At 37.1% G+C, this 144,179-nt stretch overlaps 4 protein-coding genes and 1 pseudogene across 12 annotated transcripts; 2 read left to right on the top strand and 3 right to left on the bottom strand.

Moving 5' to 3' along the window:
- Positions 1–4,582: 4,582 nt before the first annotated feature.
- LOC128031641 (VPS10 domain-containing receptor SorCS3-like) lies at positions 4,583–62,977 on the bottom strand. Its single transcript, XM_052619944.1, has 27 exons — positions 62,203–62,977; positions 43,381–43,448; positions 38,448–38,547; positions 38,199–38,357; positions 37,936–38,009; positions 35,504–35,568; positions 32,868–32,986; positions 31,256–31,345; positions 30,992–31,171; positions 30,044–30,190; positions 28,895–28,997; positions 26,037–26,113; positions 25,790–25,881; positions 23,106–23,213; positions 22,698–22,815; positions 21,756–21,889; positions 15,416–15,529; positions 15,068–15,239; positions 13,906–14,092; positions 13,516–13,649; positions 11,412–11,535; positions 11,169–11,281; positions 10,338–10,469; positions 9,180–9,279; positions 6,825–6,930; positions 6,377–6,612; positions 4,583–5,457 (listed from the first exon to the last, which is right to left on the bottom strand). Exons 1-27 carry the CDS (start codon positions 62,782–62,784, stop codon positions 5,396–5,398), a joined length of 3,696 nt encoding a protein of 1,231 aa, XP_052475904.1. The 5' UTR covers positions 62,785–62,977; the 3' UTR covers positions 4,583–5,395.
- Positions 62,978–83,867: 20,890 nt separating this feature from the next.
- LOC128031656 (E3 ubiquitin-protein ligase NEURL1-like) lies at positions 83,868–103,130 on the top strand. 6 transcript variants are annotated; one of them, XM_052619982.1, is made up of 7 exons: positions 83,868–84,260; positions 84,438–85,116; positions 96,454–96,662; positions 97,013–97,334; positions 100,349–100,978; positions 102,074–102,262; positions 102,378–103,130. In XM_052619982.1, exons 3-7 carry the CDS (start codon positions 96,561–96,563, stop codon positions 102,608–102,610), a joined length of 1,476 nt encoding a protein of 491 aa, XP_052475942.1. In that variant the 5' UTR covers positions 83,868–84,260; positions 84,438–85,116; positions 96,454–96,560; the 3' UTR covers positions 102,611–103,130. The 6 variants fall into 6 exon arrangements, with proteins under 6 accessions (XP_052475942.1, XP_052475941.1, XP_052475940.1 ...); XM_052619981.1 differs by having other exon boundaries at positions 83,868–84,841; positions 84,961–85,116; XM_052619980.1 differs by having other exon boundaries at positions 83,868–84,841; positions 84,956–85,116.
- A 1,080-nt stretch (positions 103,131–104,210) lies between these two features.
- Positions 104,211–112,916, bottom strand: LOC128031645 (SH3 and PX domain-containing protein 2A-like). Of its 4 annotated transcripts, none has more exons than XM_052619956.1 (8): positions 112,749–112,915; positions 112,360–112,500; positions 109,661–109,765; positions 108,650–108,767; positions 107,389–107,987; positions 107,165–107,214; positions 106,897–107,016; positions 104,211–106,197 (listed from the first exon to the last, which is right to left on the bottom strand). In XM_052619956.1, the coding sequence occupies exons 2-8, from the start codon at positions 112,460–112,462 to the stop codon at positions 104,686–104,688; spliced, it is 2,607 nt and encodes an 868-aa protein (XP_052475916.1). In that variant the 5' UTR covers positions 112,463–112,500; positions 112,749–112,915; the 3' UTR covers positions 104,211–104,685. The 4 variants fall into 4 exon arrangements, with proteins under 4 accessions (XP_052475916.1, XP_052475915.1, XP_052475914.1 ...); XM_052619955.1 differs by having other exon boundaries at positions 112,695–112,914; XM_052619954.1 differs by having other exon boundaries at positions 108,650–108,764; positions 112,360–112,916.
- Positions 112,917–119,246: 6,330 nt separating this feature from the next.
- Positions 119,247–121,524, top strand: LOC128031622 (sphingomyelin synthase-related protein 1-like; annotated as a pseudogene).
- A 14,311-nt stretch (positions 121,525–135,835) lies between these two features.
- LOC128031658 (monocarboxylate transporter 9-like) lies at positions 135,836–143,148 on the bottom strand. The gene is made up of 6 exons (XM_052619985.1): positions 142,149–143,148; positions 141,514–141,760; positions 139,174–139,317; positions 138,622–138,717; positions 137,487–138,365; positions 135,836–137,350 (listed from the first exon to the last, which is right to left on the bottom strand). The coding sequence occupies exons 2-6, from the start codon at positions 141,716–141,718 to the stop codon at positions 137,139–137,141; spliced, it is 1,536 nt and encodes a 511-aa protein (XP_052475945.1). The 5' UTR covers positions 141,719–141,760; positions 142,149–143,148; the 3' UTR covers positions 135,836–137,138.
- Between the last annotated feature and the right edge of the window lie 1,031 nt (positions 143,149–144,179).

Genomic DNA, 144,179 nt, shown 5'->3' with positions numbered 1-144,179 from the left:
AAGGGCGGCTGTTTATTTCCCAGGGTTCCTGGTTGGCCCTGATCGTTCTGAAGCACCTGGACCCAGAAGTCTTTAAACTGTTTCCAGGTCAATAAACACATCCTGATACACTTGACATCATTAGTAGTGCTTGCTAAGGATGGCAGCACTATTGCTATTACTCAAATATTTTTTTTTGAGTATTCAAATTGGTAATGTAACTAAACATGCCCTGTGCTATGGCTGTAAACGATACCTCAAATCATCAGATGTGGCTTGTTGAGGAGAGCTGTGTTATTACTGTTCTTATATTACAGGTACAGATGAGCAGCATTTATTTAAAATATAAATATTTTGTAACATTTTACAATTATTTTACTGCACCTACTGCATTTTCTTCATTTAAAAGATCCCAAAAAGTTATGTAGTCATTTCTTTAGGTTAGACAGTAGTAAAGTAGTAGCAGTAAATTACACTGTTTACATTACAAAAAGAAGAAACAAAATCGCTGATGGTCAGCAGCTCTCATCTGGTTTTATCTTTCCCTTCACTTGGGAGTGTTTATGAATAACAGACTTTATATGGGTTGGGTAACAAATTTTTATTTTTTATTTGTATTCCTACAAATTTCATATGTAATATAACCGCCACATTGCTTTTTGATGGGATTGTGTGTGTGAATGAGTGTGTTTGTGTGGATTTAAAAACTTGCTAAGCATAGTGAATTTAACTTTTATCTGGCTGGCTTTATCATGTTCAGACATAATGCACAATACAGTGCATAATTTCCAATGATGGCAAATACAATCACAATATATATTTTATTATTTAAAACACTGATACACAGTGATTGCGAGATCAAACCAGCGCAGCATGAATATCGAATACAAAATGCACATAGGGAACTGAAGCTGAATTATAGGCTGTTTGCACATGCAACCGTTGGCCTCTGTTACACACACATTATGACATCTCTTAGTATCGCAAGTCAATATTTTTAATCTCTCCATTTTCAATTCCAGATGAGAATCAAGCAAATCTTTTAACTCAGAGGGATTATGCAAGTATAAATGAAAAGAATGGTAAGGCGGATAAAATTCTATGTTTTGCACACATTTCCTCTTTAATTAAAGATATAATTGGTAATTTTGTTCACATGAAAACTGTTTTAAACATAAGGAAATAAATAGCATGTTTTATTCGGGCCAGTAAGCAACACACTAGAAACGAGCCCCCCAAAAAACCCTAGCAACTGCATAGCCACACCCTAGCAACCCTGTTATTCAGAACATCTAATTAACATATGTCCTCAAATTGATTCATTCCAGATAATTACTTTGCTAAAAAGTCTCATGATAATGTCATTTTGATTTAGTAAAATATATCAACTACGAAATATTATAACTGATGTAAATAGAATTATTGCAGTCAAAAACTTGCACATTTTCTCACTAATACTTTAGAATCACTCTTGACAGTAAAATCTCTTAGGGATTCTACTGCATAAAATGCTAAAATTTAAATTACACTTCATTGCCCATTAAAAATGGACATTAGGAAAATTAATTGGTCACTGGATGCCTGGTAGTAAAAATTGGGATATGAAATCCTTAAGAATATGGATTCACACAGCAGATCTGTAGTTACACTGATTAACAGCAATAAATGTGAAACATGGTCACATTAGCACAAAACAAAATAAATGTCATTCTGTAATGTCTAAGGCAAGAGGAGTCTCTTGTAAATATAAGCATAATCATTAGTTTGATATCAGTAAGGATGACCATCTCGTTTAAAATCCTGTAATGACGCACATAAAACAGAATGCCGTTTCATAAAGTCTTTGCTATTGGAAGGTCACCATGGAAAAGGATATTTCCTATATCAGTCTCTGGCTTTGATTTTATCCAGTTGGGAGGCGAGTTGGCATCCAAATTTGAAGCCTGGCAGTTATATTTGGCACAAGTGAATATATTTCACTTTAATGCCTAGTATGTTTGCAATGCAACGTTTCCTGCTGCTCTAATGCTATGTTTCGACTTCTCTGTGACATCATCTCATTTCATTGTATTTTTTATTTATTTATTCATTTTATTATTATTTTTTATATATATATATAAATGTATTAAGGTCATGAATAATGATTGTGCATGAAAAAAATGAACATGATTGTTTTTCTAACAGTTGCACCAGTCAGAATTGCATTGAAGTGAAACGGATGGAGGAGATGGAAGTACTCGCACCAAAACAGGCCTTTTTAATAATTCATCAGACATTAAATAATCCCTCTGACTTTATCAGTGTTTCTCCATCTCTGAAAGCTCAGGATGACCTTTGGAAAATGTTAAATCTTTTTCACACAAGGCAGTGATGAGCCTGGCAGGAAAGGTTGAAACCTAAACAGTCCGTCAGCTACAGCAAGTACACACAAGAAATACTCGCACGCGTGCACACACATACTCACACGCTGACAGCCGAAGCTCAATCACTCTGACATAGATTCAGTTTTCAGACTATAGTGACAGCTGTCTGTCTTTTTCCAAAAGTTAACGGAAGTTGAAATACATAAACTTCAGAAAGTCTGAAACCTGAATTTTATAGCACCGCTCCTTGGCTGACAGTATAGTATAATAATGGCTTATAAAAAATGTTTAGCAATGAATGTTCACACAGATCCATAAATGCACAAATAGGGAAAATTAAAACTTGCAAAATACATTATTTATTTTAGTTGAACTTGAGCAGAGCAGGACATTTTTTTTATCATACATTGCAAAACAAGTTTGCACAATAATGTGATGTACAATGTCATGGGACATGTAGTTTTACAATTTGCGTACGGTCTCATTAACTTGCAATTATGCCTTCACACATGTGAATATTGACTGAATTTAAAGTAGGCCCATCGCAAACAAAATACAAAACACTTAGGGAAGAGTGTGTGATGAGACATCCAATTACTTTCTTTGCTTTACATTCATTCATAATGGTAAATGAGATTTTAAAGGAAGCTGAACTGTCCTTGAAGGCAAAGCTCTGTGTGCCATATATATATATATATATATATAAAAAAATCAAGTTCTAATCCTACCCTTCTCTCCCTTATCACATAAACATGACCACAAGGGCTCCTTGGACGAGATAAAGCTAACTTTGTTTCATGCAGAGTGCTCTTTTGTCCATGTTACTCAACTTTTTTTAAAATGCTACCATATAAACTTTTAAAAAATGCTTAGAGCCATCTGCGGTTGTACCTGTGTGTGTGCGTGGTGTATGTGTGAGAGAGAGCGAGACAGAGAGCTACTGTGGTGCAGGATATTTAGACAGCCTTTGTCCAGACCAGCAGCCTGCACATTTACGAGTGGATATTCAATAGATGACTGTTTGCGTTTCCTTTGTGTACGGAGTCTTTGAACAGCTTCAGAAGATCCCAGAGTCATAAAACCCAACACTTTTATTTATTTCCTGTTTTGTTCACCAGATGCACTCTCTGTGTCCTTTTCAAAGTACTGAACCATTTCGATTTGGAGTTTTCTGTCAAAGCTGGTTATTAATGAATTTGCTCAATGAAATATCTGTCTTGCTGGTTTAGTTCTGGCTACACTACCATTGCTACACTGCATTTATACGATCAAACACTGACACTCCACTTAAGCACTTAAGCTGTAGGGATGGAACGATTAAAATATGTGACGGTTCAATTCGGTTGAGATGTTAAACAAATCGCTATTCAATTAGGGGTAGGAGTTTATATGAGTGTATGTCTGAGGTTAACTTTCTGTGTTTAGAAAAGTTATGATGGTATTTTTTTTCATCTTGCCTTTGCATAATGCCTATTAAAGTTCATAAGTGCAGCACTGTTTTGTTTATAGCGGAAACCAAGTAAATGCATTAAGCAATACCTGCTGGCAGAGAGTGAATCTGTGTCTCGTTCACCACCTCTGCAGTTTATGTTTTATGCAGATATGTTTTATGTATATTTTCACAAAACTGAAGTCAAACCATTCTATTTTTGCTTCAGATTTAATGCCATTTAGATTAAAAACTGCTCATGTTGCATGCATGCAGCAGCTTTTTTTGGATCATGATTAAAATGCAGTGGTTGCCTGTAATTTTAAATGGAAAGAGCACAGACAAAGCCTTATTTTGTTTATATGAAGAGATTTATTTTATTTGTGTTACTTATTTATTTGATTCAGGGCTTGTTTAAAAATTTGAATTTAGTTTTGTTATTTACATCGACATTATATGTAAATTTTGTCATTTAGCAGACACTTTTATCCAAAGTGTCTTACAAATGAGGACAATGGAAGCAATCAAAACCAAAAAAGAGCAATAATATGCAAGTGCTATATTAGTATTTCAATTTCACAAAGAAACTTGTACCATTTTGTCCAAGCAATAATAAAAGGACACATTTAATTTATAATTTGTTTTAAATCTAATTTTGTAAAAAAACAAAAAAAACAATTTTGAATCGAATCGTGAAATCAAAATCGTGAATTGAAATCGAATCATTACATCCCAATTAAGTGGAATAATTTATTTTTGTGATGGCACAGCTGAATGAAAATCCATTGTAAAAAAATCAGTGGGCAATCACTAATGTAAAAATACATTTATTCAGATTAAAGTAACTTTCAGGTCACATTCAAATATAAAACTGGCTGTCAGTTAGTAGTAGTGATGAAACATGCACTCCAAATGAGTATACTCCTAAGAATATTGTATTGTGAATACTAACCAAATTAAGAATATGTTGCCAATTTACAATAGTAACACAAATTGCCAAGGCACAAATGGACACATTCAGCAGATGAAGCTTCTACACAGATGAAGGTACCAACCTCTATTTGTGCCATGTACATCTACTCGACTCTAAAACCATGCTCCTTATGACTTCTTAACATTGTATTAGATGCATCAGCATCAATATAAACATACATAAAGCTATACGTGTATTTCAAATGATCAAATATTGAATTTTCTGTATGAAAGCGTAACATATGATTTGTGAACTCTAAAAGTAAGCTGTTTTACAAATGTGAGGCAGGTAATCTTAATATATCTACAATTTTGCATGCGGAGAAACAAAAGGAATTGGGTGTCCCTGCTAAGGATCAGTTTCTCTGATTATCGTTTTAAGAAAGATTTGTGAAAGAAACGACTCCTAAAGTGCTGATATAATATATATAATTCTAGAAATCTTTTAATTCTAAAATATTTTTATTTAATTTACGTCTGTAATTAATAATGCCTTGATTAACACTTAAGGAATTGTTCTTTTATAGAGCTCAAATGTAAAACACCACAATAATAAAAAAGCGTAAGCACCACAATAACAGGAAAAGATAAGGGACAAATGTATAAATGTACATGTAATACAGTTGATGTCATCAAATCTTCCTTCATCATTTTAGACATTGGTGCAGTTTGGAATCTGTCTGGTCCTTTGTCGCTCTCCAACCCCAAGGCTTCCTAAACACACACACACACATACACACACACACAAACAAACAAAGCAGAAAATCACTGTAATTGCAAACAGCAGGCAAGGGCAACTCTGTGATCAATGCTTTCCACTTCAGTGTCACAGGATCCATTAGATTACTGTGAATCAAAAAGTCCCGGGACACACAGAAGACAATCACCTTTTCTGACAGCAGAGTAATAAAAGTGGAATGAATGAATTGGGGTTCATCCACTGACCTCACGCTCATTCATGCTCCTTCATGCTCCTTCAGCGCAAATTGCATCTTTATGAAAATTAAAGATTACAGAAAAGCACTTCCCTTGTAAAAAAAAAAAAAATAGAAATAAAAGGGGGCGCTTCACTGTAGTGAAAGGTACTTAATTTATTTTTAAATAGCTTTAATATGTATAATAATGATATAAAAGACCACAAAAGTGTACTTAAAAGGATACGTTTCTTATGTATGTGCACTTTGTAATCATGTCAAATTAAAAGCTGTATTAGGTACATTTTAAATTGTTGTTTTAATATTTTGCCATGCTTTAAAGATATACACTTATTTTGATGTGTTGACTAACATAATAAAGCACATGTAAAGTACTTAATTATAATTTTACTGTAGTGTGCTTTGATATTACGTCAAGTCATATATTTTAAATGTACTAATTGCTACTTCATCTTAATTGAGTGAAAACAGCACTCTTAGGTTTAACTGCGTTTTATATATACTATAGATTTCCATTTAACTGTATATAACATGCAGTTAAGTGCATAAAAACATTGCATTTAGTTTGCACTTTATATATTCTTTAAAATAAAGTATTTCAATAAAAAGCATGCCTTTTATAAGTATGCTACACAAGAGTTGTTAAGAACAAGAAAACCTAGCATAAAAATTGTGTATGGGATAATCACTTATCTAACCTGTGTTGTGAGCCTCCAGCTCTTTCTCTATGAGTTCTCTTGGAGGTGGCAGATGGCTGAAACTGTCATGTGTTCCGGTGTTGGAGGGAAATGGTGTTTGTGTTGTGTGTGCGTTGCACATTGTGAATGAAGTGGCTGTTGTACGCGTGCCGTTCTTCTCCTGTCCGACAGCACTGATCATCTCGGGCTCCTTCTCATGGGTGTCCTCTGTCTCCACATGGATCCATGGGATTTTACTAGTGTTGTGGAAAATAAAAAAAATTGGATGGGTTTTTGTTTTTAGTCCAAATAGACAAGATCAAGAGGAAACAGTCACTGATGCCAATAAAGAAAGCGAGCATCGTTTGTTAGCATTAGTTGGTGTTTCCAGGGCATATCAAAATGACAGTGTATAATTAGCCCAGATTTGTGGAGCAGAACTGGGAGATTTGGGAGAGGCAAGGCTTACCGTTTGAACTTGTAGATGAAGAGAATGGCCAATCCCACCAGACCCAGAGAAACCATTAACAGCATGGCAGAGCCACTGGGGAGAACACTTGAGTCCACCAAAGGTGCTGTGGGTAATAAACAGCATAGCTCAATGTCTCATCTCACAGTCTGTACATATAAAGTGTGCATGTCACCCCCCCCCACACACACACACTAAAAATACACACAACATTTTTTTTACGGTGTTGATTAAACAGCAAAATACTGGCAGTGGTGAGTTCCACGGACGAGAATCCATGTAAAACATTATTAGTTGGTTTCTATGGCTGCATGGAATATTAAAATCATTTAAAAATCTAAATAAATCAAAGCGCTATTGTGAATTTACAAAGACTGCGATTCAATTAAATAAACATATGCACTGCGGGTTTATTATGCACTTTATTTATATGCGATTAGGTTACAGCTCCGTTCACAGTAAATGCTGCTCCACACAAACCGTTATCATTTACATGTGCGGACCATCTCAAACTCCATCTTTGCATATTTCTATTATCTTTTGCTTATAACATTCATCTGGGAAAAATGTGCACCATTATGTCAGATTTATAAGGTAAATCATTTATAAACCTTCGCCAACACAAAAGAACACATTATTATGCTAAACGGTCACCACAACTTCAAAAATTTAATTCATGTTTTGATCCACACGTTTTTGTTCAAGAAATGACAGCGACCATAGCATTTCTATAATAAAGAAGAGGCCAAATATTAAAGATTAAGGTTTACCCAAAACAGTTTCGGTCAATAACCAATTATTAATGCCTGATTGCTATTATATTTGTATTTTAAGTTATTTTAAAGTCTTTTGTTCGCTTAGGTCAATTTTTGTTACTACAAAAATGATCAGATTACTTGATTAATCACTGGAATAGTGGATTGATTATTCGATTAGCAAAATATTTCTTAATGACAGCCCTAGAATATTACTGTAATATAGAATATTATATTCCCAGTATATGCTATTGGTATAACAGCAGCTAACTGCGAAAACAAAAGGTCTGTCAACCACGAATGTCTTTGCTGTCTCTCAGTGTTTCTGATGTGTGAACCGCATATCCATTTCAGTAATTCTAAAAACTGTTTCCCTCGTTCACTGCACACACGCACACACACTATAGTCCATCCTTCAGCCCTTTGAGGGTTGACGCATGATGATTCTGACCTTTTGGCAGAATGCAGGAGGCAATCTGAACCTTTTCCTGTTTGGAGCAATGAAGACAAATGGCTGTGTCGAAAAGGGGTAAAATTATATGTGGCAGAGAGACACTCTTTATGATCCTGTAATGTCCTTTCAAACTCACTATACTGGTCATGCTCAGACAGGCTCCACATGATCAATATTAATTTAAGTTGGAGTATCTGTTCTCTAGGTTTTCTAGCACCAGGAGAAGGTTGAGGTATTTGACACAATGGATCGTCAGCAAAGTAATCATGTAGTGTATTTTATGTAACCACAGAAGCATAGAAGTCACCTCACATGACCACAGACAGCGCTGTAATTTACCACAAAGAGGCAGCAATTAAATGCAGAACACAATGCGGTAGACCGTTAATAGCCGCTTTCACACATATTATCTTTACTGGTAAATAACTTTTAAGATATAATATGTGAACAGAACCTTTCAGAAATACTGGTAAATTCATTCTGGCAATTTAACGGTATGAGACGTTGTAACATTGGCAGTAAATTATTACCAGTAATGTGCTCTGTGTGAACGCAGCTCAAGATTACCAGTATGAGCACATACAATTCAGAATGAACTGACGTAAGAAATTTACTGGGCCAATCATAACATTCTGAAGCAGATTACTCTGCGCTGTTTACGGAAGTCCAAAAAATGTTAAAAGACATCTAATACGATGCATCTGGGCCAAAAGCAGTGGCATGAATATGAAAATTTCATACAAAAGTGAAAACATCAACAAAAACACTGGCTGCATATACCCCTCTTCATGTTTACAGACACAACACCAGGAAGCGGAGCTGTCTGAAGGTCATTTCCAGTTAATGGCGGAACAGAATTTACTGATATTTTGAAATTGATGTGTGAATGGTGCTTTACTGGAAAAAAGACGTAATGTCATTGCCTGTGTGAACAGCGGATTTTTTAATTTACCTGTAAAGTCGTTCTGGTAATTTTATGGCAATTTTACTGGTATTAATATGTGAAAGGGCTAATGTAACTCAACCACAGACAGAAGTGCCAAATGAGCCCTATAACCACAGACAGAAGCAGTGCAAATGCATTTTGGGTCATCAGAGAAACATTGATTAAAATGTTAGGAACAGAAACTTGCGTTCAGGTCTTACCCAGTGTGAGCTGAGACACAGACACTATGACCCGCGTGTCAGGCTTCAGATCAAACTGGATCAGGTTCTGATTTAAAGCGTTCATGAAGACCTCCGACATCTGAAACAAGAGAACGATGATGGGGACCGTAATGATGTGGAATAGGAAAGTTAAAATAGTGAAGAGCTAAGTGGTAAAGCCTTGTTTTAATATATCACATTATTTTATTAAATATTTAATATGCAGTGTTACAACATTAAAGCAGTAAATGTGTGTGAATAATGATATATCTTACTAAAATCGTAGTAATTATTTCAACATGTGGACATTTACTACCATTCAGTTTGGGGTTGGTAAGATTTTTTAAATATTTTTAAAAGAAAGTCTCTTATGCTTACCAAGACTGCATTAATTTGATCAAAAATATAGTAAAAACTCAATATTATTACAATTTAAAATATATTAATGTGATGTAAATCTGAATTTTTAGCAGCCATTACTCCAGTCTTCAGTGTCACATAATCCTTCAGCAGTCTTTTTGATTTGGTGCTAAAAATTATTATTTATTTTTTTTCAATGTAGAAAACAGTAGTGTAATATTTTTATTTAATATTTTTGTGAAACGTTTTTAGTTTTTCAAGATTCTTTGATGAATTGAACGTTCAAAAGAACAGCATTTATTTGGAACAAAAATCTTACTGATCCCCAACATTTGAACGGTAGCCTATTTGTTTTGAGTTATTAAAAAACATTTATAAAAGCTGCAAAAAGCTTTATTTGCATAAAGATTGCAAATGTGAATCTTTTGTATGCCATTTAAAATGATCATACTTTTTCCATTTCGGAAAGCTGTATGTCATAACCCTACATAAACTGAGAACGCAATAAAAAATACTGCTGGTTTTAGCATAAATTTGAATTATTGTACAAATTTAACCGGAGTTTTAATTTCTCTTTGTGGTTGCTGGGCATTACAATTCAGCCAATGACATTTTTAAAGTAAGTGCTTGTAGTTTGCAGCAATAATAAAGCCTATTTTTATTGCCACTATAATATATTTAGCCATCAGAGAATCATAATAGGTTATTTTAACAGACTGTATCAATCATCAGACCTTGTCATTTGGGGGATCATAGCAAAGCATTTTGTTTTAATATGCGTGCATGTGTGGTTCTTGCCTTATTAAGCTGTTCCTCTGTGTGTGATCTAAATGCTGTCTGGTTTGTCTTGGGAAGGATAAAGAGCTCAGCGGCAGTTGGAAATCCAGGAAACACAGAGACCAACAGCTGGTCCTCAGGGAAGCCGCAAACCTGGAGCAAAACACACATTTGTCATATGCTAGTAAAGATTCAATTAAACTCATTTGATCAGCATTTAACATTCATGACGTAAAAGCTAGTCATTCATTCCATGCCCATCTGCACATTAATAATATCTCAGTTAATGTTTGCAAATCATAATAAGTCATTCCAGTGAATCTCAAGATGGTTGTAATATTTATGCTATGATGTTGTGTAACTGTATTGAAAGCTCTCCGTTCAAGTTGAAAATCCAGAGGTATTGGGAGACCATTATATTTGTGCTTGAGCGACTCATTGTAATGGAGTTCTGTGGAGCAGTTCTCTGGCTCTGTTCTTTAATTGGCTGACTGGCTTTAGAGTCTCTCTGTTGCCGCATCAATATTCACTCTGAACTCCTATGATTCACTCTCGCCAGTAGCACTACGTTACCCTATCTCTCGCTCTCAGACTGAGGGGAAATCAGTTGGATGCGTGAGAGCACGTAAAGCCTCTCAGCCAAGAACGAACCTCGCTGGAGAGCCCAGAAAGAGCCATCAGGCTTTAAACCAGCAGTGTTTGAGAGAGAGGAAAGAGAATAGCTGAAGAGAGAGGAAGTGTGGAGAGCTATCAGCAGCCTTTCAAGATATTTCGTGTGTTCTTTTCAGCAGTTCGCTGACATGAACAGAGCACTCCAACAGGAACTGATGATAGGCTTTACAGCCAGTATACCTGAGAGAGTGTTGCCCTGACAACCCGCCCCACGTCCTGTCTCCATTCGGCAATGGTCGGGTTGTGCTCCTCCAGGTTAGGAGAGAACGACAGCAGTAAAGAACGGAAGAAGTCTGGGAATGAGAGAATATGGATGGATGGGAACAGAGATGAAACTCTGCCAAACATTCCTCTTAATTCAAAAATATCACTTTCTGTATCTCGAAGAGCACTGCAATGTGTGTAACAACTGGAGGTCTTTACCTTTGACAGTGATGATTTTCACATCCTGTAGGACTGTGCCTCCTGTCGACACCTGTACTGTGACGGAGTTCGGTCCCTCTCGTGTGAATGTGTGAGAAATACTTCCTTCCAGTGTGATCAGCGGCTGAAAACACACACATAGGAGACATTCGGTTCAGGATTGACTGCACTGGGAAACAGGAAAGCAAATCACAGCACTGACTGATGTGTGAGTGGCAGAATCATTTATAGCAGAAAGCAGTTACAGCGCTACATGACCAAACTCCCGCTGTGTTTCACGGTTCAGTTGTCATGTTTTTGATCTCAGGGCTTTCCGTAGATATATTGGTCTTAAGGATCTTCATCCTATTTCCTAGTATTTTTTAACAAGCTGCTCCTTCTTGAGATTTACTTGTAATTTATGGAGGGCTTGCTGATCTTTTGTATTGTTTTAGCACTAGACGAGGATGTTGGGCAGCATCACTAAATAGAATGCCATTTGTAAGTGACATTCCAACATAAATATTCATCCAAAACAATGCAGTTACATTTTAATGCTGCCTTATTTTTCATAGAAATTAAAGTAGTCAATACAAAAACGTTGTACTTTCAGTGTATAATGGGTTAATTAATGCATTTACTTCACTGAAATTATTTATAAGCATAATTTTTTATATTTCTAACACACTAGAGGTTCTGATTTTTGACTGGTTGTAGTCTTTGCTGTATATGATTACTTTATTAAACATTAAAAGCAATCACAAACAATACAGCTGGCTTATAAAGCAAACCTGGACAACATTTTTGTTGCTTTCAATGGGACTGTTCTGCTGACCAAAACATATTCAAGTTACAGTTATATAATGGATATGGGCTTCAAGTGAACACTCTAAGCTTTAATTTGAGGGTATCGCAACAGGTTAACAAATTACAGCTCTTTAATATGTTCCTCCCCACTTTTTCAAGTGACCATAAGTAAATGGACAACTGTTGCTCTGAACCCACATCATGTGGTCAAAGGAGGTCTCCTTGCAAGTGGAACACACAATAGTTTGGCTTCAAAAACAAAACAAATCAATCAGAGAGTTAGCAAACATCAGGAGTGGCAAAATCAACAGTTTGGTACATTCTGAGAAAAAAAAGAATGCAGTGGTGAGCTCAGCAACATGAAAAAGCCTGGAACATCTATGGAAGACAACAGTTGTGGATGATCAGAGGATCCTCTCCATGGCAAAGAAAGACCCTTTCAATACATCCGGTTAAGTGAAGAACGTTCTCCAGGAGGTAGGTGTGTCATCGTCAAAATCTACAATCTAGAGAAGACTTCACGAGAGCAAATACAGGGGGTTCACCACAAGGTGCGAACCATTCATAAGCCTCAAGAATTGAAAGGCCAGATTAGCCTAACATCTAACATCTAAAAAAGTCAGACCACTTCTGAAAAAGCAATCTTTGGACAGATAAAATGAATATCAACCTGTACCAGAATGACAGATAGAAAAAATATTGAGACGGCTTGTCACAGCTCATGGTCCAAAGCATACAACATCATCTGTGAAACCTGGTGGAAGCAGTGTGATGGTGTGGGCATGCATGGCTTCCAGTGACACTGGGATAGTGGTGTCTAATTCTGAAGTGTAAGGGATATACTGTCTGCCCAAATTCAGCCAAAGGCAGCAAAGTTGGTTGGACGGTGCTTCATAGTACAAATGGACAATGACCCAAAACATACAGCAAAAGTAACCCAGGAGTTTTTGAAGGTAAAAAAAGTGGAATATTCTGCAATGGCCAAGTCAATCTCCTGAGCATGCATTTCACTTGCTAAAGAAAAAACTAAAGGCAGAAAGACCCACAAACAAACAACAACTGACATCAGCTGCAGTAAAGGTCTGGCAAAGTATCACAAATCGGTCAAAATTCTTAATGGTCAGTTAATGGTTAACCGGTTAAAATGAACATCCTTAATCCTAATAACAGGTTTACCTATATGACCCTGGTAACCACAATATCTTTGGCAGAGCCCTTGTTTTGTTACAGGTCAAAAGTAATACTGGAAGCCTCTGGGCCATAATACTCACACACACACACACACACACACACACACACACACACACAACAATTGAACCTCTGTGCTGTTACTGAACCACCAGTAGAAAGTAGCAGTCTTGGGCTGACTGGGCCACAGCACTGCTGTCAGGTTGGCCTCTTTTCCTCTGATGACGACCACCGGTGCCGAAAGAAAGATACGCTCCACAGGACCTGACATGACACATTGGACGTGATATCTCATCAGACACAATAGAAAGTCAATAATGATCACATTTAGCACTGAACACAACAACAAGCAATTTCTTCTTCTACACATCTTTCATTGAGAACTGGTTCTGAAATAGATTGTCTAGATGTGCAGTCAGTGGTTTAGAGGTAATGTAGTCTGACAGGAAAGAGTTTTTTAATAGTGACGGCAGTGTCTTCTTATATGTATATGTGTATATGTGCGTGCTCGTGTACTTACTAGTGATGTGCAGATAGAGCAAGCTGCTGTCGGACCCCTGACTGTTCTGAGCATGTGCGGTGACCCTGAATATCCCAGTGACCCTGTACACGTGTGTGATGCTGTCACCAAGACGACTTATATTGGAGTATGACACCGAGATGCCATCTCCAAAATCCACATGGAGACTTGTTGACAGTGAGTCTCCCTACAGAAAAAAAAAAAAAAAAAAAAGATATATTCTATGGGTTTGTATGTAAAGGCTTTGAGAAAAACTGGTTCTAAAACTGTAGTACACAGATGGCTGGTGGACTGATTTAAAAAAATAGATCTAAATACATAAAATGCTAATTTTAAAAATGAATTGAAATGATTTACTGTTAAAATCAGTTTTATAATAAGTGAATACTCACAGTTAGGTGTCAGTGTACATTACTGTTCAAAAAGTTGGGGTCATTTGATCATTTGGGGGCAGAAAGATTTTGTTTTCGAAATAAGTCTCTTATATCAGTTAAGGCTGCATTAGTTTGATCAAAAATACAGTAAAAGAGTAATATTGTGAAATATCATTACAGTTTACAATAATTGTTTTCTGTTGTATTATATTTGTATTTGTATTGTATTATACAAAGCTGAATTTTCAGCATCATTACTCGAGTCTTCAGTGTCACATGATCATTCTAATATGCTGATTTGGTGCTCAAGAAAGATTTCTTATTATGATCAATGTTGAAAACATTTGTGCTGCTTAATATTTTTGTAGAAGCTGTGATGAATTGAACAGAAAGTTCAAAATAATATATTTGAAATAGAAATTGTTTGTAACAATATAAATGTTTTTGATTTAACTGTTGTTCAATTTAATGCTTTTGCGCTATATTAAGTGAAGAAAAAACCTTACTGGCCCCAAACTTTTGAAATATTATCTATGCAAGTTCTTTACTAACCTAGTTATTAAGTTGTGTTAAGTTCACTGAAATGAAAAGCAGCAGCCTTGTAAAGTTATGGATTGGTGGCACAAGGCAAGATGTATGAAAAGGACATTGACTGAGACCCCCTCATGAGATCAGGGGTTTGGAAATTTGCTTTACTCGCAAAGTTGGTCTGCCATCAAAGTTTGAGTTGAGTTGAAAGCACAACACCTTATCAATGACTTTGTGTGTTTGTGCACCTGCTGGCTCACTTTTTGCAATGCTACTCTGAAGGTGATGTTGGTTCCCAGTACAGCAGTGAGCTGGGAGTTGATGGTGCTCAGCTGTAGGCCACTGGGTGCTATGGGTTTGCACTGTTGCATTTTGGGACTTAGTGTATCTTTCAGACCCTCTCTACAGTTATTCAACAGCACTTGCCTGTACCTGCACCGACACACACAAAGACTTTAGAAAAAGCCCTCTGTTACCAGCAGAAACACAAAAAGAGACATGTAGTTATTACAACAAACACTCTTATGAAGACTATCACATAGAGATTAATTTTGCAACTATGGATCATGCAGTGTGTGTGCATCTGTGTATCTGTGAGTGTGTGTTACCCTGTGCTGTTGCGGTAGCGCTGACCATGGCTGCAGGTGTGTGCTGGTAAATTGACATCATACCAGAATGCAGGTGCACATTTTCCACTGGCCTGTCTCTCAAACCCATAATCACTGCAGGGAAAATCATAAAAACACATAAATTATTCAGTTTGGTTGAGCTCCTCTTTATGATGCCTTAGCAGTCTATAGAGAGAAGTGGTTTATATTTTTTAGTTTTAGTTTTAGTTATTGTTTTAAATAAATTAGGTTTTAATTTATTTTTATTTCGGTTTTAGTAATTTTAATACTTCAACTTTAACACCAATTTTTGTTTCAGTAACATTTTAGCAGCACGTAAACCTTAAGTTGTGATTGGTTAGTGCGTTTACAAGATATAAACTGCAGTTGGGGATCAGGGCTAAACTCAGTAACACCAGCTCCTTCATGCTAATCAGATCACTGCCACATTTAAATAATCATTACTTATTCATTTGGAGATGATTAATCATTTGACATTATCCTACTTTTACGTGCCTCTCATTCATACCTGTAATTTGCCTAAGAGCAGACGACTAATGGAGCCTGTATGTGGTACAAGGGAGATTTATGTCATCGTTTTGATCAGCGCAGGAGTGTGTCTCCATGTGTCGTGTGGAAAGAGGACCAGAGAGAGCAATTCGCGGAGCAAATATTGTCTTTAATGTTCAAACTCAGGAGCTTCAGATTATTAGGGAATGCAAACAGAAAAAAGCCCAAAGGGCAAAACTGGAACCAAAACTCGTCTTTGTTCAAAAGGAGAAAGCAAAAGCCATCGGCCGCCCCGGCGGATTGAGTACGGTGGACAGCTCCGCAACCTCGCAGTAGAGAGGGAGAGATCAGCAGGTCAGGAGACGAGCAGCGGCTAAACTTCCAGGCTCACACACACAGCACCCCGAACAAACAGGACTAAGACTGGGACAAAACGACAGGGAACAAGACATACCAGTTAAGCGTATTTAGGGGAATAATCTGGCAAGGCAGGTAGGGAGGAAAGGGAAAGAAGTAGGAGTGTTAATCAGAGGAGAAGAGGAAACAGGTGCGGGAAGCCAAGCGCGAAGAGTAGCGCAATGAGGAGCAGCTGAAGGAGATTAACGAGAGAAGAAAGATTAGTGCAAAGAGAAGAGAAGAAAAAGCATCAGAGAGGGGAGGGGAAAAGGGGAAAGGGAACCAGGATCATGACAGTGCCCCCGCCTCAACGAGCGCCTCCTGGCGCTCCCAAGGGGGAAGCCTGGCGGGAGCGGAGGAAATCATCAATAAGCGAACGGTCCAGAACGTCCCGGGAGGGGATCCAACTTCTCTCCTCGGGACCATAACCCTCCCAGTCCACTAGGTACTGTCGACCCCGCCCCCGGCGGCGGACGTCCAATAATCTACGAACCCTGTAGACAGGGGATCCCTCAACCTGAACGGGGGGGGTGGAAGACCGGGGTGGGGCGCGGATAACCGGTTTAATGCAAGACACATGAAAAACAGGATGGACACGACGGAGATTGGGAGGGAGTTGGAGGCGGACCGCGACAGGACTAATAATCTTAGAAACTCGAAACGGCCCAACGAAACGAGGGGTCAATTTGCGTGAGATCGACTGGAGGGGCAGGTTAAGAGTAGACAGCCAAACCCTTTGACCGCAAATATATCTAGGGCTCTTGACTCGGCGGCGATTAGCGATACGTAGGGTCCGGTCTCTAAAACGGCAAAGAGCGGATCTGACCCTCCTCCAGGTACGCTTACAGCGCTGAACGAACGCCTGAGCCGACGGGACGTTGGACTCCGAGTCCTTGCACGAGAACAGGGGTGGCTGATAATCGAGACTAGCTTGAAAAGGGGATAGCCCAGTGGCCGAGGACGGGAGCGAATTATGAGCATATTCAGCCCAAGGGAGCTGTTCAGACCATGATGCTGGGTTGCGAAACGCAAGACTACGTAATATGCGGCCGATGGTCTGATTGGCTCGTTCGGCCTGACCATTAGTCTGAGGATGGAAACCGGACGAGAGGCTAGCGGATGCACCGATTAAACGGCAGAACTCCTTCCAGAACTGCGAAGCGAATTGTGGACCTCTATCAGAGACGACATCAGAAGGTAGACCATGTAGCTTAAAAACATTCTCAACGACAGTCTGGGCGGTCTCCTTGGCGGAGGGGAGTTTGGGTAGAGGAATAAAATGCGCTGCTTTAGAGAAGCGGTCGATGACAGTGAGGATAACGGTATTTCCAGCCGACGGGGGAAGACCCGAAATGAAATCAAGGGCGATATGGGACCACGGGCGTGAGGGAATGGGGAGGGGTCTAAGAAGGCCGGCCGGAGGGGAGTTACCAGATTTCGTCTGTGCGCACACCGCGCAGGCGGCTACAAAACTACGAGTGTCCCGTTCACGGGAGGGCCACCAGAACCGTTGGCCTATGGAAGCCAGGGTGCCCCTAACGCCGGGATGGGCAGCTAATTTGGACGTATGAGCCCACTGGAGGACAGCCGGATGGACGGATGCAGGGACGAAAAGAAGATTAGAGGGGCATCGACGGGGAGTGGCGGAGTGAGAAAGAGCTCGTTTGACTAGTCTCTCGATTCCCCAGATGGCCGCACCAATCACACGCCCCTCGGGGATAACGGGAACGCGTGACTCGGAGCACTCTGAGGAATCGAAGAGGCGGGACAGAGCATCAGGCTTGACGTTCTTCGAGCCGGGTCGGTAGGAAATAGAAAAGTCGAAACGGGTGAAAAATAATGCCCAACGAGCCTGACGGGCACTCATCCTCCTCGCTGAACGAATATATTCGAGATTCCTGTGATCCGTCCATACCAAGAAAGGAACGCAGGAACCTTCTAGCCACTGACGCCATTCACTTAGCGCGAGGCGGATAGCGAGTAGTTCACGATTACCCACGTCGTAATTACGCTCGGAGGGAGTTAGTCGGTGCGAGAAAAAAGCGCAGGGGTGGATCTGACCATCGGAGGCAGACCGCTGGGAGAGTATAGCTCCAACGCCTGCTTCGGACGCGTCAACCTCGACTATGAACTGTTTGGAGGGGTCAGGGGTCATTAGGATGGGAGCGGACGTGAAAAGGGTCTTCAGGCGGTCAAAAGCGCGCTGGGCGGACTCGGTCCATTCAAAACTGGACTTGACAGAGGTAAGGGCGGTTAGGGGCGCTGCGACCTGACTGTAGTTGCAAATGAAGCGGCGGTAAAAATTGGCGAACCCCAAGAAACGCTGCAAGGCGACGCGAGAATCAGGAACTGGCCAGTCAATAACCGCCTTAACCTTAGCGGGGTCCATGCTAATGCCCTCCCCTGAAATAACCGATCCCAAAAAGGTGACCGAGCGCGTGAAAGCAGCATTTCTCCGCCTTGACGAACAGCCTATTCTCGAGAAGCCTTTGAAGAACGCGGCGAACCTGCTGGACGTGCACCTGGAGGGAGGGCGAGAAGATAAGAATGTCATCTAGATAGACGAAAACAAATATATTTAGCATGTCTCTAAGAACATCATTTACCAACGCCTGAAAAACCGCGGGGGCGTTTACGAGGCCGAACGGGAGAACGCGATACTCAAAGTGCCCAAGGGGCGTGTTAAACGCGGTCTTCCATTCATCCCCCTCCTTTATGCGAATTAAGTGATAGGCGTTGCGAAGGTCCAACTTCGTGAAGAATTTGGCGCCCTGCAAGACCTCAAAGGCCGATGACATGAGGGGTAATGGATAACGGTTCTTAATAGTTATCTCGTTAAGGCCCCGATAGTCTATACAGGGGCGCAAGGAACCATCCTTCTTCTTAACGAAGAAGAACCCGGCGCCCGCGGGAGAGGATGAGGGAACTATGGTACCTGCGTCCAGGGACTCCGATAGATATTTTTCAAGAGCTTCGCGTTCTAGCCTCGACAGGGAATACAGTCTACCACGAGGTGGCGTAGTGCCCGGGAGAAGGTCGATGCTACAGTCATAAGGGCGGTGAGGGGGGAGAGAAGCGGCCCGCGAACGACTGAAAACCATCCGCAGATCGTGATACTCCTCCGGCACCCCAGACAAATCCCCTGGATCTTCCTGAAACACAGAGACAGAGGATACAGGAGGAATAGCAGAGGTTAAACAGTTGACATGACAAGACACATTCCAAGAGAGGATGGTACCCCTTATCCAGTTAATCTGGGGATTATGAAGTACTAGCCAGGGATGCCCTAAAACTACTGGGAAATAAGGAGAATGAAAAGTTAAAAAGGATATGGTCTCACGGTGGTTACCGGAGATAGTGAGTGTTAAGGGTGGAGTCTCATGGTTAACCCTCGGGAGAGAGCTTCCATCTAGAGCAAATAGGGGAGAGGGTGCATCTAACTCCATCAGGGGAATACCTTGCGCACGAGCCCATGACTCATCCACGAAATTGCCCTCGGCCCCGGAGTCAATCAGAGCCCTGCAGGAGGCAGAGGAGCCAGGCCAGCGAAGATGGATCGAGAAGGTGGTGCAGGAGTTAGGAGGAGAGACTAGAGTGGTTGCGCTCGCCAGAAGCCCTCCCCTCACTGACGAGCTCTGTCTTTTAACGGGCACACGGCGACAAAATGCGCAGGTGAAGCGCAATACATGCAGAGTCGATTGACCACTCTTCGTTCTCGCTCTGCAGCGGAAATGCGGATGCCGCCCAGTTGCATGGCCTCAGGTTCAGAGGAGGGAAGTGCCAGGGGATCGGCGGGCGGAGGAGCCAGTAGGGCGGACTCCAGACCCCGAGCGCGGCGGCGCTGGTCAAAACGCTTCTCGATGCGTAAGGCCAAGTCGATCAGTGCATCCAGGCGAGTAGGGACCTCCCTGGACAATATCTCATCCCTTATACCCCCGTGGAGCCCCTCCAGAAAACGAGCGAGCAGCGCCGGTTCATTCCAGCCACAGGAGGTTGCCAGAGTGCGGAACTCGATAGAAAAGTCTGTAACTGAGCGATTACCCTGGCGCAGAGAAGACAAGAGGCGGGAGGCCTCCTCCCCGTAGACAGACCGGTCGAAGACACGGATCATCTCCTCCTTGAAGAGGGAAAAACGCTCGACACACACAGCCCTTGACTCCCAGACTGCCGTTCCCCACTGGCGAGCCCGTCCGGAGAGGAGAGAGATAACGTAGGCGATCCTGGCCCTGTCCCCAGAATAGGTTGACGGCTGGAGGGAAAACACAACCTCACATTGGATTAAAAATGAACGGCACTGGGTGGGCTCACCGGAATAGCACGGCGGGTTGTTAATGCGAGGCTCCGTGGAGTGAACGGATCCGGACAGGGCTGGCGGATTGAGACTACACTGGTGGAGTTGTCTAGCCAGATCCGTCACCTGAGCCGCCAGCGTCTCCACGGCCTGTCTGGCGGCCGATAATTCCTCCTCGTGTTTACCCAGCATAACTCCCTGGATCTCGACGGCCGTCTGTATCGGATGCTCTCCTGCTGGGTCCATAGTGGCCAGATTATTCTGTCGTGTGGAAAGAGGACCAGAGAGAGCAATTCGCGGAGCAAATATTGTCTTTAATGTTCAAACTCAGGAGCTTCAGATTATTAGGGAATGCAAACAGAAAAAAGCCCAAAGGGCAAAACTGGAACCAAAACTCGTCTTTGTTCAAAAGGAGAAAGCAAAAGCCACCGGCCGCCCCGGCGGATTGAGTACGGTGGACAGCTCCGCAACCTCGCAGTAGAGAGGGAGAGATCAGCAGGTCAGGAGACGAGCAGCGGCTAAACTTCCAGGCTCACACACACAGCACCCCGAACAAACAGGACTAAGACTGGGACAAAACGACAGGGAACAAGACATACCAGTTAAGCGTATTTAGGGGAATAATCTGGCAAGGCAGGTAGGGAGGAAAGGGAAAGAAGTAGGAGTGTTAATCAGAGGAGAAGAGGAAACAGGTGCGGGAAGCCAAGCGCGAAGAGTAGCGCAATGAGGAGCAGCTGAAGGAGATTAACGAGAGAAGAAAGATTAGTGCAAAGAGAAGAGAAGAAAAAGCATCAGAGAGGGGAGGGGAAAAGGGGAAAGGGAACCAGGATCATGACACCATGTGCATCGGGGTGGGTTTGTCAAATCTCCATCAGTATAGCGATATGATTACGATGCAAAACCTGCCTCAAGAGCAGCTGATTTAAGTGACTGCATGAAGGGAAAAACCTTGTTTTTTTTTAATTCAAATGCCACTTGATTGATCTGTATAATTGGTTGGATCCCTGCAGCTTTCGTACTGTGCATGCAACACTGAGTCCTTTGATCTGCAAGAGTTACTGTCACTCATTTCCTCTATTGGAGAAGCAGCTGCTCTCCTTTTCCATGTGTGTGCACGTATGCATATGCTTGCATGTGACTCACCACTCAAAGTCATAGAGGGTGCAGATGCAGGGCTCAGCTGAAACAACTCGAGAATATTCTCGACCCAGAGTGCAACGTGTGCCAGGCTTCCTCTTCATATACACCTGTCTCTCTCCCATCACACACACCTCACCCTGAAATACACATTAATACCTAAATAAATAACTAGCAAAGTCACCAAACTGCTCACGGAACAGTGTTATTTTAGTATTTAGTATTTAGTATTTAGTATATTTTAATTTTTCATTTAGATGTTAGATTAAGTTTTTATTTTGCTATGCCCTTTTTGTGTTTATCTTTTTTTGTAAATTTGTACATTTATATCCAGCTTTAATTTATTTATATTTCAGTTTTTTTTACGACTTATATTTTATTGCAGCTATATTTCAATTATCAAAAAATATTTTGCAATAGTTTTATTTACTTATAGTTTATGCTTCTTGAAATCAGGCCGTCAAAGCTTTCTGTTTTATTATTATTATTATTTATTTTTTTTAATTAAAGCTATTTTAGTAAATGTAGTTTAGAATATGGTAAAGGAATAGTGACAAAAATGTTTTCTAGTTCCGTCTGCCTAGCTGAGGATGGATACAGTAGTTAGTACGTATTATAGAAAATGTATTGTGCTTTCCAGGAAACAGATTTGACAAGCAATAGATGCTGACTCTGAAACTCTGTAAACCACAAGTGAGAGTCAAGGCTGATGGACAACATGTCACCAATATTATGTGCTGAGATCTGTTGCAAAACTTCATTACGACTCCATTAATTTCCATTTTGCTTGGGCATGTTACCCCTGAGGTGAAAATAATCTCCCTTGCCACCCTAATCACTAACGCATTTAGTGCCAAAAGAAACTCATGTTGAATGCTGAGAGAGTGAATTACTGTTTTGCTGTTGAGACCGAACAGTAAGGCGTGCTGATAAATGTGAGGTGACAACCTTGTTATGCAGGTGCCATGTCTGAAAGTCTCCGTCTGTGCATTTCCGCCCAAACAGGGAGCTGTAGTCAATCTTTATCAGCTGCCAGTCGGAGTGGTAATTAAAGTGCCCGAAGAATCTACGAGGATAAAGATGCTTAAGCACAACAGTATCGGTTTACTTTTACATTCTTTACAATTGCTTAAAGGACACATATTGCTATGGAAAATCCATAAATGACTAACAAGAAGGAAGTGTCAGTGTTATCAGTACAAGAAAGTGTGAGGATCATAGTCCAGGCATGCTGACATGCAAATGAACAGATTTAATCTGATAATAATGATCACAAGTAAGTGAAGGTTCATTACTGACACCTCCTGGGCTATTTGGATGAGTGTGACTTAGAAGACGAGGTGAAATGATTCTTACGTAATGATGTGATTCTCAGTCTCTGGAGTCATCAAAACCCCGTCAACAAATAGGGGTGTAGACGAAAAGCTGAGTTTGTCCCATTGCCGGCCTTCATCCAAACTAATCCTAGGCACACATACATTTCACAAATCATTTCACTGGCGAAGCAGATTCGGTTCATATTCTGATTAATATACTGTACAGTGCACATTCGACAAAGACATAAAAATAGAAGATGCATTTGTTCAGTCATCTGAGAATATTTATCGGATCCACAGAAACAAGTCATTGTGGAGTCACTGCATTAACATTCAATGTGGGTTACATCTGCATAATGACATTAAAATCAAATCTAATATATGCTCGATGAAAAATATCAAGACAAAATTATTCACCATACCCCCACTTGTGTTTACATTACCCTCTAATCATTATTAGTCATGTAAAATGCATATTACGTCTCATTACACATTCAGTCTACTTTGCATTTCATTGTTCTTTTATGTTGCATCTCTTTTTTATACTTTTTTTCTGTCCTTTGCATCATTTTTTATTATTTTTCTTTGGGTAAGTGGCATCTCAGCGTGTTTTATTTTCAGATTTTGGTCTTCCTATGAATGCCTTGTATTTTAAAGCACCTGATTGTGTATTTATTGATTGATCTATTGATTGATCTATTATTGTGTATCTACAGACCCCCTGTTTGCTTTGTTCTGTGAGCATGACATTTTTAGCCTAAACTTAGTGGTTATTCATAGTCGTGTTTTTGGGGATCTTAGTTTAGATTAAGTTAATTTCAGCATTTTTTCAATAACCAAAGCAACTCTCACATTGCTGAGTCTGCAGAATGCTGCATAAATCCCATAAAATCAGCACACATTCTTTGTGGAATTGGTATGCTTTTAATACACACAGTTAGTGCACAACATCTATCGCCTTTCTATTCTATACACTTTATTGTGTATAGAAGTTTGGGATTTTTTTTATCCTATTATTAAGCAAATATGCAATAAATTGATTTAACAGTGTCAGTAAAGTCATTTATGCTACAAATGTCTTTCTTCAAATAAATGTTTTTTCAGCATTCTATTAATCAATTAATCCTGAAAAAAAAAAGAGTTAAGCAGCACAGATGTTTTCACCATTAATATATACAGGTAATAAATTAGAATGTTGAGGAAAAGTTATTTCTCAATGATCATGTGTGAAGGATCAAATTTTCAATGTAATAAATATAAAAACAGAAAACTGTTATTTTACACAGTACTATATTTCACAATATTACTGTTTTTACTGTATTTTGATCAAATAAATGCAGCATTGATGAGCATAAGAGACTTCTTTCAAAAACATTACAAATCTTAAAAACTGCTCCCAAACTTTTGAATGGTAGTGTATATCTTTACAATGCTTTTTAAAGTTTACCGTTCTCTTTATTTTTGTGTCTAACAGATGTAACGGTCTTCATGGCATCTTTTCATGAAGAAAGCAGATTTTCAGGTTTGGTGTTCCTGTTGTTTTATATATGGGTCAAAGTCACCCGAGTTGATGGCTAAACACCCGCACACACATCTGACTTCTGTTCTAACAGCAACCCACAGGAGGATACAAATTATCTTCTGCAGCCTAATTGATCCTGACAACATTTCAGAGCTTACCACATCAAAGCTGGGAATGTGATGTGGCAGGAACAATATGAGAATGGAAGCCCACTGAATCCCACCTCTGCTTCAAACCTTAACCCCCCAACATGAGCATAAAAGCCCTGGCAAACACAGCCACCTGCACTACAAAGCCATGACAGACACTTTCGTTGAAAGGATTCCAAATGTTTGATATGATAAGACCTATTGCCTGCTGCTTATATCTACCAGTCCTCATATCAAAGCTGACGTTTAAGCATGAGGGAACTTCAAAAACTTAGTCTGAATAAGAAATATCCCAAAAGTTAGAGCAATAGCCTGCAATGAACCCAAAAATCTTTCTAGTGCTTTGTTTTATATACATATAATGTGTCAAGTCACTTTTATTTTAATAGCACTTTATACAGCAGAGATTGCTTCAAAGCAGCTTCACAGTATTAAACAGGAAAGTAACCGAATCAGTGATGCAAACTTTAAAAATGAGGCAAATCCAAATTCTGCTTTACAGCTGCTGTAACAAGACAAGTGTCATTATTCAGCTCCAGTCATTTTAGTGTCTATACAGTTCAGTTCAATAACTGTGTAAAAGTTCAATTCAGTGATAAGCAGCTCTGCTGAAGTATAGTGTATAATGTATACAGTATACACTATAGTTTAGTGTAGTTATTCAGTTCAAATCAGTAACGGATTCAATTCAATTCAATAACGGTGTCAATGTTGCAAAATACGTCAATTATGAACATTTATTTCAGCTATAAAGCAGCTCTACAGAAGAAAATATCTTTGTTATCTTTGTTAGTTCCATCAACTCTATACAGTTTTTGAAATTTATGTGTCTTTTAAACCTCAACTAAGTGAACCAAAGGCAAGAGGTGACATAAATTAAGAAAATATCTTTGGAGAAAGTTAACCAGGCTCAGTCAGGTGACTAGTTATCCTCTGGTCTAAATGCATTAACATGGAGTTAAATAGATTTCAGGCTGCATCACAAATCAGATTTTTGTATTGATGTCATTTAATAAAATTTGCAAGGCACTGCATTTATGTCCATTGTCTTACCATAAATGGCGTGTTGGTACAGCAGATTGTGTAACAGCTAATAAAGCCCCTCCATGGTCCAAAAACCAGACACCGTGCTCCTCCTCAAAAATCTAAAGACAGTGTTTACAGAGTCAAAAGCCAGCAAGTTATTTTGTCATTCTGTCTCTTTGTGTTTCTCACATTTCTTTTAGTTTCAGTGTTAGTTTGAGTGGTGATCAGGGTCTATAATTACAGTAAGGTGATTGTCAGCATGTGACTGGTTTACCTGTCTCCATGTGTTTCCAGCATCAGATGAAATGAACATTCCTGTATTAGAGGAGGAAAGCTCCGGCCCAATGTTACCTGTGAAAAAAAAATACTGCTGTAACTCTGACAGACAGATTATTCACCATGCATATGATGGAGATATATTAGTGGATGAGATTTGATTCTATTTCACTAGTTTATTAAAATAGAAAAGAATCCCTACTGGTAAAAAAAAAATAATAATAATAATGAAAAAGATAAAAGCAAATACAATAAAAAATAAACAAAATCAAACAAAACAAATAAACAAAACCAAGCATATCTGGGTTTACACATTTAATCAGTAATTAAACATAGATAATCAAAATATGTCTTTTACAGATCATTTCATGGTCTAAGCTCCATGTATTATATGAAGGGTGACAATGTAAAGACCAAAAAAAGCTGCTTAAATGATTTTCATTTATATTTTCACTGAACAAAAGCAAATTGTATCTGTAAAAAAAAAAAAACAGCATACAAGCAGTCCAACAGCACCCCCAAAGTAGATAAAACGCCTTACAGGATGGGCAATAGACAGGGCCGGCTCCTCACATAATTTAAATGCTATACGCTGTCCATCCATTGTGGCACCCAAATGAGGTAAGTTTTTTGTTTAATTATTATTATTTTAATTAGGGGCACAATATATATTGACATAGAATCAATATCACATTATGGCTTAATACCATAGTCATACTGCGAATGTTGCCATTTAATTAAATAAAAATAACGTGCTGCAGTTTTCAGAGTGAAGTGTTAATGTGTTAAAGTGACACGCATCGCTTCACTCTGAAACATGCAGAATGTTTACTTATTTGATGGCAAATCACCAAAAGAAAACAAGTTTAATATTTAATTTGGGCAGAGATGCACTGATAGACCATCAGCCATAAATTGGAACCGGTTGTTAGCAGACAGAGCAAGATCACTGTTCACGATGCACGAAGTATGAATGTATGTATCTCTGATGGGAACTGACTGTCTTAAGAAACAGTTTAAATGGCATTTTCCTTTCACGTTTCCTCTGTATGTGCTTTTACAGCAGTAATCAAGGAAACAATGCATCACTGCTGTTCCTTAAGCGCCACCTGTTGACAGAGAGTGAATTTGCATTTTCATTCAGCCCATCTGCTGTTTGTTATGTTTTATGTAGCCTAATTTCACAAGGCTAAAGCCAGACCACTCTGTTTTTGCTTCAGGTTTTGAAATTATACAGTCAAATTTAGATCAAAATAATAAATAATAAAGCAACTATCGATATTCTTCATATACTCATATTTTATTTTTTTCTTGTCTTTGGCTTAAATAAAATACATAAAAAATCAGTATTGGATTCTGCCATGAAATATTCATGAAAATATCAGTGCAGCCATAAATTTATGAATGTCTGAAATGAAGATATTAAGATTTAAATGTTAGTATTTTAGCTGCCTTTGGACAATAAAGTTCCCTAATTTAAATAGCTAACTGAGTTAATGTCAGTTTATTTATTTATTTACTGTGCAACTGTCTTATTTCATATGTATTTTGCTTTATATCATAAAGCTATGCAGTTTCTGTGTCAATGATTGGTGGTGGATTTGGCTGTTATACAAGGGGCACCAGTTAAAATCTTGCCTAGGGCTCCAAATTGGTCAGGGCCGGCCCTGGCAATAGGACATGGGGATTCTGCTGCTGCTGCTACTATTGCAGCTACTAGTGACAGCTGACTCTGTTGTATGAAGGATGCATCATTCTGTACTTGCATTCTCAAATTAAATGCAGCGATGCAAAACAATGCATCTAATCATCATTCAGGAAAAACTTGATTCAAGAATGACCACACTGCTGATGTGATCTTATAGCTAGCACACCCTTAGCACGTGAGTAATTAGTCTTATTGGCAAGCCATAACAGCATAATTTTTCTTATCGGGCCATGCCGATATTTACTTTTTAAGCAATTATCAGCCAATTCCAATAACGTACCTATAATATTCTGCATCCCTAATTAAATTAAAATATTATAAGCTTTGGTGAATACAAAAATTGTGTTTTGCATTAATATTTAAATTAAAAAAATGTTTCCCTAATATTTTGTGCCCCTTTGCAGCCCCCATAGGGTGACCTTGGATTTCTATTAATCAAATAATTAAGGAAGTCCAGTTTGAAAACCCCTGGTCGATGAGACCTGAATGAAGTCATTAAGAGTTAACACAATTTTTTTTTTTTTTTTACACAATTTTTGCCACTGCACTTAAGTATATTTTTAAATCTATAATCTATGATTTTACAATAAATTCTTGGTGCATATTGTCTGGTGGGTATGAGTGCACTCATGGCACCTGATGAATTACGTTAGGTAAAGCTGCTGCCAGTAACAAAACAAAACTAACAAACAAACAAAAAAACAAAAAACAACATATTTTTCAAATCCCATATTTATATACTCCGAGCATGGGAAAGTGATTGCAGAACAGCTGTTGGACATGACAGGCAATTATGAATGTGGAAGACACTGGTCATATTTTCTGCGTGCTCTGCACGACTTACTTTTTGAGTGAGCATCTATCTAGTCTCATGCAGGAAGCTATTTGGGTTTGAGTTTTGAAGATTTATAATGAGTCTGACAAGCAAAATAACATATGTTTTTTTTTTTCCAATCATGCCAAACTCTGCAGGTGAAAAACACAGAGAGGTAACAACTTGAAAGCCGTGATTTGGCTACTCAAACTCTATCTGCATTTAAAAGCATTTAAAAGCATTTTTCACTCTAATTTGTCAGAAACGCCCAGGGGACTCAAGATGCCACAAGCTTAAAAACAATAAAGGAAGTGGGACAGTTGAACACACACACCTGTGGCTACTATAATCCCTGGAGCGGAGTGTTTGGTGGAGATGGTGTCAGGTGTGTAGGGGTTTTCAGACATCTGCAGGAGAAGGTGCAAGGAGCACGAGGGCTGAAAATTAGAACATTACACAGCATTAAATTATATTTCAATACATTTAAATATATCTACATAATCTCACCTTTATCAACCAACTGGAGCATCAGCTTTCAAAAGCCATGCAAATGAATCTGCTTTGGATCTCTGCTGCTTTTGTCCATATTTGTGGTATCCCTTACAATTAGTGTGACCCATTTCTTTTATTTCAGAGCTTCAGACAAATCTATTATCTATTATGGCAATTAGAATACAGTGTCAAAAATCAGTACATTTAAATGTAAAACCACCTAGTGATTCAAAACTAATTTCATATGCAAATAAGCAACACACTTTTATTCTGTTTGTACAAGTGTCTGAATTCTTGTACCAGCAGTTTTTTAAAGTGGGTAATAAGTCCCAAAATACCCTAAGCACAAGGAATGAAAAAAAAACAAACCTTGTTTCATCTTGTCTTTCTAAAGAATGACAACACGTGTGCAAACACTGAACCCACTGTTTTGGTGCAGCAGAAAAAAAAAGTAATTAAGACTTTCTGAGATCTGCTGATAAATTGACTCCAGCTGTTCAATGTATGTCTTAATTGAAATCACCAATCTTCCAGAACAGTGTAAAACATCAGTGAAAGTCATTACAAAGATACAGAGAAGGTAGTGTGTCTTAATCAAACCATCAGAAAGCACTGAATTCAGAACTATTGTTTGGTAGCTGGTGGTTCACCCTCATTTCACTGTGAAACTAAAGAAGTTCTTCTCTGCAGGGCTCCACTGTAAATACGCATCAAATGAAAAGTGTCAACACTGTAATGTCTTGTTTTCATCTGACCATAGGTTAAGTAGGTGGCTCTGAGTGTAATTTAATGAATATAGTGGGTGTGACTGGCTCTGATGAAGTGCTTGTTTTCTATAAACGTTGGCGTGTCACTATAATAGGATCAACATTAATAATAGTTGTTTTATGATAAATTGTATTTTGCATACTTTTATGTTGGTGACCTATGCTTTTTTTTGGCAATGTCTTCATGAATGAAGAAATATGTGGATGAATTCACTGGGTCTCACCAGGTTGCAGTTGATGTCATGTCCTGTGGTGTCTTTTGCTGGAGGCTTTAGTAAGCTCCATGTCTGGCCTTTGTTGTAGGTGATGTACGTTCTCATCTGTGTGTCTTCTTTCTTATTGGCTATGATCAGTCCGCTAACACCCGCCACCTTTACAGGACAGGACAAAAGTGATCTGATCTCAAATATTTGGATTTCCTCTTTGTGATGATGATGATGGTAATAATAATAATAATAATAATAATAATAATAATAATAATAATAAAGTATATTATTGTTATTATTAACAACATAATACTAATTTATTAGTATTATTACTGTTATATAGGTTATTATTATAAAAAATATTTTCAGTACTCTGTTAAGTTACAGATATTAGTTTGTGTTCTACTAAATTATTATGATATAACTTATATAAATAATAATAAATCAGTACAGTAATCTGTTATTATTATCATTATTAATAGTAGTAGTAGTAATAAAATAATAATAATAATATTCTTATGAATTTTACTGTTAGTAAGATTATTATTATCAGTTCTATTGTTTTCTTTTTTTTACAATTATAGATATTAGTTAGAGTTTTTGCCTAGAAGCGAAGCAAAAGAGAAGAACGGAAAAATATCAGGTTCAACATTATTGCAGATAAGCCAAGTTTCTCTGTGCATTTTTGCTTACACTTCAGTTTTTATATGTTTTGAGTTGTTCTCATTATCAGATTTTCTTCTTCTCTTTGTATTCATTGCGATTAATTGCAGAACTTCAAACACTGCTGTTTTGTGCTGCATTGCACTGTTCCCTGTTCTACTTTCAAAAATTCCTGGCGAAAACCATGTTAATTATTGAGGTTTTCCTAATTGCACACAACCTTCATATGTGAACATTCAAGGTGGTTGACTTCTTTAACTTAATTGAGAAGCACCATCAGGCCATACGATCATATTTGCAGACCTTGTAGACGTCCACAATGAGGTTTCCTGTGAGACTGCGGAAGGTATGGAGGTTTGGGAGTGAGCGGGTGAAGTACACTCCAGGGGTGTCAGAGATGTACAGACTGTAGGTGTCATTTTCGTTCCACTCCTGCACTGCTGCCAGCACTTGTCCCTCATCTGTACTGACAATGTGCATGTCCTGCATGGAGAACAGCTGTTAGAGCCACATACATTTCATCTTACAACTTATTTGTGACAGTGAGTGCTGTGTCATGTATCTTACCTTGGGTAGACAGTATTTAGGAAGCTGTATGGTCCTGAAGGGCCCTCGCTGATAGGACACAAAGTACGTAGTTCTTCCTGCTGTGGTTAACTGATACACACACACACACAGTCAGAGAAAGCACAGCTACAAGTATTTACAACAGATCAGGAGTTCACACAAGTCAGAACCCATGTTTCTTGTTTATCATAGAGGAGACTTTCCGTTGCTCGTGATTCAATGTTTTCAGCGTCTCGGATCTTGGTATATGCAGTGAACTCTATCACTGCAGGTTACTGCGAGCTTTCGGGTCACAGTGGCCATTCACATAATTTCATACATTTTTGTATACAGATAAATACAACATTTCACTAGATTTGTAATGAAACATGTTCGTAAACCTGTTTTCACAAAACGCCAGTTTCCTCCAAAATAAAAGCCAGAGGGTTTAACTTTTGCTTAACTTAAAAACAATTAAAGTAACAATATACATAAATAATTAAATATTTTTTTGTTCAGTCGACAGAATAAGAATAATAATTTATTTTGGCTGAGGAATCTCATAACCTTTTCTTATCAACTTAAAAGTAAATTATTTTAACTACTAATCAAATTTAGTATTTTTTTGCATGTAATTTAATACAAATATTAAATATAAATAAAGAAATATTAGTAAGCTATTGTTAGATTGTTAGAAATTACAGTATTGTGAAAACACTACCTCACAAATTTTTTAATTGTATTATTATTATTATTATTTTATGTTTTTTTTTTTTACTTTTTTTTGTTTGGAGAAAAGGGGGAGATAAGTAGGTATGGAGGTATACAATGCAAGTATAAATACACAGTGTTTAATTAAATATTTTAAGGATTAAATACATAATTGCAAGGCAAATTGTAATCCAATTAACATGTAGACATGTTAAGATACAGTCACATAATCTAATTCTCTTAGTCTGAATTCACAAAAACCTAATAAACATTTTGGTAGCAAACTATTGTCTTGCTCATACTAAAATCGAACTTTTAAAGTGCAGTGTAAATGTACTGAATGTTAGCAAAACCTGACACATGTTGTACACCCTCTTATCAAGTAGATTGTAGCTATTAGGCTATAAATACAGTGCATTAAAGCTCTAATGCTTCAATTGATCCAGTGTCAATAGAGCTTAGATGTCCAAAGAATGAGGCAGTGTGTCTGTGTGTGTGTGTCCACTTTACAGGGTGAGGATGGTGCTTCACTGTGTTTTTCCTGCGAGAGGTGTGGGGTGTCAGACCGTCTCTTGTTCCTGTGCTTTTTGAATCAATAACCTCATTAATCTCTGTCAGCTCAAATCCAACAGCTTCAAGCAACAAAAGTCAAACGAAAGTTGCTTGTATTGACAGAAGAGGGTCCAGGTTTGGGATTCTCACTCAAAACCATGTCCTGTCCTACCCTGGCCTGCTGTTTAAGATGGAGAGGCTGGTTTCAATGGTTATCACTCACTTACACGGCACTGACAGAGATAAAACGAGGGCTATAAAAAGAGTCAGGCAGAGATTATTGTGACACACACACACATTTTTGATATCTCCCACGCAAATCTAAATCAGAAACGCTTATGTACTTAATGAAACGCACACTCATCTGTACCTGTAAGAAGATGTATTGGTCCTGCACTACGAGTGAGTTGGTGTCAATTCGGCCGCTGAATGGATACTGCCTACCCTCCTCTGAACACTTTTGTGCTCGGCAGGTGATATACTGCATTTCTGTGAGACACACACACAGATTTATCAACGCAGGATACGCTCGTGCACAAGAACGCCTTGATCTACACCAAACACAAAACAGATGATCAATATCTCCCTCACTCTCGCTGGCACACACACACCAACACAACAAACACAATCAAGAACCTACACACATCTCTGTGTCTAGCCAAATTAATCAGTGCTCTCCATTATCAGTCTCTCTACTAGCTATCCATCCTCACTCAGAAGGGAGAGAAAGAGGGGGTGTGAGTAAAAGTACAGAGAAAGACTGAAGGGAGAGAGCAAAGGCAGAAAGAAAATAAGAGCCCAACAAAAAAACAACAGATTAGGCATAATTTTTTTATCTGTTCAAGGTATCTCTGGAAAACAAATGAAGAGTAGGAGATATTATGTCTTTCATAACAATTTTAGATATTTTTTGTTACACGTTTTGAGATCAAATTTAAGGAAGGAGATATTTTTAAATGGATTAAAGGGTTAGTTCATCCGAAAAAGAAAACTACACACACACACACACACACACACACACACACACACACCGGAGCAGTGGGCAGCCATTTATGCTGAATCCACAACCCTAGGGTTAGGCGTCAAACTCTCTAACCACTAGGCCACGACTTCCCCCATTCCAAACACGTAAGACCTCCATTCATCTTCGGAACACAGTTTAAGATATTTTAGATTTAGTCCGAGAGCTTTCTCTGTGCTCACAACAGACCCGGAAGAGAAGACAATGCTGAATAAAGTCGTAATTTTTGTTATTTTTGGACCAAAATGTACTTTGGATGCTTCAGAAAATTCTAATTGACCCTCTGATGTCACATGGACTAATTTGATTATGTTTTTTTTTTTACCTTTCTGGACATGGACAGTACACTGTACAAACAGTTTCAATGGAGGGACGGAGAGCTCTCGGACTAAATCTAAAATATCTTAAACTGTGTTCCGAAGATAAACGGAGGTCTTAAGGGGTTGCAACGACATGAAAGTGAGTCATTAATGACAATTTTCATTTTTGGATGAACTAACCCTTTAATATAGCTTTATATATACCCTTTGACTTTGCAATACCAGTTAATAATGTTTCTATTGCAGTGATCCTCAAAATTGGCTCGCGATGTTCACTTTCCTGCAGACTTTAGCTCCAACCCTTTAACACCCGTTATCAGTTTTATTTGTTTTAGCTGTTGCACATCATGCCAATATTTTTAACTTTCAATGATTTTAACTCTAACAGTAGCAAACCCACAAGAGATGTCAGGTGTTAATTTGCACTTTAACATTCAAGGTCTTACAGTACTAAGTGGCCTTCTCAATGTGGTATACTGAAAAATAGCTAAATAAACCAGCAGACAATGCATGTACAGAACAGAATATTATTTTAACAACAAATGATTACACACAGCAGCAGGCCATCTGTACAAAACAACTCTCAATCTATAACTAGTTAATTGAGGCATAATGAAATTGGAATAGAATAGCAAAGACCTCAAAGCTAGGCTAAGGTTGGCTAAATAATGTTAAGCGGTCATAAGTACCAAGTTTATGAAACATAATTGTTTTATTACAAAAATACTCTACCCAGGAAAGTTATTTTTACACAGAAGACTTGAAAAACTTCAGTCTAAAACTAGCTAAGTAAAATATAATATAGTAATATATCAGGGTTGCCAACATTGGTTGCCTGGCTGGAGTGAGATACATGAATATTACCCTTTACCCACTTTCCATCTATAGTGTACATTTTTTAAACACTTTAAATATTTTAAAGCCTATATAATTTTTTAATACAGCCATTCCTGAAACAGTATATGTGAACGGAGAAAACTTTTCTTCAAATTTTAAATGGATTATGTGAGAAACCTTTTTTTTTTAATGGGAAGATCTGTGTGCGAGTGCGAAGAACTCCGTAAACTTGTTAAAAAACAATAAGTTGTTAGGCAAATTAATTGTAGGTAAATGTCAACCTCATCCAGCATTCTTTTTGTTTTATTATGAAATTTACCATTATTTTTCAGTATGAAATTTTCTATTGAACGAACTGGAAGGACTGGTTCAAATCCTTAGTTTAGAAGAGGTTTATTACCACCTAAAAAATTAAAGAAGCTTTTGCCACAGTCTCCATTTCCCCGTGCTTCAAATTTAGTTTGGTGTAAGCACTGCATCACTCATAACACATTTAAATGTTGTTTTTAGACTGTCCATAGCTTAGGGCCTGTTGTGTTGTGGCTCATATCAATAGACTTTAATGCACAACACTGTCCCACAAGGATAAAACACAAGCACAACAGTCTGCCAGAACCAAGCCAGAACCATTTACTATTGAATTTACTCTTGTCCACAATTCATCTATTCATTTTTCACTGCGAACAAAAAGCATAGGCGACTGAGAAAGTAAGAAAGACATGGTGAGAGCGCTAGGAGGGGAGGAAGAGAGAAACTGAAAAAGCAGGTGAAAGGAAGACAAAATTTGAAAGGGAATGGAGAGAAAAGAAGGAAAAGAAAGAGACTAACGTCCACTGTCAGTTCGAGCCTCAATGTGCACCAGGTCTGCCTCTTTATCCAGACCACTCAGCGCCCTAAAAATGAAAAAAGAAAAAGTCAGAAAACAAAAAAGAACAGAAGAGAGGAAAACTATCAGGAAGGGCTCCAGTGGAGAGGAGATGAAGAAGGAAGGAAAGAGAAGGAGGTGCCAGCAGGGGATGGACGGATGAGTACAGTAATAACACGAGAGTGATGGAATGATGGAAGAGGAGAGAGGAGGGATGAAGGGGCAGTGATAGACAGCATAATTCCACTGCTCCAGTAGACAGTCTGTCTCCAGTGAATCCTTATTGTTGCTCTGATAGCAATTAATCATACAAACACACAGTGAGAGTTCACTCCCACAAACCATTCTCTATCATACACACTTTCATTTCTTCCCTATTTTCACCTGTGATGCACACACACACACTCACCATCATATCCTCTTTCTCAGGTTTTTAATCATCTTAATGTCTTGCCTTTTGTCATCCATATTTTCTTCTGAGACAGTTTGAACACAGTCACAATCTGATATTAAGTCATTCTTACAATCCAAAATTAAACCTTTCAGTGAAAAGCTGATATTCCACCTCTACAGAGCCCTAGTTTAATATAAAATCCTATTTATAGTCTCAATCTCAGATTAATATTAATCTCGGTGTGAATTAGCATCTCTCTCATTACATCAAACCCCTTCTAAACTTCTTTATCAGTTCAAGTCAAGACATTAAACCCCCTTAACATGTTGTTTTCTTGAGATCACAATGTAATTTTCTTGCCATCTCAACTTTACAAAAGTTTTCATGTCTTGACTTGATCTTGACTTGAAAATGATCTCGACTTGAAAATGGCATGTTCTTCACCATATGGTCAGCCACAAATTGCTGAAGTTCCGGTCCCTTGAGTTGGCAGGCAATGAAATTAAATATAAGTTGTAGCCTCAATCTCAAGTGTCAGACTGTGATTTGGAAGTGGTCCATCACTGACAGACATTGAGATATGAGTTCCTGATGAAAGTAAAACCAGTTTGCTCATATATGTTGCAGCATTACTGTGTATGTGCACTACAACTTAAAGAAATTAAAACATTTATTTTAATGCAAGGATGTATTAACAAAAGTGACAGTAAACATATTTATAATATTTTAAAAGATGTATATTCCAAATAAAAAATTTATTCGTCAAAGAATCCTATAAACATTTTACCAAATATTTTTCAAAATGAGTAATTAAAAGAAAAAAAGCTTTGAGACAAGAGAATTAAAAAAAAAAAAAAAAAAACGTTTTACCAGGTTTAATAATTAACATTAATTAATGCATTAAGTATAATGAAGTAACAGCCTTTTTTAGAGCATTTATTAATCCAGATTATTATTAATTTATAATTGATTTGAACCTTAAATGTCACAAATGTATTAGTATGTGTAGAAATGCACATTGTTCAAGATTAATAAATGCTGTAAATATTGTTCATTGTTAGTTTATGCCACCTAATGCATTATCTGATGTTAACAAACTAAACCTTATTGAGAGTTTTACCAAAATAATATTACATTTAAACACCTTCAATAATCTCAGTTGGAGTTTAAATATCTCTTTCAGTCCCAGTCTAAGATTAAAGCACTTCTCAAAATTTCTCTCTCTCTTTCAATTATCTGTCTGAGATTCAACATCTCGCTCAATCCCATCTAGACGATAACTGAACGGGGGTTAAACATTCCTCTCAAACCCAGTCTGATACCGAGACCCATTATAGTCTGAGGCTAAACTTCTTCATTTTCCATTTTTGTAGTCACCAAACCTGACACAGCAGGGCTTCAGTGACACAAACACAATCAGAACAGTCTTCAGTGTGTGTGTGTGTGTGCTGCAGTACGAAGCAGCAAAGAAAAGATGTATTATATATTTTTAAAAGGATGTAGAGAAATGTGTGTGTGCATATGGATGTTAAACCCAGGGTTGAAGAAATGTTGTTGGCTGTCTCCACAGCTCATCAAGCATGTGACAGGCAACCAGTTATTTTTACTACACCCCACACAAGCACACACTGATGGGATTAAAATATAAAACCTGATCAAAAGTCTACACTTATGCTAATGTGACGCACAGGGGAGAGAGAAGTGACATGAACGTGAGATGGAGATAGATAGAGAAAGAGAGAAGGGAAAGAGACATTGAAAGTGTGTGTATGTAAGTTTATTAGTGTCAGAGTATTGGATGTAGAGAGTGGGTTTAATGTTGGATTAATTTCCAATGTGTGATTGTGTGTGCATGCAGGTATATTCTTGCAGTCAGATAAATTTTCAGTGTGAAATTGCACTGTAGGCAAACTATATGAATATGAGCCACAGTGTTATATGAGATTGATGATCAGTAAAAAAAAATTACTCCATCTGTGTGTATGTGTTAGAGAGTCATACCAGTAGAATCGCCCCGGAGTTACTCTCTCATGAACAAGAATCCACTTTTTACCGAAGTCCACCGAGCTATAAAGCTTCAGCCAAAAGAGAAACAGACACATTCACTGTAAGATCCCTAACTGCAGCCAACAAATGTAATTATCTTGCTCACACTTAATTATCCACATTATCTGCTTTTAATTGTTCAGTAGAAGTAGAACCTCTTGAGGCAGTGTGTGTGTGTGCGTGTGTGTGTGTGTGTGTGTGTTTGTGTGTGTGTATACCCTCTGATCATAGCTATATGCCAGTATCCAATTCTCCTGAGTAGGGTGAAACAGAAGACTCATGATGTAGAAGTTAATATTGAACTTTTGAAAAGTGGCTCCTTCATCAGAACTGATAAGTAAACTACTCTCCACCTCCGGATCAGATAAAATCAGGATCTGAGGAAGAGGAAGAATTATATTAGCTTGATATTTTCTTTCTGACAATTTTTGTACGTCTGTATCTCTGATGCATTTCAACACACTCACCTTCCTCTTATTGGTCGGACAGACGTACAGATAGCTCAGCATCGTTCTGATCATCACTTTATCCGTCAGCTTCTCATATGTTGTCCCGAAATCTACTGACCTACAAATATATACAAAGCCCACTGATGTGATGTTCATATTTTTTTCAACTTTTATTAATACATTATTAAAAGCTGTATCTGTTAATATTATTTAATGGAACTGTAAGTATTTTTCATTGCTAGTTCATGTTAATTAATATAGTTAACAAGTAATGGAACCTTATTAGTGTTACATTAAAATCCAATTCATACAATGACTTGAATACACCTCTTGTATGATTTCTTTTTTACTTTTTTTTTTTTGTTACTCCTCCAAAACTATGACATTAATATTTAGTAATTTGTGTTTGGAAGAAGAAAAAAAAAAAAAAAAATTATATATATATATATATATATATATATATATATATATATATATATATATATATATATATATATATATATAAATATGCCAAAATAATGATTTTTCATGGACACTGACACAAGGAACATGCACAAGAAAAATGTTATTTGATCATTACACCACGAGTCATTAAACTGAAACTTTTCTTAAAAGGGGTAGAAGTTTTTCCAAACTGGAAAAGCAATAAAAATAGAATATTAGATTTTCCTTATTTTAAAGATGTTTCCTTCTCTTTATAGTTGAAACATGTGTGTCATTGACCCATACAGACATTTGATTTCAAACAAAGCCAATAAACCAAAGTAAAAATACAAAAGAAGAGCTGAGGATTTTTTTAAAGCATTCAGCTTGTTCTAATCAGGAGGGACACAATAGGTTTTCTGCATCATGTAATTTTTCTGTCCTGACTGAAAATGCAAAAGCAACAAAAAGAGCCATTAAGAACGTATGTGATGTTGAATATACTGCTATGTGGATCAAGATTTTGGACAAGTTCGATTTCACAAACTGTTACCTAGAAGGACAGAGACAGAAACCACATGACCAAAACCTTTCTTTATGCTTCCCTTGTTGCCATCACAGCTGGTTAGTACAAAAACTCAAAATAACATGGACATATGGACACAGTTTGTTGGCTTTTTATAAGACAGGCAAAATAAAGGGTGATGGGAAACATCATGGGCCACGTTAGAACCAGCGTATCCCACACAAGCACTGTAACTCGTGGTGTCAGGAGCACGGTGCGCCACATCTGCAGCGAAATTGAGAAATTTAGAAGTCATTGGCATAATTGACTGAAACTGTTGTGTGTGTGCACGTCTCCGTTCCATCAGGACTCATTAACACCATCTCTTCTCCAGCATGAACGACAGCAGTCAGGAGATACCGCTGAACTCATATAAGTATTACATTGCTAATGGTTTTAAGCCAGATAGTTACACGTTGCTGTGCCGGAGAAGCACATGTGTATGTGTCGTCTGAAGCATTATCTCCTCGAGTGCTCATCTCTGAATGCGCTAAGAGTGCTCATATTCTGACACTTTTACCGTTGGATACAATTACATTGCCGTTCTGAGCTGTTGAGGTTATTTGGGTTGTGTAAGCTGTAGCGGCACAGGTGAAGAGGAAGATTGTTCTCTGAGTGCCCTCGAACAGTGCTGAGTGCCTGCTCTAAAAAGCTCCTCTGACATTTCTGGTCTGGTCAAGCTCCCCCCCACCCCTCTCTCTCTCTCTCATCCAGCAGATCTGCACTGTACTCAAGGGGATATTACTCCTCCTCTCAGGACAAATACACCTGGGTACGTGTGTGTGATTTTAACAATTGCATGGGCATGCTGGATACTTTAAGAGCATGCATCTTTATTTAAAACACAGGAGAGTGTGATTAACTAGCTCCTCTGAATGAGCCGTGATTTGTCTTCTTCTTCTTTTTTTTTTGCTCCTTTTATGCTGCCAACAGCAACATTCATTAATCATTCATACTGTTATTACCGACATCATTTACTACAGCCTGCAAGCTGAGCTTTACCATTCACCTCTTTTAATAACATGATGCCACATCCCTCCCCCCACTACTGTCTATCTCTCTCTCTCTTTCTTCCATTCGCTCTTACTTTGTTCCACTTTCTTCTTCCTCATTTCCTGTTTATGCCATTTCTGTTTGTGGAAGTTTGATGATGGCTCTCTGTTTTTTCTCTCAGTAAACCCCCCAGCTCACTTCCCTCTGTGTGACACACACCAGGAGAGGAAATCTCATCAGGGCTTGCAGCCAAAAAGAAATTAAACAAAGCCTTCCTTCAAGGTGATTGCAGTGGGTATGTGTGTGGGAGCGTGTGAATTTGTGTCTATGCACATGTTTGAAGTGATGGCTTGTTGATAAAGGATGATGTCATATTGCATATCTCCCAAAACATATCAAGTAGTCTGTTTAATTAATGCAACATTGTTTGCATTATTCTTTTAATTAAAATGGACAAAGGTCCATCCAACTATCAGTTGTACTGATGATGATGATCACGCTGTGCTTGTGGCTACAATTACGCTTTCGTTCAATTCCATTTACATTCATGTGTTATTCATAGAGTCATTTTTGTGTAAATCACAACTTTAATAAGTGGATGAATATCAAGCACATAACTATAATGAACAGAGTAAATGAAAAAAAATTTAAGATGAAGAGAGGTGGTTATAAAACTGATAATAACATGTTGAATTACTATTTAGGTTGACTTATATAAAGCACTTATCATTTTAGTTTTGTTCCAAAAACTATTTAAATTCAATTAAGATCAAAAGAATTGTCATCTTTGAAACCCCAATTCCACTGCAATCTTAACAGGTCTGAGCAGTACAGAAGCATATAAGTAAAGGGACTATACTAGTTCACACAGAACCAGTTAGCCATTAAATAATTGAGGGTCTAGGGTTTTTACATTTAATTAAAAGTACTTTAATCGCAGTGAACTGCAGATTTCACTGGGAGCCATTTTAATGGATAAAATAGCTTGGAAATGCTCAAGTGAGAAACGCCTCAGTTAAGCAGGGAATTTTAAACAGACCCTTTCAGACAGCCAGAGAGAAATATACCACAGCAGTCTAATCTGAAACTTAAAAAAGCATACTAAAGTGCAACGAGCTTCTCAGCAGCTTGTAAAGAGCCAGAAAAAAAGGTGTTTTGTGAATAGTGAGGGTTTATGAATGAGTAAATGATTGTTCTCTGTGATGTGAAGTCGAAATTAATGGGGGAAAATTTTCAAAAAGTAAGGTTACAGAATGTACAGTCAGTGCTTTCTTTCTCTATGTACAAGCCTGGCTTACACAGCTACCTTGCAGTTCTTTTCTTTCCATTGTCTATGCACTATGACAGAAAGAGAGAGAGAGTTGGGTCATGGTACAGAGCGTCCCAGGAGAAGACAGGGATTAAGTACTTCACCCAGGGGCATATCAGCAGTAGTCAGTGAAAGTGTTTCCGAGCAGAATTTCATCCCAGATCTTTGCCATTCATATAGTTTGGTGTACTTGCCACTAACGCACTTGTGGCTTATGTAAGAATGTGTGTTGATTTGTAATGGGCTAGAAGCGTAATACTAAAACCACAGTTTTTTCCGATCATTTCATTCAGACTGGTTCAGCAGTGCTGTAGCGGTTAAAAGGTTCATCCCAGATAATATTGGAAGAATGCACGCTTAATGTTCCTGCCCTTTTCCTAGTACTGTTGCAAAATGGTCCCTGTGCTCTCAATATAAAATACTGAGTCCTAAGCACACACCCATGAGGAACAGTAAATTTTACTTACAGAAGGTTTACAACAGAGGATTCTGTATTTGCATGAATTTACGATGAAGAAGAGGTGCGCTTAATTCTACTGAATGTGCTTCAAAACTTAAAAGTATATTTAAAAAAACAGTTTCTTAACAAATCTATGTATACTTTTAAAACCAGCACTGTAATAGTGTCAAATTAAATGTTTTAATTAAATTTTAATAATTGATTAAATTATAATTTGTCATGCTTTAAAGTTCATTCCATTTGAAGTGTTACTGACGTACTAAAGCACATGTAACATATTTGATTATAATACAGTTTTATTGTAATATTATTGGTTAAAACTTTAGGTGCCTTTTTTGATATTATGTTTAATATTTAATTTAAAGTTAATATATTGTAATATAAAATTGCAACTTCACATCACAACAAAGCATTCGAGAGTATGACGCATGCATAGCGGAAGGCGCAACATTTTTAAATATAACTGCGATTGTGTTCATCTGAAAGAGGAATGTCAGATACACCTAGGATGCCCTGAGGGTGAGTAAATCATGGGCTAATTTCCATTTTTGGGTGAACTATCCCTTTAAGTCATGAGCCAAGATGGGCAAATTAACATAATTGTGTGTGTATTTGACCATTGGCTGTGTCAATAATAAATCTATTACTTATTAACTCCTTCACTTAAAACTTATTAAGTCCTGTGCCACGTGGATATATAAAGTTTGGCACTGCCAATGTGCATGCAAGGAAAGGAAGCAGAGCGCTGCACACACACTGCCCTACTGTTGTACATCAATGCAACTCAGGAAACATGGATCTTATTAAAACAATGCCATTTTTAGTAAAGATATATTGTGTAACACTAATTTGAAAATGTATTTCCATAGCTTTGACTCTTCTCTGGAGATCTCAACTTCTCGCATGACATGATTGGTCAGCACACTATTGGTTGAAATGCTTTTCCATAATTATCTTCAGCAAGTATGAAAACAACAGGAAAACCAAGCCAAAACCCAGACAATTTAGGCAATTTAGAAATCCCGACATGTCTGGGAAAAAGAGGACATTTGGCCACCCAATAATTACATCCAAAAAGTTTATTTTTAATAAGTGAAATATGCTAAAGCGTAATTTGTTTTGACAAGGGGTACCAGAGCACTGATGCTTAAAAGGCTTTGAATAAACTCCATGGTGTTTCCATTCAAAGAAGTGGGTTTACCTCCAGAGCGAACTCTCCGTCACAGTTCCCAGGTTAAAGTCGAACAGTTTTGTCAAAATCAAGATCACCTGAAAGAAAAACATGCAGACAGTTAACAAATCACCCAGTAATCTCCATTTACACATTTCCCCAGATACAGCGTTCTTAATGTGCTAAGCTAAATGATAAAATGTCTGTCAGGCAGCCTTGCAGTGATGGATGAGAGTAAATATCAGGTGTGAATTTTATTATCTTGAGATGACAGCAAAATAAGAGGCAATGCACTCAGAGCCAGGACAGCCTGATGGAGGTAATGATGGTCATTGGGGAAGAAGAGAGAGAGAGAGAGAGAGAGAGAGAGCAAGAGAGCGAGAGAGAGAGACAGAACAAAAAAACATGATGCTATACACACATACGCTGTCAAATGTCACACTGAAACATGGCAGGTAAAACACTTTGCTCTTCTCACGACAAAACATTCTGAGCACACACTCATAAACAACAGACACAAAAAACACACAAAAAAGAAAGGGATAGAGAGAGACTTTGAATCAAAAGCAGACAGTAAGTGGTCCCTTTGCGACCGTGTCTGTGTGAGAACACAGTATTCACTATCGCCTCTACACACTAATGAAATATTAGTCTAAAAGGTCCAATATTTCATTTCACACTCCATGATTGTTCCCTAATGAGAGTTCAGTCAACAGGAGTATTGTCATTAACCTGAAAGAAAATCGAGTAATGATTTACGAAACGGATGCAGATACAAACACAGCCTTTATAGGAAAACCTATTCCAGCATAGTCTGTGACTTTACTAACGCTGCTATACCGGGTCCTGTGTTTGCATATGCATGTGTGCGCAACCTTCACTCCTCACAGTGATGGGACATTTTCATCTGAGGTTAATTAACCAATCAGAAGAGGACAAACTATTAGCATATCCAAATACAGCATATCTAAAAGACCAGGACCCCAGTCAAACTCACTCAGCTTCCTGAACCAGCAAAACCACCGTGATACTGGAACTAATTACATTTCCTGAAAGAGCGAAAGAGCGACAGAGAGATGGGAGTCCATGGGGCTGAAAATGAATATTAATGTCAAAGTCGAGGTTTCTATTGTACGTTTCTATGAGGTCAATAATATGTGCAGGGATGTTATGCAGATTTAATCACATTTGCATATGAATGGTGGCTTTGATCAGTTCATGTTCTAGCGAAGATCAGATTCAGTTTAAACATGAATGACTTACTGTCATTTTACAGTCAATATGCTGAGGTCTGTTCAGTCGCTTTATTCTTCTAACCTCAAATACATGAAAAAGCTTCACCATTTCATTCATATTTTCATTCCTCTACCTTTTGTTCTCTCTGAAATAAATGTTTCATTACAGTACATGCAAAACATGTCAACATTGTTTAAGACTCAACATTCCTGTCTTTTTCAGCTGGAGCCAGTATATCATAAAATACCTATTATCTGAATCCTACAACTGAACATTTCCATTTCCATAATTCCCATATCTATTTCATATACTTTATTGCATTTGCCTATGAAATATGATTATCTAAATTGCAGCTTATAGTGCTGTGTGTTTTTACTGTCTATGTGTGCATGACCATTTTGTTGAGCTCTGTGATACCATGGAAACAACTCCTGCTAAGACCAATCAGTATCTACTGAAGGCTGCTAACTTGACAGTGATAACAAGTAGCAGTAAAATCAAAAACGATAACGGGAGTAAGAACAGATGGCATAGTACTACCAACATAGCTAATGTTTCTTCCAAAGGAAGCTGACAACACTTTATAAAGCTTTTGCAACTGAATCGGAAAGACATATAACTTTAGGATCTGTTTAAAACTGGACATTTACTCTGATGCCTATGAGCATAAAAAAACAACAACAGCAGGAATGACTACTACAGTACATGGATGTATATTTCATATTGCACAAAAAGACATCAGGTTTACATAGTAAAAAAAAAGCACATGCAACATGAACAGCGTTAACTAGCTTATTATTTTGAACTGAATATAAACCAGTTTTTGCCTTTAAGTTACCTGCAAATGCATGTAGTCACATTTGTTACATTAAAATTACATAAACAGTGCCTACTGAACATTTATTCTGGGGCCCAGTACTTAAAAATGTTGGAATGTAATTAAATATATGATTATATTAAACTATAATTTAATAATTCACAATATTAATATAAATGAAGGTACACTATGTGTTTTAGCCCTATTCAATAAGATCAGAAATCACTTCTGTTTAAGTCATTTGCATTTAACCAAAATAATGTGTACCCAGTGGCTTGAATAAAACTGCTTGAATTAATTAGTCTTTTTAATCATAACTGAATCAGTGCAGAATCTGTGCCTGCAAAATTCCATAGAAACATTAACGGAATTACAACATACAGGTGCATCTAAAAAAAAAATTTATATCATGGAAAAGTTTTTTTTTTTTTTTTGTAACTAAATTCAAAAAAGCTTTTTATATTCTAGATTCATTGCACACAAACTGAAATATTTCAAGAGTTTTTTGTTTTAATTCTGATAGTTATGACTTACAGCTTAGGAAAATTTAAAATTCAGTATCTCGGAAAATTTTAATATTTTCTCAAAGAATTTACAAAACAGAAATGTTCAAGATCTCCAAAGCAGGTTTAATTATGTTTCAATACTTGGGTTGGGGCTCCTTTTGTATGAATTACTGCTTCAATGCAGCGTGGCATGGAGACGATCAGCCTGTGTGGCACTGCTGAGGTGTTATTGAAGCCCAGGTTGCTTTGATAGCGGCCTTCAGCTCCTCTGTATTGTTTGTCAGATGTTACTTATCTTCCTCTTCATGATACCCCATAGATTCTCTGTGAGGTTCAGGTCAGGTGAGTTGGCTGGCCAATCAAGCACAGTAATATCATGGTCATCAAACCACTTGGAAGTGGTTTTGGCACTGTGGGCAGGTGCTAAAGTCCTGCTGCGAAATTAAATCAGCATCTCCATAAAGCTTGTAGATGGCTGCATTGACTTTGGACTTGATAAAACACAATGGACCAGCACCAGCAGATGTCATGGCTCACCAAATCATCACTGACTTCAGAAACTTCACACTGGACTTTTGGATTATGTGCCTCTCCAGTCTTCCTCCAGACTCCAGACCTTGATTTACAAATGAAATGCTAAATTTACTTTCATGTGAAAACAGGACTTTGTACCACTGGGCAACAGCTTCTGACATTTTTTCTGGTTCAGGAGTGGCTTGGTTTTAGGAATGTGACAGCTGTAGCCCTTTTCTTGAAGATGTCTGAGTGTGGTGACTCTTGATGTGCTAACTCTTTTGTCCACTCCTTGTGAAGCTCTTCCAAGTTCTTAAATCAGCTTTTCCTGACAATCTTCCCAAGAATGTGGTCAACCCTTTCCTACCACACTTTTTCCTTTCAGTCAACTTTCTATGAATATATTTTGATACAGCACTCTGTGAACAGCCAGCCCTTTCAGCAAAGACTTTCTGTGACTTACCCTCCTTGTGGAGTGTGTTGATGGACAACTGTCAAGTCAGTAGTCTTTCCCATAATTGTGTTGCATGTTCTAAACTAGCCCAAGAGCTACCCAGTATTGCTCTCAAAATTAATCAAACTCAATAAAGCTCAATTAAAACAAGCTCAATAAAGCTCAAAATGGAATATTATCAGTTTTTGAGATAATATTTTTAAAATTTTCCTAAACTGTAAATCGTAACTATCAGAATAATAACAAAATATTTGAGTTTGTTTGCTATAAATCCACAATAAAAGAAGTTTGTTTTTTAATTAAATTACAAAAAATAAATATCTTTTCCATGAAATTCCATTTTTTTTTTTTTTTAAAAAGAACCTGTACACATTGCATGCTCATTTATTAAAGGGATAGTTCACCCAAAAATGAAAGTTTTATGTTTATCTGCTTGCCCAAAGGGCATCCAAGATGTAGGTGACTTTGTTTCTTCATTAGAATACAAACCAAGATTTTTAACTCACACCGTTGTAGTCTATCACTTTTATAATGTAAATGGATGGGAATCATGGCTAAAACATACAATAAAACAATAAAACATACACAAATAAAAGCCAAAGTAAACACTACAGCTCATGACAATACATTGATGTGTAAAGACACAAAACGATTGGACTGTGCAAGAAACTGAACAGTATTTATAGTTTTTTACCTCTGATTCATGCAATGTCTGAACTGTTAGAACTCTCCTGAGTGCGTTGTCAAGTAGGTGCATGAGGCGTTGTCTTCTTCTTGCTTTATGGTGGATCGCAGACTTATAAGTGAATTACTGCCACCTATCTCTCAAGTGGACCATTGACACTCCTAATTGAGATTGTAGATTGAGTAGGTAGGTGGCGGTTATGAACTTATAAGTCTGCGATCCGCCATAATGCAAGAATAAGATGCCTCAGTACCTGCTTGAGAACCAGGGGGGCAGGGTTTCATATTTTACTGAAGCACCCCTGGACGCCACCATTGGCTAGCGGACCCTCATCTGCTGTTAGCATTCCATTGACTCCCATTCATTTTGGCGTCACTTTGACAGCAAATAACTTTACATCTGAGGCATTTAAAGACTCCATTTGTCCATTCATTATTTCTAAAGAAATACAAAAATGTATAAGGCCCCATTACCTTGTATCTTACATTGTGGCCCCGTAGAAGCAGTTTTCGTAAAAATAGGCTAACAATTGCGTCATAACCTGTGACTCTCTGTCGCATAGTAGAGAAATTACCGTATGGACAGGAGGAGAAGCTCGCAGACAATCTTTTACTGTCTATGAGGCAATCAGGGGGCGTGGAGGCATGAAGTCAAGGGAGAAGCTCATAGAGAGTCCATAAAAGCAATGGGACAAAATTATTCAACAACGTCTGCAAGATTCGGTGGGTGATTCAGATTTCTCTTGGCACAGCGATTAGAAGACTTACAATTGTCAGACAGGTTGCTCACATGACAATCTACATCATCTAGCTCAGTTTGAGTCTGCGAAAGTGAGTGCTTCTAATTGACTTCATTTGTCTCCATTGAATCCAATGGGGTCGCTGTGTCCATTTCTTTTACTGTCTATGTTGAGAACGCACCTAGGAGGGCATGCTCAGGAAGCGCTTTTAACAGTTTGGACATTGCGTGAATCAGAGGTTAAAAAAAACCTATATAAATACTTTTCAGTTTCTTACACAGATCGATCGTTTTGTGTCTTTACACATCGTATATAATCACGAGCAGCAGGGTTACATTTTTTGTTTTGTTTTATTGAATGTTTTAGACGTGATTCCCATTAAATATATTTTGCCATATTTATATCAATTCAATAGAGGTGTACAATCTGCAAGTTTACCCACTAAATAAGTACAGAAAACATGAAAAAATGAGCAGATTTCTAAGTTTGTCCAATTCACAATAATATTCAAACTATTCGTAGTAAGTGCCTTTTGGCAAAAATAAGCATAACAATTTTTTTGATAATTTTATCCCCATTGATCTCTATTTTACATTTACATTTATGCATTTAGCAGATGTTTTATCCAAAGCATTCAGGCCATACTTTTTTTTTTTAAGTGACAACCCTACTAAAATTATTCTGTTTTATTTATGTTGCTGTGGACCATGACATTTTGAAGAAGACTCAAGGCTATTCTCAAAGTGAACCATAAGCCTTTTAAAATCCACTCATGGGAAAACATGATACACTTGTAAACTTCAGCTTTTAAGCTATAAGTTTTTAAAAGTGAAATAATATATAGAGTGGGACAGGTTGACATTTTAAATCAATTTGTTGACTGAAAGTCTTACTTTCTTCATTTTTCTTTTGAACCCATTATAGAATGTTGTTGCCTAATATTTTTTTTTTCTAAGGCAAGAATAAGACCTGTGAGGTTTTCTAGTTTACTAGCCACAGAACATAAATGACAGCACTCTTGGCTTAACTCCATGCAACCTAGTATTGTTGCATCAATAACAACATTTTGGTATCAGTACAATACCAGCCTCTGGCACCTCAACTAAATCAACATCTTAAACAACAAATAAAAAGCCTCAGGCAAAATGAAATGAAACTGCTGTTGGACTGTCAAATAGGCCCAGTGTGAATTGTTAATGATAAATCTCATCACTTCTTGCAGTTAACACATAAACGCATTCAGTTCTTTCATAATGTGTAAATGTTGGATACAATTCTACAATTTGTCAAAATGCACAGGAAATGCAAATTCTGAACCAATGCAAAGGTGCAGTGAGTAATTAATTTTAATACATTTTATAAAAAGTAATATATTTTTTTACATACATTTACAAATGAAAAAGATGTTTTGCTGATTGTCTTCAGTAATGTTTCTACAATAGTACAACATTTCATTTTTTTTGCTTTGAAGAAAAAAAAAGATATATGCATATGATTTCACTTTTGTTAATCCCATCTAGATTTGATTTATATATTTTTGTAAAGTACAGAACAACAGCTATAACATCAAATATGTCAAAAGATAAATGTGTTAAAAAACATTTAATGAATCTCCCACATAAACACATGCACTTTTATGCTTCAAGTCACAATGCCTGAAATGCCAAACTATGCTAAAGACTGGAACATTATTGACTAGGCCAAGTAACGATATTTGCCAAATTACTTTTTTAGTGCCAGTATAACAATCAACCTTATCGGGGAGTAAAACAGATGCTTATGATTCCCCAGCAGGTTGTTTGAGGCAAAGATAACCTAGCAAAACTATGGATGTATCTGAGAGCAAACAGCGGCAATCTGGGACCGCAAGCACAAACAATCAAGAAAACATGAAGACCCATTTTTAAGTGGTAATTTTACTGCAAATGATGAAGCCCATAAATAAAACTGTTTCCGAAACTCTACACAACAAAATCACATTAACATGGGTAGGTGATTAAAAAAGTCTATATGTTCTGAGTCAGTTTTCGGTCAGAGGCTTTGTTTTCAAACACTCAGATGAATTCAATTAAAATGGTGAAATGAAATGGAACTACCTGCTCATTGTTCCAGAGGCATTCCTACAGCAATGTTCTACAGAACCCAAAGAACAACATTGAATTCTCCATTGCAATACTTTTTCTATGAGAGCAGAGAAACGTTCATTGCAGTTCTGCTCTCAAAGGAGACATGCAGCACATTGTGACTTTTGTTTCTCCCTGGTGGACTTTGAAGCTCATATCTCAGTGTTTTTGGCACAATTTTTTTCTGTGTACTGTAATACACCCCCTGAGTTAGCGGCAAACTGAAATTTGTGCTCACAATTTGAATAAAAATACAAAGAACGGAGGAATCCTTATTCTCTCAATCCAGCGATCATAAACAGAATGGGCATAATATATCAGTTTAACTCTAGTGGAATTAAAACAATCCGTTTCAGTGTGTGCATGGAGTGTGTGGAATATTAATCCAACATTTCTTTCTTTTTAATTCCCTTTTATATTGTTTCCCTCTCAATCTGTCTTTTAGAGCTCTCTGAGTATCATGTTTAGATGCTGCCGTATGAATAAATAAACCTCAAACCATTAAAATATGGAACAAAACGGAGGGAGGGGTCAGGATGAAAAAGTAGTTTATATATATATATATATATATATATATATATATATATATATATATATATATATATATCATATGCTATGCATGTCTGAATATAGTATAACAAGGTAAGGCAAAAATGAATGTTGAATGGAAGGGCTGCTTTCATCGTATCAGATTGGAAACAGTAATCAAATCTTTTGTACTACTGTATGTTTGTGACCGGTGGTTTGTTTGGGGCTGTAGGGTATCTCACCGCTTTCACTGTAATGATAAACCATCAAGGTAAATGAAAGACTTTCTGTGTTTTGTGTTTGCATGTATATCAGAGCTCTCACAGCATGATTTGAAATGCAAACACTCATAGCATGAAATAGAGTTTATGGGGATAATACACACAATAGATGAATTTCAAGAACGAGTTTGTGCTTTGGGGCGAGAGACGTTTTCTCATCAGTCAAAAAAGCAAAAGATGTGCACTGTCACACACATACACACACCTAGAAAAGGAGAATACTTATTCATATTTATGTTTTATTAATGCTCACTGCTTTGCCTTAGGAAAATCCACAAATCATCGCATTGCTCGATTCTGCCTTGCTGAAAATTTCAATCATTTTCACACACTTCTGGATCTTATTTTGTGTTTATTCACCAGAAAGCCTGGGGGCCACACAGGGCCATAATAAAAACTCTGTACATTTTCCAGCTCCTTAAACATAATCCTCAAGGACACATCTGTATATTAATATACATGCGTGAATATAAATGACCTTAATATGCATCGCTCTAAGATGATCCCCAGTTAGAGCGTGAGCAGGTGAACATATACGGTCATACACAACACACATACACACGCAGTGCATAAAGTTTCTACAGAAAGCAGCAGCCTTCATAACACTACCAACAGCTGAGAGGTTTATTTTACTGAGAGGTTACTATTTTACTTTAACTGGCTACTTAAAGGATGAGCTATGATTTTCATGTTTTAAAAGCCTAAGTTGAACAATATAGCTTATCCTTATACACTCACCTAAAGGATCATTAGGAACACCATTCTAATACGGTGTTTGACCCCCTTTCACCTTCAGAACTGCCTTAATTCTATGTGGCATTGATTCAACAAGTTGCTGAAAGCATTCTTAAGAAATGTTGGCCCATATTGATAGGATAGCATCTTGCAGTTGATGGAGATTTGTGGGATGCACATCCAGGGCACGAAGCTCCCGTTCCACCACATCCCAAAGATGCTCTGTTGGGTTGAGCTCTGGTGACTTTGGGGGCCATTTCAGTACAGTGAACTCATTGTCATGTTCCAAGAAACCAATTTGAAATTATTCAAGCTTTGTGACATGGTGCATTATCCTGCTGGAAGTAGCCATCAGAGGATGGGTACATGGTGGTCATAAAGGAATGGACATGGTCAGATACAATGCTCAAGTAGGCCGTAGCATTTAAATGATGCCCAATTGGCACTAAGGGGTCTAAAGTGTGCCAAGAAAACATCCCCCACACCATTACACCACCACCACCACCAGCCTGCACAGTGGTAACAAAGCATGATGGATCCATGTTCTCATTTGGTTTACGCCAAATTCTGACTCTACCATCTGAATGTCTTGACTCATCAGACCAGGCAACATTTTTCCAGTCTTCAACTGTCCAATTTTGGTGAGCTTGTGCAAATTGTAGCCTATTTTTCCTACATTGTAGTGGAGATGAGTGGTACCCGGTGGGGTCTTCTGCTGTTGTAGCCCATTCATGTCAAGGTTGTGTGTGTTGTGGCTTCACAAATGCTTTGCTGCACACCTCGGTTGTAACGAGTGGTTATTTCAGTCAAAGTTGCTCTTCTATCAGCATGAATCAGTCGGCCCATTCTCCTCTGACCTCCAGCATCAACAAGGCATAGTCGCCCACAGGACTGCTGCGTACTGGATGTTTTTCCCTTTTCACACAATTCTTTGTAAACCCTAGAAATGGTTGTGCGTGAAAATCTCAGTAACTGAGCAGATTGTGAAATACTCAGACCGGCCCGTCTGGCACCAAAAACCATGCCACACTCAAGATTTCTTAAATCACCTTTCTTTCCCATTATGACATTCAATTTGGAGTTCCAGGACCACAGTTTTTGACCAGGACCACAGCCCTAAATGCATTGGAGCTACTGCCATGTGATTGGTTGATTAGATAATTTCATTAATGAGAAATTTAACAGGTGTTCCTGATAATCCTTTAGGTGAGTGTAATTCTCCTAACTGTGGATCACTGGCATTTTTTTTTATTAACTGAAATAATTTATTTGATGGAAAATCAAAGGAAACTGCACCCCCTGGCTGTGTAAACTAGTTTAACAGAGCCTCAAAATAATGTTTATCTATGGCAATTTATTTAACTGAAACAACAACAACAACAACAAAGCAAAGAGAAAGACAGACCTTTTATTTTATAATTCCCATTGAGGAGAAATTGAAAGATGCTGGAGCACATCATGTGAAGAATGAGTGAAAACAAATGTGAAGAAAAAAATTGTTTTTTGCCCTTGAAATAATAATAATAAAAATTGTTAAAAGTGTTAAATGAACAATGAACTGTTTACCACCGTGAAAAACCTTCTGTGAGATTATTTGCCCATATAAAGCGGTAAATATTCATGGCCCTTCTCCACACAATGTTAAACAGAGGTGTTAGTCATTTTTTAAAAGGATGTAGCCTTTTAGAGGAGATTTATTTTTCAGACCTGCCACAGAACATTAGTGCAAGCTGTCACTGGGGTTAAAGGGCTAGAAATATGAGTGAAAGTTATGCCATTGAGGTAAAAATAGATTGAACTGAGCTGTCATCTGAACAAAGTCAAAATAAAGAGAGTCAGACTAAAACAAAAAGGTTGCATCATTAACATTAAAGACACACAAGGGTTTTAACTTTGACTCGAACGTATCTTTGCTCCCTCTACACAGATTCTGTGATGTCACTTCCTCTCTGTGTCAGAACTGGGTTATAATAGCTTGCTTTCTAAATTTTGAGTGACCTCTTATGTTATGCTATTTTAATTTGATCTGACTTCCTTTGTTTCTTGTTCCCTGGCTTCCTTTGCTCTTCTCTTTCACCACGGTTCTCTAGAGTCTGGATACCCACTCGACCTCTGCTGCCTCTGCCTTTAATTAAAAAGACATAGAGACAAGCTGACTCTCTACAGACCAATAATTAGACACACACATAGGTTTCAAAGACATTCACAGGCATACACACACACATCAGTGCCAAACACATATACACAATTATGCACACACACTCTCTAAAGACCACTGACAAATACTCTCTCCAGGTCACATCTGACACTTGCTCCCTACATCCCTGGAAAGTGTACAATAACCACAATTAATCTGCATGCTCATTATTATTCAGTACTGTTACAAAGCATGGATAGCAGCTCATAATGAATAAATCTGTCACCACAAATCCCATTGGAAGGAAAATCAGGTCACTGGTCTGCATACATTTGAATGTGAAGGGTGCATGGCCGCTCTCACATATTTTGTTATTACTGAGCACAATTTATTATTGAGTAATATTTGGACACTTTATCCTTTATAATATTTATAAATTATATATTAATTTTTTCTCGAATTTAATTTGTTACTTTGATTTTTTTGCATTTATTATAATGAAATACAGCCCAGCTTTAGGCAAAACATTCAGAACAGTAAACAGAAGTTTGTTACATTTCACATTTAAAACAATAAATATAAAATTATAAATAAAGAAAGAAACTATGAAAAGCCTTTGGTGGAACATGACATACGGGTGCATCTCAATAAATTTGAATGTCTTGGAAAAGTTAATTTATTTCAGTAATTCAACTCAAATTGTGAAACTCATGTATTAAATAAATTTAACCCACACAGAGTTTAAGTCTTTGTTTTTTTACTTCATAAGACCAATAATAATAATAATAATAATAATAATAAAAACATTTTTAGTGAATTGTTGGCCTTCTGGGAAGCATGTTCATTTACTGTACATGTACTCAATACTTGGTAGGGGCTCCTTTTGCTTTAATTTGGATAAGCGAGGAGGATTTTTCATGAAACCCTCCCAAACAACTTGTGGTGATATAGGGGCTGTTTCTTAAGACATACTGACCCCAAGGCTCAACAAATCTCTGCCGTTCTCCAGCTGTGAGTCTTTGGCCACTCAAACTCTCCTCCTCACTGTGCATTAGGACAATATAGGCACGCCTCTTTCAGGCAGATTTGTAACATCTTTAGTTAATTGGAATCTCTTAATTATTTCCCTGATGGTGGAACTGGGGATTTTCAATGCTTTAGCTATTTTATTACAGCCACTTTCTATTTTGTGAAGCTCTACAATCTTGTTCCGCACATCAGATTTATATTTGGTTTTGCTCTTTGTGATGGATGATTATGGGAATTTGGCCTTTGTGTTCCTTATATTTATAATGCTGTGGAAAAGAAAGATATAGCTGGACAATTTCATGTTCCAAGTCACCCTGGTGTGCTAAATGTTTATATATAAATATATATATATAAACATGTGTGTGTGTGAATGGGAATATACTTATATAATTATTTTACTCATAAGAATTTTTAGGGATGCTAATAATCGTGGCCAACATGCATTAAAGAGTTTATTTCATAATGTGAGTTAACCCCACTTTCAGTTGTTTTACTTTAGTGAAAGGTAGAAGTTTGTGATTTGTGAAAGATCAAAAAGATAAATGATGCAGATTTATTTTCAATTCAATTCAATTCATCTTTTATTGTCATTGTAAATTAGACATACAACGAAATTATAGACTTCCCAACGTATACAGCAAAAGAAAAATAGAAATAAGTGATAAATATAATGTAAAGTGCACAGATGTTATTGTCATTAATGCATGCTCTTGAATATCAAGAATGTGTTGTAGTGTGTTTTTTCATCTCAGAGTTCAGTAGGGTAACAGCTTTTGGATAAAAACTGTTCATGAATCTTGTGGTGCGTGTTTTAATGGACCTATAGCGTTTTCCAGAGGGTAGCAGTTCAAACAGAAGAAGCTGCTCCGTTTGCTCATATTTACCAAGGGTGCCATATTAGTGGAGGGTACTTTAAATCTATCATCATTAACTATATATTCTTATTTTTACTTTTACTTTAATGCATATTTTGGTATTTTGATTATATAATCATCAGGTGTTTAAATTAAACCCAGTGCATGCCAGAGAAGTGCAAGTATGTGGAAATGTGCCCTGTCAGCACATACTACTTTATCTGGGAAAAAGAAATCATAAATCTCCATCAGTCTTTATAGCCTAATATTATTAGCATTGCAGAATTATTTATATAAAAGACATGATGCATGGACATTTTTATTATATTACCATCGGGTTGCTCATGTTCACGTTGACAGATGAAAAAAGGTAAGAAAATGAAGCAAAAACAGCTTAAATGACATCTAGTAGTAGTACAATGTAAATTATTGGATATCATTTAAGCGGTCTATGCTTAATTTTTTAACATATGAGCTTTTTCACACCTTGGTATTACTGATATCTATTACTGGTCAACCTTTTAATTAAAATGAGCAACATTTACTTTTAAAAAAAATACTGTATACACATTTAAACGACTGAATTGACACAAATTTGTTCTGCATTTCCCTTTACAGAAGTGACAGTCGGAAATATGAACTTTACTGAACTAACCATCTCTACCACATTTCTGTCAGCAAATATTTGAGTAATGGAGCTTGGGAAATGTGCACATATATCTGGATAAACTGAAAAGGTCAGGATTATAAAAAGAAATCAAATTTTTAGGTTCGACTCTAAGGAACTCTTTTTTATTCCAGATATTTATTATCCTCGGCTGAAGAAACGCTGAGAGCAGGGCTGTTTGTTTCATTTTCCTTTCAAATTGTACATAAATCTCTGCTGAGCAAATGACAAATTATTTCAGTTTCAAACTTTTATTGGTACTGGATATTCTTATATTTTAAGAATGGCTGTGTCTCATAAATCATGTGATTTTAAAATTAGTTAGTGGCACAAAACATGAATCTGTAAAACACGGAGTTTAACTAAATATATTCACATTGCTCTGGTAGATTCTAATAATGAATATGAGATTTCAGGGTTTGAGAGAATAAATCCTGAGGTTATGCAAGCAGCTCTGCACATTAATGTTAGTGATAAATTATAGAAGACAGAATGTGCACAGATTCAGTTTTTAAGGGTAATGCAGGTAAACGGGTATGACTTGCTGTCCATAACAGAGGGAATGGAGCTCTAAAATGCCCCACTACACGAAGTTAGTTTTTGTATAGCTAATATCAGAAGGTTGATTTTTGTATTAAAGCATAGTTTGCTGAAACTTTTTACATCTTTCATCATCTTTGTGCAAACTACAGAAAAGGGAAGAAAGGAACAAAAAATTCTAATAAATGCTGTTCCTTTGAACCTTCTATTAATCAAAGAATTCTGAAAAAAATATTTCACAGTTTCTTGACCACCAAATGAGCATATTTAAATGATTTCTTAAGGACCACGTGACACTCAAGACTGGAGTAATTAATAAAGAATTTTCAGCTGACATCACAGGAATAAATTACATTTAAAAAAATACTATCATAGGAAAATTATTTAAAATTATATCAATATTATTGGTTGGTCCTTATCTTTTTCAAGCATTTACATAATTGTTTATCCTTTTTAATTCCTATAGATGGGCTGTTAACCTTTGATTTATTGTAATGTTCTCCAGATTTTTGAAATGTAAAAAAAAATATGAAAAATAAAAACATTTTAACATTTGAATAAAACTCACTTTCTTTTAAGAAACTTTTTTTTTAAGTGTTATGGTGCAAAACTACATAGAACACTGGCATCCTCTCAAACTGCCCTGATATCGAAAGGTCCTTTAAAACTAATAAGGCTTGATGTTTGCCCAACTCAAGAGTGTTTACTGCTAGAAGCTCTGCCACTCTGCTGCCCTGAGATAGAGAGGACACGCACACATACACACACACACGAGTGAACATACACTCACTCACACAAACACAATCACTTTGGCTGTCACTCCAGAGTGAAACTGTTGGAGGATGTGTAGACATTTGGATGGACAGCCAAACTCTTCAAGGACATCCCTCATGCTCTCCGCAGGCCATGAATACCCACACGAACACATGCGCACACCCTTGAAAGTTTCATATGAATGCACGCACAAGCCCACACTTGGATGTACTTGGCTGCCATCTTCCTGTAGGGCATCAACAGAGCATCAACATGAAACTTGAGCGCGACAGTCAGACAAACAAAATAAACCCTGCGCAAACTATGATTGTACAGCCATAATCTGTGATTCTCTCACAGCAGGTCGGAGAGTTTTTTAGAACGCTAAAATCACTGCTCGATCACAATCAAACTCCTGCGGAGTGACTTCCCATTGGGAATGTGCTTCCTTAGCCACATTTGCATAAGATCTGTTTTGTCTAGACAGCAAAATATACAAACCCCACCTTCACAATGAGTTCTCCATGGGGGCCCCTCTCAGAGAAAATGTCATCGTGGAGTTTTGAGGGCAAACTATGGATCAGGACCCAAGGGCAAACGCAGCAGGGGCCGCAAAATGATTCTCTTGCATTTCCATCATCTTTATGGATTTTCATTGATTGTTTTTACAATTGAAAAAGCGGCCAAACAGCCTCTCCATTGCCGTGAATCAAAAGTGAAAGCTTTCAGCTTTCAGAAACATTAGGCCAAAGAGAGTATGCTTTCAGCAGAATACACAGTTTCTTGCTCTCTCTCTCTCTCTCTCTCTCTCTCACACACACACACACACACACTCACTCTGCTTCAGGAAAACTGCTGAACGTGACGGATCAATTTGGTCACTAAAGCCACTAACACCAAAATATAGCAAATGCTTCAAACATGCAAATGTTATTCTAGTTGAAAGCCGTACAGCATAAGACAAATGAATATCATCATATAAATGTAAACTGTACAGTAGCTGCGTCCAATTGGTAGGGTCCCTATGCAGTGTTCACTTCTCTTTACTTAACTACTATTGAAGTTCACTTAACTTGACAAAATGCATTAATTCGGAACACTTTGCAACATCATCACAGATTAACAAAACTTGAGTCGCTCAGACTAGATCCATGTATATTTATTTAAATATAAATGTATTATTCATTTAATCAATATAAATTTTAATATTTAAAGCACTAAACTGAGTGACAAAAATCTGTTACTTTGTTTAATATGACAATTTGGCAACACATTTTGATTATATTGACATTTAATTAAATTTGTTCATCGTACACTAATTAAAACGACTACATAATTTACAGTTTATGAAACCTTTTGAATCTTACATTTTAAGAAATTTAATTTTCTACATGAACTACATGAAAACTAATGTCAGACCAACAGAGTTCCCCCAAGTGTTTCCCCAGGGAAGGTGATATTGATGAAATGTTAAAGGTTTGTGAGTTCCCAGCATGCATTGCAGCAAGAACAAATTGTTTCTATAAAATGGTTGTTTTGCTGTTGGCTGACTGTATTTAAACATTTGTTTTTATATCGTCGATTTATATATTTTTTTTACTAATTTAAAAATTGCTGAACATGGAATCTGTTGTCTTGACAAACTTATTGGATAAATTAGGCATTTTGCATTTAATGAACAAACAAATTCAAAGTAATGTTACATAGTATAATTATTAAGACAATCATTGGGACAACTTATCTGAATGCATCTTTTGCCTTGGAATTTTTCAACAATTTATTTACTCTTCATAAGACTTGGATTAAACAACTTGATTAATATGGATTAATTTGACAATGACTTTATGATTTTATAACATTTTTGAATGTTTTGGTTGCATGAACTTTCAATGGTTTAACCAAATTTTTGTGGATTGACATGACAGAATATTAATTTTTAGGTGAACTATCCCCTTAAGATGGTGAAATAACATGTGAAGTCCACTTCTCAGTGCTCTTACAATAGAATGGAACACCTTGTATCTAATTCTTCCGTGATGTCATCACACACACATGCATGGCCTTTGAGTTTAGCTGTATCCTGGTACTATACTCTACAGGTATCTGTCCATCTGCTCTCACCTTCTGGAGCAAAGAAGTGTATTTAAGATAGGCTGCACTATAATAACAGTCAAATTAGCATAATTATAATTGCCTTTGCATCTAAGTGTGTAAATAGCACTTGTATTTTTGCATGTCAGTGATTGAGCAAGGAACAACAGAGGTGCGAAAGGCCAGACAATAGCTTTATCAATTGTGTGGTAATAAGACAGGAGTGTCTACAGGAAGCAATGGGAAAGGTTTCACGTTATATGAAAACTGGCATGACATAGGGCTTCATTTGTTGCTTGCCGCTGAGGCTACTGGTGTCATCTCTTCTCGTGCTAACATCAATTCCTAAACGGATCTTTTGAAAATACCATATGGGTCTCATTTTTCATTTAATGTCATGATTGTGTATGATGCTTTTTAAATATATTACTAAGTGTTATACTTTAAACAATTTGGTGCTTCATTATGTAAAGCAGTGTTAAATGTGTCAAATCAATACAGTGAATGTCTGTGAGCCATAAAATAAATGTGAGTATGCCAAGGTGAGATAGAGACAGAAAGAGTTTGTGGGGATGCTATCTGTTCTCTGATGTTCAGTGTGCATCTGTGGCATCGCAAAACATCACTCATGCGGTTTGGTGAAAGATACACCAATGGCATCAGCAGTACTGCAGAAACACGCACGCACACATCAATTCTGCAGGTATTACTCTGCCAATCTAAAAGTCTGCTGACAGAGTCAGTCATTTATATTTCAGATGAGGCACAGAAATTGTGAAGGAAAAGGAATGAGCTTTGATTTAAAAAAAAAGAAAAAAAAAGAAAGTGTCATTCACACTCAAAACAAAGCAGCATATGGAAAAATACAAGCTGAGCACCCTGGGCACTAGATATGTAGATATCTACCAGATGCAGCAAGTAGATTACTGATTAAAGAATTTAATTGTTTGTAAAGTGGTGCAGGCAGGTAACTGACAGTGATATTAAAGTAGCATCAATTTATTCTTCTGAACTGTGCACTGAACCATGTTCTTATTGGCAGATTCTTCTGACACATTCTGCATTCCTCAAACAGATGCCCCAATGAAGTATGCATCAAACCACAGGTGATGGAAAATGAGGCGAAAGCTCTGTCCAAAATCCTGTAAGTTCTTAGTATGTGCTGGATTCGAACAAACTGCTTCTCCACACTTTATCCACCATGCTGACACTTACAACTACTGACAACAACAGCAAAATAATGTACTAAACATTTAGTCACAAGAAATTACTTTTTTACCAAAAGCACTTGGCTCACAATTCTTTTCTTTTTTCCTACTTCTCTCAGCAACCATGGCCTTATGGGCCAGAAAAGTGTCCACTAGCTGCACACTTCATTATCTCAGAAGATGCAGTACTGTAGGTCATTGGGGTATTGTTAGCCTACAGTTTCATAAATACTACATATTCGGACATTCTACTCTTTTTGCATAGTGTGTAGCAAGGAAGTACACTAGAATCAAGAAGCCTTGTATGAAATATGATGCTCATAAAATAAATACAAATAAAGGCACAGTAACAAAAAATCTTTCATACAATCATTCTATATAAGTAAACAGTTGAAGAGAAATTTCAGTGAAAGTTACAAAATGAGAAAAAAAAAAAGAGAAAGAATATTATGCTCACACATACTTAGAAATCGTCAGAATAAGAGAGACATTGTTATATGGGTATTATGAAAACTGGTGGCTTTCAATAATCAATATAATCCTTTATGGAAAGTACAAAGAAATGCTAATATTTAGGGGAAACAGATTTACTTTGAATTGTTCTCATTTATGGATTATGTTATCAATGCCTATTAATTAGGTGTCTGCCAAATGCTTTACCGATGTTTTATATTATACGCTTTTATTGCTGTCTCTGTTCATAAAAAAATAAAATAAAATAAATTGTTTTTGCTATAAAGAAACAAAAAGATGACGCACGCGTGCTCGCTCTGGTGTTGCAGCTGCCGCGCGCCAGCCCTGCTTGTGAACTACTCCAGAATATCAAAGTCATCACAATACAAAACTACCAATAAGATGACCCACTTGTTCCATTTTAACTTTACAAGTATATATGATTAAAAATTACTAAAGTAGGGCTTTTCAAGCGAAATACGTTGGATAAAGTTTACACTCACGCTGCTGTTGGGTCCGGACCACAGCACCATGGCCTGATTATGAGCCGAATCTGCGGACAGAGCGAAGGTGGACGTGATCAGGTGTGGCACATTCTGCCTCGGGCTCTTCCCGGTACCATCAACCCCTCCGGTACGCCTGAACTCCAACCGAGAACCGGCCGCGCTGTCAGACGGAAACAGACTGCGCTTTTCTCTCCTGTTTACTTTGGTTTCCTCTGGAGACGATGTTGGATAAACTTTTCCGTCTTTTTCTTCAGCTGGGCTCGTCCGTTCCGCTCTGGAGATGTGCGCATTCTGCAGTTTCTCTCTCCGGGACACGGGAGGAGATTTTTCGTGCGCTTCAGGGTAAAGTTGAGCTCCATCAAGTCTCCATGTCCAGTTTTTATCAGTACTGCCATCCGGTGCACTTCCAAAATCACGGCTCACAAAAGCTGTCCGACGTATTGGTGCGAAGCACGAGGCGCAAGTGATTTCTGCGCGCACTGGGAGCGGCACGAGAGCGCAGAGAAAAAACAGCTTCCAGAACGTACAGCTCGACTCGAACCACAAGACATCCTTCGTCTTAATTATCCTCCCTCTCATTTTTACCTTTTAGACCCTACCAAGCCCACGTAAGTTCCCCTAAAACCCCAGCATAAACAACTAAAATAACTTTTCGCCACGGTAGTGACGTTGGGGGGATACCTGTATAACGGTGAACGTGTCTCATGTGCAGGTTCGTTCGGTTCTGAGCAGGGTGTAGTTACCGGAGGGGTGGAGCCGCTGAGTGACACGCTCTCACTCACTCACTCCGGCTTGGATCGAGCTCGGGAGCAGAGTGTATGACAGGTGCGCGCGCGGGGTATAGCGGTGGCCCCGAGGGCATCCGCGAGCAGAGACATCTGGAGCAGTCGAGACTGCATCTTTTCATATTAATATCTAAGCAGGGAAACAGATAACCTCGTCTGGCGTCACATCAGTGAGAGACAGGTTTTAAATACGGAAACAAAATGAAAACCAGTGATAAGTCTAAAGGGAAGGGAAGGAGGGAATTTTTAGCAGCTTACATTTTAGTTTGTTCCTCACACAAAGATACAAAAGTTTAAAAGAATCTCAGAAATAAACATTTACACAATATACCAAAATACAAACTTTTCTTTTTAATCAAATTTAGTAACTTTAAAATAAGAATAAAGTCACATTTTGGTAATTAAATTTGCAGTTGTGCACCATAATGTCACAACTTTGATAAATAAGGTTGCTATTGTGAGATCTTATTTGTTTTCAGAGTGGAAGAATCTGGCTTCTGTACACTGGAAGAAACAAAAAGGTGAAAAAAAAAAAAATGGCAAGTTTCTGCCAGGACATTATCTGTTAAGTTTACAGACATTTCATTAAATCTAAAACTTGACACAATGCACTGTTTGATCCAAAATACAGTTTAAACACAACAAACACTAATCTATATACAAGTTTAAAGATTATCTGTATAAACATCCTAATCAATTTGGGAAAGATTAAAAAAGGGGAAAGCAAGCATGAAGAAGATTTGCATTAATTATTAATTTAAAACAAACTTTTGATTGCATGATTAGAGACAGAAACAGACACTGAGAAAGAGAAAGAGAGGGAGAGATGGAGAGAGGGCAATATATATCTTTCCTCTCTTTTGGGAAGGGAATGGCATGTGTTTAAAGCAGGAGGGGGTAAAGAAAATACTTAATGCAGCAGTGTTAAAATATGCACAATTAAAACTGTCTCTCTGTATGAGCTGGAAAACTTTGACACATGGACACACACATAAAAACATGCATGTTCAGTCTGACATGATAAAAGACAGAAACATCTGGTTCCCTTTTTTCACCACAGTTAATGTGAGCTGGAAATTTCCTAGCTCTGTCCATCTTAGAAAATCCCAGAGGATTTACAAAAGATATCTTTATTTTCCAGCACTCAGCTGAACTCTAACCCTTGCTAACAGCTAGAATGATTTATTGAACTGTTCAGTCACTATCTTAACTCAACAAATGACCTACCTGTTAAGTTGACCTGATTTAATTTATTAGCACATTGAAGTTAAATAGTGTTACTGAGTGTGTGAGACAAACATTTTTTTGAATAAAACTTTTTTTTCTATCTATCTGTCTATCTATCTGTCTCTCTGTCTGCCTGCCTGCCTGTCTGTCTGTCAGTGTGAAAAAAACCCCAGAACCTTTACAGTAAAATGCACTAAAGTTGTGTCATTTTACATGAACAATAGGAGCATTAGTTCAGTGGGATTCCTTCCCCTTTCCCATTTGCGGAATGCCTGGTGTAGTCACAATGGGAAAGTGACTGACGGGAATGGTTTGCATGTAATGGATTATTGGCATTTCACTAATCACTTATTGCTTTGTCAGATTTTCTGACAGTTTCAAAAGTAATAAATCAATAACCTGTTCCTCTGTGACACTGAATACTCCACTGGTTTGCCGGAAGCAATGGTATGACTACTGTATATACATGCAGCTGATGGCTCTAGTCCACTCACATCCCCTAGAATATATCAGACTTCTGTCATGCTCAGACACAAACGGACTCTCTGCAGTTTACGATATACTGCTGCAAAATATAGACATTTACTGTCACATTCTTCAGACTGACATATGTTCATGCACATTCAAACACATGCGTGTGCAAAGACTCCTTGCCTCCAGGATATGTCCCATTTGAAGTGTTCTCAGTCCATGCAGGAGCTTGTTAGCTCTGACACTCCGGTATGAGATCTGACAGACACTGAAATGGCCTCCTCCTGCACACACACACACACACACACACTTATGCAGACATGTGAAAGAGACTGCTGCAGAGCTTTTATCACTGCAGCTGCCATTGTGCATAGCGAAAAAACACACTTTCATTGGTCCTAGTGGATGGTTTCTCTGTTGCACAGAAACAGTCAGCTGAAAGAAAGAGAGAAAGACCAGAAACTGACATAATGAAGCAGCTATACAGTATTTTCACACTGGTTGGATTTATTAAAAAAGTAACAAAGGAAATGGAGAGAAGAGCAATGAAATTCCTAAAACTGAATAATCCAGATTAATTGTTTTTACAAAGACAATGCTCCTCTGTTTATTACGGCTCATTATCTCTGCAGTTTTTTTCTCATCATTATTGCTAATTATCTGGGCAATGTTCACAGTCAGAATAAATCTCTGGATTTCAAAAACAATTCAAATTCAGTCTCAAACTACTGACGTGATGCATTCTTAAACTGCAGAGTCTGTATCTTTTTGGTAAACACATGGGTATGAGTCTCCAGCAAGGTCAGCAAAGGTCTATCCTGATCAACAAAAGCCTTTGTTGCTGCAGAACTGAAAATAGCATGTCAGTGGCAACATTACAGACTGAACTTTTAAAAGCATTTTCTCTTGGCTGTTATAGGGCTCAAGTGAAAGTCTGAAGCCTAAAGTGTTAGTTCACCCACCTGTCATTATTTACTCATCCTCATGTCATTCCAAACGTATGACTTTTTTTCTTCTGTGGTGCACAAAGTTTTGAAACGTTCATGCAATTTTTTTTTTCTTACAAAGGGGATTAATGCTATCAAGTCCTAAAATGCATGGTAAAAGTTTCATAAATTCCATCCAACTCTAGTACTATATTTCAAATCATCTGAAGCCATATGATATTTGTGTGATGAAAGTACAGAAATGAACAATGCTTAAAATATTCCACCCTGATGTGCTTAAATCTAATTCATGTGTCAGTTTGACATCAGTGATGCTCACGTGTCTTGTAACTAGTTGTTGTGTGACAAGATTTAATATGCGGTGAGAGATTTTTCAGTGAATAATGATTTAAATAATAAATCAAAAAGCCATTCACAAAGCTTCAGAACATTTAGCTAGAGTCAATTTGAAAATGCTCCCTAACATCTTGCTTTTTTCTGTTTCACAGAAGAAAAAAATGCATGTTGGATTGTAATTACATGAGGGTGAGTAAATGAAGACAGAATTTTTATTTTTGGGTGAGCTATTCTTTTAACTATTCTTTTAATGAGTTAAAGATGCTCCATTTACACATTGTTTTGATGGCTTATCGATCTGTCATCATGGCAATTATGTGATTGATGAATATAATTTTGTTTATGTAACAAAATTATAGTCAACAGGATTAGGAATATGAGTAACTCATTGGTACCTCTTACAATAAATCTCTTGTTAAACTTGCTAAATATGAAAACATTGACAAACGTCTTGAGGGCAATAAACACAATCAGTTTGAGACCAGACTATCAGTTACAATTACGCTGGCAAATGAGCTATTAATGAATAATGAAGACCACTGCATATGAGATGTGGTTTGTCTTTCATGGGTCTTGGAATCATTCTCTCTGTGTTTTAATGTTGACTCTCTTTCTCTCTCTCACTCCTTTTCCTCACTCTCCAATTACGCTGCAGCTTCACCATTCAAAATCTTAATCAGAAAGCAGCCTATTCATTTATATATGGGCATCCATGCATATTAGCAATACAAACACATGCAGGCTCACATATATTCTCAGGTCTTTATGGCTATGCTGAGTGCATTTGTTTATTGCCACTGGAAATCAAACATCATCAGTTAATGAACAAACTCTCTGACCCACTTAGCTTTATTTATTTAGTCTCTCTTAGCTCCCGACAGACAGAAGTTCATACGTGTGTCATTTGAGACTAAATAAGAATACTATTCTTCAGATACATAGAATAAACTGAATCAGTTTGTGCCATGTAATGTTTTTCCAAGGCACTGCATGAATCAATACTATCAGATTGACTTTGGCTCCCTGGGAAAACAAATCAATAAATAAGTTGTTTTCTATATGAGTTCCTTAATAGACGTAAATCAAAAGAAGAGCCTATAAGATGTGCAATGGATTAAAAGAGATTCAGAGAGAGACAGAGAGAGTTATGTATGCCTCTCTTTTATTGAAAAGTTTGAAAAATAATATGTGTAAGATCCATAAGTGTATAAAAAACACATAAGTGTATATTCTCACCATAACCATACATTCAAATGATGACAAGTAGACTAAAAATGGGGTTTATAAGATGCATTTTGTATTGTATTTACTCAACAGTGTTGGGTTGGGTGTTCTGGCCGGGTTTTCATACTTAATGCCTGAAGGTAATGACTGAAAAGTAAAAAAAAAGATCAAAAAAAGACCTAATAAATCTAACTAATGGACTAACTCCATCAGAAAACTGTCCAACACCATCAGATAAAGAGGTAACATTTTATTTTAATGGTCCCTTTTGAACAATCTGTTGACAATGAATAATGTTGCACCTAAAGTCTACCAACTCATCAACTCGACTTTATGTTTAATATCTGCAAACTCTTTATTGTGATGGTCTAGACATTCTAATGACTATAAATAATTTTGCAAGTAGATATCAACTTATTCTAACCCTAACCCTACCAGTCTACTAATAATCTACTAACACTCTAATGAGAGTTAGTAGACATATAGGTGCAACGTTAACTATAGTCAAAAGAATGTGTAGCTACGATGTAAGGATTCTACGACAACAGCCAGACACCTAGAGGGCAAGAACAGGACCTCTGGTACCAAACAGTTTCTGCCCTTCACCCATACAGAAACTGATTCTAAAAGGAACACTCCGACTTTTTGGGACTTTAGCTTTTTCACAGTATCCCCAGAGTTAGATAAGTCCATACATACCTTTTTCATTTCTGTGCGTTCTGTAAGTGTTATTTGACGCACCCACCGCTAGCCTAGCTTAGCACAAAGACTGGATGTAAATGGATAATGGTAGCATAGTAATCCCAATAAGTGACAAAATAATGTAAACATTTTCCTATTTACATGTTGTGATCTGTATAGTCACAGTGTGTACAAATAACAAGGCTATATGAGATAGAGACCATTTTTAATTGTATAAATACTAGGAACTATATTCTCACTAGGCGTAGGAGCACAGTTAACCTTACTTGGGCGGAGTGATTAGCGCAGCACCCGAGACGCGCAGTGGTGATGAGCAGAGTGTTCGCTCAGAGTTGGAGTAATAGAGTCAGCAATTACTAGATAGTAAATTTATAGTGTACAATCATGGGTGGTTGCTGTATTGTAAAGAGCTGCAACAATAAACAGGGGAGACCAGGTAATAGTATGATGTTTCATAGAATTCCAACCAAAAACGCTGACCTGAATAATCGATGGCTAATCCAAACACACCTGTAAACACCATTACGAAGTATTTCGTTTGCTCTGAACATTTTACTCTAGACGACTATTTTGAAAAAATGCAAGTTGCCACACGGACCATGAAACGTGTGCTAAAGGATACAGCCATCCCATCAATAATAAAGACAGGACAAATTGGATCACCTTGTTGATGTGTGTAAGTGTTCCGTTATGTTTTGAGATGACTAACATTAGCCATACTGTAACAGTGCCATGCTAATGTAATATTACCTTAGTAGTGACACTATTACGTGAATAGGGGCTCCGTGTATTCCCTTTATTATTATTATTGTGTTGTCATGAACACACTGTATCGCTCAATAATATTTTGTGTATTGACACACTGTATGCAATGGCTATACTACAATTTCAATGAACTATGAATGATCATTATAACAAAATCACTTACTTGGTGGACAGCTGACCATTAGGTTCACTCGGCATGGGGCGTTTCTTCCAGTTGATCTTGTCACAATGGGAAAAAAAAAGACTGCCGGGTGTATTAGGGCAGAGTAATCTTCCGTGGTAGTGACGCAAATATTTTGATTGTCATCAAGCCTTGACATTGATGGCAATACCCGGTCCCATTCATTACAACAAAGGCACTTGGTTTCTGTCGGCATAGGACAAATTAATGCATGCATGACAGTTCAAACTTTTTCCATCATGTTTGGACTTAATGCGTTCGAAACATTGCCAAAGGTATTCCAGTTGTTTTTGGAAAGTGAGAAATTTACTGGTAAATCTTTAGTGGCACTTTTCTAACTTTGTGTTTGGACTATGCTAGTAAGTTCCACATGAGGAAAGAATGGTGAGCCCCGCTCTGATGGAAACGGAAATGGAAGCACCAAATTGCGATCTCCTCCTCATCAGAAAAGGATAAAGGTACCTTTCCAAAACAACTCCTCAGGTTGTGAGTCTCTGGCCAGTTAGTGTGAGACGTCAACAGACCACGTTCTGAGTCTCCAGCATTTGAGGCAGTAACAGATACAACCACATTCTGAGCCTCCAGCCTGTGTGGAAAAAGATACCTCGATAAAGAAAAAAAATACCCTATGTATCTATGTAAGATAATGAAGATAATGCTGGATGTGCTGCATCTGTTGTTTAGGTTGGTGAAAGCAAATTCAATACAATATTCATAAGCACATTGAATTGTAACACAAGTATTATTATTATTTTTTTTTTATTGGTTGGTTGAAATATGTTTTTACTTGTAGTGCAGAGTAACTCTTCACAAGGCGCACATGCAGGTGTTGAACCTAAATTAAGACAATCTTAATCTCTGCCAAAGGATAGGATGCATTTGCAGGTTTAAAAGGATTGTGGGTAAATATCCACTTCATGCAGTGTTCATTTTGTTCTCTCTCTCTCTCTGTGTGTGTGTGTGTGTGTGTTTAAGTATCCCATTACTTTGAGTGTGAGCTGTCGGAATGATTCACATTTGTTAGTTCTGATTCAAAACAGCTGACAGAAAATACTGGACAAGCAACTTCACTGCTGAAATATTGTCAGTGAAAATGTGATGTTATAGTGTTTGTCAGCAGTACACAGCTGCTTCATCAATAAAAAAAGCTCCCTGCTCAGAAATGTAGTCAAACTAATTGTACTGATGCTATTGCGCAACACTGATTCCCTTAAATCTGAATCGTTGATGTGTAAAAAATTTAATTTTGCCCAATGTATGTGATAGTAAGTCCGTAGCGAAAATGTTGTTTTAGCACAAAGCAAAGCACTGCTCAAGATCTTTTGAAGAGCTCCTGTCCATGTAATGTGTCCTGGTAAAAGTCCTCATTCTGCCTGCCCTGAAAAAAAAAATCGATACATTCTGGCCCTTGAGTCCAAATCATTTTAAACCAGTGCATGGAGGGAGAGATAGCACAGAGCAAATGTCTGGCTTTTAGTAGCTATTTTCCACTCTAGATTTTGGAGCAAAATGAATAGAAGAGTGTCTTTTGACTTCACAGGGCCTGGGAGACTGATAAAAACCCTAATGATTTGTAAAACAACAGGGTGCTGAAAAGACAGACTCGTCTGTGTTGCATCAGTCTTTAATCAGTGTAATCCAGTCTTGAAATCAGTTTAATCATGTTTTAAAACTTGAGATTGAGTTGAAAAACAGCTTTAAAGGAAAACGCCACTGTTTTGATTCCACTTTGTTCTTCCCTCAATTAAGACGAGTTGATGTGTACCTCTCCCGTCAATTGCTGCAGCAGGCGGCGCCACTATACTAGCAAGGGATACATTTAGAAGCTACCAAACACTTCCATGTTTTTCTTATTTAAAGATGGTTGCATGAGTAGTTACATGAGTAAGTATGGTGACACAAAATAAACAGAGGTGATTTCCTAAGCATATAAAAGTGATGACTATAATGTAGGTTCTATAGAAAATCAGCATGAGCAGTTTTCTGATGATATTACTGTGCCGTGGTCGAAGGGCTGCGAAGTGCTCTTAAACTTAGGAAAAGTTATTGGAGGCCATAAACTAAGTTGCATAGAAGAATGGATTGTTTTGTCTTGTACTAGACAGAAAACCTTCTCACAGAGCTTTGTTGTTGAGAATCAGTGGTGCTTCCATATGTTCAATAATGAGTTTACTTTATTGCTAGATTTTCCAAAAATTGCTATCCTTAAAGAGATGCAACGGCCAGGTGAGCTGCCAGACTTATAAGTAGCAATATTCTGTGCAAATCACAACAAGTATTTCATTTCGAAATCCCTTATGGTTCTTTAGGAAGTTGTACTTTAAACCTTAGGCTTAGCAAAAAAAAAAAAAAAGAAAGAAAAAAAAAAGAAACACTTTTTATTTTAGAAAATGTTTTTTTTCCCCCAACATTAGTCTGTTATACATAGGTATGTTGCGTTCAGAAAATGTTGATTTTCACCCTGGGAACAAAATATTATTTGTGTATTATATTTTCTATGTGTTTTAGAGGTTTGTTGTTTTTTTGGGACATGTTTTACAGTTAAACCGTGAAGTATATTTATATTAAAGAAAAATATTCTAGAATGGGTAACAGAGTTTCTGTGTAAAGGAGATCTCTCGAGGATGTCTGAGGTCTTACAACAGCTATATGAGAGAATGTTTTGTATAGAAATATTTCTCTTTTCATTTTCCTTTTCAACTTTGTCTCTTCTTCTCTCTCCTGTGAATGTGTGAATATTAAGTTAATACGAGAGCGTCTCATATATATGTGCGTGCTGTGGGGGAGATCATTTATTTTGCACAGACCATATAACATGTGGGTCAAGATCTGTTGATTTAAAATCCCACAATATTTCCCCTTTGGGTTTTTATCTCCTGATGCTGTTGATGTAATGTTAACCGTGACCCCATGCCATGTTCTGCAGGGCTATTGCTCAGTCAGGATTTAATATTCCTGGGATAACAGACACTACACTTACTAGTGTCTATGTATGCAGGTGTGTGTGCAGTATTTGTATGTGTTCATGTTAGTGAAAGTGTGTTTTGATCCTTTAGAGTAATTATTGATGTGAAGATGCTTTTAGAGAGCAGATGAGTGGGTAACTAGATTGCAGATTTATCTTAAATTGATATGTCACTAAATAGGAGCTAGATAGCTTGGTACTAAAATGTTCGTTTTAATAACTGGTAAAGGTATTTTTTCCATACATTACATTATATATTTGTCTGATAATTGTTTTAAGAATAATTTTATGATGAGGTTGAATGCATTCCACACTAAAATTTGTGTAAAAATCGAGGAAAATAAATAATATTAGTGCTTGAGAAAGGGTCTTAAATAATGATAATCCTTACTGAGTGTCAACATTTTAAGGAAAAATGTTTATTGGGGAGAAATACCTAAACTTTGGAACAAATTATTTTATTGTAATGAAATGAGTATAATTTCAGGAGATTACGGAAAAATATGACATGACATTAAACTATTGTATATTTTTAGATTCAGTCGAGAAGGTAAATATATTTTTATATATACTGTATATATACATGTTGCAGCATCAGTTCCACCTTTGCAGTTTAAACATGGCATTTGTTGATGCTGATAAAATTCTATTGGTAATTAAATTTCAATTTAAATATTTGGCACCAAAGATGACACAGATACATTAATTACAAACATAAATTAGTAAATGCTGTAATTAAGATATTTTTTCAACTAAACAAAACAATGCTACAGTGCAATACACTACCTGTATACAACCTGTAGATGAGGTTAAGTGCTTTAAAAAAGGTCTCAGTGTTGATTGAACCGGACTCCAACAGTCGCTGCTCATTTCTAAGGTCAGCCACACTTGAGTTTGCACCTGCACTGCTTGTTTCTGAGCCACATTATATCAGCCCATTATAGCCCTTTGCCCTATCCTAACTTTAACCCTTCACGTGTACATGAAGAGTAATAGTTGTTGACCAAGAAACAAGTCATGTCGAGCACTCTTGGTGCATATAGACTCGGATCCCCACTCCCTTTTCACTAGAGTTCATCCTTGAAACTCTTGTAAAAGTCACTCGGTGCAGCGCTGCAGGTGCCACATTAGAGCCAAGAAAAAGCCCCATCCTGCAGATGGATGTCCCAGTATCTTAATTTAGACAGTTCTTCTTAAATTCTCCGCTGTGGATGTACGGCATTATATAAGGAGACTGCTGGCAAGATGCAACTTTAGTTCAGGGCATGTGTAATAGAAGCCTCAGACAGACAACATTAGACAGTTACATGAATAACAGATGGAGCAGAGTGCTGTTATGTTCTCTTGTCTAAATTCCCAAAACACCTTATACTATTCTCTATCTCTCTCTCTCTCCCTCTGCTTTTCTCTTTCCTTTACTTTCACTTTCTCTCCACATAAAGGAGATTGTCACGTTGCTGCTTGAGGATTTCTGAAATATTACAACAGCTATATGAGAGAATGTTGTGCAGAAATAATTCTCTTTCATTTTACCCCCAGACTTTGTCTCTTTCTTTCACTCCTGTGAATATGTGAATGATAACAAGTGAATATGAGAGCGACTCGTGTACAGTATGTGTGTGCTGTGGAGGAGATCGTTGTTTTGCACACTGTATTATATGTGGGTCAAGATCTGTTGATTTCAAATCTTTTATTTTTGTGGATGACTTTATTGTAATGTTTACTGTGACCCCGGGTCACGTTCTGCAGGGCTATTGGCTAGTCAGGATTTAATATGTCTTTGATAACAGACTCTATACATTGTATAAATATAGATCTACTGAATAGTGTATATGAATACGTGTGTATGAATGTGAACATGAATAAGTGTGTCTTGGGACCCTTAGAGGAATTATTGATGTGTAGATGCTTTTAGGAGGCAGATGAGACCAATCATGCATAATTACACGCTGTCGCATACACACAAACACCATTATAAGTCGCCCTTATACAGAGGCTCTTGAGTCAGTTCATATATAATTACCCTCATTTAAATGACCAAATGTTCAAGTGCAGCCTGACACTCATCTGACGTGACGTGTCCACACACACACACACACACACACACACACACACACACACACACACTTAGATCTCTCAAGGGATTTCAGAGTACCTTTGCCTCATCTGAACTCTTTGAACAGATGAGTCAGGACATTCAGCAATATATGCTCATTAAACACTACCATAGATCCAGGAGATCCATGATTTGTTTTAATTTAAAATATCAAGTATCAAAATATAAGTATTATTTATATTCTATTCAACTTTATTAATACTTTGAATGAACTCTTATTTTTACATTTTATTTTAAGCAGTAATTTTGTTAAAGAGATACTCCACACCAAAATTAACGTTTTGTCATTAATCACTCACCCCTATCTCATTCCAAACCCTTAAAATGTTTGTTTGTCTTCAGAACAAAATTAAGATATTTTGGATGAAAACCGGGAGGCTTGTGACTGTCCTATTAACTGCTTAGTAAATTACACTGTCAAGGTCCAGGAAAGTATGAAAGACATCGTCAGAATAGTCCATCTGCGATCAGCGGTTCAACTGTAACATTATGAAGCGATAAGAATACTTTTTTTGTAAGCAAAGAAAACAAAAATAACGAATTTATTCAACAATTTGTCTCCTCTGTGCCTCTCTGCATCACCATAGTGCCATTTTGGAGAATATCCACTACATAATATCCACTATATCCACTACATTTTTAATGAGTCTCAGAACTGGGCGATAGAAGGGATGTGTTTGAAGGCTTATCTGTTGTCTTGAAAATGCATTAGATGGAATTATGTGGGTCTGAATGTGAAGTTATACTATTATCCAAAGAGAATCACACTGTCAGAAAGTTTTTCTCTAATAAATGTGATTTTAGTTCTTATTCGCTGTTTTTGCTCTGTTATTTTTTCTTAGACTATCTTCCTGGTATGTTCCAATAATATTGTCTCAGTGTTTGAGACAAATATGCAAATTGAATGATGTGTAGTATTTTAATATCTAAAGACTGTTAGGTGATTTGTGTAATTTTTACTTACACCTTATATCTCATCTTAAATATGTAATCAACTATAAATTAGCCCTCAGTAGATTGATGTCCTGAAAAGCGCTTGCTCTGTGGTTATTTCATAACATCTTGACCAGCCTATTGGAATCAATTGTGAGCCATATTTCCCATGCACTGCTTTGGTTGCATCACAGACTCACTGGAAAAATGTGCTTCTTAGCTCCAATTCATGAGTTCGCCTGCCCATCCAGTCCTGATGGTTAATGGAAAACAAACTTGGCTTGCTGTCCTCAATGGCGTCTCAAACCCGAGGCTCGGCTTGAGCTCTGAGTTCAAAACTCATAGTATTTTCTTATAAAATATAATTTTTTTCTTTTTCTTTTTTTACAGTGTATTCATACAATTCACTGCCGTTTCCAACTAAAATTAAAACTTGTGGCTCTAAAACACCAACAACTTTTCAGAACTTTTATTACTTTTCACACAAATTATAATTAAGACAGCTGATTGTTGGTTAATAAAGAATTATGTCCTTGCACAGTACTATTTTATGACCTCAAATCACTACCACAGTGCATGATTTGTAGACAAACAAATATTCAAGTTTCCAAAATGTGCTTAGTAGCTTACCTATGTATTAATGATACATAATAAATAATAATAATAAATACAATAATAAATGATCACATTCACATTTATCTGTCTCTCATTCCCATCACCTAGCTGTCTGTGACAGCTCATTCAAGTTTCAAAGATTATTAAAAGTATTTTAACCCTTAGTATTCTATCATATTCCACATATATGTTGTACACCTGATAAGATGCTAATCCAGTCCAAGGCAATAAAATAAAGAGCAGACTTTGATCTTCTTTCTCCCCCATATCTCTTTTCTTCTCTTTCTTATGCAACTTTTGACAACAATTTTAACCTGCGGTGTGCTGCTGGACATGAGAAATATCAGACACTATGGCACAGGAAACACAGAAAATCAGAGAGGAAGTAGCTCTGATGGAATGTCACAGCCCTGAAGGAGAGAATGAAAGTATGGAGAGGTTGTGTGAGCCTGTGAGAGACAGAGAGGAAATGAGCGAGTGTGCATGCATGTGAGATCATCTGGGAGATCAAACACTGGTGAAAATGAATCTCTTTATGTGTCTCTGAGGGCAGTGAGAAAGATGCTCTGATCTAAGAATGTGAGGCATCTGTAGGTTGGATCAATAACAAATTCATTATGGTGCCAATTTTATAAAAATTCCACAGAATCAAAGGTAGATTCTTAGAATGCGCTATAATTGTTACATCATAATATTTATTATTATTATTATTATTATCTAGATTTATGCTAAATATTATTGTGAAGTTTTGCTGAATGTTGAAAATAATAAATTAATATTCTGGCATTATTCCAAATCATCATTATCCTTTTTTTTTTTTCAGAAAAAAAAAAAATAAAATAAATGGAAATTTGGGTTTCCATGTTATTTTCCACACTGTAAAAAATGACTGTGATTTTAACGGTAAAAAACTGTGAAAATGCTACAATACCTGTTTACTGGTTAATGGTAATTTCCTGTAAACTTTACAGGGAAAAACCGTAAACTTACGTTCCCAGAATTCTCTGCGTTGCATTTCAAATTTTGTTTGAATTTGATGTTTTTTCTTTGAAATAACTATGTTTCTTCTTAATTTTTTCTCATCTGTTATGTTTATTAGGTTTGTATGTTACATAAAATGTTGTTAAATTAATGTTTATTGCATATTTCAGTTTAATGAGTCTCACCATGATGGTGTTTAGTGCTTGTGTGCACCTTCTATGTATCTTATTATTTAAAAGCTGCTTGTGATGGGCTTTGTTTCACCACGTGACTCTCTCATCACCACCTGCTTTTGGTGGTTACCAGTATATTTTTACTGTATATTTTACAGAATATTTTTAAAAGTGCATATAATTACAACAAACATGGACTAAAGCTTTTTAAAATTAAAAACAAACATGAAAGAATCATAAGGTGCACATAATGCATACTCTATAAAAGGCATAAAATAAAATTGTGCTAGTATGAAAAATTTGGAACATGGTAAACAGTATCAACATCAGTGAAAAAATTAAAAAATTTCATTTTGGGGTAAACTGTGTCTTTAAAATTATAAACATAGTCAATGATTTCTGAAACACCATCGTTAATACATCCACAGCACATTTCTCCTGTGAATGACATCTAATGAGCGAGAAGTCTGGCCTTTAGCTCACTAGCTAACACTCATGGTTCCCCTTCCTGAAAATGTCACATGCTCAAATCTGGCACAAAACAAATTGAGGTCTGTCATTTAGTTGAGGTCTGCGCTGAAAGATCCAGAAAGAAATGAAAGCAAGTGGGTTCCATTGATCTTTCGCGGTCTGAATGAGAAGGAATGATATTATGATGGTCTATCCTGCAGGCTGGACGAAAAAGAAAGAAATCTTTCACTATTACCCATACACTGTCAAGACATAGACATGTGCAGCTCCGTAATTTTAGGATTCTTCTATTTTTCCATCAAGAATGAATTCCACGGTTTATGCGTAAATCACAGTTCTTCCCCTCTTTTTTTTCTTCAAAAAACATTAAGGTCTTGATCTCTCAGAGCCTGAGGGGATGGAGAAGCTTATCTCATTAAACACCCATCTGCAGAATATCACCAGTCATTAGGATTGCTTAACTAATTTCATGATAATTTAACAAATTAAGTTATAGATTAAATATGTATTAGATATTAATATAAGATAACGCCTGGAGCTGCTCAGAGTAATTTGGAAGCACCGTTTTAATGAACAGTTTCTTTCTTTCTTTCTTTGAATGTGTGTAGATGTGTAAAACCTGTAAAACACTCCTGTGATGAACAGGAGGCTCAGAAAGCTACAGTTCTTTTAAGCTGGAGGTCTTTGTAGCTTTAGGAGGCTCATAGTGTCTTTGAACTGCTCTTCATATGCTAATGAGAGAACTTTAATCAAGGTTCCTCGTTAAGGTCTCATTTAGAGCCCTTGCAGGAGCTCCTTAAGGTAAACCTGCCCCAGGATTACACCTAATCAACAAACTCTAAACCAAGCGGGAAAATGACCAGCACTGAGAACTAGAACTAGCTTAATATGTCTCCTGAATATTAAGCTCCATCCCCTGGGTGTTGAAATGCTTCCGCAGTTGTATCTCCACAATGACTCTATCAAATTACCTTAGCTCAGTGTTACAATTTCTCAGCTCCCTATAATCATCTGGTTCAGGTGAGTTTGAGGGCAGTAAAGCCTTCTAATGTTTATTTGTTTTTCCCTTGTTATCTTTATGCATCGCGAACGCGTGTCCAAATGCGTTCGCCACTTGGTGGGTTATCGCTGGGTGTTTAAGCATCTCACACTGTGGCTAATTCTGACTGATGTTCTTCGGCAGTACTGAAAAATATGTAATTAATTCAACGGAGCCAATTAAACTTTCATCTCTAAGTGTGTGCGCATGAGAGAGACTCATTTGTGCAATAGACTCTTGGTCGGCATTACTGGAGCCTTTGATTTTCTAGGACTCCATGATCACAGGTTTAATGTATCCTAGGAATTTCGACTTTCTCCGGTCGACTGGCTTTGCACCGATTGTATACTGATGGATCTGCAGTGTAACTGAAGCATAAATTAGAGGCGGCAGATCGCCTCAGGCTGACCTGTGGTGAGCCCGATAAGATGGCTTACAAATATTGAATCTTAATATCTCTCTAATATACATGCTCAAAAACATATATCAGTTGGCTCACATCTCATAAACGCTTGTTTTAGATTGCTGTCATGTACTGTATAAAGCACACCTTTGATTTTGAGTCTGCCTGTGTACCTGCGAATGTGAAGCTTAGTACCTGTGTATCTGTCTGTCTGCCTGTGCGCCTACGTGTGTATGTTATTGATGTAACAAAAGAGTTTTGCTGATCGATTCTGCGTCTGTATCGGCGGCTAACGAATTTCAGTATTGTCAAGTTGAGCCTTTGTGCTTTCTGCCATTAGAAACTCAAATAGCAATTATGTAAATAAACAACAGATCAGAATGACTGTAAAAAAAAAAAAAAAAAAAAACAAGTCTGATTTCTGGGATGCCAATATTCCTCACACCTCTCCATTCCCTCTCTCTCTGTATCACTCTGTTCCCTCATCCCTGAATCACTTCATCACCTCATTCTTAGAATTCATCTCACACATCATTCATCACCGGTAAGGAGAAAATAACAATACACAAATATATCTATGTGGGCAATTCTCACCCTGACAGCAGTGGACCAAAAGCATACACCAAAAACCAGTGACAGCGGCTAAAAAGCATGAATATCTAATGGGCTTATTCTGACATATACATAGTGGTGTAGTCACACCAAATAGCATTTCATTTAGTTAATTGTCTGTCATTTTGAACAACTGGCTCTCAGATACTTTTTTGTGCATCAGTTGTATGTATAGTCAGTCATTTCCGAATTGTGGACACCAAATCTTTGGATCTTCTACCATTAGAGCTGTGCTTAGTTTTCTTTAAATTAATGATTTATAATATGGGAACCAATTTAAACTAATGTTTCATCCAGCTGCCCTGCTATAAATGTTTGAAGTTAACGGCATCATTTCTTATTGATCTCTCCCTGTCTGTCTCTCACATGCAGTGAGCCGTCTCTGTAGGCATCATAGGTGCACTCCTGTCGCGAAGACTGTTTCCAAAGGAAGGAAGTTTAATTATGCATCTTCTGAAAATACCTCATTTGTCCAAATTCAAAAAGAGGGTTCACACTAACGAAAAATTAAGCGATCATCACTTATTTTGAATTAAATAGAAATGCTGATTGGCAACAGTGTTTGATTTTTCAAGTGTTGTTTTCTGTGTTTGCGTGTTCCAAACAGAAGTAGGTGGCGACAAGTGACTGGACTGATTCATTTGAACATATGGATTCATTCAGTGACAAAACAATTAATATTCATAGTCATTAATAGTCATAATATCATTCACTCAACCGATTCATTCAAAAACACAGATATTTATGATTTTTACAGATTCTTTATCATTGACTCACTGATTCAATAACCAATTCATTCAAAACTTTTAATTGTTCATATATATATATATATATAGAATGATTTTGTTACTCTTTTGAAACACATGACACTGAAGTCAGAAATAATGGTTGCTTTGCTATCACATTAATAAATTATTTATATATATATATATATATATATATTAAAATAGAAAACAGATATCAAAATTGTTACAGCAATTCACAATGTTACTGTATATACTGTACTTTTTTTATTTTAATGCAGGCTTGGTGAGCATAAGATACTTCTTTTAAAAACATAATAAAATATTACCATCCCCCAAATTTTGAATGTATTAGTATTAACTTCATGTTTATTGAACTGCTATAAAAGCAATATTTCAAGCAATATTGCTCTCTGGCGTCATCCTTTCTTCCTGATTCTGCCTTTAACAAACAGAGAGAAACAGAGTTGTTTTTAAAGACTTCCTAAGTTTTTGGTTCTAAAACAGGAGGCTTCTTGTGGCCTCAGCCATAATACACTGTGTTCTCCTGAGCTTTCTGAGGTGGTGCTGTGAATGAAAATATGTTTTTCAGTGTTTGAGTGTTTATGTTTTTTTGAGTCAGGCTGTATGTGTATTTTCCATTTGGCAAGTGATGTTTAAATGGATGTCAAAAGAGAAAGAAGATGAAATGATGCACTCTCGCAGTGCGTCATGAACGAACAACACTAAGTGCGTGTACACATACACAAGTTTGTAAGGAAAAGACAGCAGGGGATGGAGATTATCACTCTTTGAGAGTATACACAGAATCAAATCTTTGCTATCCTTTACTATCATTATGTCATTAACAGCAGTCAGAGCAGCAGAGACACGAGAAATACAGCTTTATATTAGAGACCAACAAGCCTGAAGTTTATAATACATTTAGGCTGTTTGGACGTGAATACCAGCATATTGCAAGTCATGATGCATACTACCTGTCTATCTATCTGTCTGTCTGTCCTCAAAAACCTCTTGTTTTCTTCTTGTTAAATTTGCTTAATTAAAATGAGCCAATGCAACAAAATGTCACTAAATTTTACTGCATTCAATCAATTTTAGTTTGTAAAATGAAAATGGACTCATTCATTTGTGTTGGGGCAACATGAATAATTGTTGACTGTAACCGGATGTTTTAGATTCATACCAACAGAGATAATTATGTGTTTGATTTAAGCATTACTTTTTAATCTACCATCACCCATTCATGCAGTTTATTTTATTTAGTACTCTACTAAAGTAAAATAAGGTAATGTTGTATCCAGAAAGCCACTGTTTAAAATGATAAAAAATGTACTATTTAATGTTTTTTTTTTTTTTTTAAATAATGTAATGTTATTTTTTTTAAATATGGTTCTGGAGTAGAGTAACTTCATCAGATGACCGTAGTCTCATATACTGCTTGAAAGGCATACAACAAATACATAAAATGTTATATTAAATGATATAAATTAAACTATGAACAAATCCTTTTGATCATTTTTATGTTTAACAAAAATTAATAAGTTAATAGATCTTTGAATGTATCTATCCATCCGTCCATCAAAAACAAAAACAAAAAACCCTATTGTTTTCATATTAATTTGCTTAATTAAATTAAGCAAATCAAACAAACGATTCTTGCATTTTTTTTCCCAGACTGCATTTTTTTGTATTGTTTTTGTATTGAAGTAACAATGTCATTTTAATTTTAATATTTTGAAATGATATGTTGTTGAGTGGCTTCATCAGTTGACTGTAGTCTGATATATTACTGGCATGAAACTAATAAAAAAAAATGGTCAAATGCTTGTCTATCTGTCTGTCTATAATCTATCTATGGCTTCAGGGAGTTAGGGACGTCCAGCAGTATTATAGGATTAGATTCCCTTTGGTTTCATTGAAAGCTAGGTGTGAGTGTGTGATTGTGTTTAAGCCCAGCTTTATCCATTACAAAACTCATCGCGGTGGAGGCCAAAGGTTCCTCCTGCAGAGAGAGGATGTAACCTGTTAAAAGCAGAGAGAGAGACAAGAGAGGGAGAGAGATGGGAGCTGGTGGAAGGGGCTCTGTTTGTAATGAGCTTGGCTTGTGTCCAGTCTCAGAGCTGTGAGCTTAAAACTTTCTGTCTGTTTGAGTGAGGTTATGAGGTATGTGTGTGTCCATGTGTGTGCCTTAGGTCCAGGGGTCTGATCTAATCTCTGAATTACAGAAACGCTTTCTCCTTCCATTCTATTCCACCTTCTCATGGTTCCCCTCGCTCTTTACTCTCTTTTTCCAAGACATACTCTCTCCTTTCAGAGCAGGACCTCAAATTTCTGCCCTTTCTTAAACAGTGCATTTCACTACTTGACTGTCCATATGTCCATACTGACAGCTCACTGCCGGATCGCTCACTGTGTGTAATGGTTTCTAGCCTCCTTGTTTTTCCTTCCCGGGTGTCTGTGTTTATGCTCATGTCTGTCCTGTCATCTCTCAGTCGAGCTCATTCTCATTTCCTCCACCAGTGAAACCACTGAGCCGCAAACAAGCTGATCTTAACAGGAAAATCTAAATTCACTCCCGTCCTCCTTCGCTTATGAGAGAGAGAAGAGGGGAGAGAGAGAGAGTACAAAAATAAAAGAATGGGGAAAAAAATGACACAAAGATTTTATGTCATGTAAAATGAGAGATTTATCCCATATTAAAAGAGTTTGCAGGAATTTCCAGTCATGCTTTGAACTCAGATCTGACTTGTCTGTTCTGTAAACTCAGTTTAGAGAAGCATTGTGTACTTTGAGATAAAAGAACTGACAGAGATAATCTCTCTCTCTCACACACACACACACACACACACACACCAGAGACACACTCATTCTTTCCAAAAGCCCTGACAACATGAATAAAAAAAATATATTTCATTGACGTGTTGACTCATGTACAAATCCGACATGTTTATTTTTCCTAATGGGACATTTCTCTGCTCTGTATTTTCAGATAAGCTGTGTGTGTGTGTGTGTGTGTGTGTGTGTGTGTGTGTGTGTGTGTGTGTGTGTGTGTGAACTCAACACTTAAAGCCTTTAAAGTTGCATTACTTTATATCCACTCAAATTTCCTGCTAGCTTTTGACGATGCCTTGAAGTGAAGAGTGTAAATAAAAGACTGATGTCCCAATGCATAAATGCACCAGTAAAATTTCTGTTTTATGGAGAACAAAATATAAAGGAATCACAGTTGCTCACCGTCCACAACTATGAAGACCTGTATTTTATGAGCCAACCTTGGCTGTACAGTTAAGACAGTTAATGGTTGATTATAGTTTATCATGTATCTTTCTGACAGCTTTCTCTCTTTATTATTCTTTCTGTCTTTCCTACTTATTGTTATTTAATTTTACCTTGAAACTTTAAGACAGGGTGAGAAAAGGCTTACAGCTAAAATGCCAACATTTCATACACCACGACATCAAACATCCTCTTCAGGAGGAATCCCTAAAGGGTACGTCACCTGTCAGAAACAGTTCAAGCTTGCATAAATGAGACATGACATTCTGAGTTGCCTAAACTACTTTGGAAGGATTAAAGCATTGAACATACTCTAATAAGAGAACACACAGGACTACGGTAAAGGGGTAATTGAATTGCTTACTGTATTTTCAGTACAAGATTTTTATGTAAAACATAAAAAAATACATTAATACTTTTCAAGTACACTTTATTTCAATAGCCCGTTATACCACAGAGATTGTTTCAAAGCAGCTTCATCCTTTTTAAACAGGTGAATAAGAGAATCAATGATGCAAACATTTAATATGAGGCAAATCAAAATTCTGCTGTAAAGCAGCTCATATTAGTTTATTTTTAACAGGTCTGTTATCATTTGTTTCAGACTTTAAAAGAATATGTCACTGGGTGACTAATCCGGGCGGAACTGTAGTGTGGGAAATATTTCCGCCCTGACCAATTTAAGTGAAACATAAGTTCTGTTCCGGTTGGCCCAAGGTGGGGAAATTATCCAAAATACATGTCAGGTGTGGGAAGAGGACGTGTTGGATACCGATTGGAGGATCGGGAAGGATGCAGTGATATAAAAGGGGCTGGTTTATGAACAGGAGTAGGTTTTTGTTCTGCTGTTGTTCCACGGGATACGGAAGTGGCTGGTGTGGCGTGGATGTTGCGATTTACGGGCTGCAACGGAGAATCCAAGGAAAATGGATATTGGAAGTGCGGAGGAAGTTAAGTGATCGACCTTTTGTATGTTGTGTTTACCTCTTATTGTGGATTGAGTTGAAGGAGCGATCCTACGTTTGGATGGCCCCTGAGTGAAGGAGATCATTGAATTCGTGTTGGGAGAAGACAACACTGTGCACTGGTGGGTGAAGACTTTACGAACATTTCTTGTATATTGTGGAGAGTGAATGACGGATGTGGAGGGAGACTAACCGCCTTTAAGAAAGGATTCCGACTGCATATCTCTCCGTAGCAGTGGAAAATCCCCCCCCCCTCTTGTGTTGATCTGATAATCCTCAGTGCTTGTGTGTTTACTCAGTGTTGATAGTAGTGCCTTGCGTTGGAGATCGCTGGGAAAGACGGAGAGACTCCGGTGTACGATATATCTGCCTGCTGTGGTCTGCCCTCCTGCCTTTGTCCATCTGACCCGCCCTGTCAGGACTCTGAGCCCGAAACGGGAATACACCACCGATCTTCTTTCACTGAGTGTGTGGAGTGTGGTGAGTGCTGCTATATTGAAGTGTACACACGAGAAGAATTGTAGTGCTTTTGTGGTGTGTGGTGTTTGTCCGTGGTTGTGTCCCTGGTCGTAGGAAGAGGCCTGACGGAGAGGAGTAGTGTATTGGTGGCAACCACAGTCTTTACCTTAAGTAAGCTGGAGCTCGGACGTGTTGGAGGCGCCTCTGGAGGAGGTTGGATGTCGTTGCCCACGCAGCAATCCCTGTAAGCTTTTAAATCAAAGCCTTATCTTTTTTTTTATCCATGTGACGTTGTGTCCTTGGCCCTGTCGGCAACCACCGGCCTTGTGCGTGTCGTCTGTGCTGTTTATTTGACGAGGGAAGCGAAGGACAACAGCCGATCCTCCCCCGTGTGCCCCCTTGTCAAGCTGGGCGGGAAGCCCAGTATTGTTTGCAGTTTCATCTGTAAGGCCCACCAGCCGTCAGTCATCGACTAAACCCGTATCTGCTTGGAATACAGACCTCTGAATATCTTCAGTGGTGAGTAGCGCATTAACAGCCCAGCCCTGTGAATACTTACCTGTGTATCGAACACTGTACTTACTTGAGAGCTAGAACCCCTGCACGCTAACAGCTCAGCCCTGTGAATACTTACCTGTGTATGGAACACTGTACTTACATTGAGAGCTAGAACCCCTGCACGCTAACAGCCCAGCCCTGTGAATACTTACCTGTGTATTGAACGCTGTACTTCCCTGAGAGCTAGAACCTCTGCACGCCAACAGCCCAGCCCTATGAATACTTACCTGTGTATTGAACGCTGTACTTAAGAGCAAGAACCTCTTCACATTAACAAGCCCAGCCCTGTGAATACCCACCTGTGTATTGAACACCGTACTTACTTGAGAGCTAGAACCCCTGCACGCTAACAGCCCAGCCCTTTGAATACTTACCTGTGTATTGAACACCGTACTTACTTGAGAGCTAGAACCCCTGCACGCTAACAGCCCAGCCCTTTGAATACTTACCTGTGTATGGAACACTGTACTTACTTGAGAGCTAGAACCCCTGCACGCTAACAGCTTGGCCCTGTGAATACTCACCTGTGTATTGAACTCTGTATTTACCTGAGAGTTAGAACCCCTGCACGGTAACTGCCTAGCTCTTGCTTTAAACTTACCTGGAGTGGAGTCGGCGGGAAATTAAGGGCTGAAGTGGAGTGTGGTCGAGGAAGGGCTGAAGAGGAGTGTTCTTGAGACTGGAATCCGTATTTGTGGATAAAGAATAGTTCGAGTCATCATTAGTTTTAAAGTTTCCTTACCCCTTTCCCCAAACTTTTAAACAAATAAAATTGTTACATTTTAATCTTGGTTGTCCGTCCATTCATTGGGGTGTTGTGGGACCTCCTCGAGGTGGAAGTTAGAGGGAGGAGCGAGACCCGTTGAATTGGTGGTCCGCTCCGGCCTGTGACAAATAGAAAAAAAGTAGTCATCTACTTCATTTAAAATTGTATGAAAAAAAGAAAAGATATTTCAAGTATACAGTTCTTTTAAAGTAAATGTGAATTGCAGCATCAATATCATCTTCTTCTTTTTTTGAACTAAAATAATACTTTAATTTAGCAATGATTAATTAAATTCAACTAAAAGTGATAGTTCTGCATAATTTAAAACTGTTTTTTTTTTTTTTTTTTGGACTTATCTTATGAACTTTTATCACCAAATTGGCATATTAGAATGATTTCTGAAGGACAATATGACACTGACAGCTAACAATCTTAAAAGATGTTAAAGCAGATTTTTTTTTTTTCAAATTATTACTGTTTAGACAGAATTTGTTTTCAAATAAATGCAGGTCAGCATAAGTCACTTATTTGAAAAAAGTAAAAATCTTACTGACCCCACATTTTTTAACAGTTGTTTATATATGACCCCTTCAATCTGTCATTTAGTCACTGAATCAGTTGCTTGAAGGATTTTAATTGCGTTAGACACAGCTGACCTTCCTGTCGCTCATATGATCAGTATCATGCTGCTGCAGTTTGTCTGGATCTTTGAAGATGACTTTAAATGTTTTTAATTTTTGATCCCTGTTAAACAGTTCTGTCTGTCATTTTAGTATTGGCAAAAATAATATTGAACTCAAAACATTTCATGCAAAACAAGATATAAAAAACAATCCAAATGTTAGTCATGTCATGTACAGACTGTAATTTTTATATATATATAAAAATTCACAACATTCACAACAGTACCATGATGCATGCGTTTAATGCTGCTGACTGAGCCAGCATTCTGATGTAGAACACGCATGTGCTGAGCCTTGTTTACAAGCAGAGTAGTCCAAGTTCAAAATACAGCTTTAAGGGAGAGTCGTAGCCTAGTGGTTAGAGAGTTTGACTCCTAACCCTAGGGTTGTGTGTGTGTGTTCACTGCTCTGTGTGTGTGCACTTTGGATGGGTTAAACGCAGAGCATGAATTCGGAGTATGGGTCACCATCACGTCACTTTAAAGTAAACAGGAAGTGTTTGTCTGAGCTCAACTGATTTTGCAAGAGAGCCCAAAAGTTTTGAAATGTCCTGCTACCTCGTATTTTTCTCACCACCATGTCCCTTAAGGGTCTCTGTAATATTCTGCACATTTTGACAAATGTCCTTCTGAGCATATTTTTGCATACTTCAAAAAAAGTATGTACACTAGAAAAACACTGGAAAAAACGGATTGGCACCCTTTTAAAAGGAACTAATATTTACACCTTAGGAATACATATGTACATCAGCGCAAATATGTATATTTAATCTAGTATTTAAGAGTAAAATACAAAGAATTTGAAGGTTTTGTACCCTAGGGTTCCATCCCAGTGAAAGCTTTTACCTTTTTTCTACCTTTTTTTCTGTAAGTGTAGTATAGTAGTGTATAATTCTGAACAATTTATTACGTGTGTGTGTGTGTGTGTGTGTGTGTGTGTGTGCGTGTGCGTGTGTTTTACTTCTCCTGATCCAGCTAGAGAGAACGTTGTGAGTGTGTCCAATGGGCAATGAAGGTACTGATAACTCTCTAATTGGCCTAGCCACACTCCGCCACCTTCACCAATGAGAGAGCTTCTGTCATTACCGCTGCCAATAACTAACAGTTGTTTTGGCATGGAAGCAAGGCTTTAAAACACCAGTTGGACAGCCAGTTTAGGGAGAGAGGGAATATGCAGTTTCATAGTTATTTTTTTTCAAGATATCTGTCTGGTCCTAGTCTTGTATTCCTGTTGTGCATCACGTTTGTTTGTTTCTGTTTGCCTGTGTGCCTGTATTGTGGTATTACAGTGAGTTAAAACATGAAAAATCATGTAATTGCACAGAGCTTTTTCTTTGTTTATTGATGGATGGTAATGATTCTGTAGAACACTGTTAGATCATTATCAGTAGAAGAAATGTCCATTGTATTTCAGTATGCATTAATTATTATTGAACCTGTAGCTCAATTGGTAAAGCATGACTTTAGCACCAGCGAGGTCATGTGATTGATTACCACAGAACAGGCTTATTGATGTATGAACACTGAATACAACATGAACCTTGAATGAAAGTTTATTTATGAATACAAGCTTCTGGAAAAAGATTGAATAAATAGGAAATGGACCTTTGCATCAAGTAACCTGTGCAAAAGATGAAAATGGAGGTTTCTCTCTTTGTTGTTATGAGACATTTCATTCAAACAGTGGAGGCAGCTCACTATTGTGTTAAAATGTTGGAATGCAAATGAACATTATAAAGGCATTAATTGTAAATTAATATCTATGGATTAGGGTTTTTTATGTTTGCATATAATTTATTTATTTATTTATTTATTTATTTATTTATTTATTTATTTATTTATTTATTAATTTTATTTTATTATTTTTTGCATCAAGTTAAAATAAAAATGACATGTCATCTTGGTAAATGCATTATTTATTTTTGTTACCATTTATTTTAAGTCAAGAAAATATTTTTATGGTTCTAGTTTTGCTTAACTATAATATCCCTGGCTCCTCATCTAATAGGTCTGTGTGATATTACATTTTCCATCATTCCCTGTGGTCGATGATAAAAGGATGATAAAATACATTCAATTGCACATCTAATGTGGATTGTTTGTTCTTTATTTCGTAATGACCCATTTATTCTGACCAAAATTACAGACGACTCAGTGTATCTGTGATTTCTAAACTTCTTGAGAAAGACTCGAGCATTTCACACAGCCTGTCTGTTGTGAGATCACCTTTAAAACCTTTCTCATTAAACCTCTATCATTGCCACTGATGTAAGACACTGAGCATGCACTGAAGGCCCTGAGAGTGAAAGATCTTCCCATGAGAGTAAACACTTTGACCCCAGAGAGGCACTTAACATTAACAAAACATAATTTAACAACATTGCACTGCAAGATTATGAGACCAGACAATGTGACACTAATGTGCATTTGGAAGCATCACTTCTCTGATGTTAAGGCTGGATGTTAATTCATCAAGCCCATGAACACAGCAAAAATGACTGATGTTGTTTATGTATGATGTTTATGAACAGAATGTACACTGGGGCAGAAGAATGTGGCTCGGGCACACTCAGAGGGTCATTTAGTGAATATGGTGGTGAGAAAGAGTGAGGTGAGGATGGAGAGTAGAGATGGATGCTTTTGTGGTTTCAGGATCATGGGTTTAGAAAGTCAGCTGAAGAACTTAGTTTCTTGTACAATGCAACGTTTTACAGGAATTGGATACACACATTACGGTACATAAATTAATATGTTTCCTTAAAGATATATACACAAATATTATAAAACACTGGGTAAAACTTTATTTAATGAAAATATACTATTCTTGTCACTCCACTTAGCATGTATTTACTTTTTAAAACGATTTTAATTTCATTGTATTCTGTATTTAAGGTAAGCCTTATACTTTCAATGGATTGTACTGTGGTATACAAACATGCTCAGCTAATGAAATGTCTCCAAAAATAATGAAAAAAGAAATTTAAATTAACAAAAAATTTTAATAAAATGTGAAAAATTGTGATCTAGGACTTTTGTGCCATTATAAAAACTTAAAGTCTATTCCTCACAGCCTTGTCATCATCAGTGTTAAATTGGAGTCTAACCTGACTAAAGTCTATGTCAAGTTAAAGCATTACTATAATATTATTTTAAAGAATAATTAACAGTATTTTTATCTGAAAGGTTTGCCAAGATACGGTAGCCCATACTTGGATTTGGTGCTCTGCATTTAATCCGTCCAAGTGCACACACACAGCAATGAGAAGTCAACACCATGAACACACACCCAGAGCAGTGGGCTTATCTGTAAGTTCTGTGCTATATAAATAGTTTACTTACTGTTTAATACAGTCATGCAGTGGCCAATAGAGGAAAAAGTTGGTTGATATATTAAGGCCATTATTTATTTGATTGTTCATTTTTATTACATTTTTGGATAAAAGTATCATTTGGGTTGTTTGAACAAGTGAAACATCTTATTTTTTTTAGAAATGAGCACAAATTTGTGCACAAAGTTTTGAACAGTGCACCAAAAGTGCAAATTGTGTGAAGGCAATAAGATTTTTTTTTCAGCACATTAGCATGAGCAATGATGACTTATTAGTGTATGGCTACAGTCAAAATACTGTAAGCACATACATGTTTTCCAGTCACTTTGCGTTTATATCAAAGCTTATGAAAGCATTTTGTTTTCCAGTGGTTTTGCTTCAGGGTACAGATTTGGCACTTTAACCTGCTGTTTGTGAACCATTGACTTAAAAATTGCAATTATAGTTTATAAATAGGAGATAGGAGAAATCTATTTAAAGGTCTTGATGGCATGGTCTCCATCTCACTGTTAAAGTGGCAGTGTGGGTGCTTGCATGTGATACTGTCATACCGGTTGAGACTGACAGCTTTGATATTTATGACGTGATGAAAGCTCTGCATGAGGGCTTTTTGTCTAAGTGTGTGTGTGTACTGATTGCTGGCCTATGATGGGTTCACTGTTGGTAGTCTTCTAAGACTGTGCACACATCTCTCTAAACCGCTAATAAGGTCATACTTGCCACACAAGCATTTACACACACACACACACACACACACACACACACACACACAAAGAGAGTCCTTTTTAATATACAGCCTCACACAATAACACAAATTATATATAATTTAGCTATTTCTAAAAGAAACAAGATAATTTGCTTTTGTCTGCTAAACAGCACAAAATGCTCTATTCAGTATTCAAACCAAATACTCTTCCCCACATCAAATGTTACGTTCTAAAAGATTCAGGGAGTATGTATTGTGGTATATTCATGACAGACACAATGCAACAGACTTAATATTCTTGAAACATTTTTATATTATCAATGGATCCTGGAGTTCTGCTCATTCACGTTACAGCTTGTCACGTGGAGCTTGTTGATGGTGACATTTAGACATGTAAAATCAAACTCTGGCTTTTTAGCATGAGTTTTTGACCCATGCTCTTTTCACTTTCCTTACTTTTAGACAATTAAACAGTTATTTGCTGAGAGTGAGACAGAGACAGAGATGTTCCTAAATTGTCTGAAAAAGATCACATGCAAGAATGGGGGAGAACAGTTATTCATCCACAAAATGTATACTTTATATTATGTCCTATTTAACTTAACAACTTTAAACCGTGATTTTCTTTTATACATCCATACAATATAATTTTCTTAAAACTGCATTAATAATAATCATTAAATAAAATAAACACATCAGTAATTTAACATACATTTAGTATTGTAATTTTTCCTTGATTTAAAAAGTTTACACATAAAGAAATTAATAGTACTTTATTATTAATGGTATTTCTATAATATAAGTTTCTTTAAAATGCATTAATAATAATAAACATAATCAAATCAAATCAAATAAGCATTTAAAAAAGTAAAAATATATTTTTGTAATTTTTCTTTCATTTAGACAAAAGTTTAAAACATAAAGCATGTTAGAATAAACATTTATATTAGCCTACTTTAAATTATTATTATTATTATTATTATTATTATTATCATTATCATTATCATTATAATTATCATTATCATTATTATTAATAATAATAATAATAATAATAATAATAATAATGCATTTTTAAGAAAATTCTATCTTTATTTGTCCTGCAGTGCCTAGAAGTACTTCAACATCCTTAAACTTTTTTTTAATATTCTGAACAAAAGTTGGTTCATTCCACATTCATTCAGGTCAGCCACGAGACTCTCCAACTTTTTACTTCTGTCTTCATTTACCTTCTCTTACTCTTAAGCTTCTGAATCTGATAGGGCCTCAGTGGGCTTAATCAGTGTCACAACAGCCTTCACCAGAGCCTCCAGCTGTTGACATATTAGTTTACACACACACACCCACACACATATACAGTTATATATCTTTTATTTCCCTGCAGAGGAAATTGTTCAAACTGCTGGAACACAGAATTAGACTGTCTAAGAGGGTGCTGAGGGGAAACATAGGGGCAGAACATCACCAGAGGACACACACACACACCGTCTGCAGCTGCATGAATAAAATTAAGATTTTTTTGCCAAAGTTTGTCCTTGGTAGAACAACCATCTACCATTGTATATGTTGAAAAATATGCATAAAATGCATAGAATGTTGACGAATATTCTAAACGTTAGGACCGGTGAGATTGAAACGTGAACGCTGTACTGGAAATGTTTGATGAGCGCAGGGCACCCTTCAGTGGACGACAGAGAAACTGCACTGCCTTATCGGATTAAAAATTATACCCGTGCTTCTTTGTGCTCTCATATAAATTGCTTTACTGTAGCGCTTGAATCTATAGCGACACGGCAAAATAAATAATATTTCACTGGAATATTGAATATGAATTTTCACCGTGTATAAAATGTGATTCGCGAAATAATGGCAAGTAACGTCTTTCTATTGAGATGAACTGCGCTCACAAACAACATATCACGCAAACAAAGTAGTCCGATCAGGTCTCCCCCGCTGCCAAAACATAATTCAGTAGGAAACACTGGGTTTGTGTACTTTGTTCATTCAATCATGATGAGCTTAGGAAAGAAAATGATGATGGATGTCTTGTCTTCTGTTCGTTTTGACCTTTGTGGGCAGTGTCTGCAGGTATGATTGTGTACACACACACACACACACACACAGAGAGAGAGAGAGAGAGAGAGAGAGAATAATAGGCCTATGTGTCTACTGAATTCAGTGATTATCAATGACATAATCATCTGAAGTGAAGCTGATTTGATCAAGACACAATGTGAATCTGACCACACAGTGACTGCTTTTAACGAGATGCTGTTATTTAATCAGTCTTTAGCCTATTTTGTAATGCTAGAAAGTGGTCAGGTCAATCATAACATAAAAGAGTTTGTCAGCTTCCTCTTATTATTTTCAATCTACTAAAACGACGGGGATAGTTATGGATTCTTACATTGCGGATTATTTTTGTCTCTGTCATTTTATTGGCAGCGCGGGGAAATTTACGGATCAGCCAGAAGTGCAAAAACTGAATATTAGCCTACTGTCCCTACTAAATATTAATCGAGTCATTCAGACGTTGTTTAGTAACTTTTCGAGAGGGTCCAGTCACGTAAGCTAATTCATCTACATGAGCCAATCAATGACCAGTAGACCTCACAAGCCCCGCCCCCTATGCTAATATGAATCCTCGCTGAAGTGTCTCGTTGAATGGGAGCGCGTTTGCTCGTGGTGTACTGTGTACAGCCACTGTACAATCACACACCAGAGGAGAGGAACATACTATGACTTACTTTATTTGAAATGCAAAGCTACTGAAGACCAGAATCAAGATATTTTTGCAGGATTTTACTGTGTGAACATCGCTGTGCTGAAATGGGTGGCCAGGTAACCCGTACCTCTTTAGGTGAGAGACAGAAGAAATATTGCGTCTTTTTTCATTAGAATTTCGAAGAACTTGTTTGATCTGATATTTGAATATAAGTTATCTGAATTATTCTTTGAAAATTATATGAAGAATTTTGTCTGCATTTTCCTAAAATTATCAGTATAAAAATTAGTTTTTGTTTCTTCATTACTATAAAAACGTTGTAACTTAAACATAGCCTACTTGTCGCTCAGAGTCTTCTCATCAAACAAATCACTTTATTCTCTTCTATTTCTCCAACATGAATGCATTTCAGATGGTTTCGGTTTTTGTCTGTGACAATGGTTTGTAATGATCAATAGGCTACTGATCAACAGTTTGTCTTTCAGGGATCCATTGTTTTTATATAAAGCTAAATAAAATTACTATAAAATAACTCTAACCTTAAAGAAAATGTGTAATTCTTTATAATTAAATAATAATTAAAAAAAAAAACATAATTTGCTTTATTAAGCATGACTTTTGAGTAATTTTTACTGTTGGGTAGGCTATGCCCTCAAATTGATTTTTTTGTTGTTGTTTTTTGTTTTTTGCCTGTAATAGTATATCCCCATACACATAGTTTAAGATTTGCAAGTTAAATAGGTTTTGCTCTTTCTTGCTGTAGACAAGAAAAGTAGGCATAATAGAGCATTTCAGATTTAGCTGACACTGAGTTAAACTGACACTTAGGCCTGCTATTGCCTGCAGCACTGAGAGAGAGAGAGAGAGTCCACACATATAATGGGACATGACATTAGTACCAAGAGAACATCCCTAACATCTCTTTAAACCAAGAGGAAAAACAAGATATATTGAAATATGTGATTAGTGATTACATCTGGGGCAATTTTTGTCAAGACCAGCAACTGCCTCCACAAAATAATGTTATAATGAAAATATTAAAATGCGAAAGGTTTTCTTTGAGGATTTTGGTTTTGTGTGATTAGTAAATGTATTTTGATCCTTCAAACAAAATGTATAGTGAAAAACAACACAATGAAAACTCAAACACATTTACTGGTTTTCATGTATTTGTCATGACATACAGTGAACATATTTATTTGATCCCCTGCTGATTTTGTAAGTTTGCCCACAAATGAGGGGTCTGTAATTTTTATGGTAGGTTTATTTTAATGTATAGAGACAGAATAGCAACCAGTGGGTCTGTACATGTGCTTTCTTGAGCAGGGGGACCTTGCAGGCGCTGCAGGATTTCAGTCCATTGCGGCGTAGTGTGTTAATTTTTTTGCTTGGTGGCTGTGGTCCCAACTTCCTTAAGATCATTAACAAGCTCCTCCTGTGTAGTTCGGGGCTGATCCCTCACCTTTCTCATCATTGTCCTTACCCCATGAGGCAAGATCTTGCACGGAGCTCATACCAAGGCCGATTGATGGTTGTTTTGTATTTCTTCCATTTTCTGAATAATCACACCAACAGTTGTCTCTTTCTCTCTAAGCTTCTTGCTGATGGGCTTGTAGCTCATTCCAGCCTTGTGCAGATCTATAATCTTGTCTCTAACATCCTTTGACCACTCTTTGGTCTTGCCCATGCTTGCCCAAATCAGCAGGGGATCAAATCAATATTTTCCCCACTGTAGAGGTCAGGGGGTTGTGGTTGAAGTATTATTTTTATTTATGTGTGTGTGTGTGTGTGTGTGTGTGTGTGTGTGTGTGTGTGTGTGTGTGTGTGTGTGTGTGCATGTGTATAAACTGTCTCATGATTCCCATATAAACACTTACAAAAAAAACACTCACACCTGCTACTGCATGTCCTCATTTGCCCACGCAGAGATTGAGAGATCATAAAGTGTGAGAAGAATGCAGAATCAGTCTCTCGCTTGTGCAACTAAAAGCTAAAGTTTCAATTGTTGACTCACACCCGGTGACATGTCAGCAGCAGTTAATTAAAAAGAGAAAGTCTCTGAAATAAGACCGTGTCCTTGACTTAAAAAATATAAAAATATGAAATGTCGAGGAGTGAGTGTTTGATCTGTCTGTGAGAATCAGTGCGCATCAGATTTGATCCTTATTAACGGCTGTTTATATTTTTAATTCTATATAATCTAATTCATCATTATAGAATTGTGTGCTATATATGTTATGTACTATACAATATTATATATTGAATATATCAAAACTGTTTAACACTGCATTTTTTTTTCTTTTTTACTCATCTACAGTACCTGTCACTGTATTTCAATGTTATGCTACAACATCCGAGAATGCTTGATACTTGATGGAAAATTTTGAGGTGTTCAATAACTGCATAGCCATGGAGTAGTTCCAGAAATGGACCATGTTGCAGTTCCAAATCACAGCAAATTATTTCAGTAGTTTAAAATAGTAATGCAGCCACCTAATAAGGTTGATTTTGTTTATTTGCTAATCTATTTGTTTATTTCTTTGCTTGTTTTTGTTCTGGTCAGTCCGATAAATCAGGTTTGTACCAGCTCCACTACAACAAATACTTCAGCAGTGAAAAATTCTTTTAGAAACATTTTTGTTATATCAAAAATAAGTATATTTATATTTTTCAGTAAATGTTTTCCTAAACAAAAATATGTATCTTACAGCAATGACAATAAATTATATACTAAATTAGATTGAAAATGATAATGTAGGCCTACATACTGTGGGGTGACATGATTTATTTTTAACACGTTCAAACTGATGCTTTCAATACTATTGTGAAACATTCTCATACATCACAGGTGTGACCTAACCTTACTTAGCAAGCTAGACAACTTTACTCTGGTAAAATATTTAAATAATGACAATTCATAACAACAGTGTTCAGTAAATTAATGTTTGCATGGCATAAAACATGTAGAAATCATCAACAAAAGTAGTAGGCTGATGTTGAGTAGAGATGTTGACTTTATAGTTTGTGTGTATTTGTGTGTGTGTTGAGACATAACCTCAATTTTGGCACCCCATTTTTTTGTCCATCTCCCAGACGGAGGACCCATTCGCTGCCACCCCTTGAAGGTGAACACGTGCCCACAGCTGCCAGCTCCCCCGCCGCTCTGTTTCCATGCCACCACGAAAGGCTCTCAAATCGTGATGGACAAGATGCAGCGCAGTGTGCGCCGAATTGCCAGCTTCTGTAATGCCATCACCTTCACCAACCGGCCAGTCAGAATCTATGAACAGGTTCGGCTCAAGGTATGGTTACTTAACTCTCACCATTTCCACATGCCATCCTGTAAAGCGCTTTGTGTGGTCCCAAAATTGCCCTCTTTCATATCACTCCATCTCAGACTTTCCTGAGAAGGGGAAAACAGAAAGAGAATGCTAGAAATGCTAACATGTGAGGTAGTGCTGTTATCTTGTTTTGGTGACTGAGGTTGTCTGGAAATGAAAAAAACAAGAATCTGTGTCTGATTAAAAACGTCTGCTGGTCTCAATTTATTGCATCAGACTTGTCACACAGTAACTTTGGCATTTATTTCTTGAAATATTTACAATTTTAGCTAACCCTCTCAGTTTCTCTCATTTTTGGTCACTTCTGTTAGATCACAAAGAGACAGGGATCTTGGAATGGCGCCCTCCGAGTGGGTTTCAGTATGGTGGATCCATCTGATTTAAGTTCAGCATGGCTGCCACGGTTCTCCTGCCCAGATCTAGTTAGCAAAAAGGGATTTTGGGCCAGAGCGCTTCCTGAGGATCATTGTGAAGAAGGAACCATTCTGTCTTTCTGGTTGGATAATACAGGGCGAGTGTTTTACCGGGTTAATTGCAGCCCTCCAATCTTCTTCTTCGGTGGTGTACCAGCCAGAGAGCCGGTTTGGGCGATCATTGACATTTACGGGCTGACACGTGGAGTACAGCTACTTGGTAAGCTCACATTTCTCTCACATGAAATATCAGATCTTACAAATGTATAATGTCTGTTTACGTTCTAAACCAAGCAGTCATCAACCTGCCTGAAGCTGGTTAGCTGGACGTCTCTGTGAAGTAACTCTCTACACAGATCAGATGACAGGCCATTCAGAGTTTGCTCCGAGTGGAATTGCTGAGCAATGGTTGGCATGTAATGTGGGCCAGTATCTGAGCTGCGCTTCAATGAGCACATTTTGATCACTTGATGAGTTGAAAAGTTCACAGAGGCCAGTGCGCTTTTGCTGTGCCGAGCATGTTTAAACGATTTAAATTCACAACATTTAAAAATAGAATTCTAGATTTATACCCTCTTATCCTAATTACAAAAACTGCCCAATGGAAAATGATGGGAGAGATAGGAACGGTCGCCTAGCAACACGTTCACTTTTAAAATGAAAAACATATGCCGGGGAATTCCAGAATGCTGGCAAAGTGAGAAAAACTATTTGTGATGAACAAAATCGATAAACCGAGCTGAATGGAAAATGATTATTCAATTCATAATTTAGTTTTAGTGAGAGAAAAAAATGGCTGCTGTAAAATGGTCAAAAGTTGACAATATTTAGGAAACTTTTGACATTGTTCCTTGTCAAGTGACTGTACCGATACATTTTTCCTTCTATCCTGACGACTGCTCCAGTACCTGCTGCAGAGAAACACCTCATAACAAGACATCACCACCTCCATGCTTTACTGGAGGAATGCTGTTATTTGGATTGTGAGCTGTATTGGATTTTCACCAGACATATCGTTTGGTGTTGAGGCCAAATAATTCAATTTTATTCTCATCTGCCTCAGAATCTTCAAGATGTGTTTTGGCAAAGCTCATTCGTCATTGCATGTGAGTTTTCTTGAGGAGTGTCTTTTTTCTTGCAACACTGACATACCAAGCCACATTTGTGGAGAATTTGTGATGTTGTCACATACACATTGACCACTCTTTGTTATAAATTCCTGCTGTCGTCCTCTTGGTAGCATCTCTGGTTTCCTTCTGGCTCTTTCATCTAGTTTGGAGTGACGTCCTGATCCAGGGAGGCTCTGTGTTTGTGCCAAATACCATCACTGTGCTTCTAGGCAATGATAAAGCCTGATTTGATGCTCAATACAAATTTTTTACTTTTTCTTTTTGCTTAATATTTTTTGTGGAAACTCCTTGATCGAACTGATTCAATAAAATAAATCAAACTTCCCAGTATGTTTGATTAAGACCTCATTTATCTCAGCTACTGTATCTCAGCCACAGCTACTCAGCAACCTGTGTGTGCAAAAAATAGCAATGTAGCATTTTGTCACATTACACTGCTGCTTGTTGGAAAAAGTAGATTTTTACTGATGAAGCTACATTGTTTTGAAAAGAGCTGAGCTGTCACACTACAAAAAAACTAACCTAATTTAGTAGCATTGCTACTTTAAGTTAATTGCTCCCTTACACTTGTGTTGTACACACGTATGAAAAACAAAGCTACAATAATAATAAAAAATATGTTTAATAATAAAAAGTATAGACAGCATGTATGTGTATTGATATCACGGCTCAGTGTTGGTGCAACATCACTTAACAATTGGACAACTAGACTAATTTAACCTTCATTATATAACCTGATCTCAGCTTTCAAACCTACAAGAGACACAAGTACACATCTATGCACCCAGTTATATATTGCTTCTTATCTAGCTACAACCACTATGTGTATTTTCAGTTGCACTTTCCTCCGTTTAAATACACGTACATATTCGGTCTAGAGATGACCACTAATCACTAATCATCACGAGCCATCCGCACATGCTGTAGTCTCTCACATTACCTCTGCTTCCAAACTGTGTTTATAGTCAGATGGCCAGATGCCGTGACTAAAATCACCTCCTGTTCACACTAATGTAGATCACACCACGTCTGGCATTTAGTCAAAGTGGCTCAGTGATGGGTGGGTGGTCCCTTGAACTGTAGGTCAGCGCACATTAACTACATGTGCATTGTTTTGTAAAAACAAAATGCATGCTTTATAGAGTATTTTTATACTTTAAAAATCAGTATGACAAATATTTTACAATTTTGTATGCATGTTTCCTTCCTTTTCCGTCCCCAGTGTCACAGACGCTTCTATGTCTCAATAATTCCTGTTCAGACTCGTCAGTGTCAGCTAAAGGCACTTCAGTGGCCTTCAGAGACGTCAAACCCAGAAACTAAAAACCGAGAGAGGAACATCTACCGCGTATGAGAACGTTTCTGCTGATGTAGCTGCAGTGAAAGTTATAACACACCAGTAATTTCCATCACTGAAGCTCTGGTGTTCTCATCAGCGGCTGTCCACTGTGGATGGCCAGTGGCAACGTTTTTACTGACTGAGGTCTAAATGAAAAACCATCCAGTACAATTTTCTTGATGCTGCTGATTGCAGGCTACATGAGCAATAGATTTTTAAGAAGAAAATATGAAAAGTGCTTCTGCATGCAAAACTCACTGCCATGATATGCTAGTGTTGTGGATGGTTGCCAGGGGGTTGCTATGCAGTTGCTGTTTTAGTTTATTTTTTATCGATATCAGAAAATTCTGAATAAATGAATATTAAAATAATATAATTTCATACAGTACTGTTCAAAAGTTTGAGGTTGGTAATATTTATTTATTTTTTTAAGTCTTATGCTCGCCAAGGCAGCATAAATATAAAAATACAGCAAAACAGTAAAGTTGTGAAATAGGATTTCATTTGAATTATATTATATTATATTATATTATATTATATTATATTATATTATATTTTATTTAAGTAGTGTAAATGTAAAAATAGGGGAAAGGATAATGCAAAAATACATTTTATGTGGTTGCCAGTGTTTTCTGGTTGGTTTCTAGGAATTTGATTTCCCTTTTGAAATAATTATTACCCACCGAGCAGAAAAATGTAAGTTCAACTACCTGGAAAAATAATAGCATGATCCTGATTAATGCAGTGTGTATGTGTCTCTTCCAGATAGTACGATGGTGCCAGCTGAATATCTCTGTCCTGCTGTGACTCATGAAGGCATGGATGAGTGGCATCTGTCAAGCAGCTGCTCTGAGCTTGACCTCCAGGAAGATCCGGCATCCTTCTCAAATTCTCCAAATGCTCTAAACTCAGTGCTGTCACGTCAGCTCAATGATGACTTGCATTTCCACTGTGTGCATGGCAACGGTCTGCGTCTGCTGACTGAACACATAGTGGTCCATAGGTATAACAAACGTGAGGATAGTACTCTGGCGTTCACTCATCGGCCGTTGCGCTGTGGAGAGTGTGTGTTCCTAAAGGTCTCGTTGAGGTCTTCTGCTCTGAATGGATTTTTGTCTTATGGATTCACTTCCTGTAACCCAGCCCATATTAACCCAAAGCACCTGCCGGTCAATCCAGATGACCTGATAGATCGCACAGAATACTGGGCTTTTAGCTGCCTGACTTCACCGCTTGTGGGCGGGGATGTCATCGGGTTCCGGGCTACTGCGGAAGGGGAAGTGCTTGTGAGTCAGAATGGAGGCAGGGCCTGCAGAGAGATATGTGTGGATAACTCCACTCCTCTGTGGATGATCTTTCATTTACAGCCACACATCAAGCAAATCAGCATACTGGGTAAAAAAATACCAATTATTGCTATTATTATTATTAAGGTGATGATGATGTTTATTATTATTTATCCAACTTTTCATAAGTGACTTTAATTGATTATTGATTATATTTCAGTTATAATATAATAAAATTGTAATTAATATTTATTCACCTTTTAAAATTATTTCTCTGGCGTGAGGTGAAGGTGTTTAGATTTGTTTTATTTTTTTCCTATAATCAATTTTACATAAGTAACTTTGGTAACACTCTATTTTAAGGTGTCCTTGTTACACATGTTAGATGTACTTACTGTTATAATAACAATTAATTATGCATAATTACATGCAAATCCTAACCCTAAACATATACTGTAGTAAGTACATGTAGTTAATTAATATTACTCAGTACTTATATGTGTAATTACACTTTGACAAGGGCCCCTTAAAATAAAGTGTAACGGTAACTTTAATTGATTTTGATAATAATTAATTAATTAATAATATAATATAGTACTTATTTGCTTGTTTTTTGTACTGAACAGTTTTCTTTATGACATAATAAAAGGTATGATTGACAATCATAAATCAAAAATCAAAAAGTCACACCTAAGTATAAGTCGCATCAGTCCAAAAATACCTCATGACGAATAAAGAAAAAAAAAAGTCGCACTGGACTATAAGGTGCATTTATTTAGAACCAAGAACCAAGAAAAAACATTACCGTCTACAGCCGCGTGAGGGCGCTCTATTTTTTCAGTGGTAGACCAAAGGAGCACTCAGCAGCATAGAGTGCCATCTCGCGGTTGTAAACGGTAATGTTTTCTCTTGGTTCATGTCAAATTAATTTTGATAAGTCCCACCTGACTATAAGTTGCAGGACCAGCCAAAATATGAAAAAAAAAGTGTGACTTATAGTCTGGAAAATACGGTAGTTGTGGAAGGTTCATGCATTTTTATTTATTGCTCGTGACGTGAAGATGTTTAGTTTGTTTTGTTTTTTTTGTCTTTTTTTGTCTTATATCCAGTTTTACATCAGTTTTACATACAACTTAAATTGTGTTTTTATTGAAATGAAATTATAATGCAATATCGTTTTAATTATTTATTATTATTTGTGCAGGGTTACTGGATTTTTTCTTACTTAATTTTTTTTTTCAAGGCACTTCCAGTGGTTACTCTCCACCCCGTTCAGAAGTACAGAGGTGCATCTTTAGCGATGCCAGTCACCTCTCAGCCAATCAGATTACCAGAACAGTCAGGGGCTTTACAGACAGCTTTCAGTCCCACCCACAGTGCCTCAGTTCTGCAGGTTTGTTCCTGTCTTTCATTCTTTTATTTTCTATTACTTTGTTTATTTATCAAATTCCTCAACTAAAAATATAATTTCTCATTGCTGTTTTCTCTGAAATTGCTGTGGTCACCAGGGACATTCAGTTCGCTGTCCTCAGAATCTCCCAGTAGCCCATCATGCAGTGTGATTACTGGTGAGGAGTGTTTGATTTGCTGCGAGAGGGCAGTGGACTCAGTGCTGTATGCATGTGGACACATGTGCATGTGCTCCGTCTGTGGTGGGAAGTTAATGGAGATGTCAAGCCCATCTTGTCCGATGTGTCGCAGCCCAATCAAAGACGTTATCAAAATATTCGGCAACATGTAACCTGGAAACCACCTTTCTGACAAATAGGATCACAGTACATGGGTCAAGCTGAAGAGGCTCCCTTACAGGTCACTGTCTCGTTCCCACAATTCCATTTAAAAGACTGCTTGAGCTCAGCAAGGAAGAGGTACTAAATGACTGCTTAATGAACTAAATGTCTGACCAAAATTGCTGAGAAACCCAGAAGTAACTGCTTAAGTGAATGGCACATCCCAGATACTATAAATCTAGTAACTACATGCAAAACTGTTCACTTGTGTTTTAAATGTTTGTTCCCACACTTCTTTTCTTTTCATATTTACTTGTATGAACTTGTATATGTTCAATCAGTCCAGAATCAGAAAACTACACTGCGGATTTGATGTGTTGGTAAATGAATTTTTTTGCAAAACATTATAAACAGAAAAACTAAAAAATGTTTTACATACCAAAGTAGGCATTCACAAAATTGTAAGTGCCAATAACTCTTATTTATGTTCAATGTGGAATTAAACAAACTGTCATGCTACCAAACAGAAAAGCCTGTATTTATTGTTGTAAATATAAAAATATAGATATTTTGTAAGACTTTTATATTAAGCATTTATCATCCGTATGTATAAACAATTGTTTGTCTTAAGGGTTACCTTATCTCTTGTGAATAATGCAGTGATTGACCACTTACTGAATTATTTAACCTACGTTTGCCCTATATTAATGCATGAACACAAACAGCATCAAGCTATTGTGATTAAGATACAAAATAGCACTTGGACATATATTGTAAGCTTTGGTTTGAAAATGAAGTGATTTAATAGGAATAGCACCATGTTTAATTACACATTTACAGATAGATAGATAGATAGATAGATAGATAGATAGATAGATAGATAGATAGATAGATAGATAGATAGATAGATAGATAGATAGTAGGGGTGTAACGGTTCACAAAATTCACGGTTCGGTTCGATACGATACACTGATGTCACGGTTCGGTTCGGTTCGGTTCGATACGTTTTAGATACAGCAAAATGTAAAAACATCTCAACTTTTCAGAATGCCGCAAGCGCACCGCGGGTCATGTGACAAGAACCAACCAATCAGCTTCATCCTTTCCCGTAACAACGTTGAGAGCTCAGCCAAGATGAAGGATCAGCTGATCATAGTTGTATATGGATTGCAATTTTGAAATAAATTTAGTAGCAGAGCTTTTAGTAGCAGAGCATTTATCCTTCGCTGAAATTTCCGCGTCTCATGGAGAGAGCACGTCATTGTTGCTTAGCAAAGACAGACGCCTCATGAGCGCTTCTGCCCGAGCGCTTTGGAAAGGAAACCACTCTCTTGCCATCACCATTATAGCTTAAAGGGAATCCAAAGTGCACCCAAACACCAGACCTGTTGGTTATTGGAGGATCTTCTCATTTCTAGTCTGTTAAACGCATTGGCTATTTTGCAACGAGCCTTCAGCGTGTACTGAGTGAGCGAGCGCCTGCTGAGTAGCCTAACATAAACATATAAGATGGTGTTTTTTTCTTCTTCGGGAGTGTCAGGGGCGTTGCCTGTTACGTTGTTTGGGTTATTGGGCTACCTTGTTGAACGCATATCATTATATTTCTCTCTCTCTCTTTTTTTTTTTTTTTTTCAAATATAATTAAATACTCCAACGAACCGTTCGGTATACATAATGCGTACCGCGTACCGAACCGAAAGCGTCGTACCGAACGGTTCAATACGAATACGCGTATCGTTACACCCCTAATAGATAGATATTTGAAAGTGCATTTAGTCTGTAAACAGAATCTGATATTTATTTAGAAAAAAGAAAAGAAAAAAACAGCTAAGAGCAATAACTAAAAATCTGTTCAGTGACAATAAGATCACATCATCCGGCACAAGCAGGAGTATACAGCATATAAACAAGGTGTCAGTCAAGAGAATTCACTTTTGACTGACTCTCTTAGTGTTCCCCTTGATTTTGTGAAAAGAGATAGCCATGTCTCTTATGAATTAAAAAGGGAACATGTTTTTTTTTTAATCATGGGCAAAATAGAGAGTATGGGACATAAGGGCATTTGGTAATTAATTTTGGCAACCCATTAGCTCCTCCTCTCCAGGAAATTGGAGGGCACCCATCCTTTTTGTGTTTTAGTTGTGTCAAGCACACGGCAGTACCACCATCCATTAGGGTTTTTCTCCAGGACCTCCAGCCTCGTACCAGCAGGTAAGCTCATGCTCTCTGCGTCACCGTGATAGTCGGCGACAGAAACGTACTCCTCGCGAAGGTTGTTGTGGATCAGATGTGGTTTAGGCTTCACCATTGACATCGGTACTTTACGTCTCATGCTCTCAGTATTAACTGCACAGGAAGAGGTGCTTTGATCATTGTAGCTGTGACTAGGCAGTGCATCGTTCCTCTGTCCTACTGAAGTTGTGTGTGTATTAGTGTTGTCCTTGAGGACATTCTGAGGTCTGACAGCGAGCTGCTTCACGCCAACCCGGCAGTTCTGGTGGTTAGATCGGTGTCCGCTCTTCAGGCTTTGGTTAACACGCTGCTCGTTCTTCTCCAAACTTACGCATTTACCCATATTTCCAACATCTCCCTGCAATGATATTTCCAACTCGGGAGACGCAGACCAAAATGTCTCAGAATTAACCATCTCTATGGTTTTGGCTTCTGTACCACTTGTTTCTGAGCTTTTGGTTTCCTGTAAGTAGTAAGTGGGCGCCCAACCCTCTTCGTTCCCCCAGCGGATGAACCACCAGCCGCTCTCCTGCTTCTCCAGAACCTCTACTTGCACTCCCGCGGGAAAGCTGAGCTCACTCGGCTCTTCCCGCTGGTATGCCGCAGTAGTGTGGTACAAAAAGGAAGGCGGATGAGAGAACGTCTGGAAGTTCTCCGAGTCGTTCTCCGAGTCCTCAGATGTGCGGGAGGTCCTGAAATGTATCTGGCCTGGTTCCTCTTGGTTTTGGGGTCTTCTGATGGAACTACAGTCTTGGTTTGCAGGTTTTGGACGCACCGATGGTTTGGATTTCAACTCGTCAGCCTGCTGTTTGAGTTTAGATTGCTTTGTGTGTGCGTAGAGTGTTGTATTGGTCTCAATGTTGGACTCGATTGTTGGGGCGTCATATTCCGGTGGATCCCACATAGATGTCCGGTGAGCCACAGAGGACGAGTATGTGTCCGAGTGACTGTCCTTACACTGTGGTACAGCTCTGAAGCCACCGTTCGCATAAACACCCTCATCATCCTCTTCATCCCCTTCACCCAATGTAAAAGAAACGGTACGCTGACTCAGAGGAGGAGGGGCTTTAGTTGGTGCATCTCCTGGAAGAAACTCCTTCTCAAGGTCGAATTCAAGGCCCACTGTTGGAACATCATATTCTGGTTCCTCGTACACCCTTGGACTCACAGCCTCATACTCAACACATGGAAGCGAGTTCTGCTTTTTGATTGGTGGAGCAGGAGGTGGGACCTTTGGCCGGGTCAGTGTACTGGTTTGGCGGTTCAAGGTGGGTTTCTTGCGTTTGTCGATGTAAGAACATGGGGCCCAACCCTCCTTCTCTCCAATCTGGACATACCACCAGCCTCCGGAGTTCTTGTCAATGACCTGTAAACATACACAGTTTCCAGAACATCTGTAGAAATACTTATAATGTTATCTGCAGCAACAGAGTGAGTTGTCACATTTTTTACGGAATATTTTAGATCAGTTTCTTTTTATTGTAGATACAAACCTTGAAGTTCTATACAGTTTTGACCAACGATATAGTTGTTATATAGGCTAAGCCGTCACAATGGAAACCACTTTTTTTTGTCACTGATTTAGAAACAGTACCTTTTGTAAAACTATACAACTATTTTACGAAAAGAAATCTTTTCAGGGTGTTTTATGCTAATTAAGATGTATGCTTCAAAATGTAATTAAAAAATAAAATACAATTCTAAATTTTCATGAGCCATTAATTCCATCTTCATTGGCACACAGTCTTTCAGAAATCATTTTATATATGCTTATTTGCTGCTCAATAAACATTAAAACTATCAATACTAAAAACAATCACTTATATTTGTGGAAACTGTGACAATTTTTCTTTCAGGATTCTTTGATAAACAGGAAGTTGAAAAAAAAAACAGCATTTATTGGAAACAGAAATCATTTGCAACTTCTAAAAGTCTTTAATGTCAGTTTTGTTCAATTTAATGCATCCTTGCTGAATAGCAGTACTTTTTTATTTATTAAAATAAATAAAATGAAAAAAAAAAATCCCCAAAACTGATTAAACAGTGAAACTGAAAAGTGTCTTACCTCAGCTTTCTGTCCTCCACTGAAACTGATGCCATCTGTCAAGCAGGATCTGAACTCAGCGATGGTGTAATACTCAGCTTCAACAGTAGGGGGATCCGGGGGCTGCGGTAACTGAAATCCCTGAGAGCGAAGTGAAAAATATGCTGTTCAGTATACTATAAACCACAAAATGACCGACTTATGTGTGTGTGTGTGTGTGTGTGTGTGTACTGCAGAGAAAGAGGAAAAAAGAAACCGAGAATGGAAAAATGAGAACACACACACTGACCAGGCTGTTTTCTCGACGGGGAGGTGGTTTTTGATTGTTTGATGGTGATCCTAGGAAAAACGAATCAGAAATCAAAATGTGTTTACTATAACATAACATGGCTCAAAAAAATTATGAATGATGCATAAAAAAATAAAGAAAAAAGACAAAAGGAAATGAACAGAATGAAAATTTTATAATAGTGAAAATTAAAGAAAAAGAAAGTAAAAAAGAAAGAACCTCACTGGTCTCAACACTGTGGAATCTCTGAGGTGCGACTCGAGCAATGGCAGGAGATGTAGGGACGGTTTTGGTCTTTATTGCGGATAATGTTGAAGATACACTTGCTTCAGAAACAGACGCAGTTCCACAAGCATCCGACACTGACACAGACACACTGCTGTCTGAGACTGAGAGACGCACACTGATGTCTGTGTGCTGGCTGACCGGATTATCAGAGACTCTCTCTAAACCACTACTGCTTGTATTAGCTGCTGTGCTAATACTGCTGCTGCTGCTGTTTCTATCGGTGTGTGTATTGTTACCGTAAGCATCGGTCTGCTCCGCATTGCCATTGTACTGTGTATATGTGTCAGTCTGTGAGTGCATGTATGTGTTTGTGTTGCTGTTACGGTGTGCACTGGTGTCAGTTTGTGTGTGTGAGTGTCGTTCGTTGGCAGGTTTCTTGTTCAGGAGGTTGCTGATATCCATAAGGTTTCCGATGATTTCCACCTGACCCTGCACAGCTGGCTTATTGGTCTCAGTTGCCTGGTTATCAGCTATGACACCATCTTGCATTTTCCTCAGGTAGGCAGCTGGAGCCCATCCCTCCTTTCCACCATAACTGAGAAGAGAACAGAGAGAGGGATAATTCACATAGTCTCAATACAAAAAACAACAACAACCAAGGGCATTTTTCAAATAAAACTATATAACTATATACAATAGCATTCATAAGCTTGGGGTTAGTGAGATTTGTTTTTCTATTTTTGTAATAAATTATTCCTTTTATTCAGCAAATATGCATTAAATTGCTCAAAAGTGTCAGTAAAAATGTTTAAAAAAACACAATTAAAATAAATACTGTTCCTTTGAACGTTTTATTCATCAAAGAATACTGAAAAAAAATTATTAAGCAGCACAATGTTTTCAATATTGATAGTAATAAGATTCTTGAGCACCAAATCAGCATAGTGGAATGATTTTAAATTAGAAGCATATTAGAAGTATCTTGTGACACTGAACCTTTTAGGTTCTAGCACTGTAGGCTACCATCCAGTGACAACTTTGTACCTTTATTTCTGAGTGAGTGAGTGAGTGAGTGAGTGAGTGAGTGAAAGCGTAAGTTTAGGAGTAACTGGAGGACTGCCTGTTTGTCATCAATTGTTTAAAAAGCATACTTTACAATTACATTTGTCTTTGCAAAAACCCATTAAAAAGCAAAGGATTCTCAAAGCATACTGAAGTAGTTTAAAGAAAAGAATAAACAGGTGAAGATGAGTTTACCGTATGAACCACCAGCCCTCCAGATTCCTCTGGATGACCTCAACAATGACGCCACTCTCAAATCCCAGCTCATCCTGACTTGAGCTGCTGAAGGACTGAACCGTGATATACCTCTCTGCTACAGACAAAAGAGGAAAGAGAGCTCAATGTACACTGTTCTGCTATATATATAATATACATAGACATACAAATGCAAAACTTAGAAAAAAAGCTTAGAACAAATATATTGTAAATCTGTCAGGGAGTGTGTAGCTGTCCCACATGTGTATCTGCACAGTACCCTCAACAATGATTTTTATTCATCTAATTTGGTGTGAATTTTTGTTTTTCTTCCTAAAAAGTTTGCTCATGCTATATTTATATAACATACATGCCACACCTTTTGATAATTTTTATATTATGCAATCAAATTCATATATTTTTGGATGTGCCTTAGGTGTCCAAACTTCTTGGGTTGTGTTTAGTGTGTTTGCTTTTTTGGTGTAGAAGACATTGCAGAATCTCTCCACCAAAAGTCACACTCTCTCTCTATGGGTCAGTGTGCACTAGACCTGGTTGTACAGTAAAAGCTTCTGGACCAGGAGATGGAAAATCTGACATCTTTGTTGGAATTTCCACTCCCAGGCTGTTAAATGCTCCAAGAGCTCTCTCTCTCTCTCTCTCTCTCTCTCTGTGTGTGTGTGTGTGTGTGTGTGTGTGTGTGTTTGTGGTGCAAGGGGGTCCCTTGGCTATGATGCAATGCCTGTATAGATTTCATCCAAGCAAGACTATGTGCTGACATGGCATCAAGTTGCGTCCATAACAGAATTCACCAACAGTTTTCATCCATAAATCTTTTGAAACAAATTAATTTGAAACTGTTACGAGTGAAGGGTTGCGCAAGACAAAGAAAAACAGGACATTTGGCCATCTGTTGTGAAAGATGTGCCTTGTTTGTTCGACGGTTCTTTATTCAGTTTAGAGGTAGCATGGTTTAATCAAATTTTTATTTTTGCAGTGAATCTGTCTTACTCTCTCCATTTGGTGCTTTGTGGCGGTCTCGGTGTCCTGTGAGAGAGACAAGGTATGTAGCTGGAACCCAGCCTTGTTCTTCAGCTGTTCTTACAAACCACCACCCTGAAGAGAAAGAGAAAGAGTCCGTGAGCAATACCACTGATGTAACTGATTCCAGCTGTTCATTTGAATTGGGTCACTTCCCTTCTGTCTTCATAGTTTAACTAGTCCTGAACACAACAATATAAACAAAAATCAAACCATTAAATAATATTTTTAGGGAAAAGGGATATGGCAAAAAGCATCTGTGATTTCTGTAATGCAACCATTTTCAGGCCAAGGACCATTTGGTGGATAAAGAGGTGGAGCAAAGACTCCTTGTAACATAGTGTATAAATATGCATGCATATAGTATCTTATTATTATTTTATATTACACTGCAAAGCTATTAAATTATCTGTACTGATGTGCAAAGTCAGGTACATTACATGATATTTTTTAATGGAGGGACATTTAAACATTTAGCTGCACTTTAACTTCAGAAGTTAACAATATCTTATTTCAGTAAGATCTTTTTTAACGTTTTTTTCTTTTTTAAACAAGTCTTTTATGCTCACCAATGCTGCATTTGTTTGTTGAAAAAAGTATTGCAAAATATTATTACAAATTAAAATATTTTTTCTATTTTAATATTAATATATTATTAATTCAATTATTTCTGTGATCAGCAGAAATGACTCCAAACTGCAGTCACATGCTCTTTCAGAAACAGTTCTAATATAGTTCTGATTTGTTTCTCAAGAAACATTTATTATTATTGTTATTGAAAACAGTTGTACTGCTTAATATTTTTTATGGAAATATATATTTATTTTTTAAGATGCTTTGATGAACAAAGTAAAAATCCTAAAAACGCGCAGTAGTGTATATCATATCAGTTACAAAATTCTAATGAATTTTTAACCCTTATAACTATACTTCACTAATGTTTTAAAATAGCCTTAAAACTGTAAGAACCACAAAACTGTTTAGGCGGAGCACAAGCTGTCACTGGTTGCAAACACCTGCTGTGAGTTAGTGCTCACAGTGTGAGACGCTCATTAGAGCAAACAAACACACGCACAGATTCCAGATTCCCAGTTTATTATGCTCTGTCAAATAAAAATTCCTTTAGGAAAATAAATGGACAGATTGAATCATGTAAGTACAGTACATCAGATATCTGCAGTCTTTTTGTTATAGCATATATTGCACATGCCTTCATCTACAGCATTTGTGTGTATGCATGTGTTAAAAGACAGAATCAGAACATTCCAAACTAATGTAAGAAAGAGAGACATGATAACAGCTCTCTCTGATGTTGAAGAGGACTCACACAAGGACACATAAACAAATACACATACATGAACACAAACTATTTCTGCTGGGGAAAGATTCTGGCGGATCCATTAAGATGATCTAAAGACTTTCACTCAAATACGAGTCTCTGGCTGTGGTGGGCATTTTCCAGACTTACGCAAACTCTTCTGCTGCTCTAAAACGACTCAATATCAATGCTTTTCTCAGAACAGATCATTTAATTTGCATGTCTTTGCATGCTCCAAGTTTTCAAATTTCAATGCAGTATTTCAGTAAAAAAAAATAAAAGTCACTAAATTCTCTCCAGACGCACTATTTGTTTTAAACAAAGTATAGGCTGGAAACTTTCCATTTCGCCAAATGAAATCCAACTGCTGCTTTAAATTCTGTAAGACGTGTAAACCAAACTTTTTTTTTTTTTTTTATACTTGGAAAGCTTTTTGCAACAACTCATGTTGTGGTAGAAATTTTTCGACATCCAAATACATGTAAAATGGTAAATATTGTTCCTTAAAAAAAAGAAGAAAAAAAAGAAAGACTTTTTGCTGTGAAGGTGATTTATGATGAATGAGTACCATTGAGCCTTTTTTATGTCTTTGGAATTAAATAGGTCATTTTGTGCAAGCTATATAATCATTATTCAGTCATTTAGCTTCCAAAGAGGCCATAAAAATAATAATTGTGACATCAGAAAAATAAGCATAGCTGCCATGAAAGACCGATTACAAAAGGTCAAAGTAATGCACTGACAACAAATCATGAGGACAGTATAAGTTTGTTCCATCATCACAGTTTGATTGTTTTAAATAAAATGTTAAGTGCACTTTAAAGAACACATTTTATTTTATTTTATTCAAACAAAAATGTACTGTTCTGAATTTTTTTTTTTTTTTTTTCTTTTTTGAGTGTATATGTTTGTTAGGATGTTAGTGGATTTTAAATAGTGTGAGACTATTGAAAATCTGGTATCCAAAATCAAATTATGTTAATAAATATTATAATTAAAAATAAAAAACAATGAAGATTCTGTTCAATTTTAGGTCAATAATAATAAAATAGGTAAATTTGTGACATTGGTCATGTGACGCTTTGTTCAGACAGGTGTTCTTGCTGAAGGACTGGAGGACAAGAAGCTCTTTGGATCATCTCAAAACATGCTGGAGAACTTCATGTTGAAATTCATGCTCTTTTTACTATTTAAAAAACTCCAATTGTGATGTTTATTATGTAAGTTGTATTTAAAAATTTTGCATTACATTTATTGCAAAGTAAAAGCAATGTTACCAGTGATTTCTGAATTTCAGGCCCCACTGTACATACAAGACTACGTTGTGTGTGTATGAATGTGTGTCACTCACCGGTCTCACTCTTTTCAATCACCTCTACTCTCTCTCCTGCTTTTAGGCTGATTTCTGTATTTTCCTGACGCTGGTAGTCTGCCGTCACCACATACACACACATACACTCCTCTGCACCCAGGGCTTCTCCATGTTCTCTTCCTGAGGATGATGGAAAAAAACAGGCTGTGAGCCAGCTGCCTCCATGCCCGCGTCCACCTGAACTGCGCCGCGCCATTCACCAACACCAACACAGCCCCAGCCAATCAGCAAGTGGTACAAGATCAACGGCTCATCCAAGAATCAACAACAACAATGGCCCAAAAAGGCACAGATCTGTGGAGTTAATGTCTCACCAAGCAAAAAGGCTCAGGTACAACAAATCCTACTTTCATCCAGTCTCATCCCACCTTAAAGTTCCAAGGTAAAAGGTTTTGAGCAATCACAGTTCAACCTGAAGCACATCCTCCCGGCCCTGGGCCCTGAGGTCTCATATGGGCTCTAAGAGTTTCTGATCACTTCTGCAGCAGGACACAGGCCTGACTAAATAAATAAAAGGAGCAAAAGGAGAAAAGAAAGACAGAAGGAAAAAAAAGGGGTAGCTGACGAAAGGAGTGAAAGATGAGATGTGGAAAATAAACCAAGTGCTATGGGCTCAAGGGGCGGGAAATAGAGAAAGGGGAAACAGACGCCAATCAAATGATGCTCCACCCCTTTAAAATAGTTTAAACAGAAGCATATGGCCTATGAAAATAAAGTATACTCACACACTCAGCACATACTCGCATTCTCTCCAACTTTGCTTATAATCTCTGAAACATGCTACTGCTCTCCGACACAAAAATATTATGGTCACATTCGAAACACTGATTGTCTATTTTCAAACAAGAAACAACGACTACATTAATGGTAGTTTTTAGCATGAGCTTTAGGGCTCAATCCATCTCTATAATTTATGCTAACTGAAAAAAGCCATGAAAGACACTGACAACAAATCACGAGGACATCATAAGTTTGTCACATCGTCACTGTTTGAATGTTTTAAAGAAAATGTCAAGTCTACTTTTAAGCATTCATTTTCTTAGATTTTTTTATTTTTTATTTTTATTTAAACCAAAAATAAATGTTTTGATTTTGTGTGTGTGTGTGTGTTTGTGTGTCTATGTTTGTTAGTATGTTAGTGGATGTTAAAAAATTTGAGACTATTGAAATTCTTTTATCTAAAACCTAATTATGTTAATAAATATAATAATAATAAAAAAACATAGAAGTTTATGTTAAAATTAAGGTTAAAAATCAAAAAAGGAAAAAACAGCAAGGTCACATTTGAAACACTGACTGATTCTCTATTTCCAAAGAAGAAACAATGACTGCATTAATGGTATTACATTAATGGTTTTTAGCATTAATTTAGGGCTCAATCCATCTATAAAAACATAATATTTCTAGAGTTTATGCTAATAAAAAAAAAAAGCATTTTATAAAGTAAAAATATAATAGTGTAATATGGCACTTTACAGTAGTCTTGACAGAACATGAAAGATTGTATGTGTGTGTGTGTATTTGTGTATACACACACACACACACACACACATACATATACTGCCCACAATATTTTTTGTTCAAATAACCGTAGCCTTGACCTCTTTCAAAAACATTGAGTTCTTTTTAATTCTTTCACACTATATGTAATATAGTCTATGTGGCTATACCTGTATTTAAAGCAATGTTTATGTTAATGTTTGTTGTAGAGTAATTATTATTCTCCTGTATACATATTGTAATTGTAATTTTATGACTGAATTTGTTTTTGTTGTTTTTTAAGGTCATGTCACATGTTGATATTTAAAACAACATAACACTTGATGAAATTTTATAAACAGATTGCATCCTCATTTTCATAAATTTGCATTTTTGCAGACGCTGTTATTTGGAGTTAATTTTTTTTTTTTAAGTATCCTGAGTACTTCACATCCATTTTCCAGTCCTCATCCTCAAAGCAGCACACACACACACACACACACAGAGTGTGATACTTTTAATTTTCACAATGTCCAAGTAAAGGGATGTTTTATTCCCTTTTTACAGTCCCTCTTTCTCTGTTTTGCTCTTATTTTTCCTCTTTCCTTCTCTCCCATGGCTCCCCCCTCCTCACTCCTGATTCCCCCCGTCACACTGAAGCCACTTCCTCTCTGCCACGTCAACGGCCTCCCTCTGAACTGCTTATTCTTCAAAATCATAGAATCCCTTTCTCTCTTTTCCTTTCTCCCAATTATTCTCTCTCTCTTTACCTCTCTGTCCCCAATATCATATTTTACATGTTAGATTTTACATAGTTGTTGTTTATTTCTGCCGTAGGCCTATGTTTCCTGCAGGAATTCAGCTGACCTCATGAACAAACAGGCATAATGTACTTTCTTACATTATAAATCTTACATTATAGCTGCACATTCAGAACTGCACACTAAACTACAGTACACTTAATAAAGTACATAAATGTTTTACAACTCAAAAAATTTATAAATGAGTGATTATGAATACTGTCTAGCATAAAGCACAGTTTTCAGTAACAGTCTCAGGTGCGCACAGCTTCGTTTTGAGTCCAAACAGGGCAGAAAAGCTGGGATGTTGTAAAAGAGTGCTAAGGGAATTATATCCTGGTGACCATGAAGGTCCTCAGGGCGACCTAGCCGAACATCAAGGAAATTTTGCAGTGCCATGCTGCCTGATGTTAGAGAAGGCTCCTGCAGAAGCCTTTGAAATGTCTGCATGATCCAGGAAGCATGAAGCCGGTGTCCTGACATTTTATCCTACCCTGTCAGATTTTCCTACCCGGGTTTGCTGCGCACGCGCACATCAATATCGCGTCCTTTGTCTCATGCTAAACAACGATATTTAATGTATCTGCATTACTGTAAGGGTAGGTTTAGGGTTGGGGTAGGTGTAGACTTTAATAAAAACGCAATCTAATTGGTAGAAAAGAATATTTATTGTTGGTTTCCTGTAACTGTATCCCTTCTAGCTACAACCGCGAATATAACACATAATTACTGTATTTGTAGTACTGTAAGAGTATGATTAGGGTTGTGGTAGGTGTAGACATTAATAAATCATAACTTTACAGTAGCATTTTTCGTTGTACCCACTGTTTTAGTGGGAGGTAGGGAAATCTGACAGCGTAGGACAAATCGACAGAACACCGGAACCAGTGTTATCATACCAGCTGGACACAATATCGATGAGTGAAGTAACACTGCAAGTTGAACCCCCGGTTTCTGAATCCAGCCAAGGTGGGTGCTCACATAGTACCTACCTTAGAAAGGACAGAACCCACAGGTCCCAGAAAAACACTGAATATAAAGCTCACAGAAGAATTATACACACATAACCACCAGCACATTAATATATAGAATGGATCATCCACCATGGTTCCCGCGCTGGAGCCCTGCTCAAGAGGTGACCCAAAGAACCAACCAAACATCATAGGTCCAGCATAGGAGACTAATGCAGGAAGTTCCTACCCAACCGTGGTCAGGTAGAGAGATGGTGGTTACAGGGAAATTGAGAAAGGGAAGATAAAGCAGATGTTAAAACCCTCCGATAGAGATGAATAGATACTAAAGTATCACTCTAATCAGGACGAAAGTGCTGCCGCCTCATCTGGATCACATCTCTTATCTTGCCTACTTCCCTTTGACCCGTGATTCCTCCTACCCCTACCTGCAGGCAGGGGAGGGGCATGAGCTACAAGACTAGCCTTCTGTTCCCTTTTCTGATCCTCAAAACGAGATGGTTTAGGACCCCTGTGTTTGTACGGGATCAGACCTGGACCTTCATGGAACAAAAGGATTTGAAGGCTGGTGAGCACGCCTTTGCCTCCCTGAACTTCTCAACCACTGTCTCGACAGAGGTATCGAAAAGTTTGAAAGGTGACACCAGAGCATCGAGAAGAAAGCCCCTCTCTTTCTTTCCGACAGGTTCACCCACAGATGACTCGTCATTACCACCATAGACACAATGGACCTGCCATAGCAGAGGTGGCCCGAATAGAAGCACAGAGAGTGAGATCTGTAGTGTGGCGCAACTCTGCTAACTCGGGAGAAAGGACCTTGCCTTCAACCAGGTCTTTCAGCAGAACAGCCTGATACGCCTGAAGCACCGCCATCGTGTGCAATGAAGTGACAGTCTGACCTGCTGCTACTGGCGACCCCTAGAGGACGTAGTTCAAAGTTCCCTTGAAAGGGAAGCAGGGGTCTCAATATGTCTTTTAAAGTTTAATTAATTTTTTAAATACAGTGCTCATAGAACCAGTCGCTGAAAAAAACATCAATACATAATGCAATGGCCAATGATATCAGTCTGTCTCATATATATACAGTATACATAGACCAACAATTAACATTTCAGACTGAAAGAATTCACATATGACTGAACCATACAGACTCAAGTGCTGTGTACTGCCGGTAAGAGATTATGTTCAATTATCAAAACAAACAATATGCAGACATCTAAAGGCACGTTTTGTAATGTATGTTCAATGTTCCGAAAAATAAATTTTAATTATCTTCCTTTGGAGGGTTTTCTCAGCAAATTTTAATATTGATAGAGTGCTAGAGTATAAGGTCTGTGGTAAATATATATTGAAAATAATTGCACATTTAGTTGTACAATGTAAACTGTACACGCACACCCTGACCATTCTTATATAGTTACTTATTACAAACATGTTTTAAAAAACTCATTACAGGTTTCATTACAGGTGTACATCATTTACATTGTAGACCAAAACATCCAAGTATAGTCAAGTTATGTTTACCACAGACCTTATTTTACTAATAAACAGAAGAAAAAAAAACATTATAAAACCCATAGGAAAATTTCAAGGGAAACCATGGTGAATTAGTCTTCTGGGTTTTTGCAAAATGGCTGAAGCACTCTATTAACCATTTTTCAAATGATGGGTAACTTCAAACTTAAAATGATGTTCAGTACCAAATACAGACAGTTTATGTAGTGCACAGTGAAAACAACAAAACTAATTTTTAGTTCTCTTTCTTTCCAGTAACCCTGAGGAGGACTTTGCAATGGCCTACATATCACATCCACACACATTTGTGTTTCCAGGAATGCAGAATTGCATAACTAAGACAGCAGAACTGAGATCTCATTTCAAACACTCAAGAGCAGTAAGAGAAAACACACACACACACACAACAACATTATTACATTTCACTGAGTGTTTAGAATATCAAATGCACCTCTTCAACATACATCATGTTTAAATGATATTCCTCTTTCTGTTGCACACACACTGATATTGGGAGGTACAGTACTTATTATCATACATTATCTTGCAGATGTAATCCGCATCCCTTCACATCAGCAGTTAAGGGGATCTTAACGAAGATATTTCTGTGCAAATTTAATCCAGCTGTTCCTCTTCTTTTTTGTTAAAATGATGCACTCCCCATGATGTAATGTAAAAAGTAGCTTTACCTGAGAAAGCACTTCTTGGCAGACATGAAGAACATCTGCTAAGTCAACCTGAAAAAAGTTGGATGGATTTTTTAAAAAAAACAACAACAACTTTATATTAATCAGTAAAGTTCAGGACTAATAAACAGCTAACAACAGGGTAACAGATATATAAATCACTGTTACCTACAATAACACAACCTCTGCAAATGCACAAGAGACTCAGCTAATGTTGAATGTTAAGGATCATTTTGCAATTGCCCTAAAACCAGCATGCACAGAAGTGTTTCATTACACTTACCTTTTATTTTATACATTTTACCACTTAATATCCTTAACAAACCTAACTCAACTGCAATCTATCTACAACAGCACAACCTAGTGTACAAACTCTGTATGACACTATAAGAAAAAAATGTCAGAAGAAAAGCGGATAATGTCCTGGCAAATGTCCATAAGTGTCCTTCAACCCTAAAACACAACACAAATACAATTCAAAACACAAGTTAAACACCTCTGAGAAATCTATAGGAAAAAATCCTTCATATTAACATGGTTGGCTACATTTGGGTAATTTCCTATATTCCGATATTTTCAAACTGTTTAACAATAAATAATATTGTTCTGTTACTTTTTTGTGCTGCCTCTTATTACATGCCAAGTAAGCAAAACTGTACAGAAATGTAATGAGCTATATGATTGTTAGATCATTGCTTTAATAACCAAAGACTTTGGATGAGTACAGCAGAAATACATTTTTTAAAAATAAAAAATGTAATATTCACCTTCCCAAATTGAAGTCACAATGTTAAGTCTCACCACTAAATCAAATCACAACCTTGCTGTTCCAGAGTATTCCTGACCAATGAGTAGCTGTGAAAGAGAGAAAGAGGGGAGAGTGATATGAGTTGTTGGAATGACCACAGCACAGTGGTTCACAATCCATAACTCTCTGAATATTTAACTCTCTTTAAAACTCGGTATTTTTACTCAGCCAATTTACAGGACATTGCATTCAGGAATGCTACAGCATGTAAAACATACAGATAATTAATGATATGAAAGGTCAACAGTAATGAGGGTGTGGTCGGTATTGCTACAGCTAGTTAAGTTGATTTTGTTGTTTACATCACAAAAAGCCAGATAGACTGCCACAGAATGGAACAGAAAGCAGGGGAACGGTTTTATATCCCATGCAAAAATAAGATCCATCACAATTTTAATTAAATTCTATTTTATGAGATTTTTACTAAACCACTGCTAATATACTAAAAGTCCAATAAATACACCTAAAACTTACTAGATGACCTATTCTTAGTATAGAGTCAGAATTTTTTTTTTCTATACAAATTCCTTAATTCTTATCTGTGTGTTTTTAAATAACTGTGTACATGTGTAATCTTGAATGTTTCTGCGAGCATGGCTCCAGGTTCATGGGTGTGGAGGGATGGAGCAGTATAAAGCAGGTCGCTGGATGGCTTAGAGATGAGGGGTTTCATGAATGAATAAATGAAATGAATAAAAGAATATGTGGCTCTCTTGTGCTCTAAGCACCACTTGGATGGTGTCAGCATGCTTTGTCTTACTTAGACTAGGTCTTAGACTAGGTCTCCTCCACTGGAACTTAAAAGTGCTGGGTGATATCAAGAGATTGATTCTGTATGTCCAGAGGCTACAGAGACAACACACAACCCTCATGCAGTCAGGTTTGGACATACACGTTAGAGGTGTAGACCATGTAAACTCTAATGGTTTTGCAGAGCGAGGGTCAGGAGACCACCAACCCTGTAATGGGGCGGTAACTACAGTTGGTGGGGAACATAGTTACTCGAACGGCAAGCGTAAACAGTAATGTGGTCAGTTGGACCCAGAGTACTGGAAGACTGCACTCAGCGCACTATATGCCATGCTGGTGTGTGGAGTGACATCATTCGTCCCAGTGTTAGTGCACGAGAGAGGTCCTGACATGAGGACATACTGTACCTGCCACTTCCAGACATATTTCTAGACAGGTGAGTTATATCTAGATGGGTGGAGATTTTATTTTATTAGTGAATTGTAGGATATTGAATTAAATTACACTGTACTGTATATATAAAAATTAATATATGGACAACTTTTTACATAATTATATTCAATATACTATGCATTGATATGTAATAGTTCATTAGTAATTGATAATAAAGTGGTCCAGTGGTCCGCATACACGACCAAAATAAGAAATGCACTGTTAAAATAAGTAGTGCATGTGTGCGCATAGTTTATCTTTGTGCCATACGCTTCATTTCGCATTTCACTCAGACTTAATTTCGTTGAGGAAATAGAATTTTCTATCCCCTAGGAAAGCATCTCACGTTCTCAGAAATATCTTGGGGGGGGGGGGGGTTACTTATGTAACTGAGATGATTTCTATTCACATTTAAAACAAGCATACATCTAGACTACTGTTTTCAAGGCACAATGCGAAACTGTGACATTTCATTCACTGATGCTCTACAGACAGAAGCACATGTACATCTTAAACTGGAAGCACATGTACAATACTTACTTGCTGGCAACCCGCCAAAATAAAAGCTTGCTGATTTTCAGTTTGAAAATGATGAAAGTTCAAATTAAAATAATAATAAAAGCATTTTATTTTAAAGTTTGCAACAAAAAAAATTGCATTTAAAGCTGCAGTAGGTATCTTTTGTAAAAATATATTTTTTACATATTTGTTAAACCTGTCATTATTTCCTGACAGTAGAATATGAGACAGATAATCTGTGAAAAAAAATCAAGCTCCTCTGGCTCCTCCCAGTGGTCCCATTTCCATTTGCAGAAAGTCATCCGCTCCCGGTCAGAAATCAACCAATCAGAGCTGCGGTCTGTAACTTTGTTTGTGTTCAAAATGTAGAAAAATGTATATAATAAGCGAGTACACCATGAATCCATTTTCCAAACCGTGTTTTTGGCTTGTCCTGAATCACTAGGGTGCACCTATAATAAGTGTTTATATTCGTGACTATTTTAGATTGCTTCGGGGATACCGCGGCGGAGTAACCCAGTACCTTTGTGATTCTTCATAGACATAAACAGAGAGAAGTAGTTCCGGCTACGATGTTCTTCCGCAAGACGCAAGCAGTTCTGTTTATTAACCACTAGAGCGTCAAAAGTTACCTACTGCAGCTTTAATACTCCCTTTTTAAAAAATAAAATAGTATTATCACACTTTATTATTTAGTTTATTATTTGTTTTTAAAAATATTAAATAAATTGCAATAAAATTATCACTATTATTAATTTATTGTTTATTGTTATAGTTATATTTGATGGCTTACACTATGTGCTGAAAAATATTATGTGCACTTCTGTTTATAATCAAATATTCATTTACTCTTTATAAATATTTTACTGCTTGTAGTGAACATTTTGACAAAATGTTATATACCTTTAAAATGCTGCAAAATAGGAAATGTTTTTGTATATTAAATGCACATCCAACTTTGTTGGTTTTTGTTCACAATTAAGTTAAATGAGAAGTTCAATAACTGTCTTTCCTCAGTAATCTCTTCTTGTGGCTTGGGAGTGTTAATATCAAAAATTATAACTCATGTTGTTTATGTGCCAGTGTACCCAGAAATCCCTGGGCCTTTACCATGGCTAAAGCATGTGCAGTGGTGTTGAGTTCCATACTGAATGCTGGTGTTGTTGATGCACAAACACAGCTAAACACACAGACAAAGAGTCAAAATGCAACCCAGCGCTTTTTAACACATTTTAAAATGTTTACTATGGTCTCAGGACTGTGTTAATGTGTAGTTATAATATTCTCAGCAACAATGCATGAATTGCTGGTACTTATGAAAATGCTTTATTATCATGTAAATCTCTTGTAGATGTGTTGAATTTTAAATGTGAATGTACATTTGAAGTTAATTTTATGTTTGTACTGTATATATTATTACTGTTACATATTGCTCACTGTGGACCCATGATCAGTTTCTTTTGGCAGCTCATTGGCAGTTGATTTTAACTATAAAACATATAAAACAAAAATTATAAAATTATTAGACTAAATAAAAGCTATTCATTTCAGGATTTTCTGTAATCAGCATTTTAAGATAGACAATATAAATATGAAATATGTATTTTAAGATTTTTCTCATTGTTTTGAAGAATAAATTACAAGAATTTATTTCATAAGAAAAAATAGTACAACAGTAATATTGTGAAATACTTGTATAATTTAATGTACTAGACTTATTTATATTCATCTCTTCACAATAATTCCAACTCAAACTATTTATTTGAACTGCAAGGTACAAAGAAAGTTATTGTCTGTGTACAGTATTGATATGTACAAACAATCCTCGATCATATCAACTTCCTCTAATAATGTAATTGGCTAGCAACCACACGCTAGGTTCGTTTGACTAGTGTGAAGTTTAGTACAAGTGTGCGTGCTGGCCATAAACTGTAAACAGGTGCAGTGAGTACACATTCAATAAACACACACACTGTGTGACTAGACATTAAATTATTTAACTGTCCAACCTGATTTGACTGATATGTTTTCAACATTGACTTCAACACTTGAATATTGTTCCATTTTGGTGCAAGTAATCATTATATAAGAGCACAAGTAGACACAGTTATCAACAGTTTTCCCTTTTCCCTTTATTTTCTACAGCCCCTTTTTGCTTGACTTTAGAGGGTCAGTGTGATATAAGACCTGAAAACTCTTAACCCTGTGAGCAATTTTGTACATGTTGATGCAGAATACACTAAGTAGCATGACATGAAGATATTAATAATTATGAATATTTAACATTAACATTTAACATTTACATTTTGTCATTTATATAAGTTCTATATGAGTCAGAATGTTTTCAATTTATTAATTTAATACTTATTTACATATGATTCTTACACATTTATTATTCAAATATTAGTTCATATAGTCATGCAAAATATGTTACTATTCTTTACAAAAATAAATTATTTTTGAGTGTATTGACTGAATTCTGTATATAAAGACAGCAAAAATGCTTTTTATATTTATTTTATGGTTTATGGTGGTCTCCTGTAGTGCCGAGTGCTACATTAAAATCTGCCGGTGACAGAACAGACCATCTGCAAGGTAGCCAAAATTGCCCAAAGCTTTTTCTTTCTGACATAAGTTTCTACTAAACAATCTGATTAAATAAATATATTTAATTTGCATATTAACATTTTAATTTAAATTTACATTTCATGTTTATAAATTAAATAGACATACCGGTAATGCTATCTTAAAAGGATAAACTGCTGCTGTTGATCAAAGTGATCAAGTTAAAGATCATTTTTGTAATAATATTTGTATGTCCCTTGTTTTAAAAAATCATTATAAATTATCTTAAATAACAATATTTTACAGTGTTTAAATGGTTTTACAGTGTTTAAATGGTTCTGTGTGTGCATGCATTTATTTAGGTTGTGTCAACTCTGATGGAGTAATCCTTGACTTAAACTCTGAATGGGACAAGGAGTGTTACAACTGTCTTTATACACTGTGTGGCATTAGATGCTGTAACAAGTGAGTATGAAACTAGTTAGACTTAATTTATTTATTGTTTTGTGTTTTCACATTTAGTGACTTCTGCATAATCTGATTGAACAGAAACATTAAGTCATGTCTTATTATTTGTAAAGTCACCTAAAATTCAAATCAACTAAATAATTTGCATTCAACAATCTTAAGAATCCAGTTGTTGAGAATATTTACTCAAGAGAAATTTGAATAGAAGCTTTATTTGAATTTCAATTATCAAATGAAAGTTCAAATATACCTTATTTCTACACTGACCCCACCAATGTAAATTATTTACATCAGATGTAGATCAGTTATGTAGTTTTTCACCCATCACAGAAGTAACAATTAAATAAAATGCAAATAATTGAAATACAATTTTCGAGCAGAAAACTCGAAGGATTGCTGCTCACTGGTTGGAGGAAAAGTCTTTCAGTCACATATGTTTATTTAGAGGTAGTATATATTATAGCATTTGAAGAGAGTTCCTTAAGTGTCTGTCGTGTTTGACTGAACAGTCTTTTTGTATTGCTCACCACATCTCACCACAACATGGTACTGTACAATTTTTATCCTTTGGCTTGTTTATGGGGTCTCTTTCACACCATTTCAAATCTTTTCACAATATTCTGTCTCTTTAGGTAGTGAATATTATGTACAAGCTGTCTTCTCTAATACTGTGCAATGCAATTTTTTCTGTATATATAGAATTAACTTAGCTGAAATTGTTTTTTATTTATGGGTCTTTTGTACAATGTGTTTTAGATGTGTTTTGTAGAGTAATTAAGTTATGAAACTGCTATTTAAAATCCAATTTTTATTTTTAGAGCCTTCGTTATGTTGATTTTTGTATATGATTTGTAACATATATTAAAAACAAATGTTATTAAAAATCAGTCCATGTTAATGTCTTTTTATATATTTTTCCTGTCTTTCAGCTGAGACTGTTTCTGTTGCTTACAGCAGTGCTCTGCTGTAATGCCTGCAGATTAGAAATGTTTTCCGATGAAGATTCCACTAGCAGCCCACCAGGTGAGGTTAACACTTGGTCTGTTGGGAAAAACATAACTATGCCCACATTTTTGCAAAATTTTTAGTGAAAGGCCCAACTAGCGACGCTTTAACGTGTTTTGGTAGATGAAAATTAGAATTTTTTTGTTTGTTTGTTTCTCGCTGTCTATCTCCACTTCTGTCTGTGGTAGTGTTTTTTTTTTTTTTTAAGACAGTCACTGTCTTAGGCAATTGTGTTTAAACCTGTGCAGATCAAGTAAAAAAGTATTTTTATGTTTCTGTGTATTCATAATCTTGTATTAATATTTGAAATACATCCAGGTTGTCCTGACTCTGATGGAAATCTCCATGAATCTTACTCTGAGTGGGAGAATGGACCTGAAACATGTGTCTGTGTGGATTTTGGAATCATCTGTTGTGAAAGGTAACTTGTATTTTCATACTTGCATACACATCATTTATATGATAAAATAAACAATTAGGGTGGAATATGGTAATGTGGGACACTTTTGGCAATTTTAAATTGTGTATCATAAATCCATATGCAGCCATCTCCCCAAACTTTTTTCAGATATTCTAATATTGTATTGTATTGTATTAATTGAATTAGATTAATATTGTATTGAGGACATGGCCTAAAGGTTAGAGAGTTGCACTTCATGTGATTTGCTGGTTCTAGTCTCATGTCCAGCAGGAATTGTAGGTGAGGGGAGTGAATGTACAATATATGATGTTTTATACACAAGGTTCGGGAGGAGCGCATCAGAAACTTAGCCTAATCAAACACCGGTGGACCACAATCAAGTTAATCAACACCAAAGTATAAATACCTCTATCCATTGACAGTTTATCAGCATCTCTCCTCCAACCCATTTCCTCACTTCGAGTTCATTTTACACTTAAACAGGGAGGGGGTTACTCTTGTGTAAGAGAAAACAGGTAAATTTAGCTCAAAAGGGAATCATTTAAGATTTTAAAGGGAATTTGAACAGAATCAATGTTTTACGGCTGATCACTGAGATGGCCAGCGATTTGTTGAAAGAGCCATTTAACATAAAATATGCATGGATATTAATATCCAAGGTATAGTGAAAACACTATTTAGCACAGTTAGTAACAAGATCGGCAGTTTAAGACATTAACTTGTAAACACAAAACATAAGATACTTCGCTTTTCGATATGATTAAGGGCAGTGCTTAATTTGTAAATTGCAAGGTACCGGATCAAAGCGGGGCAACGGATCCGGCACACAATTACAGAAGGGAGAGGTAATGGAGCACTCGCGCAACCACATTGGTGGACCAGTTTAAGTGATTAAGAGCATGCATGAGTTGCTTTTATAGGGTCTGTAAAGTCTTGAATAACATGGAAAAGCCATGTGATTTTAAAACAGCAATACCCAGGCCTGAAACTTTTCTGAGGGGGACTATGTGTCACATGGTTTGAATAAATCTTGCAGCTTTCAAGTTTAGAATGAGGGAAAATCCTGCATTTATTCAACATAGCTTGTAGGTTTGAATAATAAAATAAATCCACACAATGTCTAAGATTAAATCTGTCATTTGAATCCATGAACTCTCTCAGAGCGCGCTTCTCATCAGCGCATCAGTGACCTGCATGCTGCGATACAAGACTCACTCGCATTTCAGGACAGCTGACAGAACTGTCAATTGACTAATCGGGTCATTGTTGCATTGTCACAAAAATTTATAATAATTTGCACACCTTTTTACGAATTTTAAGCCATTTGGTACTCACGCTCTCCAAAGGCTTATGTGCCCTCACAGTAACATCCAAAGCTTGTGCGAATAAGGCTAACTCGCGAGTACCATACAATAGTTATTTTCTGTAGTCTGTTGAGTTTAATCAACCAAATACAAACAATATAAAGATGGGTATCTATTCTTTTGGTGATTGATTCTTAACTGATTCTGTGCTTATGTTATGAGCCCAGGTAAACCAAAGGCTTGCGATCATCGCCAATGACGTCATTACGTCGAGCGCAAAAGAACCGGCGAACCTTATTCTTCAACCAGTTTATTGAATCAAACTGTCAGAAAGAACTACTGGTGATCCGAAAACCGATGCAACCAGTTCTTGACTCGTGAACGAGTCATTATCTGGCTCAGCTCGGTGTTCATCTTTAGTTCTCTCTTCACAGCAGTTCAGTCAGTGTACTGTTTGAGTACATGAATTACTCCGGGATATTGGTTTGTTTTAACTAAGGGAGTGTCAGCCTCATTAAGTCATTTGTGGATTAATGTGTATTGGAGACGCAAACTATTTAAAATGATTCAGTTCGATTTGGTGAACTGGTTCAAAAAGATCTGGTTACATCGAATGATTAGTTTGCGAACCGGATATGACAAACTGCTTTGTTTTGAACTCTCTCACAACAGACACGGAAGAGAAGACAATGCTGAATAAAGTTGTAGTTTTTGCTATTTTTAGACCAAAATGTGTTTTCGATGCTTCAAAAAATTCTAACTGACCCTCTGATGTCACATGGACTATTTTGAAGATGTTTTTCTTACCTTTCTGGACATGGACAGTATACTGTACACACAGTTTCAATGGAGGGAACCATTCTCGGACTAAATCTAAAATATCTTAAACTGTGTTCCGAAGATAAATGGAGGTCTTACTGGTTTGGAACGACATGAGTGTGAGTCATTAATGACATAATTTAGATTCAACCATGCTCCTGATCGAATCTTTAATTTGTCTGGTTCGGGTCTGATACGCTACACTTGGTTCAGGCCATTGCCGAGCTTGGATCCCTTCCCCGGACAGCATGCCAAATACGCATTTTCATACTTCAGCTAATTATATGTAAGCTTGAACTCGTGAAATATAGATCCCATCGCTCTCTAGACTCTAATTTTTTTTATCCAGACCTTAAAACAAATTATATTGCTGAATTATAAACCAACATTTTACAAGATTACATGTATTGCATTTAACTTTCTTAATGCACATTTCATCAATTGAATAACATAGTATATTGACTGACTGTCCCACATAAGTCAAAACATGATGTCCCACTTTTGAAGAGTCCTTTTCTAAAGTGGGACGACAAAGATTGCTTCAAATAGAAAATATTGTTAACACAATATTATTGCTACATTCGATATAAAAAATAAACCACAAATATAATTTGATAAATTATCAAGCATCTCTGCTTGTCTAACAGACATTTCTTGCTGGATGAAGGACCATCACCTTCAACTCAACCTTGCCAAGACAGAACTGCTTGTGATTCAAGCAAACCCATTGTTTCATCACAATTTCACCATCAAGTTAGGCACATTAACCATAACTCCTTCAAAAACAGCCAAAAGCCTTGGTGTTATGATTGATGATCAGCTGACTTTCTCAGACCACATTGCTAAAACTGTCCGGTCCGGCAGATTTGCTTTATTCAACATTAAGAAGATTTCTTTCTGAACATGCTACACAACTTCTTCAAGCTCTTGTTCTGTCCAGGCTGGACTATTGCAATGCTTTCTTGGCAGGTCTTCCAGCCAATTCTATCAAACCTTTACAATTAATTCAGAACGAGGCAGCAAGATACATTTTTAATGAGCTAAAAAGAATACACGTCACACCTCTGTTTATCAATTTGCACTGGCTTCCAATAGCTGCTCGCATAAAATTCAAGGCATTGATGTTTACCTACAAAACTACCACTGACTCTGCACCCATTTACCTAAATGCATTACTTGTGCATGTGCCCTCTAGAAGCTTGTGTTCTGCAAGTGAACGTCGCTTGATTGTGCCATCCCAAAGAAGCACAAAGTCACTTTATATTTATTTATATCCTTAAAATAATTTTGTCTAATTTCACTGACCTTTGAGGGAACTTCACAAGAGGTGCTTCCTGTTGAATGATTTTCATAGCAACATTTAAGACATAATTTCCAGAAAGTCAAATAATTTCAATAACTTGACACCCCTGCTTGAATGCAACACCAATCATGTTCACTCTAATGTTCTAGTAGCTGGTGTAATGTTGTAAAATGTTGTAAAAATGCACTGAAGCTTAGGTGTCCTACATTATACTAATCCACCCTTTATATTATATAGTGATGATTGTGGACATTTGGCTTTGATGTTAACATGGCTATGTTCTTTATATGCATTATTTATTTATTTTCTTTCTTTTTTTTCTGTTTTCATAAATGACTTGGGTATAGGTTCGGAAATTAATGAGGGCTTGTAGAGGAGAAAATGGAACCAAAATGAACAACAAAATGTCCTAATGTCCAAATTCTAGATTAGACAAATGTATCCAAATATTGCCTATTAGGGCTTTCATGAATTATTGATGGTGATCAAATTGTAGTAGTATTTAGACTGATTGAAGTACCCTAATTTGTTAAATTTAACTATTGTTCATAAAAGACAACAAAGACAGGCTATCTTTAATAAAGGTGTAATTAAAATTACCATTGTTATGACTTTGTGTTTTTGTGTGTTGTAACAGATTTGGAAATTCGGAACTGGATTATCATGACAATGAAGAGTGAACAGTAAGTCATTTTAATGAACATTGCATTTTACAGTTTACAGTTAATTAAGACAGAAGTACATTGAAAAAGAGAGCAATGATTATTCAGCAGTTAACTTGAAAAATAAGATTTTTAAAATAAACATTTACTGAGATTCTACAGGCTTCGTTATGTTATATAAGTTGTGTTATTTCTTATTTTACATTTAAACATTTAGCAGATGTTTTTATCCAAAGCAAGGTACTTTTAGCAATATAAAACATACATCAAACCATTTGTGTATTTATTTGTTGGGACTGAGGTGATAGTTGGCATGACATTTACTGCATCACTCAACCAAAATCCCTTTTAAGGAAAGTTAACTTGTTGGCCATATTTCCAGATGCTCATTCCAGGACAGGGAAATGCAAGTATCGTACATTTAACTAAACGAAACAGAGGTTTAGTATAAGCTATAGACACAGTTATAAACTGCGCTGATGGTTTTAATCAGGTGGTTAACTGACTCTTTTCATGGCTTCATTCTCTGGTTTTCCTGATGGTATCATCCATCAAAAAATTGTTGCCCTTTCCCCGTATGAGTGATTGTATGTTTGTTTGTTAGATTAGTTTGCGTTAGTGTTTAGTTAATAAAAATCTTGTGCACAAATTACATGAGTCACTGAATCTGCTGACCCACTGACCCTTTACCACTACTGTTACTACAACTTTTGAATTTGAGTTTACTTCACGGCCATTAAAAAAGTATGGGTATTATGAATGATATTTAGTACTACCAAAGCCTAGAAGGCAAGCCTGCAACCTTTAGCCAAAAAAGCATTACGGCTGATGTTAATGATTTTGCTTTGGTAGTAGCCTACGTAGCAAAAGGCCTTTTTTTTAATGGATGTCAATGGAGGAGAGGCTTCACTGCGCTGAATAAACAACTTTTTAGAGGAAACAGCTTAACATTTAATTAATCAACAGCCTATCAGCAATCTTCAACATGTTTTACACTAAACAGTACTTTTGGTCTAGTGTGAAAATAGGCTTTTTAAACTCTATTTGAGCAAAAGAAACAAAATTTATGATACAGATCTTGTCAAATTTCATTGAAGACTTCAAATATGAAATTGAATCTTAAACTTGAAATATTTTGGAGAATTTGATATTTCCCCATTCAAAGTGATATGAGCTGCACTTGCATGCACGAGAGGCGTTTCAAAGATGGCCACTGAGTGACATGACTTTAGAGGGACTTCGGTAATACAGACCCTTTCATCTCCCAATAGTAAGACAATCTCTGATACTACATCCACTATGATGTTACTGTCATACGACCAACCAGCGTCAGTTGCATCGCTTCACTGCCATTCATAAATCCTCTCATGTGGCCTCAATGTATAGTAAGGTGTCCTTTGAATGCGCACTTCAGAATCTGGGAGTAAGAATTAGGACATCTGGGTACTTTTTGCTTCCTGTTTTTAAATACTATATTGCAGGGAAGTATACAACTTCAGACGCAGCAATAGTCTTTAACCCAACATTATAACATCGGAGACAATGAGCTGTCAGTTCCATAATTTTTCACTTTTAAATAACACAGAGCTTTTGTGGTCATGTGTAAATGTAAATAAAAATTTTAAAACCATATTAAACTCAATTTGTATATTTGTGTGTTGGAACAGATATGTCCCTGGTGAAAGCACTCCACAGCCCGCTGATGATTACCACGTGGCTGAGGAAACAAAACCAGAAAAGAAACATCATGAGTGGACAAATTCTCTCTTATATGATCAGACTTAACCCTGCTGAATGAGCTGATTTAAACAGCATTTTAAATAAACATACCTAAGCATCTATGCTTGTTTGTGCATTTCTAAATAATATAATGTGTTTTAATGTTAGACTTCAGTGTGTTTCCAGCAGGTTTAAATAAAAAAAAAACTCAAGATGACATGCAGTGCATCTTTCCTGCCACAGGTGGGAAGCAAACGGTGTATTAAAGGGGTTTGCTAATACAACAAAATGAAGCACAGAATAAATATGTGTCATATAGCTATAGGTCATTTTCAGTAGGAAAGTCTGTTCATTCGGCTGTCATATTTGCAAAGCCTCAACTATGTCATGCATCCGAGGCCAAGTCCTATCTAAATGATTGGGGGAATCCTGAAATTTCAAGTTATGGATGGGCGTATCGATCCCGAAATATTGATACTCAAATAAAAAAATATAGATATTTTCGTCTTAGCGTAATGCAAGATAAAACCCTATATATATCCGAATATACATGTCATCTTATATTGTCAAACTGCAACCTAAAAAGGGGAAAACTACTGACAATATCCACTGGGCAAACAAAACTGGGCTGGAGTTTTACATTCTACTGGAGCTTATTTCTGGAGACTCATCCTTCCAAACAGATACATACACACAAAATCAGCACAAAGCATTTTTTTCTAAGATACACTTTCTAAGAGAGTTTTGTTGTGTTCATTGGGCCATTGTCATGTTGGAAGGTAAATCTTCTTCCCATTGAAAACTTTCCAGCAGAGAGCAGCAGATTTTTCTCAAGGATTTGACAGTTTTTCGCCCCATCTATTTTTCCTTCTATCCTGACAAGTGCTCCAGTCCCTGCTGCAGAGAAACACCCCAATAACAGGACATTACCACCTCCATGCTTTACTGGAGGAATGCTGATATTTGGATGCTTAGCTGTATTAGATTTCCACCAAACTTATGTTGTGGTGTTGAGGCCAAATAAGTAAATTTTATTCTCATCTGCCTCAGAATCTTCAAGGTGTGTTTTGGCAAAGCTCAGTCGTAGTTGCATGTGGCTTTTATTGAGGAATGTTTTTTTTTTATTGCAATACTTGCATACCAATCCACATTTGTGGAGAACATGTGATATAGTTGTCACATGCACACAATGACCACACTTTTGTCATACATTTCTGCAATTGCTTCAGAGTCTTCCGACTCTTGGACCAGTCTCCTCTTGGTTCTTTAATCTAGTTTGGAGCAATGTCCTGATTCAGAGAGGGTCTGTGTTCTACCAAATACCTTCCACTTCTTGACTGTGGCATTGATAAAGCCTTTGACACTCTTTTTGTATCCATCTCCTGACTTGTGCCTGTCCGCAACTTTGTCCCAGAGATCTTGCCAAGGACTGAAATGATCCAGGAAAGTTTTTACATGCTGAGCTAATCAAAATGACTACAGCCAATCACAGTTGAACGTCAAATGGATTAATGTGCCATTGAGAAGGTGATTAGCTACACCTGAATGAGTTTACAAGTCATTTTAGGGGGTGGCGATCCTTTTTCCAACTCAGTGATTCAGTAATTATTTTCTGACATGTTGGTGTTATATCTTTCACTTGGATGTTATAAGTTACACTGATTAAATACAGCGGGATAAAACAAAAAACTGTGTCCGTCTTCATTTCAGTCTGCAAAGCAACAAAATGTGATTATTTTAAAGGGAGGTGATTCTTTTCTATACCCACTGTATGCTCACATTAATATCTGAATGCATTCAGCAGCAAAATAAGAATGTAATTTCCTAAACTTGTCTAAACAGGTTTTAATAGCTGAATTGAATGTGACCTTTTCTACAGTGTTATGTTTTCAGGTTTTGTGAAACATTATAAATGTTTACTGTTCTGTTCTGTATCTTTGTAATGTCATATACATGGATGGAAGTGGAACATAAATAAATCTTTTTTATAGTCAAATGGGGTGATACCAAATGTTGTAAAAGGCAAAGCAGAGATTTAGAGGGAGAAGTAAATAGAGCAGAGAGGATAGATGAGTTTAATATGAATTTTCCTGGAATGGCACACTTGGCTTATGCGAAAAGGTTCACACTTATATAACTGTTTGTCAGCATTTCTTCAACACACTTAATATTGTTTTGATGCTGTTTAGTTTTTGTAAATGTGTCAGAACGTTAGCACATAAATCTAAGGAAAAGCTGGCATGTAATTTAGATTCAAGTTTATATTACATTTGATGTCATGTCTCTTAGCACTTTATCTAATGGCAAGGAATTTTACATTTTCATTTTAGGGTGGGGTATCCTTTTAACGAGACTATATAATGAGACTAGCCTACTCCCCAGGCTACTTAATAAGCCTAAAAATATTAATAAATAGAACTGAATAGAAATATAGGCGCTGAAGGGAAACTGATGTAAGCCGTTGACATTTACAAGTTGTCGTTGAAAGCATTAAACCTACCTGCTACTTTTGGATTTCCCTTTATAAGCTTAATTTAGTAAAACACATAGATGAAATGTGTTTGTTTCTGTATAATTACAGTTATTGTTAAAAAAAAAACTTACACGTGAATATTATGTTTTTACTGGATATTAACTTTGATCGTAGAGCTTTACGAAACAAATACTCTCATTAGAAACTCTCTGAGCTGACTGGCTCACTCTGTCTCCCCCTTCTGGTCACCAGAGGAACAGTGGGAAACTGCTGCATAACATTACCACTCCACTCGAAAAGTAATGTGTCAACATTTTACTTTTCAGCTAAAGTGTATAAAGACGTTAAACAAATGGCTTATCAAACTTAATGTCTGAAAAGATTTAGCGCTACTTCAAAATTTTAGGCAACACGCCTGAATTAATATATTAATCGCAAAGAGGGTGCCATTGCTCAACCTATTTATTATCTTATTTATATTTATTTGAATATCATGAAATACAAGTTTGCAGAAACATGTATGCAGATATTCTCAATAATGTTTTTTCGGCTGTATTTAATAATACAGTTTTGTTCTGAACTGTGTATGAACTGTGAACTTCTGTCCATCTTGTCATTATAGACTTTACAATTCAACTTTATTTCTGTTTAAACTTAATCCTATTTATATGTGTACTTCAAGGTATTATTGGTAGTCAGTATAATTTTAGTTTGTGACCGTGTGCTATGGGAGGGTGTATTAGAGGCCAGAATATTAAAAGCATGGAAATATTTTGTTTACTGAGTGACCAGACAGTCCATATTAAAAATACATAAGGGCATCTCTCTTACACACACACACACACACACACACACACACACACACTGTCTGCCTGTTATTTTTCCACTGCTCCAAATGGAACATGCCAATAGCAGTGTCTTGTATACATGACAAGGTAATTTTCCTGTTACTAACAACACACACACACACACATACACACAAGCAAATAAAGCTGGTAAACATTAGGAATGGTAAATAAAACCTACAAATAAACAATTCAGAGATATTACGTGACTCATCTTCACTGATTATAGCAAGCTGGGTTTGTGTGTCAAAGGCAAATAATCAATGAGATTTGCAGACTAAACAAAGGAACAAGGAAGCTGTAATCAAATCTTCTAGTTGGGTGTGGGGAGTTTTAAAATGAAGCTGTAATTTGCAGGATTATTAAACAATTCTTTAAGGTTTTTGTATTTGTTCTTCAAAATGTAGACAAAACCTGACTCCTAGTCCCAAGGAGTATTGAAACAGTACACTTACAAGTATACTACTAGAACACTGATATTTGTATACTTGCTACATAAAGTATACTTAAAAATATGGTAAGTATACTTAATAAAATACATTTGAAGTATACTACTTTTTGGTAAGGGAAGGGCTCCTTTTATTACTGCATCAATTCGGCGTGGCATGGAGGTGATCAGTTTGTGGCACTGCTAAGGTGGTATGGAAGCCCAGGTTTCTTTGACAGTGGCCTTCAGCTAATTTTTTCCTGTTTCTCATTTTCCTCTTGACAATATACCATAGATTTTCTATGAGGTTCAGGTCTGGTGAGTTTGCTGGCCAGTCAAGCACACCAACACCGTAGTCATAGGCAGGTGCCAATACTGCTGGAAAATGAAATCAGCATCTTCAAAAAGCTGGTCAGCAGAAGGAAGCATGACATGCTCTAAAATATCTTGGTAAACTGGTGCAGTGACTTTGGTTTTCAAAAAAACTCAATGGACCAACACCAGCAGATGACATTGCACCCCAAATCATCACAGACTGTGGAAACTTAATACTGCACTTCAAGCAACTTGGGCTATGAACTTCTCCACCTTCCTGCAGACTCTAGGATCTTGGTTTCCAAATGAAATACAAAACTTGCTCATGTGAAAAGAGGACTTTGGACCACTGGGCAACAGTCCAGTTCTTCTTCTCCTTAGCCCAGGTAAGACACCTCTGACGTTATCTGTGGTTCAGTAAATCTCCTGACACGTCTGTGTGAGGTTGCTCTTGATGCCTTGATCTTAGCCCTTTGTCCATTCCTTGTGAAGTTCACACAAATTCTTGAATTGATTTTGCTAGACAATCCTCATAAGGCTGTGGTTCTCTCGGTTTGTTTTGCATCTTTTTCTTCCACACTTTTTCCTTCCACTCAACTTTCTGTTAACATGCTTGGATACAGCACTCTGTGAACAGACAGCTTCTTTGGCAATGAATGTTTGTGGCTTACCCTCCTTATGAAAGGGGTCAGTGATTGTCTTCTGGACAGCTGTCAGATCAGCAGTCTTCCCCATGATTGTGTAGCCTGGTGAACCAAACTAAGAGATCATTTTGAAGGCTTAGGAAACCTTTGCAGGTGTTTTGAGTTAATTAGCTGATTGGCATGTCACCATATTCTAATTAGGTGAGATGATGAATTGGTGGGTTTTTGTTAAATGTGAGCCAAAATTATCACAATTAAAAGAACCAAAGACTTCAGTCTGTGTGCATTGAATTTATTTAATACATGAGTTATGAAATAAATTAACGTTTCCACAACGTTCTAGTTTAATTAGATGCACCAGTATAAGGCAACTCTAATTACATTCGCTCTACCAAATCTGGAAAACCAACAACTCCGACTTTCCAGATCTCCCAGGAAATATAGATGAGACGCTCCACAAGAAAGCGTCCTCGCCTTTACTGCAAGGAAACGGTGGTTAGTGAAGTTGATGATAGAACAAGGATGTTTGTCATAAATTCTTTTTATTGTCACTTTTACCTAAAAATTACCTAACAGTATTGTATAAAACAGACTCACTGCAATAAAGTAACGACAGATATATGATATTGGGGGACAATGTTACATTTTATACAGAATTATTTTGCACCCAGTCAAAGGTTTACTCAAGACACAAAGCAAGTCTTTTGGTCAAAAGTGTAGTGGCATTTTCTTAACATTCATTTGCAAATATTTATACATAATATATTAAGGTTCTACAACATATACTGACGTGAAATATTGACACTGGCATCTCACATATACAGTAATAAAATATATAGTGTTGTCAGGGACCAGCCTGTTAAAAAACTGTGAAGGATTACCATATTACCTGGTGCAGACATACACATACATTAATCACAGAATCAAATTCTGTCTCTTTTTTTTTTTTTTTTATGGACTTCAGCATATTCAGATATTTCTACATTGCTACCGATTAGAGATGCAGAACATGCTGAGGTATGTCTTAAAATCAAATGTGGCTAAAGTAAGACAATTTCAAAATAAGGCTTCTCTCTACCAATTAAATTCAATTTGTTGTCACTTTGGTATTGCAGACAAAAAAAAGAAGATAATGTGAAGGCAGGGCCCCCTCAAGTGCAGGGTCCAGTGCGGCTGCAACAGTTACAGCCCCTTAAGGATGGCCCTGTGTGAAGGAGACTCTTGTAAAACAAAAACACAAAACAAAACAAAAACAGGAAGATAATGTGCAGTTACTATTTCAAAGTCCTTGTTATTCCAGAAATAACTAAATAAATCTTTGGATATGGATTTTTAAAATGTTTTTCATGGTAAGTAAAAACTCCATTCACATATTATATCTCTCTGCAGCTTTCAGTGACAAATGTTCTCATTGATGCTAGCATGTATCTTCATAGGTTGATGATGTCCACATCCAACACGGTGAGACCATTCATCTTGGAGAGTAAAGTAACACAATTCAAGTGATCAAGATCTACAAAAAACAGAATCTGTGTTCAGTAAACAATCTACTTATGCTACTAGCAAACAACTTCTGCTATATATAAGCCTAAAAAAGAGGCAGTCTTAAAAGCATCTAAGAAAAATGAATACACCCTCTCAAAATGACAGGGTTTGTGGGAGATATACAAAAATGTATTGCTTTGAACAAAAGAAAATGTTTGGCAACATGAGAAGTCCCCTGTCAAATCCATACCAGATAAGAAAACCATAGGAAAAGGAAGTCAATCTTCTACATGTTCAGCAGAATGTTAAGACCAAGGTCGTTTTTAGACCTTTGAGAGATTGTTCAAGCCACAGAAGCTACTTTGTCACAATCAAGAGTGGGCTGTCGAGAAGTGTTGATGTCCTCTTCTGCAGGGGAATTTCCCTCCTCTGACGTCCCGTTCCAGCAAGGCAGAGTGGAACAGAACAAGAACAGAAAAATTCCAGACACTAAAACACAAGTGCCACTGAAGTAAAATGCCAAGTCATATGACTGAGTCCAGTCGAAAAACCAACCTATAAGAAAAGAAAACCAGAGAAAAAATCAGTAAAAGTTTCTTCTGTATTTTCTTTAGTATTTGTCTACTTTTCTGATCATGCAAGCTTTTGTCTTCATTTTTAACCATGCTTGTGCTCATTATTTGCTTCTTACCTACAACAGGTGGCCCGAGGGTGATTCCAAACCCCCCGAAGCACATGAGAATGCCGTGAGCCTGGCTGAGTCGTTCAATGCCCACTATCTTGGTAGTGATGTAGGATGTGAGAGACCAGTTCCCTGAGAAAAATCCAACTGCGGCTGATAAAACTTGCAGACCTATGTAGCTTTTCGACACAGGAATGAGCAGCAGAGCCATGCCCGTGCCTGTCAGCGTCAGGGCATACAGGTACAAGCTGTTCACCCATCGCATGTCTGCCAGGATGCCCAGGACCAGCTTACCGATGCCTGTTGTCATGGCAACAATGGAGACGAGTGGTATTAGTGCAATCCCATCGATAAGCCCCTCGCTCTGGGCTACATCCTCCATGAAGAGTACAGGGGGGAACGCCCCCAAGCTGAACAAGAATATGGCGATACAGAAAGCCATGAAGACACGGTCCTGCAGGAGCTCTATAGTCTTGCAAAGGTACTGTCTATAGGGGCGCATTTGCTTTTTGATAGCCCGTGCTACTACTGAACAAGTCAATATCCCACCTTTTCTTTCCCCTTCACTCTCTTGCAGTTGGGTGGGTTCCTTGATGATCAAAAGCTTAATGTTGACTGTGTTATCGGCTGAGCCGGATGTGGTTTTGAGATCAGAGTCAATGATAATGGCAGTAGGTTTGGTGTAGAGTGGTTCTGGTTCTTCTGTACGCTGTAGAGCAGCTCTCTGTTTTAGGTAGTATCCAGGTAAGTTCATAGGTCGCATTGGCCCAGCACATGCCATCAGGTTGAGCGCCAGTGCTCCAACGATAAGCAGGCAGCCCTCCAGTCCAAACAACTCAATGAGCTCATTCTGGAGTGTGGCGTAAATGAACCCGCCCACACTTGTACCTGAGTAGGATGAACATAATTAACATCTAAACAGAACCTAAAGAATCAGGTAACCAAATAAAAATCATTGCTTTTTGCTATTTGCACCATTTTTTATGTTTTCTAATGAAAGTTGATTACTTGTGTATTTTTTGTATTTTTGTTATTTGTTTCACTTGATTTTCATGAAGCCAAAAATGCCTGATTACAAATTTAAGTACCAATAAAATATCATAATACATATTTTACATAATACATATTTTATTTCATTCCAGACCTGTGGTGACAATGCCCAGTGCTAGGCCACGCCTCTTGTCAAAGTACTGGCAGGTTATGGTCAGGGTGGCAGCATAGACAAGTCCACAGCCAATACCTTAAAAACAGAAACATAAATGTATTGAGCATGAATGTAGCATTTCACAACTATGTGTATATATTTAAAATGTGCAATCATTTTTTGTGGGTAGCATACTTCTTTGTGTGTGTTCAGAGGTTTTTTTGTTGTTGTTGTTGTTGTTGTTGTGTATGACCAGAAGTCAACACTGTTAACAGTGATGGTACCATGGTTTCAAATTCTAAACTCTCAATGAATGTTATATAATCATAATTAATAGCAACCCTGACACAAACACACCTTGACATTATGCAAACTGTTCAGCATTTTCTTAGAATCTTTCACACAAACACATCACTCTCTAATAGTATTATGGCCTGAGAAGATAAATACAGGGCATATTCATTAAGCTTTGAAGGTCAAAGAACAGACACAAATGCTTTCTACTGGCAAACTGCTATTCAATCAATGCTAATGATGCTTTTATTATCTTACCGACGACAATGCCATAGGAGAAGATGAGGAAAGAGATGTTCGGAGCGAAAGCACTCAGCATCAGACCTCCGGCTACCATCAGACCACTGAAGACAGTTACCGGCCGTGCACCAAAATTATCCACACAAGCATTGCACACTGGGCCTACAAAGAAAGAAACAGGATCCATATATTACTGAATGCAAAAAAAAAAAAAAAAATAAATACAGAAAAATCTGGGAAATGTTCTACAAGAAATTATTATGCACACTGTAAATACACCGCAAACCACAAACTTGACAAACAATGAGAAAATCCATTCAAGATGTATCGTTGCCTTATGTAGTTAAGTAAAGTTTTTGCTATAATGTTTACCCTTATATTAAGATTTATTACACCATAAATTATTGGTACCATGTTATAAGACCCCTCACAGGACCAACAGCCCTTCTGTCCTATTAATGGGTAAAGGGACCCTCACTCAGCCTCTGTCTCAACAGATACTAAATTAGACCCTGTCATACTTTAGTGGTAAAGAGAATGTGTTAGTCTATCATTAGAAATAACAAATGACTCAGCACTGAGTTGCTCCTAATATGGCCAAAATGGCTGTACTCCGGAGAGCATTTAGTGGGAACAGTGTGTGTGTTTGTGCCACCCAGACTAAATGATTTCTTAGTCTTTATTTTAACGGCTCATTAGGTTTTGTACTGTCTGGTATGGGATACTTTATATAATCTAACATCATTGCCAAATGCCCTCAAACACACTTACGATTGCACAACACTACACTGATATCAATCTTTCCAAACTAGGGCTCTATACACTGACCAACAATATAAGTATGGATTGGCGTACAGCTGAACCAGAACCATCCAACCCAAAATAATCAGAACTCTTATCAAGTATAATGAGACATTAAATAATAAAGAAGCCAATATAATAAGGGGAAAAGGGAACTATCTATTTTGGTGCCCTTTCACAGGGAGCGTCTGATCATAAATCAATTAGAGCATGATAGACATCTCCTACTAGTACTGAATAAGATATGTGTGTTTGCTTCGCAGCCGAGAAACAACTCAGTAAATCACTCTTCTTCTGAATCAGCATGACCAGGATACACAAACACATGCTACTCATGCTCACACATAGACACCCATGTCCCAGACAGTCCCGTCCAGTCATGACTTTCCCTGCTGTGACGAAGAACCACACAGCTAAAAGTGTCTGTAAACAAAACCTGACACCTCCAAAACCCAAACGCACACAGACACATTCACACAAGCACATTTGTCCTGTGTGAACTTTTACTGTAGCTCATGAAAGGTGAGAGAGTGCTGTCTTTCTTGTTTTCGGAACACAATGTTATGCCTGTCACATTAATCTCAGTAATCATAAACCATTTACTAATGGTTATATGTTGCTTGCAAAACAAAGGGAAAACAAATCCTTAAAAGCTCTTTTAATAAAACATCTGTTGAGAAGCAGATTTTGGTGTTTACCATAAATGGCTAACTTGGCCATACTAAAAACAAACAAAGCTAGACTGCATGGCTATGGTTCAATCTTTCTGGCCTCTTTCTCTATCTTCTAAGTAAAGCTTAGAAGATGTTCTTCTGGGCTTGTCAATTTGACCCCTGCAATGCAGACAGCAATGACCGACTAAATACAACTATACTGTAAACAAGAAGATAACTTCTTTATCTGTTAGCGTGTCTTTTCATGGAAGAGTGCTTTAGAGCACTGAGTCAGCAGCATTCTATGGGAAATAAAGAGCAGTATGTTTTAGTGTGTGATTTTTATGCCCGATTAGACGCTGAGGTCAAAGAAACAGGTTTGATAGGAAAGAGCAGTGTAATTTAGCTCATGAATTTTCTTATTTTTTTTGTCTTTTTCCATTAAAGCAACAAACATTTGAATTTTATCATTTACCATGAACAAAGTTTAATAAATGCTGTACAAATAGCATAGTTAGTTCATGTTAACTGATGCAATAACAATAACAAAGGATAACTTATTTTTAAGTGGATTTATTTGATCTTGTTTAAATCGAACTAAATATAACGTAAAATCTACATAATACAATTTTGCTTGCAAACTTTATTTTTTCTTGTTCAAATGATGTTAATGACTGATTAAAACATTTTAGCACTCTTTTTGTTGTCTTTTAAAATGTTGAACACCCATTTGTCAGCATGTGTGATATAGTTAGCACTGTATAACAGCATCAGAACTCTTGCTGTTTGCACTAGCTGCATTTTATTAGGAAACTTGTACACTCTCTTCATTTCTCTCTCTATCTCTCTCTCTCTCACACACACACACAAACTCACACACACACACAAGATGATCAGTACTCACTGGTGATGAACGCCACACCAGACACCATGGATCCGACCCAAGCCGTCATGCCTTTTCCCTCCTGGAAGGCACTGAGCCACTCAGGGTACAACACACCGACAGACTGGGGAGATCCAAAGGATAGGAACTGGGCCATGAAAGAGGCCAACACAATAATCCATCCCCATCCACCATCTAAAGCACCCTCACCCTTTACAGCACCCATTCTCAGCACTGATCTTAACCTGACTTTACTTGGCACACAGACCTGCAGAAAGAAAGGGAGATTGTATGACAGGGTGTAGTTCACGTGTCACACAGTGACAGCAGTGTTCTACAGTGTGACATGCTATCATTTATTCAAAACGATCATTCTTACAGGAACTATATATAATCTGCAATATTATATTTAAACTTCATACAAAAAAAAAAGTCACTTTTTCGGTTAATTTTATATAGATAAAGGTCAATATATAATAGAAACTGAACTGCAAAAAGTTAACAGGTGATTTTAAATGGTGAAAGCTTGAAATGTAAACCAGCAACTACAACTTAAATATTCGCTTTTGCTTATTCAAACTAATTTACATAACCATGATAGGTTATGTGCATGAATACCAGAATAAAAAGGGGAAATTAAAAGCTGTGAGACTTACGGCAGGTGGATGTTGCTCTTGCTTGGAGAGCGCGGTGCGCTGAACCGCTCGTGCCTGGAAGACCAGGCCAGTCTCATGCGCTTCTCTGCTGAATACCTTCTCGAGCGCAGCATCACGCGCCGCCTAGTTTTGAAAGTTTCTGGAAAGAGACCACACCTCGAAGGTGGAGAGACCACTGACCGGACTGCCTTCCTATAGCCCCGTTTTCTTTAAATTCGTCCATTTCACTTTCCGCAGTCGTGAGAAGAACCGGTGACAATGGTAGCGCGCGGATGCATCTACATCCAGCGAGCGCAGAGCGGTCAACGGAAGCGCGCTGAAGTTTCTCCTCAACTGCAGTTTACCCCCTTATAATTAACAATTTTTGTAATACATTCACGTATATGCTTTAGGATGCATATACTAAATTCATGGAATAGTTTGTTCTTTAACAAATTGAGCTTTACCAGCAGAGGAGCAGAAAGACGTGATAATAGGAGAGGTGCGTTCAACCTTAAAACGCAATTTCTCTGCAGCACTTCATAAGGCACGTATGCTAGGCTGGACATTGCAATCAGTGCAGAGATGTATAGTAACGAAGTAGAACTACTTCACTACTGTACTTAAGTACTAAAAGGCGGTATCTGTACTTTACTAGAGTATTATTTTTTTCTCCTACTTCCACTTTTACTTCGGTACATATTTTCGCTGAGTTTAATACTTTTACTCCGATATTTTTTTTTTTATGTGCTGCATCGTTACTCGTTACAATTATAATAATTTTACGAATCATTCCATTACAAACCACTGCCAGAACTGTAGATGGCAGGTTTGATGAAGCTGGCACATCATTGAGCGAATCAAGCGAGACTGCGCGTGCTGACTGAACTGCTGTGAAGAGAGAGATGAACACCGAGCCGAGCCAGATAATGACTCGTTCACGAGTCAAGAACCGGTTGCATCGGTTTTCGGATGACCAGTAACGTTAGTTCTTTCTGACATTTCGATTCAATAAACCAGTTGAAGAAAACCGTTCACCGATTCTTTTGCGCTCGATGCAATGGCGTCATTGGCGTTGACTGCACATGGGCTCATAACATTAACACAGAATCAGTTCAGAATCAATCACCAAAAGAATCAGTTCGGTTCCAGACGCTCTGTGTGTCGGTTTGCTTCACGCTATCACACATGCGCAGTATCATCAGCTCCTCGGTTCACGAATCGGACAGAAACGGTTCTTGACTCGTGAACGAGTCATTATCTGGCTCAGCTCGGTGTTCATCTTCAGTTCTCTCTTCACATCAGTTCAGTCAGTGTACTGTTTGAGTCAATGAATTACTCCGGGATATTGGTTTGTTTTAACTCAGAGGGAGTGTCAGACACATTAAACAAGTTAACAGCTTAATTCATCTGTGGATTAATGCGTATTGGAGACGCGAACTGTTTAAAACGATTCAGTTCGATTTGGTGGACTGTTTAAAAAAGATCCGGTTACATGGAATGATTCGTTCGCGAACCAGATATCACAAACTGCTTTGTTTTTAACTGTCTTACAACAGACAGGGAAGAGAAGACAATGCTGAATAAAGTCTAGTTTTTGCTATTTTTGGACCAAAATGTATTTTCGATGCTTCAAAAAATTCTAAATGACCCTCTGATGTCTTATGGGTTTGAAACAACATGAGGGTAAGTTATTAATGACATCATTTTGCAAATTGGGCTAACTAACCCTAGTAACCATTTTTTGTTTACAAGAAGTTACAGTCAAAGGAATTGTGATTGTCCTTTAGGTTAATCATTTGAAATAGTAAAAACAATATGTTCAAACTTTTGACTACTTTTTTTAATAGCTACATAACACAATACTTCTACTTTTACTTTCAGTACTTGAGTAGTAAATTTTAAAATAGACTACTTGCAATACTTAAGTACAAAAAATGTTGAATACTTTAGTACTTCTACTTAAGTGTGGTGCTTAAAGAGCACTTCTACTTCTACTCAAGTCACTTTTTTTATAGAGCACTTGTACTTTTACTCAAGTATGGTTCTCTA

This window comes from Carassius gibelio, chromosome A17 (assembly GCF_023724105.1).
Source record: "Carassius gibelio isolate Cgi1373 ecotype wild population from Czech Republic chromosome A17, carGib1.2-hapl.c, whole genome shotgun sequence".
NCBI lineage: Eukaryota > Metazoa > Chordata > Actinopteri > Cypriniformes > Cyprinidae > Carassius > Carassius gibelio.
The sequence above is the reverse complement of the archived record's forward strand: the minus strand, read 5'-3'. Positions and strand labels throughout refer to the sequence as shown.

Coding starts and splice junctions, on each gene's coding strand:
- LOC128031641 (XM_052619944.1), bottom strand. CDS start 62,784: ATGAGAGGGAGGATAATTAAGACGAAGGATGTCTTGTGGTTCGAGTCG. Junction 23,214..25,789: donor GTACCAACACGCCATTTATG/GTAAGACAATGG, acceptor ATGTGTGCCTAG/GATTAGTTTGGATGAAGGCC. Junction 15,530..21,755: donor ACCCTCTATGACTTTGAGTG/GTGAGTCACATG, acceptor TTTTCCCTGCAG/TGATTATGGGTTTGAGAGAC.
- LOC128031656 (XM_052619978.1), top strand. CDS start 93,465: ATGGGTGGCCAGGTAACCCGTACCTCTTTAG. Junction 97,335..100,348: donor ACGTGGAGTACAGCTACTTG/GTAAGCTCACAT, acceptor TGTCTCTTCCAG/ATAGTACGATGGTGCCAGCT. Junction 100,979..102,073: donor CAAGCAAATCAGCATACTGG/GTAAAAAAATAC, acceptor TTATTTGTGCAG/GGTTACTGGATTTTTTCTTA.
- LOC128031645 (XM_052619953.1), bottom strand. CDS start 112,576: ATGGCGCGGCGCAGTTCAGGTGGACGCGGGCATGGAGGCAGCTGGCTC. Junction 107,988..108,649: donor GAGGGCTGGTGGTTCATACG/GTAAACTCATCT, acceptor TTCTCTTCTCAG/TTATGGTGGAAAGGAGGGAT. Junction 106,198..106,896: donor GTGGAGGACAGAAAGCTGAG/GTAAGACACTTT, acceptor GTATGTTTACAG/GTCATTGACAAGAACTCCGG.
- LOC128031658 (XM_052619985.1), bottom strand. CDS start 141,718: ATGGGTGCTGTAAAGGGTGAGGGTGCTTTAGATGGTGGATGGGGATGG. Junction 138,366..138,621: donor ACTGGGCATTGTCACCACAG/GTCTGGAATGAA, acceptor CATCCTACTCAG/GTACAAGTGTGGGCGGGTTC. Junction 137,351..137,486: donor CCTCGGGCCACCTGTTGTAG/GTAAGAAGCAAA, acceptor CTTTTCTTATAG/GTTGGTTTTTCGACTGGACT.